Genomic DNA, 126,215 nt, shown 5'->3' on the forward strand with positions numbered 1-126,215 from the left:
TTACTTTTGATGCTGAGACATAGGGGACTAAGTTTTGTTGGGATTGGGTTTAAAGTAAGAGAGGAAATTGAAAATCTGTACCTGAATCTCTCACTAGAGGAAAAATATCTAATTAGTGTTAACTAATAATTTTGTAGCATCTGATATTAATTTGAATGCCATGTGTTCTTCGTACAATGTATTTTTCCCTATTAAATAGGAATGTGGACTAGATCAATTTTAGTTATATTATTAGTTTCAACATTATATAATTTATTTAAATTATGAACTGTACTATACATATAGTGCTTGGTATAATTGATAATACAATTAATGATCATAACAATAATAATTTAATAAGAGCAAATACCCATGTACCCACTAGCAGTTTTCTGAATTTTGCATTAATCCCTTGCATTTTGTAGTTTTACCATACATGTATACATCTTTAACATGTTATTTTACTTTGCCTGTTTTTGACTGTAATAAATATAATGCGTGTAATTCTTTAAAAAATTACATAAGTTGCCATTAATTAAATCACATTAAAAACAAAGATGATTAAAACTCAAAATTGATCGCTTTATAATTATTTTAGTATATTTAGTACTACCTATGTTTTTGAGCTTATTTCTGCTTTCTGTACCTGCAGGATCAAGATACTCTAGGATATCCTACTGAGGTTCCCTTCCCAACTCCATGTTCAATGATGTCACTTTGGATGACTTGAGATCAGCCATGGTGGGAGTATTTACATCACAGAAACTGTCAAATGCTATAAACCAGGTCCTGTTTTTACTAATGTCCCAGAGAGACCATTATTAAACATGTGCCAACAACGTTATTGTCACATAATCAGAGTATGGTTTTCAAACTCTCCGCTAGGCCAGTATATAACTGAGAGAAAACCATCTTCACTCAAAAAAGGACGTCTTGCTTCAGAAGCCAGCACCAGCCTTGCACTTTCTGATGTTTCCCCATGGGGGATGGGAAATTCAGCGCACATTCCCTTTGGGGCCTAGCTGACCTGTTCATCTCTGCAGGGGGCCTCTCTGACCACAGAGAGTCAAAAGGCTCTCCCACAGACATCTAGCTCCCTTTGGAAATATCAAAGCCCAGCCCATTGGAGTCATTGCTATGCAGGTCAGAGCAGGTCTCTCGTCTCTAATGAGCAGTTGGCATGATGCCCACAGTATCATCCCAGGACCCCTGCTGAGATGAAGTTGATTTAACCATGTCCTGCTGTCTATATTGCCCACCCTTTGTCTCTGCTTTTAATACTCTGAAGAATGTATCAGTGGTTGGAGTGGAGACCATGTAAAGCAGAGAACAAAAGCAGAAGTCAGCCTCAGAAAGCACGTCTGCCCCCAGCCAGCCATCTCATATATACCTTGAGAGCCACCTCATATGTACAGGAGGGTCTTTAATCAATTTCGCATTTCCTCTTCAATGGAGTTTAGTATTTGTTGAGTACCCCCTGGGTGCCATGTATGTTGCTGGGCACTTTACAGACAATCTTATTTAACCCTTCAATTATTTCGCAAAGTAGGTATCATTAGCCCCTTTTCCATAAAAGGAAATTGAGACTTGGAGAGGTTGAGCAACCTTCCCAAGGTCATACAGTCAATGAATAACTGAGCCAGAATGATAACACTCATCTCTAGCTGCAGAGTCACCTATTTTCTAGTGTTCTCTGCTTGCTTGAAATAGAGTTCCTAAAATAACCCTTGAAGAGTATGATTTCAACAATCAGAGTTCAGGAGGAGGACATGAGAGACATGGTAGAGAGCATCAACAAACTAACGGAAATAGGAAATGACGGGGCTTATGAAGAGCACTGAGTAGGCTTAAGGTTCACACAGGAGGTGAAGGAATTAGTGTGGATGGAGGGATATATGGACAAATCGGGGGTGGCAAAAAGGACGGGTGGGTGGGTGAATGGGGGAATAGATGGATGGGTGAATAGGTGGGTGGGTGGATAGGTGGATGAGTGGATAGATGGATAGGTGGATGGGTGGAGAGGTGGATGGGTGGAGAGGTAGAGAGGTGGATGGGTGGAGAGGTGAATGAGTGGAGAGGTGGATGGATGAATGCGTAGAGAAGTGGATAGGTGGCTTGATGAAGAGGTAGATGGGTGGGTGAGTGGACAGCTGAATTGGTGGGTGGGTGGGTGGTTGAGTGGATAGGTAAGTAGGCAGGTAGGTGGATGGATGGATGGATGGATAGATGGATGGATGGAAGATTGGATAGGTGAATAGGTAGATGGGTGAACATGAAGTCTGGATAGACGAATGAATGGAAGAGAAAAGGTAGAAGGATGAAAAGGGAGATGGGTAGACAATGAATGGTGGCAGGGAGGGAAGGGTACAGGGAAGGGTGAAGGGAGAACTGAATAGGTGGAAAAGTGGAAAATGAAGGGTGGATGGGTAGATGAATGAAAGTGTGGAAAGGTGATGGATGGATAGGGAGAAAAATGAAAATGTGAGCGGTGGCACATGGATGCATGGATAGGTGTTAATGTGATCATCTGGAAAGATGAATGGGTAGACATACTGATAGAGGTAGACTGAAAATGTGGGAAGGTGGACAATGACAGGTAGATATAGATGGGAGGGTGGGTGGGTAGGTGGATGAGGGGGTGTCTGGGTAGATAGATGGTAATGTGACTGGATGGATGAACACATGTGTGGGTCTGAGAGAAGAAAGAGACAGAGGCAGAAAAGAAATGAAGGGAAGAAAAGAGGGTAGGGCTTATCCCACCACAGAGGTACATCCTAAGGCTCCTGAGGAAAGAGTCACCCTCACACCACATCCAAGAACCAACCAAAGCCAGGGTTCCGGGGGAACCCAAGGTACTAATAGCTAAGCTTTCTCCAGGGACTCAACGCCTCCTCTGAGTCCCTGGTCAAGGACTAGGCTCTGTCCCTGGACTTCCTCCACCTCCTCCTTCCTCTTCCCACCTCCCTGCCCATCCCTCTGCCACCCCTTCCACACAGCAGCATTCTCTTGGCAAAAGCCTTGTTGGAGTCGAGCAGTGGGACCAGCCAGTTTGACCTTCTCTGTTCTTGGACATAATTACTGTTATCCCAGATAATCACTTTGAAATAACTCTATGTCAGTACGCACCTTTGTGCTGCTTTGCCCATTCATCTGCAAGCAGCCCTGTCCTGGGGAGTGGGGATTTGGAGGGAACAGCCTGCTGGGTTGTTTCTCTGTCTCTCTCTCCCTCTCCCCCTCCTCTCTGTCCTCCCAGGCACCACACTTGCCTTAACCCTTCCCATCACTGTTCTTGTCAATGTAGAGTTCAAAAACTAGGATAGACAGCCCCTTCAGGCCAGGGACCAGACACCTCTGGATGGGTAAAGAGCCAGTGGCCCAGAGAGACTCTGAAGCCATACCGGATCAGATGTGCATTCTGAGGACCCAGGAGTAGGTAGGAGTGGGAGGGAGAGAAAATCTAAAGCCAGCAGCAAGAGCTGTACATGCTGAACAGAGGAACCAGAGTCAGGCCCAAGAGCGAGTAAGACCCTTGGTGAAACTGACCTGGAGGAGGCTACCACTGGATGGTGATTGAGATTGTCATCAAGTGTCCCCCAGCGTCCCATGGTGAGCTAGCAGAGTTGGTCATATCTGGAGCATTCCAAGGCACAGGGCCACAGATGGTGGATAAAATAATGAACCCAACCAGGAAGGGTACTTCCTTGGGGTCAAAGGGCTGTGCCCTTCAGCCTGAGAAGCCTCCATCCAACAGGCCTATCTTTGAGTCTGCAGAAGGAGTGAGGGTCCAGACAAGCCCTGCCCACGGAGAGGGCTCCAACCTCCCACGTCTCAGCAGTGATTCCGCCACCCCTATCATTTTCCTGGGAGGCCCACCCATGGTCTTTCCCCTAGAATCAGCCTGCTTGGAAGACTGCCTTTGGGAGGAGACAGACTTGCATCTGATCCTGGCTTCATCACGGAGTAGCTCTGTGACTTGGGGAAAGTGACTTAGTCTCTCTGCACCTTGGCTTCCTCGTCTGTAAAGTGGGGAAAATGATTACACCCACTCACAGAGTGGTTGGGAAGATTCGACGTGATAATGCACATAATTAGCACAGTGTACAAAGCATAGCAGTTGATCAGTAAATAACAATAAGAGGAACAGTCAGCTTGGGCAACCTTCCCCCTTGCCAGCCCTGGTTGCCCTCCAGACTTCTCTCTTGCCACATCAGACCTTGGTTCTGTGAGCCTCCAACTTCCCACTGGTCTCCATTTGGTTCCGCCTCTCCTAGTATCAGCAACGCCCATCGGCTCTGCCATGGGACCCAAGCCACATATGGCAAAGGCTGGGAGTTTAAGTAGAGGGAATGGCATGTCACTAGGGTCAGGTGGGCTGGAGGTCAAGGCCAGAGAAGCCAGCTCAGGGAGGAGATCAGGCAGTGTCCAGCCCTTAAGCCCACCTGATGTATCCAAAAATGAATAGCTCCCAGCAGCTTGGCTTGGTTCCCAGGCCACATTCCAAGACTCTCAGAGCTTCTTAAGCCTTTCCCGAGCTCAGCAGTCCCTGTTTGTTGCCTCTTCGCCTGTCCATGGTGCTTGCTAACACTGTGACTTCTGCTTGCCTGGCCTGGCTCCAGCATCCGATTTGTCTGCATTGAACGTTGCCATGGCAGGTGACTGGGAGCAACTGATGTAGCCATTGCAGAGAGTATTCATGACTAGGGAGCACGGGGTTACTCAAACCTGATGGCTTTTCCATTATAAGCTCTTCCAGCGGGTGTCTTCTATCTCCTTTAATTATCTTCATTACACCTTTCCATTACAGCCTTTAAACACGTCCTCTTGCTTTGAATGCATCATCACTCCTGAGCAGCTTGGCTCAGCTGCCCAGGAGAGGTGCAAGGAGAGGTGAAGAGGCCCAAAAGGGCTAAGAACAATTCAGTGGCTGAGCTCCTCCAGAGGAACTCTGAAGGGAGATCAAGACCTCAAAGTCTAGCCTCCATGCTCTCTTCCTGCAGGAAGCCCTCCATGATTTAAACCTACCCAAATAAGATCAGTCAGAGTAGCTTCCAAGCTTTGGGTGCTCACAGCCAAACACTGCACTTGGGGCTTTAGGAGCATTCACTCATTTAAATATTAACCCTGTATTTAGTGAGAAAATAGTCTCACTAGGCACAGTAACGTAGCCAAGGTCACAGTTTGTCCGCGGTGGGGCAGAGATTCCAACCCAAGCCTGTGCGACTCCAAATTCAGCGTACCTCCCATAGGGCCACACTCCCTGTCACACAGCATCCGTCCTTGATGCAGATGTCACTTTCTGTGTTTTTAAACAGAGTTTTCAGTGATTGAAAACTACACTAAGGCTTTCCATTATTTCTCTATTGTCTTCTTCATGAGACTGAGAGGTCCCCAAGGGCCAGGATTGTCACCTCACTAGACTGGGAGCTCCTTGAGGTAGCAGCTGTGCTTCTTCTATCAGGCTGGAAGCAGAAGCGGTGCCTCCCCTATCAGAGCAGCAGTTCCTTGAAGGCAGAAATTGGGCCTCCTCCATCAGACTGGGAGATCTCACCTTCCCTCCACCGCACTGCCTATCCCTGTAATGCCCTACCCTCCTCTGTGCTCCCCATCTGTCAGTGACTACATAAAAGGCTGCTGGGCGCCACAGCAGGACCCCCTCTCCCAGCACACAGCCCTGGCGCTGTCCCTTCCCTGGATCCCCTCTTGTGGCTCCTTCTCCTGGAAACAAACAGCACATCCATCATCTCACTAACAGCTGTCTCATGCGGCCCACCCCAGACTCTCCAACAGCTGGAGCAAAATGGCAGTGTGCATGCTTATATGGGCGGGGTGGGAGGGACAGCATGGCCTCCTGCTCCCTCCATGGCGGCACAGAGCCCACAGCTGGACCAGGCCATGGCAGAGGGTGGGGAGGTCCACAAGAGAGCACACAGAGTCCACCCTGCTCCACAAATACTAATTCAAAGCCCTGGCTTGCCAGTTCCACTCCCGGGTCCAACTTACCAGCTGCAAGGCCTTGGGTAAGTCTCCCGTCCACTCTCGGCCTGAATCTACTCTCAGCCTGGAAATCTATCCCTGCCAGACCTGCCACTTCTGCTGCCACTCTGCAACCTGGGAGTTTCTGGAAATGGAATGGCAACCGCCTCCCTTCCCACCTCACAGGCTGCCTCCGAGGACAGATGAGGCTGTGTGTGTGGAGGCTGTTTCTGAATGGGGGTTGCTTATGGCTGCAGCCCACAGCCAAACAGCTCACGCCAGGCTGGGATGCCCGAATCCCTGCCGCCTAGGCCGGAGGCTCCAGACCAGCTGGGGCAAGAGGTCTGGATGCCAGGACGGTGTCCAGGGGTTGTGCCATCATTTTTTACCCTGGTTTTTTGTTTGTTTGTTTGTTTGTTTTGAGACGGAGTCTCATTCTTATCTCCCAGGCTGGAGTGCAATGGTGCAATCTTGACTCACTGCAACCTCCTCCTCCAAGGTTCAAGTGATTCTCCTGCCTCAGCCTCCTGAGTAGCTGGGATTACAGGAGTCTGCCACCATGCCCAGCTAATGTTTATATTTTCAGTAGAGATGAGGTTTCACCATGTTGGCCAGACTGGTCTTGAAATCCTGACCTCAGGTGATCTGCCAGCCTCAGCCTCCCAAAGTGCTGGGACTACAGGCGTGAGCCACTGCACCCAGCCTACCCCGGGTCTCTCTTGAGCTTTGGAGTCAGACATATTGGAATTCAAATCCCACCTCTGGAATCTATGAAAATATAAGATGTTCATAACCCTTGACCCCAGTCCCACTTCTAGAATCCATCCTCAGACATCAAAGCACCATTACCAGTGGATACCCACTCCACGGTGGCTGTAGCACTATTGTGAGAATGGAAACCTTGAAACAGCTGAGATGTGCATCGCAAGGGAAGCTGGCTGAATAACTATGCTAATGCATGCTACTGGCTACTAAAACACTATTAAAAACAATCACCGACATCAGTGTTACTGACCTGAGGTATCCAGACTATACTGTGAAGCAAAAAATACATCGTTGAGGAAAAAAACATATTAACGTGAAAACAAAGTTGCAGAGTAGACAGACAGCAGCACCCCACATTTTTCCCAGTGCCCCCAGATATGTGTGTATATGTTTGTATATATTTATAGGTGTGGATGGAGATTGTTTACATCTGGGAGGAGGTACTGGCAGAACAGGAAATGGAAAAAAGGTAATAAAGGTTATTAATATTTTATGTACTTTGGAATTATTTAAATTGCTTTAATGAGCATATGTTTCAAAAATAAAGAAATGGTTGGAGGGGCATGGTGGTTCACACCTGTAATCTTAGCTTTTTGAGAGGCTGAGGCAGATGGATCACCTGAGGTCAGGGGTTCAAGACCAGCCTGACCAACATGGTGAAACCCCGACTCTATTAAAAATACAAAAATTAGCCAGGCATGGTGGCAAGTGCCTGTAGTCCCAGTTACTCGGGAGGCTGAGGCAGGAGAACTGATTGAACCCAGGAGGCAGAGGTTGCAATGAGCCGAGATCACACCACTGCACTCCAGCCTGGGCAACAGGGTGAGACTCTGTCTCAAAAAAAATAAAATAAAATAAAGAAATGGCAATTTTTAAAACTTTCATCTCTGTCACTGATTTACAATGGGATTTGGGCATATCACTGCATGTGCCTCAGTCTTTCCACCTGTAAAATGGGAATAGCAATGTCTGCACTGTGAGGATTAAGAGATTGTGGCACCCAGTGCATACGAGTGCAGAGGGGAGAACGGGAGGCTATGCCCTTGCAGTCAGAGGCCCATCTCTTTCAGGGCATTTGCTTGGACTGACATGGGGAGAATTCCGCTTTTATTCCCCTCCACAAATGCCACCCCACCCTCCCTGCCTTCCCTAGCCAGAGAATGCTACGCCAGCCTTGTCACTGCTGCCAAATGACCCTGACAAATGTCCATCTGAGTCCCAGTCTCCCCTCCTGGAGAAAGGCAGGTGTCTCCTCCCCGCCTCCTGTGTGTGCCCAGGGTACCTGGCTTCCTCCAGGCCTGGGCAGCCTCTCCAGCAGAGCCTCTAGCTGGTGGATGGGTAGAGAGGCAGAGCTCTTGGGTAAACATGGCTTCTTATGCAAAAGCTCGGAGCTCTGCCCCCGAAAAGCTCACCTGAGATGTCTGAAACCAGCCAATGAATCCCGAAGCGCTTTGCAAACACAACTTGAGCAGGCTGCTGCCCCTCAGGAATGGGGGTTAAATTCTGGGCTTCTGCACTGAAAAGCAGAGAGATTTGCTACATTCTACCAGGGAGGGGAGGAGGAAGAGGGGGAAGAGGAAAGGTATTGGGGAAAAGGAGGAGGAGAGCACCTCTTCCCTGTCTTATTCCTCAAGAGACAGAAAGGAGGCACAAACCTAATTCCTGGAGACCAGCTAGGAAGGTAGACAGCTCCAGGAAGGAGCGACCCCACTGAGGGGCCAGGTTGGCACTGCCCACCCAGCAGAAGCTCTTGTGGACAGAAGCTGAGGACGAGGCACCGGGCACTGCCTGCAGATGCCACCACAGCCCTGGAAATCAGATGGCATCCCAATCAGTAGGAAGGGAGGGAAGTCCCAGATCAACTGAACTTAAACCTGAAATGACTGAGTTTACCTGGAATTGTCTGAGATTACATTTTCTGCCCTCAGGCAGAAAGGGAACTTGGGACGGAAATTCAGTTCCATGATAGAAAAATAAAGTTACAGTTCTTTGCACACCAGCGTACGTGGCTTGAAAATTCATACTCACTCTCTAGATAGCCCTTAAATTTAAAAATAATAAAAAGAGTAGCTAGGGAACAGAGGACCCCAGACCCCACCCACGCAGCTCCCGCTCTTGGATCATAGGGAGGCTCTCCAAACATCGTTGGAAAAGTTCTGCCCCAGGTCAAAGGGAGATGGGGTAGGAGAAGGGATGGCTTTAGGCTGCCTGCCCCTATAGCACTGGTGCTGTCTGTCTTCTCTGAAGTCTGAGTTGTTGCCTCAGATTAGAGCAGATTTGAGATCCCAGGTCCTGTCCCAAGAGCAGGGCTGGGTGAATGTACATCCACATAGAGCCTCATGACATACCCTGGACTTGCAGAGCAGCACTACCCACCCCTGCAGCTTCGGGCCCCCAGAGTAGGGCTTCTCAACCTCTGCATTATTGAAAGCGGGGCTGTTGGCAGGCGTGGTGGCTCATGCTTGTAATCCCAGCACTTTGGGAGGCCGAGGAGAAGGATCACTTGAGCTCAGGAGTTTGAGACCAGCCTGGGAAACCTAGCAAGACCTTGTCTTTACTAAAATTTAAAAAACAATTAGTCAGGCATGGTGGTGCACACCTGTAGTCCCAGCTGCTTGGGGTCGGGGAGGCCAAGGCGGGAGGATCGCTTGAGCCTGGGAGGTGGGGGCTGCAGTGAGCCCTGATCGTGCCACTGCACTCCAGCCTGGGTGACAGAGCAAGACTCTGCCTCAAAAAAATAAAATTAAAAAAAAAAAAAAATAGAAAAAAAAGTGGGGCCGTCTTGTGTACTGTAGGGTGTTTAGCAGCATCCCTGGCCTCTACCCACCAGATTTCAGCAGCACCTATACCCCCACCCCCAATTGTAACAACCAAAAATGGTCCCAGGCATTACCAACTGTCCCCTGGGGAGTGAAACCTACTCTCCCTCCGTTCCCCAGCCTCTTATGTGGAATCTGCTCTGAAGAGTTTTCCAGGCCTCTTGTTGTGTTTTGAAGTTTCTCCAGGCCCTGGGCTGCCAATGGGGCTCCTTTGAGCTCCACTCAAAGATTTGGTGCCAGCCACTTGAGGGGCTTTTCAGCAGGTGATAGGCCTGGGTCTCTGCCAGCTCCTGTGCATGGGAAGAGAACCCGCCCATCTGAGCCTGGCTGTCAGTCTTGGTGAGCTGCTCCATGGAACCACAGTATCAAACCCAGCATGGGCAGGAGCAACAGGGCGGCTCTGGACTCGCACAGGACACAGATGCAAAAGCAGCGCTCTCACCCTGGAGCGGGGGGTGACGGAAAGAGCCTCAAGATCTCCTGGGGAAGGTCTTCTCCCAACACCCTCTGACCCGTCCCCTGGGCCCGGGGTGACTGCACATCTCAGCCCCAGCCAGGAACCTGGCCCTGCTCGTTCTGTGAGCTCAGGCCCTGGGCAGCCACTCCATGAGACACACTGAGCTGCCCCAGGGGCCAGGCCTGGTGTCTCTGGGCTGGGGAAGGAGCAGGCAGCTTTCAGTTTGGGAAGAACAGCATATGGGGTGAAGACGCTGGTCCCAGCCACACTCCTGGGCACACCATCAGGATATGCTCTACAGCTCCAAGCTCCCCACTGCCCGCTGCATTTCCCATTGCATCCAACCCAGAGCAGCCTGCAGCACCAAGACCCAGAGCTCAGTGGACCCCTCTGTGTACATCCCCAGGGCACCACCGTGGGCCAAGCTGCATGCTCGGCACTGGGGAACTAGAGGTGGCACAGACACAAGGCATGGGAATGACACGAGGTGTCGGGGACACAGGCACATGTGGTCTGATAAGAGCTAACAGGGGGCCATGGGGCATGAGGGCTCTCCAGCCCTAGCATCTCTTGAGCTACCTACATGCCCTTCAGTCTCTCAACCTCAACACATCCCAAAACACCTCCTTGCTCTGCCTCAAACCTGCCCCTGGTATGGTTTCCCCATTTCAGGTTCTGGGCCCACCGTGGGTCATATACCCTGGGCCCAACAGAGGAACACAAGTGAAGACAGGAACCCGCGTGTGGGTGGCTTCCTTTTGTCTCACTGTCCATTCAAGCAGGCGCCAAGTCCAATTCTCAAGCACCCCTCGTGTCTCATTCTGTCCTGCATCCATTCCTGCCCTTCTCACCTCTGGGCCCCTGGCCGCCAGAGAGGTTAAGAAATTGCATGCGTGCAAAATCCAGCATCATTGTGAGCTATTAGGTGTGTGATATGGAGAGAGTTTCCCAACCTTTCTCAATTTTCTTATCTTCAAAATTAGCATAATAATAGTACGTACCTGATAGGGTTGTGAGGATTAAATAAGCTAACACGTGTGCTGTGTTGGAGCTGTGCCCAGACCATAATAAATGAACAATAACGAACAGCTATTTTTCATTCCCTAACGCATCCTCTATGCTGTAAAGAGTGATCTTCCTAACCCACAAATCTGACCTTCAGCTCTCACTTAAAGGGTTCCCATGAGACCCTTCACAGGTTAGTAGCTCTGCTAACTACTTGTATTAGTTATCAACTGCTGTGTGACACATTGTCCCAAAAAGTTGTGGCTTAAAACAAGAAACAGTGTCTCCTCCAGGTTCTGTGGGTTAAGACATCAAAGCAGCTGGCTAGGTGACGCTGGCTCTGGCCCTCACACGGAGGTAGTCAGTGCATCACCTGGGCTACAGCCGTCCACACACGATTGACTGGGGCTGGAGGACCCACTCCTTAGATGGCTGATTCTCACAGCCACTGGCTGAGACCTCATTCCCTGCTGGTGGTTGTCAGAAGGCCTCTGTCTCTCACCACAAGGGCCTCTCCACAGGGTTGCTTGACACGACAGCTGGCTTCCCCCAGAGCAACTGATCCCAAAGAAAGACAGCAAGGAGGACGCCAGAGTGCCTTTGAGGAATGAGCCTTAAGAGTGACATTCCATTCCCTCTACCAGGTCTCAACACAGACCAGCCCCAGTACAGCATAGGAGGGGATAACACAGGGCAGGACACCACTGGGAGGCTGCTCCCACACCTCCCTAAGCTGCATCTTTCCCCACTCCACAACGTTCAGGCGACACTCCTGGAACCCAGAACTACTGCAGTTCACATCATGGGCAGTGCCTTCGAGCCCTGGCACATGCTGTTCCCTCTGCCTGAGATGCTCTTCCTTTGTATCTCAACCTAGCCAAGGTCTCCCCATGTTTAAAGACTCAGCTAAGAATCTCTTCTCCAGAAAAGCTTCTCTGACCCTAATAGGCCAGGTTAGGTATCTTTTCCTTGCTTATGGCTGTCACAGCAATTATTAATAAATGGCCACAATGATAATGATATAAACGAACATTTATTGAGCACTTACTATGTTGCAGGCACTACAGTATTAATAAATGTTTGACACATGTATTAGTCCATTGTCATGCTGCTGAAAACATACCTGAGACAGGGTAATTTATAAAGAAAAGGAGGTTTAATGGATTCACAGTTCCACGTGGCACGGGAGGCCTCACAACCATGGCAGAAGGTGAAAGCCAAGTCTTACATGGCAGCAGGCAAGAGACAATGAGACAACCAAGCAAAGGGGGTTTCCCCTTATAAAACCACCAGATCTCATGAGACTTATTTACTACCACAAGAACATTATGGGAGAAACCACCCCCATGATTCAATTACCTCCCACCATGTCCCTCCCACAACACATGGGAATTATGGGAACTACAATTCAAGATGAGATTTGGGTGGGGACACAGCCAAACCATATCAACACATAATAACTCATTTTTCTCTCAACAGCCCCATGAGGGAGGTACCACGTTACAGATGGGGGAACTCCAAGGAAGTAGGTAGTTTTCTGAAGGTCACATACTTGATAAGAAGTAGAGTCCAAAGTTGAACCTCAGCCCTCTGACTCTTAGGCATCAAGATGGTGTTAGGTCTCTCTCCTTGACCTTGAACTCTACAAAGGGACAGAATTTTGACTGATTTATCCCTGGCTTCCAGTGCCTAGGGCATGCCTAGCCTGCATCAAAGAAAGAAGGATAAAAGGTTAACAGAAAGGAAGAAATAAAGAGAGGAAACGAGGGTAGAGAGGAGGAGATAAGCCAAGAGCTGGGCCTGATGGATGAGGTCCCTGCCAGAATTCTGAGCAGGCACTCTGGGTCCAGCCTTCCAGTTCATCCTCCTCTCCAGAGAACTGTGAGATTCCCAAGGCTCCAGCCTGTGCATGGAGCCCCTCCCCATGGCTGGAGAGGGAAAGGCACCCAGCCTTACCACACCCCGCTCCTGCAGACTTTTGGAGTACCAGTTCTTAATTTTTATGTCTGCTTAGTCACTTGTCCTATCAAAAGAATAATTTCATTAATTCCAAGAAATGTAATTAATTTTAATTGTTCATGATAATTCATTGTTTAATACTCTATTAATAATTATAAAAAATCCTAGTGCCCAGTTACTGTCCTATAATAGGATAATTAAACACTTGTTCGGGAGACACTTCATTTTCAAGTGCCTCCACGTCACTTCGGTCTGCAGAGCAGAGCTTGCTCAGCTTAACCTTTGATGCGCTCACAGGGAGGCTCCCAAAGATTGTGACTTAATTTGATTCTTTAAATTTCTTTTGCTTTGGAGAAGGAAGCAAGGGGGTGGGAGGCGGGAGGGGCAGAAGCTGGTAAAGAACTCTAGAGTGGGCAGAAGAGACAGGGTGCTGCTGCATCAGAGGTGGGAGAAGTCCCCGGGGAGGTGCCCTGTGCACTCGCCTAAGCCAGGCTGGTACCTTGGACAAGCAGGTTAAATAGGCAGTCAGTTCACACACATTATTGACTATTTATCATATCCGGTGCCTACCATGACTCTTGATGCAGGGACTATGTTAGTGATCAAGACAAAGTAATGTCCTTATGGAGCCTAAATTCTAGAAGGGAGAGTTAGACCATGGATGGATGGATGGATGGATGGATGGATGGATGGATGGATGGACAGATAGGCAGATGGATGGTGCCATGGGCTGAATATTTGTGTACCTCCCAGAATTCTTATGTTGAAACTTAATCCCCAGCTTGATGGTGTGTGAAGGTGGGGCCTTTGGGAGGTCATTAGGTCATGAGGGTGGAGCCCTCATGAATGGGATTAATGCCCTTATAAAAGAGACCCCAGGAGTTCCCTTATCCCTTTGCCACAGGAGGAGGACAGACAGAAGATGCCATCCATGAATCAGAAAGTGGGCCCTCACCAGACACCAAGCCAGCTGACACTTGGATCTTGAACTTTCCAGCTTCCAGAATTGTAAAAAATAAATTTTTGTTGTTTATAAGTCATCTAGCCTAGGGTACTTTCTTAGAGCACTCCAAACAGACTGAGACAGAGGGACAGATGGATAGATAGATGGATGAATAGATGGATGAGTGGATGTACAGATGGATGGATGTATGGACAGATGGATGAGTGGATGGACAGATGGATGGACGGACAGATAGATGAGTGGATGGATGAACAGATGGATCGAAGGATGGATAGAGAGATGAACGGAGGGATGGATGATAGATTCACCAACAAACAAATGAGTAAATAAATTCAAAGAATGACAGCGCTCTGAAGAAGATAAAACAGGATCCAGCAAAGCAAGACTTGGGAAGGTGCTTTTTAGACAGACTGCTCAGAAAAGGCTTTTCAAGAAGATAACATCTGCCCTGAGATGTGCGGAATGACAGTGTCAGTCTTATGAAGATCCAGTGGGATGGTATTCGAGGCAGAAGGAACAGCACATGCAATGTCCTGAGATAAGGCTGCACCTGGTATGTCTGAGAGCCATAAAGAAGGCCTGAGTAGCCCAGGCAGAGGCAGCAAGGAGGAGGGAGCGGGGTGGTGAGGTGTGGGGAAGGGGAGCAGGGATGGTTCACGCAGAAACCTGTAGATTAGGGGGCAGCAAACCACAGACTGCAGTCCAAGTCTGGACCACCACTTGTTCTCGTAAACCAAGTTTTATTGGAACGCGGCCATGCCCACTCCCTTACGAATTGTATGTGGCTGCTTTTGTGCTACCACAGTAGAACCAAATAATTGCAACAGAGACCATATGGCCCACCAAGTTGAAAATATTTACTATCCAGTCCTTTACAGAAGAGGTTGCCAACTCCTGATACAGGGCATTGAGTTTTATTCTAACTGTAATGGGAGCCCCTGGAGGGTTTGGGGCAGGGGAATGTCCTAATCTAATTTATATTTTTAAAATATCCCTCTGGTGGACTGAGGGGTGGCAGGCAAGGCAAGGAGAGCAGTGATGAGGCTGGAGTTGATGCTGCTGCAGAGAGATACGGTGCTGCGCGAGAGGTGGTGAGAAGTGGGCAGAAGTGTACAGGAGGCAGCGGACCTGGCGGGACGGACCTGAGGACGGCTCGGACGTCACCTCCCTCCTCTGAGCCACAGTTGCCTCGTTTCTAAAGCAAAGATGAGGACCAACTCCACTCCCTAGGTTGAGGAAAGTTACTAAGGTGGAGAAGTGGCAAACGCAGCAAACCAGAGAGGGAAGGCACCTCCGCCCAGGTAGCCCAGCAAGTGCTGGAGTTGAGGAGGGAACAAACTCGTCAAAGGCAGGGCTGGCTTTCCAAACATCCCTGAACCGACAGAGTATTGAGTTGGGAGCAGAGCCCAGTGGGAGAGGTGTCAAGTGCATTCCACGTCCTTGAGGAAATGAGAAATTCATGGAACCTGGCTAGTTTATTCACTCACTCACTCCTCAAACATGGAGAGCACGTGCAACCCCTTCCCAGGCACTGGGGAGAGAGTGGAGAACAAAACCAGAGGAGGCTCCTGCTCTCAGAGTCCACAGGCTGGCAGGGAACCAGACATAAATCTCATAGTCACACACATTAATGCAAAAGTGCACCCATGGCAATTGCCATAGGGTGTGTGGGTTTTGAGAACCTCATATGTAGAAATCAGACCCTGTCAGGGAGGCTGGGTGGGTCAAATGATGCTGAAGCTGAGATTGGAAGGAATTTTTCTGGAAGAGAGAGAAGAGTGCTGCGGGTTGAGGACAGGGCACACGGAAGGTCCCTGGGGTAGAGGGAGTGTGGCAGCTACGGAAGGTTGAAAGCTGGCCAGTAAGTATAGTGGAACATGGGACCAGGCACGGTGGCTCACACCTGTAACCCCAGCACTTTGGAAACCCAAGGCAGGCGGATCACCTGAGGTCAGGAGTTCGAGGTTTACAGAAGCAGGAGCAATTCTGCCTCAGTTCCCAACCTCCTGGCCTGCCCTGTAGGCTTCGAACTCAAGTCTATAACATCAGCTCTTACCTGAATTTCCAGCTTGCCAGCCTGCTCTCCAGACTTCAACTCAAGTCTGTAACATCAGCTCTTACCTTCCACCTTGCCAGCCTGCTCTCCAGACTGCAGCCAACTCTTTAAAATCTCTCTCTCTCTCTCTCTCTCTCCGTCTGCCTACCACCTCCTTCCCCTTCTCTTCTTCTCCCTCCCTCCTTATCCTCCTTATAGACCATCTTCACCTGAGCTGAAAAGCCCTCAGAAAGCATCTTGTCCAAACCTTCCCACTCCCAGTGTTCAGCTTGAAAAACCGAGGCCCAGACCCAATAAGGAACTTTATCAGGGTCCCAGTGGCAGAGCCAAAACTTGAACGCCAGCCTCCTGTTGCCATAAATGTTCCTACACCTTCAATCCATGCCATCCAACATTTCCTCTGAGAGCCCACAGTTCCCTGGTAGAGGGAAATCTGTGATCCTGGAACATTCCATGAGGAGGCAGTGCACTCCCCCCCTACCCCAAGGCCACACACCCCACCAAGGCTGCTGCCTCAGCCACAGAGAAGTGGCTCATCATTTATTAATGGGCATTTAGTACCTGCGCCAGCGCCCTGGCTATGTAGAAATTACTCTACTTCCCAAGACCCTTAGGGGAGACCTCTTGGCACTGGAGACACAGTGGGTAGAAGAACCTCCTGATAAGCTGGTGCCCAGGCCTCCTGGTGCCCCCCAACCTCCCAGAAACACCACCCTACCCCATTGCTCCTGAACCAGCCTTCCCAGAAGAGGGCAGGGATTTGGTGAGGGGCCAGTGGGTGACCTGGGTCCACCCAGCTCAGCTATGTCTGATCTCAGGGAAGCCAACCAAAGTTGTGCTTCTAGGGGGCTGGGCTGGCTGGAGCTGGCAGGGAAGAAAGCAGACAGGGACCCAGCTGAGGGCTTGTTTCTGAGGCAGCCAACTGCCCTGCAGTGCGCACACACACACACACAACCAGGCACACAGGTCGGCACCTGGGGGACACACAGGTCAAGAAGGACAGTGTCCTTAGAAACCCAGAGAGATCCAGAGACAGATGCCACCTGGACAAAGCACTGTAAGACACACACACACACACACACACACACACACACAGAGGCACACACACAGTGACAGCAGCCAGCCAACGAGCTTCCCTGGAATTATCCTCTTCCCTATCTGTCCCTCCCAGGCTCTGGAAGAGAATGACATGTTTGCACCCTTGCAAGGGGACAAGAGTGGGTGGGTCTACAGAGCCCATCCCCTCCCCTGAACCTGCCCTTTTCACAGCAGGCAGCACGTTGGAGAAGGTGAGGCCATAGCTCCTTCCTCTGCAGCTGGACTCCCAACTCTGCCTCCTGCCGGTGGAGTGTAAAACTGGGGGTGGGAGTTTGAGGGGTATAGATAAGGTGCGGGGACCAGAACCAGCTCCTAGAGGGACTAATCACTACTCCCAATGGTCCCCAAGGCCCAAAATGTGGCCCGCCCCCAACCCTGACTCACAGGCCACATGGAGGAAGCAGGACTGAGAGAACCAAGGGGACAGAGGCCCTACCATCTGGTAGAAAGGTGGTCGGGAGAATGGGTGTATTGTTTCTTTCAAGGAGAAACATGAGTTCAGAGAGGTTAAGCAGCTTCCCCCAAATCACTCAGCCAGGAAGCGAGGAGCCTGGCTCAGAACCTGGGTCTGTTGGGTCCATGGGGACAAGAGAGGTCCCATGGGGAGGTGGAAAGGTGCCAAGGGCCTGTCCCAGCAGTCTACAAGCACCACCTCCAGGAAGCCGCCTCAAAGCCCCAAGGTAAGCACCATTCTCTACACTCCACATACAAAGAGCTGGGGATAGCATGCCCCAAAAAGGCAGGGCACTTGAGCGGCAGCTGAAGTCCATGAGTCCTCACTATGCCCCTTCACTTACTGGATTCGATCAACTCATTTATTAAGCACCTGCTGTATACCTCATGAACAACCTAGATGGGGCCCCCGCCCTCTTGGAGTTCCACAAATGCCTAAAGATCCCACTGTTCCCTGCAGACTCAAGGCAGTGAGGGAGACCTGGCCCCTGAGAGGACTCAAGAGGGGTTAGAGCACAAGCCCTTGAACCCACCACCTCAGCCTGGTCTTCTGGTGTCAGGTACCACCATCTCAAAGGACGGCAAAGGGCGGACCCTGTCTTGCCTCATAAGACAATATGGCAGGGAGGGGGGGTGCCATCTGCCTGTCCTGCCTTTCCAAGCCTCTGGAGGGAGGAATGGGGGCCCCGGTACATGGTTCTGTGCTCCTCCTCCCTCCTCCCTCCTCCTCCCAGCAGGAGCTCCAGATCCAAGGGCCCAGCATCATCCTCATTTCCACACAGAAGCAAGTACCGCAGCTGCACCCCCACCCTAAGCACTTAAATACACAATTTACTCGCAGGAATTATACGCTGCCGGCTGCTTTTAAAACAGAGAGAAGACCCCCCGCAGAACTGGCTCCTTTCCTCCAGTGGCATCTTCTGCAGCGAATCTGCCCAAGCCTCTAATTGCACCATCTGTGCTGGGCAGGGCTGAGGGCTCGGGGTTGGATGACAGTCTCTTGCCCTCTGATTTTGTCGTTAATTCCACACCCCCACCCGCGGGGCCCCTGCTGGTAGGCCCTCCCACTCTGACCCCACCCACTGCCCTTGGACACAGCTGGACCAACCCCATCCCTTGAACTCTCCCCCACGCACTATGCATGATGTTAACCCCTCAGCCTCTGCCCTGTGGGGTCCCCAAGCCCCAGACTGAAGTCAGCTGTCTCTTCTAAATTTTGTCCCTTACAGAATCTTCTGGAAGCCAAGCTGAATGTAACCCCAAGATTGCCTGTGCCTGGGGAGCACAGATGCTCACCTCTTGCTGCCCTATAAACAAGACCCCAGTAAGGCAACAACTCCAGAAATCCAGCTCCTCTTTCCCCCTCCCCATGTGACCTGTCTTGTCCCCATGGACACAACAGACCCAGGTTCTGAGCCAGGCTCCTCACTTCCTGGCTGAGTGATTTGCAGGAAGCTGCTTTACCTCTCTGAACTTGTGTTTCTCCATGAAAGAAACAACACACCCATCTCCAGACCACCTTTCTTATTTGGGTTCCCTCCAAAGAGACAAGGATTGGAGTACAAGTCCATTATTAAGGAGGTGACTGCAGGAAGCACGGCAAGGTGGGAAGTGAAAAGAGGAGGAAGGTGACCAGTAAAGGTGAGCTCGTGGGCAGTTACCACTGCAGACACTCAAGAGACCCTGTGAGCACAGCTCAGAACTGTCCCTCAACGGATCGAGGATGAGGAACAGGCAAGGAAGCTGGGCTTCTGTCCACCAGCACCCCCACCTCTCCCCCCACCAATTCCACACTGAAGCACTGACTCCCAGGCACATCTGGTCTGTCCCAAGTGTGGCTAATCCTGAGCTCAGGCAGAGCTGTGCACGGTGAACACCTGCAGCCCACCCCAAGGAGACACCTATTCCCACATCTGCTGCCCCTCCCTGCAAAGTAGTGGCCAGAACAGCACCTAGAACCTGGCAGGTGCTCCGTGAATATTTGCAGAGATTTCCCCTTTCCCAGCAGGTAAACGGTCCCATTTAAACTCCTGACCTCATTATGATTAGAACGAAGGAAAGTGTCTGTGAGCTTCAGGTTGGGTATTAAGTGTAGACCAGGCCACTGGGCCACTGTCCTCTGCATGGATTGAAGCCAAGCCAGCCAAAGGAAGCTGGGACCAGAGCCCTGGCCCCAGAGACACTGACTCTCCATCCCCTTCTCCCCTGGCTAGACTGGCTCTCTCTGCCTGACCTCCCTCCCACCCCACGGGTCTGCCTGTACCCCATCCCTGCCAGCCCTTACTCCGTGGTCTGATCAGCCCCTCCCACGGGCCAGACTGCTTCATGAAGCCTGCTTCTCCTGGGGTGCAGCTCTGCTCCTTCCCACTCGCAGCAGGCCCTGCTCACAGCCAAGCCTCCTCTCACTTCTGGGCAATGTCAGGGACCTAGCATGACCCCACACTGGGCAAGGAGGCATTCAGCTTCCTATGGGCACCGCCCACCAAGGCACCTCCCTGCTTCTTCCTGTTTCAATGTTCACACCCACCTCCCCTGGCCCTTGACTTCCACTTGGGGTCTGCACATCTGAGATCCAGCTCCTGGCCCGTCAGTGTAGGAGAGGACCCAGGGAAAGCTGGACAATGTGGCTCATGCCGTTGTGACCAGACACACACCTTTGCCACCTGCAGCAAACAGATGGGCAGAGAACTACTGTCCCTATTACCTCGGCCCCTTGAGATGTCCTAATAGCTTGATCAAATCCCACATGCCAGGCTGTGGACTCCCTGTGTGAACTGATCAGGGGATTGAAAAGATCACCCAAGGCATTCTAAGTGTCATCTTTGCACCAGAAACTTCTATCAACCCCGGGGCTATGGTGGTGAACAAAACAAATGAAATCTTGCCAAGCTGATGGACTAGAAGCAACAGAGGAAGCAGTGGGGGTGGGGGGAGTGGGGACATACAATAAACAAGCAAACAAACAAATCATTCCAGGTCTCCATAAACCTCTGCAGCAGAAAAGAGAGCAGGATGATTTGACAGCCTGACTAGCTGGGGAGGGAGAAGTGCATGACAAGATGAAATATCTGAGGTCATAGAATGAGGCCCCAGTCATGCAGGGATCTGGGGACAAGGCACTCAGGCAGCAGCAGCAGCAGCACATGCAAAGGTGCTGAGGTGGAAATGCTTGAGCATGCTTGAGGGTAACTAGGTGTTGAAATGGAACCATTTTGGCCTCTGTTTTGGATGAGGCCCTAGAACAACAGATGCTAACCTCATCCTCATTCCAAGGTGAGGTGTGAGAACACCCAAGCAGGATTTCAAAGGAGGTGGCCAAGAACTGGCCTTACTGATCCTTCCTCTAGTTAAAAGAGGTTGGAAGACGGACACGGTGGCTCACGCCTATAATCCCAACACTTTGGGAGGCTGAGACGGGCGGATCACTTGAGGCCAGGAGTTCGAGACCAGCCTGGCCAACGTGGTGAAACCCCGTCTCTACTAAAAACACAAAAGTTAGCTGGGCGCAGTGGCAGGCACCTGGAGTCCCAGCTACTCAGGAGGTTGAGGCAGGAGAATCGCTTGAACCTGGGAAGTGGAGGTTGCAATGAGCCAAGATTGTGCCACTGCACTCCAGCCTGGGCGACCGAGCGAGACACTGTCTCAAAAAAAAAGAGGTTGGAGAGGTCAAGAGAGGGCTGGAGATGAGGAGGAGAGTTCTGGGGAGAGTGAAGAGGGTTCTGAGAGTGTCCCTCCAAAGAGAGAAGGGTGGGTGCTCATCCTGACCCTGAGCCCAAGCAGATGATCATATGTACTTGGACAGCTACATATGCCTCCCTTGGGTGCTTGAGTGGGGACACAACCATATGTGCCTCACCCAGGAAAAGTTAAGTTGATGTGGGGGAGGGGAGGAGGCACCTAAAACCTGGTGTTCGTCAGGGCAAAGCATCTCTCAGGGACAAGAGAAAGGCACGGAAGTGATCAGAAGGATCCCGAGGGAGCAAAGACACCTCAGCATCAGGCAGCTGGAGACCCATGACAGATGGCCAGCCAGAGGAGCTGCAGGTGAGTGGGGGCCGGAAAGGGGCAGGGCTCCAAGGAACCCACCAAAGTCCCACACGAGAAAGCGTGGGATTTAAACATGGGCCAAGCCCAGAGTACACTCACCCCAGTTCACAAATGCCGGTCTGGTCCACTTCTGCCTATTTCCCCTCCTTCTCTCTTCCCACCTCTCCCACCTCTGACCCCAGAGAGCAGGACCCTCAGGAAACACTGCCAGTCATGGGGAGGAGGCATGAAAAGCAAGGTGGGAAATCGAGACCCTACCACATCCCCGCTTCTTGCCCCCAGCTGACCTGGGCCCAGGGACTGGAAAGGCCTTGAGTTTAAATGAATGAATTTGCACGTTTTCACTATTCCATGAGACTGGACATTACAGAAGTAACCAGAGGAACTTTCACTGCCTAAGTGACCAGGTGAACTGTAGGATTCGCTCTCAGTTTCATCTAGTAGCAAAGGATGACATCGCCCCACAGAGCAAGTTGGCTCAGAACACAAAGGAGAAAGCACCGCTGTGTTCTCTTCACCCTACAAGTCCCATCTGCCCAAAGTGATGGTGAGTCTGGATCAGAAATCAGGCCAGAACAAATGGAGAGGCAGGACGCATTCCGCCTCTGTACCCAAGTTATCCTCTCCCACAGTGACCACGATCAGCCTTCAGTGGGCACTGCTGTCTGCATGCTACAGACAAGAAACCCACCTGGAGAAGTTACTCAGCATGCGTGGAGTCGCCCTGCTAGGAAGTGGTCGGTGGAGGTGGGATAGGGAGGCCGCGGTGGGCAGATCACGAGGTCAGGAGATCGAGACCATCCTGGCTAACATAGTGAAACCCCATCTCTACTAAAAATACAAAAAAAAAAAAAAAAAAATTAGCCGGGTGTGGTGGTGGGCACCTGTAGTCCCAGCTACTCAGGAGGCTGAAGCAGGAGAATGGCATGAAACTGGGAGTTGGAGGTTGCAGTGAGCCAAGATCGCACTGCTCCAGGCTGGGCAACAGAGTGAGACTCCATCTCGAAAAAAAAAAAGAAGAAGAAAACATGCCTGATTCCTTCAATCCTCTCTAGTATAACTTCTGCAGGAGGGAAACTAAGCTGAGAAATGGTGAGAGGATGAGAAAAAGAGAGAGAATAAAAAGTAAAAGAATCTGAAGCTGTGGGGAGAGCACCAGGCAAGGGCCCTGAAGTTAACTGTCTGGAACCAGCCTGCCCTTCCCTGGGGCAGCCCTGCACCCCACCCCCACAGCAGGACCTCAGCCTGACCAAGGCCTGTTCTCAAGCTACCCATTCCCAAAACCGCAGCCAGGGACTCCAACAGGGGACCTGGACAACCCCAGTGGGGAGCTGAGACTGCCCTTTAAAGAGCTGTGCCCAGCTGGTACCTGCTGTATCTGCTGCTACAGCCACCAACCAGTTCCCACCAAGCCAGGTCTGCTGGCTGTTAATGGGTTGAAACGGGTCAGGCTTGTCCTGTAATGTGAAAGAGGCAGTGGAAATAAACAGACACACACACCCCTCCTCTTCCACCTTCCTGGTCAGTCCAGGGAGACAGAGGCAGGAGTGGGGTCTCCAAAGCCAGGACCCTTAGACCAGGCTGTCTTAGTCTGTTTAGGCTGTTGTAATGAAATAGCATGTACTGGGGAGCTTGTAATAACAGAAATGTATTTTTCACGGTCTGGATGTTGGCAAGTCCAAGATCAAGGAGCCTGCGGATTTGGCATCTGATGAGGGTGCTCTTTCTGGTTCGCAGATGGCACCTTCTCACTGCGTCCTCGCTTGGTAGCCGGGGAGAACGCTGGTCTCTTCAGCCCTTTATGGGGCCCTGATCTCATTCGTGAAGGCTCCGCCTTCACGACCTTACAGCCTCCCGAAGGCTCCACCTCCTAATATCATCCCACTGGGGATTAGGTCTCAACATATGAATTCTGCAGAGGACAAACTTTCAGTCCATTGCACCAGGGTATGTGACTTTTGGCCATCTGGCCATCTCTGGGCCTCCTTCCACCGGAGTGCATTAATACATTCATAACAAGAACACACAGTCCACACAGTAATTCCAGGAGCTAAGCCAGGGAATACTAGCCCCATTTCACAGATGAGCAGACCAAGGTCCTCAGAGGGGCAAAGTGACTTTACCCCGGACAACCAGCTGGTAAGAGCGGTTGCCAGAATTCTTCTTCAGTAAAGGGGACCAAGGCATGAAGGGACGGCGTTCGTGCAGGCTCCACTCCTTGCAAGGTGGGGTGTGGGGGTCCAGTGCGCTGAGTCCTGATCCTGCTGGGCCACCCATTTGCTGTGTCCTTAGGCAAGCTGAAACTCCTCTCTGAGCTTGAGCTTTGCTTTTTCCATCTGCTAAGCTGGGAGGTGGGACTGGGAGAGGCAGGAATGGGTGCCCCATGTGGCCAGAACATTCTATGAATCTTCCCATCACAGAAATCTCCCCAGGAGCTCAAGGGACAACCCCCTTCCTCCACGAATAACGTGTATGAACCCCCATGTTATGGACTGATTTGTGTCCCCCCAAAATTCCTGAAGCCCTAAGCCCCAGGACCTCAGAATGTGACTGTATGTAGAGACAAGGCCTTTCAAGAGTTGATTAAGTTAGAATGAGGCCGTTAGGATGGACCGTAATCCAATCTAACTGGTATTCTTATATGAAAAGGAAGTTTAAACACACAAAGAGATCCCTGGGATGTGTGTATATGGAGGATATGGCAAGAAGGCAGCCATCCAAAAGCCAAGGACAGACTCCCCAGAGGAAACCAACCTGCTGACACCTGACCTTGGACTTCTAGCCTCTAAAACTGTGAAAAAAAACACATTTCTGCTGTATAGGCCACACAACCTGTGGTATTTGTTATGGAAGCCAGAGCAGACTAATGCACTCCACCAATCCTACCTAATCCAAGCAAGAAATAGGGGCAGAAGGGGGTTGGGCAGGGGCAAACCTACTTAAACTCCACCGTGGCTTTGGTAAGGTTGTATGTCACAGGACAAGGCACAGAACTACGGAAGCTCCACCAGCTTCCAGATAAAGCCATGCTCCTCAACCAGGCACTCAAGGCCCCCGGCTCCAGCCCTATCACTCATTCACCCTCCCAGGTCACCTCTGCTCTTGATGGAAGCACCAGCCAGTCTTCTAACTGCTGGGCCCTCCTCCTTCCTTGACTAACTTCTACCCATTCTTCAAACTTGGCTCAATGGCACCTCCTCCAGGAAGCCCTCCCAGGCTGGGTCGCTGCTGCCCCTCTCCTGCACATCCACGGGACTCTGGGCTGCTCTGATGTTGTGATCAGTTTTGTGGATGGTTTTCTACACTGAATTGTGAGACTCTAAAGAGCTGAGGCTGCCTGTGTCGTAACCACCTCTTTTCCCCAGGGTCTGACAAAGCATTTGAAATTTGAGTAAATGGAAGGATGACCAGAAGGAAGGAAGGGGTTGGGAAACCCGGAGTTGTTTTCCCCAGAATGCACACTCGCTGCAGCTAGGCATTGTTGACCATCAGTGCTAGCTGGGACTCAGGAGACCACCTGCTCCAACCTCCTCATTCTACACAGGGTGAAGCCGGAGCCAGGAGAGGTGAAGTTGCCCGCACCCCCTCCCCCAAGGGCAGAGAGATCAGAGACAGGCCAGAGTCCCAGGACACCTGTCTCCCAGCTCAGTGCTCCTCACACGTACCACGTTTCACCGCCCTTTCCCAGCCCCCTTGACAAGTGGAGTTTAATTATTTACGACGGCGCTTTATAGCTGCGGGTGAACCCACCGGAACATATTTTGTAAAAGTAATGAAGGCTCAGTAATGCGAGACCTCACTACAGCTCCCGTCTCTAAATCTTGGCCTATGAGTCGGCCAGAATGTGTAGGCATTTTTTTTTCCTTTCCCTTCCCTCTTTCGGAGAATTACAGGGTTTGCAGATTAGGGGTGGTTGCAGCACAAGGCATATCCAAGACATTTTTTCTCATTTAGGGGGAAAAGCAGCAGCCTTCATGGAACCAGCGTCTGCATCTCCCCAGTGGGGATCCGAATGGCACGTCAGCTAGTTTCCCGACAGACGCTCCCTTGGAGGTGCCACATTTGCAGCAGGCAGGACACTGTCACCAAATCCCCACTGTCCCCCATCCTGGGGGGGGGGGGACAGACCACAATCAGTAACCGTGAAACTGAGGAGAGAGGGCAGGCCTAAAAGTCAGGGACCTGTGTCTCTGCTCTGCCGCTCTGGGCCTCAGTTTCCCCATCTGTAAATTATGGAGCTGGAAGAGACCCTGCCTCTCCTAGTCCTTTCTACAACATCCCACCATTGTCCTAGCAATGATGATGAGATAAAGGCTTTATTCCAAGACGGCATGTGTGTTGTGGGCTTCCTGCAGGCCCTCCCTGAATCCTCCTTCCCCGCAACCCCATCAGGCAGATATTAACTGCATCACACAGAAAAGTCAAGTCACAGTGCTGGAGAGTGACAGTCCGGGTTGGCACTCAGGCCTTCTGGCTCCAGAGAGAACACCTTCAACCACAGCTCTGCAAGCTTCTTGATGAATGGTTACAACAGGCCAGGCACTGTGATGGGCATCTCACATGCTAGGACTCATCACATCCTCCCAACAATGACAAGGAATGTTTTCTCATCTTCATTTATAAATGAGAAAACTGAGGCTCACAGGGAACCCAGATTTTCAAGTGGATCTCCCATTTAAAAACACAGGCTGAGGTCTCTCCACTCCATTTCACTGTTGCCCAAGGACTCTGAGATGAAGTTCCCTGGACCCCAGTAGCTGCGGTTGAGTTGAGAGAGATAAGGCTCAGCCTCCCCCAAATATCCAAGAAATAGAAATGATGCTCCAATTCACTGTATGCAAGCACCAGGACACAGGCTGAGCTGAGTACATCACAGTCTGTTGCATATCACAGCCTAAGGCACAGAACTATGGAAGCTCCACCAGCTTCCAGATAAAGCCTTGCTCCTCAACCAGACATTCAAGGCCCCCAGTTCCAGCCCTATCCCTTACCCATCCTACCAGGTCACCTGTGCTCTTAATGGAAGCACCAAGACACCATGGTGTCTTGAGCCAGATGATGGTGTCTTGAGCCATGGTGTCTTTGAGTCAAGCTAAGGCCTCGGTCTGCTCATCTGTAAAATGGGGCTAATATTCCCTGGCTTAGATGATGAGCCAGATCCGTTAGTCAGATGATGGTGTATTAAGCCAGACTGAAGAGAAAGGGAGAGAGGCAAACCAGCAAAAAGTGCCAAGGTAGCAAGATGGTCAGGGAAGGAGGTGGGGAGTGTGCCCAGAACATTCCACCATGAGGGAGAACAGGTGACACAGCCTTAAATGATGGCATTTTGGATGGGAAGATCAGGTGGTAGGATCAAGAGTCTAGACCAAGAGCCCCTCAAGGGTAGGAGCCATTCATCTGTGTAGCTTCAGTACCTATGCCATAGTAGGTGCCTGATAAACGGAAGCGAGGGTTGTTAAATAACATGACCTGACTTGGACCTTGATTCTGCTATTAAGCAGCCAACTTCGACTGCATCCTGTCACCCCCCTCGGCTTCTTCTTTATCACTCTATCAGACCCACCTTCGCACGACAAAAAATTCTACCAGGCAGCTAACTAAATATACATCCCTGCAGATGAGAGGCTTTCAAACCTCCTAGAAAGGCATCTCCATCAATACACTCACAAGACTATACCAATCTTTAGCTCAATGCCAGAAAATTTTACAAGCGGATCACCTCAATACCTCCTGCTGGATGCTGGAGCCACACGCCTTTGTTTGGTTCTCAGAAGAGAAGGAAGAGTTGGCTGCCCATCCTGTGAGTAGATTATAGATACATCCTCAGGGAAGGAAGATTCCATCACTAAGTCATTCGGTAAACATTTATTGAGCAACTACTATGTGCTGTCACTGTTCTAGGCACTGGGGATACAGCAGTGAATGAAACAAAGTCCTGCCTTCATGGAGCTTACATTCTAATGGAGAGATAAATCAGAAAAAAATCTAATAAATCAGGGAGAGGAAAGAGAGGAGCTGTAGGGGCTTTTACTTTTTAATGGGAATGGGGGTGGTCAGGGATGTCCTCTCTAGTAAAGTGGCATTTGACCAAAGACTTAAAGAAGCAAGAGAATGCACCAGCAGTTGTCTGGGGAAGATGCTGCAGGCAGAAGGAACAGCAAGAGGAAAGGCCTGAGCAGAGCACACTTGGCAGGACCAGGGAGCGGTGGAGAGGCTGGTCTAGTTCCCGGGGGGCCTGAAGACAGAGTGAGGGAGAGGAGAGGCTGTCAGAGTGGACCAGGAGCCAGACTGAGGAGGCCCTTATAGGATGCAGTGGGGACTTAGGCTTTTTACTGTGCATGAGATGGGAGGGTTTTTAAGCAAAGGGGTTGAATGGCCTGACATGGCCTTTTACAGTTTCCTTGCGGAATGGGGGTGGAGACAAAGCTGAGGGCAGGGCAGGGCAGGCCGGTAAGAGCTCCTTGCAGGAACCCAGGTGAGAGATGGTGGCCTGTGGAGCAGGCAAAGAGTGGCAGTTTATGGAGAGAGTCTGAAGTCAGAGACAACAGGGAAAGTATTTATTGTGACTCTAGCTTATCCAAGGTGAATCTGACTTTCAAGGTCATGGCCACCAGGTCAACAGTTTAGCCTAAAGGAGTCCTTGGCTGACACTGGCATCCTCTCTTTTGACTCCAGTCCTCCAGAAGCTAGAGGAGAATCAGCTTTTCATATTAAAACTCTTACCCAGTGCTTGGAGGAGAGGCTGGGTCTGAGCCTGCTCTGAGACGTGCCATGCGGCTCTCAGGGGTGTCAGGCTGAGGGCGTCCATCTACATCTGGCAAGATGCCGCTCCCTGCAGCAGAGTCACCAACTCACGGCCTCCAGCCACAACTGATAACCCCAGACCAACTGTGTCTGTTAATGCCAAGGATCCCCTATGAAAGCAGCTGAAAAGATGAGTAAACATGATCATAATCACGATAATAACAGCAGCAGCAGCCAACACTCCGCACATTCACTAAGTGCCAGGCCCCGCGCTAAGGATTCTGCTCAAGGTAAGCTCAGATAAGCTTTATGAGCCATAGGGTAGATACTGCGATTATCCCCATTTTAGAGATGAGGGGTTTGGAGCTCAGAGACACTAGGTAATCAGCCGAAGGTCACACAGCCAGACAGTGACAGAGCCAGGGTGGAAATTGGGGTCTCTTCTCCAGCCTTTAGTCTTCCAGACTGAGCAGCTCTTGGCTGAATGACCCTCCCAAGGGCTCACCAGGCAGATCCACCTTGTTTTACCTCCTCATCGCCTTGGCCCCGGCTCCTCATCGCCTTGGCCCCGGCTCCACTGTCCCCACCCTTCTCCTCCCAGACAGGGCCAGCCCTCGACATGTACCCCCTCTCCCTCCCCACGCACAGACAGTTCCACTGGCTCCCCAAGTCAAAGGCTTCCCCATTTCCTACCTAGAGTGAGACCACATTAACTCCAGGTAGAGGGCCAGGTGGTTGGAACCGGGCATTGCATTTAGAGAGACGAAAGCCAAGTTAGTCTCTGCTTCCTGCAGAGACAACAAACTCATACCTTAGCCAGGCCTTCAGGGACCATCTCTAATGACTATGTAATGACTAAGGTGTTTGATAAAATAACACGACCACAGGAAGATTGTTTCTGCCACCTCCATGGCCTCCTTTTGGGCCAGGCCCTGTGCTAAGTACACAGCCACACACAACCCTGCTGCCCAGTTGGGGCTGATAGCCCATCTGTACCATTTTGCAGATGTGGAAACTGAGGCTCAGAAAAGCTAAGTAACCTGCTCAGGGTTTTGCAGTTAGTTGGGGTTAGGGGAAGGGGGGGGTAAAATAACAATTTGCAGTTTCACTGCCTACACGGCCCACTCTCCCGAAGACTGTCACACCAGCTAGGCGAGGGAATGCATCCCGAATCACGTTCTCTCCAGCAGGTTAAACATCACACCTGCAATTGTGCTCTATTTACTTTCAACCAACCCATTCTTTTCTCCATAAACCACGCAGCATCCTACCCTTGTCAGAATCATCAAAGACCCAATTAACCCTGAAAGCCGTGGTCCCTCCTCTGCAAACTGCCCCCAAAACCATGGCATTTCAGGCTGGGAATATTACAAAGCTGGTGGAAAACCAGCCCAGCAGGCAAGCAAGCATTCACTCTCCAGTGACCCTGTGGGGGGAAGGGAAAGCCCACACACGTAAGAAAACCACCCACAGCAGCTAAATTCCGACTGCCAAGCCTTTATTAGTGGTGATAAAAGGCAGCAAAAACAGCACACGGCTTTCTACTCCCAGGTGGGGGCTGCAGTTCCAGGAATTAGTCATGTTTTGACTGGTAGAGTTATGGAATTTATAATGGAGGCCCTGGAGAAATTAAACCCAGTTTATGGCCAACCCCTTCCCCCTGCCGAATGTCTCCAGTGGGAGCAACGTGGCAGGGCCCTCAGCCCCTCCAGGAGACTGATCTGCTGGCTGGAAGGGCTGGGCAAAGATCATAACCCCACAAGCACACAGTTACAGAGGAGATGGCTCTGGCCTACCCCCCACCTCCCTGGGGGTGTGTCCACTCCCATTAAACCCTAAGGAGTGGGAGTCAGGTCTGTCCTCCATGTCCCCAGCAGCCCCACCCGGTGTTCGGCAAGGCTTGTCAAGATGAATCTGTGTCTTCAGTTCATCAGTGTTGTCCTTCCTAGGTGAAAGCAATGTCCTCTCCCTGGAGGGAGGCAATTGTAGAGGGGACAACCACAGATCTAGGTAATCAGGAGAATGGCCTGAATTTGGGCGAGTGTCGTTAACTCTGCATGAATCACAGAAGAAGAGTAGGACCCACCTCTCACACTCTGATTTTAGGGCCTCTTAAAACTCTAAAGATTCCTAAGATGGTTGTATATCAAGATCCTAACACCTTAGTGGAAAAGTTAATCAAAAGGACAGGATGAAAAGGAACCTGTCCTAGTAGCATGAATGAGTGCTGGGGCCTGTGCATCATTCTGGAGGCTCCTGGTGTCCTTAGTCCTGGATTTTTGTTGCAGACAGTGATTCAGGGAGAAAAATTACCTTTACTGAGCACCTACTATGTGCCAGGCTCTGCTGAGCCAATTTATAAACATCCTTCAATCTAACAGAGCCTAGCAAAGGGCCTAGGGCACAGAGAAAGTACTTACTGAATTTCATTAAATGGATAAATGGCTTTAATTCCCATATCAGCCTTATGAGTTAGGTATTATTATCACCACTTTACAGATGAGGCCATGGAACCAGAGAAGGGCAGTGCTTTGCCCAAAGCAACACAGCTTATAAGTGAGGAACAGAGACTCCAGTCTGTGTCTGCCTAACTTTGACAACAGAGTTTGTCCTCTCTGCCAGGGTTCCTGCTTTCTCAGAAGGGACTGGCTTCTTGGAACCAGAGATCATGAATGAGAGGGGAGAGGAGGTGAGAAGCCCATGGGAGCTGTCCAAGACTTGTAGTGCTGAAAGGAAGAGCTAATGGAACAAGCACAGATGTACACAACTGATTAAGTCTTTCACTTCGGGCTGCCTTTCCTGCCATAACCCAGGCACTAAAATAGCTCCAAAATTGATAAGTAATGGCAACCATTGCTGGAGGACAGGGAAGACCTGTTAACCCCTCAAACTCACCATGATCCCAAGTATCACTGAAGCCAAATTCCCAAACCAAGACATCAGAAGGGAACAAGGTCCCAGGCAATACAGAATTGTTAGCCTAAAGTCTAGTGAAATACCTATTTTATGGTGTATGTTATCACTCTTGTCTGATCCCTCTCTGAGCCCCTATTCTCCAAGCTACATCCAGAGCCCTGCCTTCTCCGGTGATATCACAATTCCGCTTACAAGTCTGTCCTCGGTGTGACCCCTGATGTCCTTCAAGAGCTGAGCCTGTCAACAACCACCTTCATCCTTCCCTCCCCTCATTCCCCAGCCATTCCAAATGTTCCATCTATTTAACCCCCCATACCACGGTGTCAAAGGCAACCATGGGGGTGGCAGTGGGAACAAGCATTCCAAACAAAAGGAACAGCATCTGCAAAGTCCTGTTCCTCTGGCAAGAGCCGCCTCAGGCAGCACTTCCAACAGAGGACCCCTCTGGCTGCCTACCTCTCCCTGGTGCCAGAAGGGACTGGCTACCCCCAATACCTGTGATACCTCCATGTCCAGAATGCAATTCTATCTCATCACTCCGTGTCTTAGCCTGTTCCTGCTGCCATAGCAAAATACCACAGACTGCATAATCTACAAAGATTAGAAATGTTTGGCTCACAGGTCAGGAGGTCAAGATCAAGGCACCCACAGATGTGGTGTCTGGTGAGGGTCCACTCTCTGATTCCAAGACCGTACCTTATCGCTACATCCTCCAGAAGGGACGAATGCTGTGCTCTCGCACTGTGGAAGAGTGGAGGGCCAGGCAGCCAAGGTCCTCTTTTATGGAGAATTAGTCCCGTTCATGAGGACAGAACCCTCATGACAATCACTTACTTCCGAAAAGGCCCCACCTTTTTGCCACCACCACAATGGGGATGAGGTTTCAACATGAATTTTGTAGGGACACATTCAGACCACAACATTCAGACAAGAAAAGAAATTACCCTGCAATGCCTTCCCCCGGGGAAACTAAGCCAGCGCGTTATGATGTTTTAATGATGTTGTATCACCAGCATCTATCTGTCTGTGACCAAGTAAAAACAAAATGAGCCAGCTGTGTGCCTAAGGAGTTGGCCGATAGAGGCTGGTATGCACGAAATAATAGCTAACCTTCATGTGACTGGCGCTCGCTTAGTGTTTTATGTACGTTAACTCATTAAAACTATATGGTAATCATCAAAGCCACCCTGAGGTAGGCATCTTTGTTATGCCCGCTTTACAGAGAGGCAAAGTGAGGCACAGGGAGGTTAGGAGAGCCAGAAAGCAGCACAGCGGGGACTGCAGTCCATGGAGTCTGGCTTCAGAGCTCACACGCTTGTCAATTTTCACCATCTGTCTAAGAAAGGGCCCTGGAGGTGGGAGAGGTCATACACTTCTCCTCTAGAGGCAGGAGGATGCTCAGTGTCAATGTCGACTTGGTTGTCAGCATCAGCAGAACCTAAACCTTCTGCCAGGGTTATCCTGGGGAACTTAGGCATCCAAAGCCTACCCACACCCAGATGCAAGAGTACTAAGCCTCAGCCTTTGCAGCAGAAATTGGCAGAACTGTATCCTCAGAACTGGGGATGGGTCACCTGGGGGCTCTTTCCCTTTGTCCCCTCTGCCAGCCCCACCCAGCCCCTGACCCAGCTGCCAAGACCCTGCCTCCCTCCCCACTGCACCTGGCTGCCCCTGGCAGACAGCCCCAGACCCCTTGCAGAGGATGAGCCTCCCCAAGCTCTGAGCAGCTGCCAGGCCTTGCTGGAGCCCGGCAGGCATCTTCTGGGCACCACGTGCCACCCCGCCAGGCCTGGCGTGCCAGCAGTTCCGCATTAGGTTGATGGCCCCGCACAGCCCATGGAGCTGCTATTTTTAATTTAATTGGAGAGTCAGAGGAGAGAGATGGTACCCAACAAGGGAGTTTTAAAAGCTTTGGGGGTGGGGGAGGGGGGAGAAAAAGTGAAGAAAAGTTCATAATTATACACTAGGCAGCCAGATTTGATGCTTGAACAGAAAGGTTAAATGTTACATTCAGAATGAAATGAGGAAAAGGGTTCTGATGACAGTTGCCCAGAGCTAAATAAGGAAAGAAAACGCCCCTTGCCCATCTCCCCTCCAGGCCCTCCTTTCCCTTGTCCTACATTCCTAAGCTGCCCCCACTTCTGCCTTTTAAGGCTCAGGTGTGTACAAACACAGGGGTTTCAAGTGCAAAGATTGCTGCCCAGGGTGCCCACACCTTGACTACTATCCAAAAGCAGCTTTCACACAAGCCTGGGAAAATCAATACATCTGCATCTCAGGCCAAGGGAACCAAAAAGGCCCAGAAAGCTGAGAAGGTAGTCTGCCACTGTCGGTGATAACACAGGCTTTAGTACGGACAGACGTAGATTCAAAGCTCTCCTCTGCCAAGGAACGAACATTGTGGATCAGCTCACTCAATACCTGTATGTCACCTCTTTCAGCTACCTCCAAGTAACGAGCCAAACAGAAATCTGCTGGACGACAACTTTCTAATAGCAAGTGACAGACCCAGATGAAACACTCTCTTCATGCTTCCTTTTCCTGCAGGAAATACAGCGGGTGATGCCTGGAGCTGCCACAGCCGTTTTGTGACCACAACCCAACAAGCCTACACACTGAAGGTGGAGAAATGGAAAGATAAAGAGAGACCTTGGTGCTGTAGATTTGACACTGTTCCCCTGGAGTGTCTACTTGTTGCTTGAGACAGACAAATCTGTTTCGGCCACTTTTAGCCTAGTGTTCTAGGCATACTGAATCCATTCCTAACTCTGACAAATCATGATTAGCTTGAACTTGAGTGTGAACTTGAACAAGTGCTTAACATTGCTAATCTTTGGTTTTCTTATTTGCAAGTGGGGACAAACATCACTCATTTCACAATGTGCACGTGAGAATTAAATGTGACTCCATTTGTAAAACTCTCATCACAATGCTTGGCAAGTGATGGTAGCTGCCATTGTTATCAACACTTCTGTTTAACAGGCAAGTGACATCAACTTAAAAACTTGAAAGTCATGTCTCTTACCTCAGTAGCACATCATAGCTTCACAGTGAGTTCTCATCCCCTATCTTAGCTTGTCTTCAACCCCAAATCTCTGACAGGAGGTGGTTATTACTTCCTATTTTATACTTGATAGACTCAAAGAGGTTAAAAAACTTGCCCAAGGCAGCTCAGTTCGTGATAGGGCCACCCTGAAACTCAATCTGACACCAAGTCTGGGGCTTGCACCAGGCTGGTTCTGAGTTGGTCTAAGAATTGTTATTCCAGGCTCCTACTCTTTTCCCTGGGGACTGCTGATGCTTCAACTGTGGGAGCAAACACATGAGAATATGGCTCACGTATTCAAAGACAAGGTGAGCTGGACTCTGCCCTCCAAATCTTCTTCTACTTGCCCTGAGACATCTGGGTTCCTTGAGCTCCAGTCTTCCAAACTACACTTGTTACTCTATTCCAGCTCTTAACATTAAGGAGCCAAGAATCCCTTTCAGAAACCGCTGGATAACACTATGGTTGAGAGCCCAGGCTGGGTTCAAACCCCAGTTCTGGCACTTAACAGAAAATACATTTCATTAAATAAATTGTATATTGTGGCTCCTTTCTCTGTATTAGTCAGAGTAAGCAAAACAGTTGCTGTAACAAACAGCCCCACACTCTCAGTGGCTGAACATAGATTCCTCATGCCACAGGCTAGTGTTGGTGGGGTTGGGCAGGGGTTTCTGTTAAACCCAGGCACTCAGGCTTCTTCCATCTGCAACTCTTGCCATCCCCTAAGGCTTACACATCCTCCCCATTGACCCATCCCGCAGGCTGTGAAGGGGTATTTTTAAGGTCAGGTGCATGCCAAATGGGCCAGAACTCAGCCACCTGGCCCTATATAACTGCTGAGGACTTGGGAGCATTGCCTCAGTGTGCCATTGAAGAAGAGAACACAGTTACTGATGGTCCCTAGCAGCCTCATCTCAGTCCACTCCATTGAAAGTGGCTATCCCTCCACCTCCAGATCACACGACCGTGTCACATTTGATTAATTTCATTCTTCATCATCAGAAATATTAACGTATGTACTGTCTACAATAGATCCCACAGGATGCTGTAAGCTTGAAACCAGAAACCTTGTGCATCTTTCTCACCTCAAGTCCCCAGTGTCCAGCAAAGCTCCTAAAACATGGTAGGTACTTGAATATTCATCAGATATATACCAAACAAATACAAGAAGGAAGGAAAACTTTAAACAGAATATTGGGACACCTGGGATGGATGGATAGAATGCGGCAGTGGAAGAACTGCCGGGGTCCAGACCCTTGCCTATTTGGCTCAGTGGCAGCCACTGTTCACAGGCCCCAGACACCTCAGAGATTGCCCTGGCCCCTACCTGGCTCTCTCACACTTAAACTCCCTGATACTCCCCAAGGGGCCGCCCACCCTACCCCCATCCATCACAGGAGCCAGCGCTGCTTCCAAACAAGTTGTTTATTTGCAGATATAAAACAAGGTCCAACCACAGGTGGCAAGGGCATCCCAGGCTCACCTGCAGCAATGCCTCCCTGGCCAGAAAGGGCCTGTAGGACCAGAAATGTCAACTCTTCCCCATCCCCTAGTCAAAAATAATTGGGACTCCTAGCAGAAGTGTTACCCCAGTTAAAACCTACTCAACCAAGAAGAATGAGACAAACCAAGGGAAATGTCAATGAAAAACCAGTGGCTCTCAGGCATGGAGATGGCAGTCAGCCACTCATACTCCAATGACAGGCTACCCTGGAAAAACCGTTCCCTGCAGAGTTTCCAAGGATACCATCTTGTCTTTCCCCTTGGATAGGTCCCACTCTTGCAACAAGATAAAACCTTAGAACCTAAAAAATACACTTATGCCCCCAGAATTCCAAAGCCAGCTCACCCCACCTCACCTCATTCTACCACTACCCAGAACATTTTGCTAAAATTAATCTGCCCGTGCCCGTCTAACAGGAGCCCATTCTCAGGAGACAGCCAGTAGGGTCACATCCTCCTATGCTCACCATACTCCTCTCGGGACATCCACTCAGACTGGTAGGTAGAAAGGTGAGCCACCACGGACGCTCCTAGCCAGACACTGAAGTTTCTATTGGAACCCGCCCAGACTGTGGCCTTGGTGGAGGAGACACCATCCCCCATCAGCTCCCTGAACAGGCGCTTTGTGAACCCGGGATAGAGGGTGTTGCCCCCGCAGGCCATCACATGGGAGACCAGCAGGGGGCGCAGGGAGATCTCACAGGACTCCACGGATTCCACGATGGCCCTTGGGATGCTGGGCCCTGGCTGCTCGAACACCTGCGGGCTAAAGAACATCTCAGGAGCCACCCGCTGCATGGGGGTCAGCTCCACGCGGGAGCCGTCTGGGAGCTGATAGGTGTTGCTCTCATCCAAGCCACTCTTCTGCCTCTCACGAAAGTCCAGGGCCTCCCCCAGATTCTGCGGCACGTAGCACTTGTTCATCTGAGTAATGGCGACCGTCTCCAGCTGAAACAGGCTGCGTCTATCGCAATCTTCCTTAAAGAGGCTCTTGAGAAGATAGGCGGAGAGATCCTGGCCGGCGAACTCCAGCGTCTTGCCACTGGCGGGCAAGGGGCGGCCCTGGTGGAAAGGCTGCACGCGGGTCAGGCCGTAGCCAGAATCAACCACCACTCCGGTCAGGAGGCCAGAGGCATACAGGGACATCTGCAGCTGGTCGGCCAGGAGAACGGATGGGACATGCAGCAACTCAAACAGGATCTGCAATAAGGGAGAATTCACTCAGTGCATTTCCCCCAGCCTGCTCAGCAGTCAAAGCTGAAGTCAGCACAGAGCCACGTCCTCGGGGGACTCCCGGGCTGCCCCAGGATGCTGCGCCCAGGGACCCTGGAGCTCATGCAGTGAGGATAAAGCAGCAGCTCTAGAGGATTAGAAGGGGAGCTGAGTTTGCCCTCAGGAGCTTGTCTGGTCATGGCCGTTCAGAAGATCACTTTGGTGGAGAGGTGAGAAGAGCTCTGTGGCTGCAAGAAATGGTTCTGGGACTGGCTGCAGGAGCGACATGGCCACGGGTCACATGTGCAGCCTGAACCGCCTCTTTGGAAGAAGGAAGAACAGATTAGAAAAGAAACAAGTATTGCATACTCACCACTGCCTCCAAAAAGTGGAGGAAGACTAGAAAGACAGACAAGAAAGATAAGACAGACAAGAAAAAAGACAAATGGGTGGAAAGAATGAAAAAGGAAAGAAAATGAAAGAGAAAAGAAAAAAAGGGAAAGATGCTCACTGCCTGGGAGCAAAAGCCTTATTTATTCTTTTTTTTAAATAAAAACCTTGCAAACGTTAAGACAAACCTGGAATTTGGATATTTAGGGTTTGCCAGAGACCCTGGGCTGGTTCTCTCCCCCTGCCCCTCACCCCCTGAATCTTTACAAAGTCCCCGTGTCCCCCATTCCTCAGCTCTGGCTGCCTTCCCAAGGTTCTAATCCCATAGAAGCAGAAAGATCACAATAGTCAACCCTTCTGTGGCCCCAGCCACTTACCGCTTCAAGCCCCCACAAGCCTGTCATCTCCCCTCAGTGGGAGGGGGCTCTCTCCATTATTATTCTCAGAAAATTGTCCCCCCACCAGCCATTTCACAAAACAGCAGCCAAAGTCCTCTTTTTCAAAAAGAAAATCAGATATGACTCCCCCATTTAAAACTCTCCATTTAAAACTCCCCAGGAACTTCCTATTCACTTAGAGCAGTGGCTGGCAAGCATTTTCTGTAAAGGGGATAGACAGTAAGGGTTGCCAAATTCAGCAAATAAAACTACAGGATGCCCAGTTACATATGACTGTCAGATCAATAATAAATAATACTGTAGTGTAAGTATGCCCCATGCAATATGAAACATACTTAAATACTAAGACATTATTTTTCATTTATCTGAAACTCAAGTCTAACTAGGACATCATGCATTTTATTTAACAAATCTACGATAGTAAATATTTTAGCCTTTAACGTGATGTATGGTCTCAAACAGTCTCTGCTGCAACGACTTAACTCAGATGCTGCAGTATGAAAGCACGCTCTGCCAAACCCTAAATATCAGAATTCCTGTTTGGTCTTGATGTTTGGAAAGTTTTTATTTAAAAAATAATAATAGGGCTTCGCCTATCAGGCAATGAGCATATTTTCTTTTTTCTTTCCTCCCCTTTCTGTCTTATACAACATATAAATGAATGCATGTGGCTATGTTCCAATAAAACTTTATTTACAAAATAGGTGGTGGGCCGGATTTGGCTCACTGGGTTGCCAATCCTTGATTTAGAGTAGAATCCAAGCACTACCCACAGCCTACCAGGCCTAAAAGGCCCACCCTCTGCCAGCCTCACCATCCTACTTGCCTCTTGCCACTCTTGCTGCTGAAATCACCTCCGTCAGAGAAGCCCTTCCTGAGTACTCTCTTCAAACAGGTTCCCCACCCCAACAGTCCACCATGATCCCATTTCATTACGGTTCTAGAACTCATCGCTACCTGGAATTATTTGTCAACTCCTTCATGGAAGCTCTACTGAGGGCCAGAACATGGCCTATATCAGCAATTATGGAATCCATAAGCAAATAATCCCACGTCTTTCTCCCTGGTAACAACCCCCTTTCCACCGAGCACTTTGGTTGCTACATGTCCGTCTGCAGGTGGGGCCTCCATGAGCTCCCTTGCTTAGAGGCACACCAGGCACCCACTAGGCTCTTGGGAAATGTTTGTGGGGCAATTTGTTGGTTTCTATTTTTTTTTTTTTTTTTTTGAGACAGGGCCTTGCTCTGTTGCCCAGGCTAGAGTGCAGTGGCGTGACCTCAGTTCACTCTATTCTCAACCTCCTAGGCTCAAGTGATCCTCCCACCTCAGCCTCCCAGGTAGCTGGGACCACAAGCATGCACCCTATGCCTGGCTAATTTTTGTATTTTTTGTAGAGACGGGATCTCACTATATTGCCCAGGTTGGTCCTGAACTCCTGGACTCAAGTGATCTGCCCATCTGCTGGGGACTCCCAAAGTGCTGGGATTACAGGCATAAGCCACCACACTCAGTTGGCAATTTATCTTAAAAAGCAGAATTCCTGGTGCCCAATCAGTCCAGACATAGTGTCACTCTGTTTCCCGCTCCCGAGTGGGAGAAGCCCCCGGAAGGCCTCACCTCCAACATCTTCTTTCGGTCCGCAGGCTCCCTCAAGGGGGTCTCCGTGATGATCACAGGGGGGACCTCATGCTCCCGTTTGTGGTTCTCCAACACAAATGACCAGAGGTACTGCACGCCCTCCCAGTTGAGGATGCGGCCCCGCTCGATGGGGTAGCTAAAGGTGTCAGGATGGCAAATGTCGATGCCCAGGCTCACACGCCTCCGGGCGTAGCTGGGGCCAGGGTTCTCCTTGCACGGTAGGTAGTTCACGATGTTCGGGAAGACCATCTGAGGCTCATTCCAGCCAGCCGTGCCAGCCTTCAAAAAGCCAGACCCGTGGTCAATGATAACGGTTCTTGCAGCCATGGCGAAGGCAGAGGTGGGTGGGACCTGTGGATGCAAAGGATGGGGTTAGTTGTGCAGGTAGCCTACGCCACCATAAGCAGCTTCCCCCTCCACCCAACAGTCAAACCTCAGGGCTCCCCCTGAAGCTTGTCCACTGACCCCTCCAAGCCTTTGCACAAGCCATTACCTGAGCCTGGAACACTCTCCCCATCCCAAATTCCCAATCACCCTACCAGGCTCCCTTAATGGGCCACGTCCAGGAAGTGGCACCCACCCCTCCTGCCCACTCAAGCTTCTCCCGCTGCACTCTGCACACACATGTATCCTGAGGAGAGCACTCCTGCGCCATGATCCAACTCTGCAAAGATTACTCTTTGCAGACTCAGCAAGAAGCTTGCCACTTGGGAAGTCCTTGTAGACACTGGCTGCCTAATTAGAGGGCACAAGGAACATGAAACATCAGCCTCAGAGCCACCACCTTCAGTAATAACAATGTCATAGCAACAGCAGCAGAAGCAGGCGCTGTATCAGTGAGCATGGCAGCAGCTGCAGGGACCATTTCTGGAGAACATACCCTTTCTCCAGTACCACAAGGAACACTTTGCGTGTTAGGTTGGACTAGGTAAAACTGCCATTTGTGTCTGTGAAAATGGTCAGAGATCAGCAATTTCACATGGTTTCACCTGATACATGGACTCATTTAATATCTGCCACAATGTATAAGGCAGGTGATGTCCACTTTATAGATGAAGAAACTGAGGCACAGAGGGGTAAGATTACTTTCCCAGGGGTATACAACTAACAAAAACAGAGTTAAGAGTCAAACACAAGCCAGACTGCAAAGGCGACGTCCTGAGCATCAAGCATGAGAGGCATCAGGCATCAGGTGTTAAACATGAGCTAAGCATCTAACACCTGATAAGGGAGACGATCAGGAAGATTCCACGATTGTGGTTAGTTTCTTCATCTGTAAAGCGGGAAGAACAACAGCCCCCCTGCTGAAAAGGTAGGTATAGTCACTACCTGATGTCCAAACTTACTAAAAAGCTACAGTAGCCAAGACAATGTGGGGGTTACTGGTAAAAGGATAGTCAAGGCCAGGTGTGGTGGTTCACGCCTGTAATCTCAGCACTTTGGGAAGCCAAGGCGGGCAGATAACCCTGATGTCAGGAGTTCAAGACCAACCTGGCCAACATGATGAAACCCCATCTCTATTAAAAGTACAAAAATTAGCCGGCATGGTGGCGCACCTTTAATCCCAGCTACTCAGGAGGCAGAGGCACAAGAATCGCTTGAAACTGGGAGGCGGATGTTGCAATGAGCCAAGATTGCACCATTACACTTCAGACTAGGTGACAGAGTGAGACTTCATCTCAAAAAATAAATAATTTTTTTAAAAAAGAGTCACATAGCTCCATGGAACAGAAAGTCCAGAAACAGGCTCACACACAAAACAAGTGTTGTTTGATCTTTGACAAGGTCCAAAAATAATTAAATGGAGAAATGATAGTCTTTACAACAAATAGCAAAGAACAATTGGATGTCCATATACGAAGAAAAGAACCTCAGCCTATACCTCACACCTTACAAAAAATTAACTTAAAATGGATCATAGAAATAAATGTAAAACCTGAAACCATAACACTTCTAAAAGAACACCTAGTAGGAGAAACCGTGAAGGCAAAGTTTCCTTAGAACATTAGAAGCCTGACCCACAAAAGAACAAATTGATAAACTGGACTTCATCACATTTAGGAACTTTTGTCCTTCCAGAGATGCTATTTACTATAAAGAGAATGAAAAGACAAGCCACAGACTGGGAGAAAATACTTACAAATCATATATTTAATACAGAACTCTCAAAACCCAGTAATAGGAGAAACAAGCCAATTTTTTTTAAATGGGCAAAAGCTTTGAAGAGTCACTTCACCAAAGAAGATAGATGGATGGCAGATAAGCACATAAAAATGTATTCAGCATCATTACTCACTAGGGAAATGCCAGTTAAAATCACAACAAGATATTTCTATGTACCTACCTATCAGAATGACTGAAATTAAGGACCAGCCTTACCAAGTGCTGACAAGGAAGTGGAGAAATTGGAAATCTCATGCACGGCTGGTGGGAATGGAAAATGGTGTGTCAGTTTCTTAAAAAGTTCAACATACTTTGGGAGGCCAAGACGGGCACCTGAGATGGGGAGTTAGAGACCAGCTTGACCAACATGGAGAAACCTCGTCTCTACTAAAAATACAAAAAATAAAAAACGCCGGGCGTGGTGGCGCATGCCTGTAATCCCAGCTACTTGGGAGGTTGAAGCATGAGAATCGCTTGAACCCAGGAGGTGGAGGTTGCAGTGAGCCGAGATCGCACCATTGTACTCCAGCCTGGGTGACAAGAGCGAAACTCTGTCCCCCTCATCCCCCCCCCCCACAAAAAAAAAAGGTTCAACATACACCTACCGTATGACCTGCACTTCCCCTCTTAGGTATTTAACTCAAGGGAAATGAAAACATACATTCACACAAAAACCTTTATGCACATACATATAGTAGCCAGAGAGCCTTATTCCTAATGGTCAAAAACTAGAAACAACCCCAAAGCCCTTCAGCTAGGGAATGGACAGACAAATCTCCATTCAGTGGAATACTACCTGGCAACAAAACAGAATGAACCACCGATATGCACCATAACATGAATACATGCATAAATCTCAAATGCCCGAGGCCGAAAGCAGCCAGACCCCAAAGACGACAAACCGTATGACTCCATTCTCACGTCATTCTGGAGAAGGTAAAACTATAAGGACCAAAATCAGATCAGTGGCCGCCGGCTGCCAGGTGGTAAGAGGGGAAGACCAGAGGGGGCGTGGCAGAATCTGGGGCCGTGACAGAACTATGCTATATCTTGTTTGTGGAGCTGGGCACACTTCTGTATGCATTTGTCAAATTCCCACAACTAATTCTTTCTAGAGTAAAAACACAATTTTTTTGAGACAGGATCTTGCTCTTGCATAGGCTGGAGGGCAGTGGCACGATCATGTCTCACTTCAGCCTCAATCTCCCAGGCTCAAGCAATCCTCCCATATCAGCTTCCTGGGTAGTTGGGACTACAGGTGCAAGCCACCCACACCCAGCTAATTTTCCTGGCAACAGCCTGGGCTGGTCTCAAACTCCTGGGCTCAAGCAATCTGCCCACCTAGGCCTCCCAAAGTGCTGGGATCACAGGTGTAAGCCAACACATCTGGCCCTAGTGGAAAAAAAGAAAAAAAGGGAAAAATCCAGCGGGTATGGGGGTGTGATAATATTCAATGAAAGGTGTATGAACTCATCTTGCAGAATACAAATTGTCAGACAGACTGGGTGCCTAGACTGTATGTGGGTGCTTCCCGTAAGACAGGCCTCCAGAAAGGCAGCTCAGCCTGAAGGCAGCATTCTGGGGCTGTGGCTCCCCCAGCTATCTGCTTGGCTTCGTTTCTGGACAGCAGTTGCATCTACCCATCACTACTAAGCATGACAGCCATGGCCTGGCCCTGGCCAGCGGCTCCCTGCTGTCACCGGCCGTGGGGCAGAGAACAGGCTTCTCTGCCTTTAATCAGCTCTGACACAGACCCAGGGAGAGCCAAGAAGGAGCGTGGAGATGGAGCTGCGGTGGCCCGGCCTCCTGGCTCGCCTCCTGGCGGGCTGAGTGATGGATTCCTCACACTCCATCATCCAGAGTGACCGAGAACTGACTGCCCGCGTGACATTCCGGGAAGCAGGCTCTGCCGCTGACAAGGCCCTCTGCATCAGACAGCAGGTGACTGATACATGCTTCTCGGCCCTGGCACGTGGAGTCATGGGAGACACTGGCAGAATGATCTCCACTGGGGCTGTGAATCCACGTGCGCATGGCAGGGGTAGGGGATGGGAGAGGACTCCAGGTTGGTGGCCCAAGTGACCTGGCCTGGGAGTAGGAGGGTGGGAGGCAGGGGCCATCCTTCCCCTGGCACATGACTGTAAAAGAAAGTCTGGATGACTCCAAGGAGCCAGCTTTGAGGACAGAGATAAAATCCGTATATGCAAAAGCCACCAATTCTACAAATTCCCATAAGCATCTACCTGGGTATAAAACCTGTTCTAGGCTGGCACGATTTCTCCCCTTCTGGAGTTTACGCTCTACTAAGAAAGAACGTCCATAAGCACCAAAACAAACACAGCATGCCAAGGAGGATCAGTACAGCAGAGAAAAAGAAAACCTGGTAAAGACAGGGAACTCAAGAGGCACAGAGGCACAATGTTATTTTCAGCAGAGCAGTCATCAAAGGCCTCCCTCTAGGGTGACATCTGAGCAAAAAACTGAATGAAGCGAAGGAATAAGGCACATGAATACCTGGAAAAGCATTCCACCCCAAAGGAACAGCAAGTGCAGAGGCCCTGAGAAAGACAAGGCCAGGTGAGTTCTAGGATCAGCCAGCAGGTCTGTGTAGCAGGGACACGGTGAGTGGAGGGAGGATACTGGAGATCTGAGAAGGGCCTTGTAGACCTTTGTATCATGTTTGCAGATGTGGGAGGCCACTGGGGGCTTGGCCAGAAGAATGGCATGATCTGACTTCACTTGTGAAAGGATCATTTCGGCCAACAGAAAGGACAGACTGCAGAGAGCAGAAGGAAGATTACAGAAGGTGAAAGGTGTGGGTAGCCTGCGATAAAGGGGTGGCCAGGAAGAGGGTGCAAGGTGATCAGATTCTGTAGATACCTAAGTAAGGCAGATAGACTGAAATATGAGACCAGGAGAAGAATGAAGGAAGACACCACAATTTTTAGCCTGAAAAGCTAGAAGAATAAAGTATCCATTTACTATGATGGAAAAGACCATGGGGGAACAGTTTGGCGTTTGGGAGGAAATTAGGAAATTTATTTGGGACATGTTAAGTTGGAGGTGCCTATTAAATATATGTAAAGATGTCTGAGCTAATGGTGTAATTGGGAGTTCCTGAATGGATGGAATTGAAAGTGGCTGACATCAGGCAAGGTGGCTAATGCCTACAATCCCAGCACTTTGGAAGGCCAAGGCAGGTGGATCACCTGAGGTCAGAAGTTTCAGACCAGTCTGGCCAACATGGCAAAACCCCATCTCTACTGAAAAAATAGAAAAATTAGCTAGGTGTGGTGGCATGCACCTGTAATCCCAGCTACTCAGGAGGCTGAGGCAGGAGAATTGCTTGAACCCAGGAGGTGGAGGGTGAGCCAAGATCATGCCACTGCACTCCAGCCTGGGTGACAGAGTGAGACTCCGTCTCAAAAAAAAAAAACAAAGAAAGTGGCTGGGATGGAAGTGATCATGAAGAGATGTAGTGTATACAAAGACCCATGCCTGAGGGCCTCTAAGGTCTAGTGGCCAGGCCTTGGGAAGGCACCAATAAAGAGGACTGAGTAAGAGTGGCCAGGGAGGACAGCGGGAAGCCCAGAGGGAACAGTGTCCCGGGGCCAAGCAGAGAAAGTATTTCAAGAAAGGAAGAATGGAATGGGGTGAGAAATTAGGAGGAAGACAAAGGACTATCCATTGCATTTAGCAACATGGAAGTTACCAGCAGCCTTGGCTAAAGCATGTCCATTGAAGAGGTGAGAAAAAGCTTGAAAAGGTTGATTCAAGAAAGGGTGACACATTGAGAGCGATTCTACCAAACTGACCCAGGCTCTGCAAAAATATCACAGCATACACAACAATGAAATGTTAAAGAAGTGTTCAAAATTGAAGGACATGGCAGCCAACACCATGCACACTTTCTGACCCCAGATCGGAAAAAAAAAAAGGCATTTAGGTACATTACGATAGGCTTCTAATGCTCACCAGGATGGAGTAAGCCTCTTTCAGCCTTCTTTCCTACTGAGTAGGACTAAAAATTCTGGACAAAATGAAAAAAACAAAAACCCAACTACCTGAGGACTAGGAGTGAAAAAAACAACAGGCAGACTGAAAAGAATCAAAACTCGGAGAAGCAACCTGCAGAGGGTGAGGTTCCTATTTATTTTCCTGTCCTCTCTCAAACTTTGACCTGAGACAAGGTTCCAGCACAGCCAAGACTGAGCAAAATCCTGTCTCTCTGGACCAAGAAAAGGAATCTATGCAACTCAAAGAGTTGGGGAAGAATACTGAAGAAATGGCAGCCAGTCAGAGAAAGGATTCCCCACATTCTACATATGAACGGGCACAGGTCCCAGCTCACCTGTGCATGGCTGGGACACACCCATGGCAGAAGAGCACAGGCCTTTGTACCGAACTCACAGCGGAATCACCACCCACAAAGGGCAAGACGGAGTTACAGGCTGCGCGTAACAGGGTTGACTGAAGGCTAAAACACAACCAAGTAAATGTTCTCCATGGGATGTTAAAAGAACACAGAGTCTCACAGCATAATGCTCAAGTATTTTTACCCTAAAACGCTATTAAGATTTTAGGCTGGGCGCATAGGCTCACACCTGTAATACTAGCACTTTGGGAGGCCAAAGCAGGTGGATCACCTGAGCTCAGCAGTTTGAGACCAGCCTGGGCAACACGGTAAAATCCCATCTCTCCCAAAAATACAAAAAAAAATTAGCCAGATGTGGTGGTGTGTGCTGTGGTCCCAACTACTCAGGAGGCTGAGGTAGGAAGATTGCTTGAGCCCAGGAGGCAGAGTTTGCACCACTGCACTCCAGCCTAGAGACAATGGGAGTAAAACCCTGTCTCAAAAAAAATAAAAAAATAAAAAAATTTTTAAAAAGGCTATTAATATTTTGAGTTCTATTGCATAGCCTGGTGAATACAGTTCATAACAGAGTATTGTACATTTCAAATTTGCTGACAGTAAATTTTGAACGCTCTCATCACAAATAATGTTAGGGATTAGAGGTAATGGATGTGTTAACCAGCTTGATTTACTTATTCTACCTTGTATTCATAAATTGTAACATCATGTTGTACCCCATGCATTTAGACAATTGTAAATTCTCAATTTACAACAAAAAAATAAAATAAAAACAAAAAAAAGTTCTGCTCCATAGTAGAATGGAGAGGACAGAGGAATGAGTAAGGTGATTTTCAAATATCAATAGAAATTATTCAATTTAAAAAACAGAAAAAATTTACTGAGCAAAGCTTCAGAGACCTGTGGGGCAATATAAAGAGATCTAACGTTCATGTCATTGAAGTTTCAAAGTGAGAGAAAAAAGATTGGCTCAGGAAAAGTTTTAAAGACATAATGGCTAAAAATTTCCCAAATTTGGTCAAAGACAAACCTACAAAGCCAGGAAGCTCAGCACACCCCATAGATACTAAATTCAAAGAAAACCATGCAAACTACCCAGAAAACCACAGTATAACCCAACTGCTGAATACCAAATATTTTTTTAAATTTTCAAAGAATCCAAAGAAAAATAAAACACTAAATACAGATGAATATCACTTTGAATGACTGCAGACTTCCCACCAGGGGAAATGGAGTCCAGAAGACAGTCAGGCATCTTTAAAGGACTGAAAGAAAAGAGATATCAACTTAGAATTCTATACCCAGCAAAAAATCTTTCAGGAATGAAGACAAGATATTCTTAGATGAAGGAAAACTAAGAAAATTACTAGCAGAACTGCTTTAAAAAGAAATGCTAATTAAAGCTCTTCAGGCTGAAGGAAAATAATGCTGAATCTAGCACTCAGGAATGAAGAAAGAGGAACAGAAATGGTAAATACTTAGAAAATTATGATGTCTATTTTTCTCCTCTCAAAAGATGTATGGCCATTGAAAGCAAAGATATGGTATAGCCTACTACTTACCTAGATTGTATGATATAGCCATTTACTCCTAAGCTAGGAACTGGTACAGCATATTATTGCACTTAATACTGTAGGCAATTGTAACATAATGGCATGTATTGTATTGTTTTGTTGGTAGCTATATAGTCTTGCTATGCTACAAACTGGTATAGCATGTTATTGTACTGAATACTGTAAGCAATTGTAACATAATGGTATGTATTGTCTTGTTTTGTTGGTAGATATGGAGTCTTGCTATGGTACAAACGGGTACGGTGTGTTATTGTACTTAATACTGTAGGCAATTGTAACATAATGGCATGTACTGTATTGTTTTGTTGGTAGATCTAGAGTCTTGCTATGCTACAAACTGGTACAGCATGTTATTGTACTGAATAGTGTAGGCAATTGTAACAATTGTATGTATTGTTTTGTTTTGTTGGTAGATACGCAGTCTGCTATGTTGTTCGGGCTGGTTTTGAATGCCTGTCCTCAAGGGTTCTTCCTGCCTTGGCTTCTCAAAGCGCCAGGACTACAGGCATGAGCTACCATATCCAGCCACTAAGTATTTGTGTATCTTAACATAGAAAAGGTACAGTAGAACTACAATATTGTGATCTTATGGGACTACCATCATATATGCCATCTGTGGTTGACCAAAATGTCATTTGGTGAATGACTGTAATTGAAATTGAAAATGGAAAACAAATAGTGAAAAGTCAATAAAGCCAAAAGCTAAAAGCTAATTCTTTGAAAAGATCAAAGACTAAGAAAAAAGAGAAAAGACACAAAAGCCTGCGATCAGGAATGAGGTGGCATCACTTCAAACTCTACAGACATGAAAAGGGTAACAAGAGAATATTAGGAACAACGTTCTACCGGATGCTTTGACAATTTAGGTAAAATAGATAAATCCTTTAAAGACATAAACTACCAAAGCTCAGTCAAGAAGAAATATATATTTAAATAGCCATATAACTATTAGAAATAGACTTTTTAGTTACAAACCTTCATCACAAAATACTCTAGGTCTAAACGGTTTCCACTGGAGAATTTTACCCAGCATTTAAGAAAGAAATAATACTAATGGTACACAATCTCTCCCAGAAAGCAAGAGAGGAGGCAACACACCCCAACTCAGTTTGTGGAGCCAGTATTACCTTGAACCAAAAGCAAAGATATTACAAAATAAAATAAAACTCAAACCAAAATCTTTCCTGAAGATATATTATTCTTTAATAAGATTTTGGCAAGGCCAGTAATACATAAAAAGAATAACACACAATGACTAAATGGGGCTTCTCCCAGGAATGCAACACTGGTTCAATATTTTTAAATCAGTATGATTCAAACAAGTAACAGACTGAAAAAGAAAAACCACATGACTGTCTCAACAGATGCAAAAAAAATCAATGGATAGAATTCAACATGCATTTATCATAAAATTTTTTAACAACTAGGAACAGAGAAGACTTTCCTTATCCTAATAAAGAGAATATCCAAACACCTACAACTCACATGGGTAATGGTGAGAAGCGGGATGCTTTCTCCCTAAGACTGAGAACAAGGTAAAGATAGGTCAGTTCCCACCATGCATATTCAACATTGAACTGGAAGTCCTAAACCAGTGCAATATGGTAAGAATAAAGAAACAGAAGACACATGAATTGGAAAGAAATAAAACTATCCCTATTTGCAGAAGACATAATTGTCTAAGTAGAAAATGCCAAAGAATCTACGAAAAAGATCCTAGAACTAATAAGTGAGTTTGACTAAGTCATAAGATACAAGTTAAATGTTTTAGAAACCAATTATATTTTATATACTATCAATAAATAGCTGAAAAGTGTTTCTTTAAAAAAGTATAATTTACAATAGCATCAAAAATTATGAGAGAGATACTTTGGTATAAATCTAACAAAACATTAAATATGCTGAAAACTACAAAATACTGATGAAATAAATCAAAGAAAACCTAAATAGAGAGATGACCAGGCGTGGTGGCTCAAGCCTATAAACCCAGCACTTTGGGAGGCTGAGACGGGTGAGTTGCCTGAGCTCAGGAGTTCACAACCAGCCCGGACAACACAGTGAAACCCCATCTCTACTAAAATACAAACAAAAAATTGGCCAGGCATGGCGGCGTATGCCTGTAGTCCCAGCTACTTGGGAGGCTGAGGCAGGAGAATTGCTTGAGACTGGGAGGCGGAGGTTGCAGTAAGCTGAGATCACACCACTGCACTTTACCCTGGGCGACAAAGTGAGACTCCGTCTCAAAAAAATAAAGAAAAAAAAGAAAAAAATAGATATGCTGTGTTCACAGATTAGACAATTCAATATCATTAAAATGTCATTTCTACCTAAACTGCTTTATAGATTCAACTCTAGTCAAAATCTCAGAATCCCAGCAGGATTACTGTTAGATATCAACAAGTTGATTCTAAAGTGTATATAGTAAGGAAAAGGAATTAGAAGAGCCAAAACAATTTTTAAAAGAACAAAGTTGGAAGACTCACACGATCTGATTTCAAGGCCCACTATAAGTTTACAATAATCAAGATAGAGCTGGGTGTGGTAGCTCACACCTATAATCCCAGCACTTCGGGAGGCCAAGGCAGGCAGATCACTTGAGCTCAAGAGTTCGAGACCAGCCTGGGCAACATGATGAAACCCCATCTCTAGTAAAAATACAAAAAAAGAAAAAACTTAGCCAGGTTCAGTGGCATGTGCCTGTTAGTCCCAGTTCCTTGGGAGGCCGCAGCAAGCTGAGATCATATAATTGTACTCCAACCTGGGTGACACAGCCAGACCCTGTCTCAAAAAAAAAAAAAAAAAAAGACAGAAAACCCAATCATCAAGATAATGTGATGTTGGTAAAAGCACAGTCACATGGATCAGTAGAAAAGAATACAGAGTCTGAGAATAGACTCATACAAATCTAATCAATTGATTTTGACAAAAGTACAAGGACAATTCAGTGATGAAAAAATAGTCTTTCAACAAACGGTGCTGGAAAAACTGGATTCCTCCATGTAAAAATAACCTCAACTCATTCCTCACTTATTTACAAAAAAAAAAAATTAACTCAAAGTGGATCATGTAAAATATACATATAAAACAGAAAATTATAAAACTTCTGCAAAAAACATGAGAACATCTTTGTGACCTTAGATCTAAGAACATTTAAGTGTTCTTAGGTATAACATCAAAAGTACCACCCATAAAAGAAAAAGTTAATATCCTGGACTTCACTAAGATTTTAAAATTCTACTCTTTGAAAGACACTATTAAGAGAATGAAAATGAAAAGCCAGACTGGAAGAAACTATTTGCAAGTCACACATCTGCTAAAGGACTTGTATCCAGAATATATAAAGACCTAATAATAATCCATAATAAGAAAGCAAACAACTCACTTCCAAAGATGGGCCAAAGATTTTCACACTTCATCAAATAAGCTACACAGATGGTAAATAAGCACATGGAAAAATGCTAAATGTCATAAGTCACTAGAGAAAAACAAATTAAAACCAGAAAATTTTAAGGACAATGCCAAGAGCTAACAAGGATGTGGAGAAATTGGAACTCTCATACGCTGCTAGTGGGAATATAAAAATGTATAATCTGGAAAACAGTTTAGCAGTTTTTTTTAAAGTTAAACATATATTTACTATACAAATGAGTAATCCTATTCCTTATGTACTCCAGAGAAAAAAGAACTTATGTTCACACAAAAACCCTTACACCAATGTTTACAGAGGCTTGATTCATAATCACTAAAAACTAGAAACAACCCAAATGTTCTTCAGCCAGTAAATGAACAAACTGTGGTACATCCATACAATGGAATACTACTTAGCAATAAAAAGGAACAAACTACTGATACACATGACAACATCCATGACTGTCAAAATCACTATGTGTATGTACATGAAAGAAACCAGACTTACATGCTGTATATTCCCAATTATATGATATTCTAGAAAAGGCCAAACTTTAGTAACAAAACGGATCAGTCGTTCCTGGGGCAGTGAGAAGAGTTAACTACACAGGCCTGGAGGAATTTTTGGAGGTGGTGGAACTGTCTCATATCTTGATTGCCAGAGTGGTTATGTGCCTGCATTCATTTATCAGAACTGAGAACTATACAACAAAAAAAGCGAGTCTCGCCGCATGAAATTTTAAGGTGAAATTTTCGAAAGAACATTTTGGGGACAGATGGTAAAATTTGAATACGGGTTATATTTTCAATGTTAAATTTCCTGTGTTTGATCTCTATATTGTGGCTTTCAAAGAGAATATTCTTATTTTTAAGCATATCCATGGAAAAGTATTTACAGGTAAAATATGAGATTTACTTTCAAATAGATCAAGAAAAACCCAGCATGTGTCGATAGAAAAGGTGTCAAAGCAAATGGGGTCAAAAGATAGTAACTAGCGAATATATACGATCGATATTGAATAGCGTATTGAACTATTCTTGGACCTTCTCTAAATGAAAAGCTTTTAGGAAAAGAAAGGATAGGGGGAGAGAGATGGGAGACACTGAGACAACTTTGAAGAGCTCTGCTCTGAAAGGAAGCAAAGAAAGACAACAGTAGATTGTGCAGAGAATTGGGGTCCCAGGAGGTTTTGGTTGTTTTGTTCAAGAGAAGAAATAATGTATTAAGGTTTTATGCTGATGGGAATAATCCAGTGGAAGAAAAAGTTGAATAAAATCAGGACAAACTACAGTTAAATCTAGACACTATCAGCAGTCCCCAACCTTTTTGACACCAGGGACTCATTTTGTGGAAGATAATTTTTCCACAGACCTGGAGTAGGGGTTGGTTTACGGGATGATTCAAGCACATTCCATGTACTGTGCACATTATTTCTATTACTATATGGCAACACATAATGAAATAATTATACAAATCACCATAATGTAGAATGAGTGGAAGCCCTGAGCTTGTTTTCCTGCAACTAGATGGTCCCACGTAGGGGTGATGAGAGACAGTGACAGATCATCAGGCATTAGATTCTCACAAAGAGCGTGCGGCCTAGATCCCTCGCACGCACAGTTCACAATAGGGTTCACGTTCCTGTGAGAATCTGATACCACCGCTGATCTGACAGGAGGTGGAGCTCAGGCAGGTAATGTGAGCAACGGGGAACGGCTGTAAATACAGATGAAGCTTCACTGGCTCACCTGCCTGCTGCTCACCTCCTGTTGCCCGGCTCCTAACAGGCCACGGCCTTTCCTTTCCCTCTGTCCCTGGACCACAGCCTGCTTCTTCCTTTCCTCAGACCCTACGTTTGCCTTACCCTCTGTCTGGAACCCCTGGCCAGCGCTTCCAGAAACCAGCTCTCATCACTCTTGTTTAGCTTGAGTGAGATCTGGAGCCTTTCCTGACCACTCCACTCCAAGCCAATACTGCATTGACTAGTTTTATTATTGTCATAGCACTTATTACCACACATAATTATGCTGTGTGTTTGCTGGCTGTTGTCTACCTCTCCGAAGCACCACCAGAACATAGGCTCCAGGAAGACAAGTTCATCATATTTGTATTTTACTTCCCTATCTCTACCACATAACTGGCATATTTTTGTTAAATCAGTTTGTGTTGAATGAATAAATTTTTAAAAATACATTGGTTTGCTGGCGGCATAATAGCTCCATATGGGCCGCACTCCCGTGTCCCTAAAACATGGGTTTCTTCTTTAGACTTCTGGTTACTTTCCTGCTCCAAACTCTTCAACAGCTCCCACTGCCAACAAGATGAAGCCTCAACTTAGCTTGACACACAAAGTCCACCAGGCTCTGACCAACTTTCTCCATCTTCTCCATGCACCTAAAGCTATAGCCACACTGGAATATTTGCTGCTGGAGAATTCTGTCCTTTCTACATGTCTTCTCTGCCTAAAATTCACTTCCATCATGCCTCTCAGTTCTTCAAGATCCACACCAAACCTTCATTCCACAAAGCTTCTAACACCAGACAACTTGCAAACGGGAACTCATTCCTCCATGGACCACCACAAATATAGAACCTTTGCTTGAGCACACTTACTAAGAACCATGCACTAGGTATGGTACTTCCCACATAGTATCTCTCTCACTTACTCTGCACAAAAACCCAATGATGAGGGCATAGTATCATCGCCAGTTTATAGATGAAGAAATGAGGCTTAGAGAAGTGAAGGAGTTGTCCCCACGCCACCCACCTTTGAGTGCAGTCAAGATTCAAATCCATACCTGTGGGTTCAGAGCCCAAGCTCTTAACCACTGCCATGATTAACTATGTGGCCTGAGGTTAAGCAACTCTCTAAACCGTAGTCTTCAGATGAGAATAACTGTCTTTCACAGATGAAAGGACTAATAATAACATTTGAAGGAAAAAGGGTACAGACCTTAATGTGTTCACTCACATTGGTCTGTTGAGCTCTTATTGCCATCTGCCTCCTGTTAATGTGTACCTACGGCCTTCTGTCTCTCAAGTCTGTGCAATGTTTGCACACACAAGCTTTCCAGAGTTTGTTCATCAAGACTCCATCCTGGATCCTTATGAATTGCTCTGTGATTGTAAACATCTTGCAAGGAACTTTCCACTTAGCACTTTTATCCACATTCTCAGTGAATCCTAGACAACCTCTTGAAGTAGGCAACATCGTTCCAGTTTCCATCTCATTTTATAGGTATCAGCACTGCTACTGCTGCTAACACAGCATACTTTTTTTATTATTATACTTTAGGTTCTGGGGTACACGTGCAGAACATGCAATTTTGTTACATAGGTACACACATGCCATGGTGGTTTGCTGCACCCATCAACCCATCACCTACGCTAGGTAATTCTCCTAATGTTATCCCTCCCCTAACTCCCCACCCCCACACACCCAGGGCCCAGTGTGTGATGTTCCCCTCCCTGGGTCCATGTGCTCTCATTCTTCAACTCCCATTTATGAGTGAGAATATGCAGTGTTTGGTTTTCTGATCTTGTGATAGTTTGCTGAGAATGACAGTTTCCAGCTTCATCCATGTCCCTGCAAAAGGACATGAACTCATCCTTTTTTATGGCTGCATAGTATTCCATGGTGTATATGTGCCATGTCTTCTTAACCCAGTCTATCATGATGGACATTTGGGTTGGTTCCAAGTCTTTGCTATTGTGAAGAGTGCCGCAATAAACATATGTAACATGACATACTTGCTACGATCTAAACACCAGGCCAACTACTTCACTCCTCATTTCCCCAGCACAACTCTAGGAGGTCGGTACTATCATCTGCCTCAGTCTCATACATAAGGAGACTGAGGCACAGTTGGGAAACTTACCCACGTCCCCACAGCTATTGAGGAACTGAGCAAGGATTGAACCCAAGGGATCAGGTTCCAGGGTCTGTGCCTCCAACCTGTCAACCATCCTGTTTCTCATCCTATCAATGCTGCAGTCCCCACAGCACAAAGATGCTGATGCCCTAATCCATGGAAACTGTGACTATGTCAGATTACAAGATCAAGGGGAATGAAGGCTGCAGATGGAATTAAGATTACTGATCATCTGACTTTGAGAAGGCAAAGATTATCCTGGATTATCCATGTGAGCCCAAAGGAATCACAAAGGTCCTTTAAATGTGGAAGAGTGTGGCCAGAGTCAGAGAAAGATGTGCAGATGCAGCAACGCTGCCAGCTCTGAAGATGGAAGAAGGGGCCATGAGCCAAGCAATGCAAGTGGCCTCCATAAGCTGGAAACGGCAAAGACATGGATATTTCCCTAGAACTCCCAAGAGGAGGCAGCCCTGACAACACCTTGACTGTAGCCCAGTGGGACACATCCCATGCTTCCGACCTCCAGAACTGCAGGATAATGAATTTGTGCCGTTTGGGGCCACTGCATTTGGTAATTTGCTACAGTAATAACAGGAGATTCCTGCAGATGCCAAATCAGCTCCCATTTCTCTCCTGCTCAAAGCCCAGCAAGGCATAGGGCTCTGCGGAAGAATCCAAAGGGAAAACCCCATCCCAAAACCCTCCCTTGCTCCCTGTGCGGACGTCCTCCCTGAGGTCCACCTGGGCTTTGTCTGGCTACAAGGTGTGACCGGACTTTGTATCCTGAGGACGTGGCCCAGCTTCCCTGCAAATCAGGAACCTCCACTACAGGCCTCTTCTGCTCCAAAATCCCCTCCCTGGGGGCCAAGAGCTAAGCAAGTCCCACTCCCAGCAGCAGCTGGACTGGGCTTCATTACCAGGGAAGTCAGAGCCTCCAGGGACAGGGGAGACTTGTGCCTCTCAAAGAGCAACCGGGTTCAGGTAGGGCTGAACTGAGGAAGTGGGGAGAGAGCCAGAAGAGAGGAGGAGAAACAGAGGGAAAGACATCAAATTTGCATGAGGGCAGGACAGGGTTTTAATTATGCCTTTTCTTAACCTCATTGTACCTTGAGGTATCTTAACATTACTCTCCCTGGCAGGAAGGATTGATTGATTGTCTCTTGGCATTCAGAAACCCCGATTAATGTAAAACTAACCAGTCGTTCTGAACTCTGGAGAATTAATCACTTAAATGTGGGAATTACTCAATAAACCATTCAAACATGCAATAAACCAAGCCATTAAAAATTAATCGCTCGACATCCCGGCTGTGTAAACAGGGCTAATAAGATCCTGGCAGCCCAGAAAGAGGAGGAAAAGGAGGATGCAGGAAGACGATGCCTTTAACCAGCCACTCCCAAGGACCAGAGTAGATACACCAATGTCCAGGACACACGTCACAAATCATCAGGGTAGGTGACATCTTGTCCCTACGGCCTCCCAGCCTGTCCCTAGGACAAGAGCGGACAGGTAGGTGAGAGAGAGGAGAGCCTCAGTGGGCTGTAAGGAAGAGGCAGTGGAGTTAGAACTACAGCTCTCAACAAATACTTACTGAGCATCTTCTATGTACCAGACACTGCACAGGGCTCTGCAGATACAGCCATGAATAAGACAACAGTGGCTGCCCTAAGGAAGCTGACATTGGAGTGGAGGGTGTATATGCATGTCTGTGTCTGTTTGAAAAATATATATATTTTGGCCAGGCGCAGTGGCTCATGCCTGTAATCCCAGCAATTTGGGAGGCTGAGGAGGGCGGATCACAAGGTCAGGAGTTCGAGACCAGCCTGGCCAATATGATGAAACCCTGTCTCTACTAAAAATACAAAAATTAGCTGGGCGTGGTGGCACACACCTGTAGTCCCAGCTACTCGGGAGGCTGAGGCAGGAGAATTGCTTGAACCCGGCAGAGGTTGCAGTGACCTAAGACCGCACCACTGCACTCTAGCCTGCGCGACAGAGTGAGACTCAATCTCAAAAAAAAAAAAAAAAAGAAAAAGAAAATATATGCATTTTATAAAGCACTGACTATAAAGAAAAATAAAGCCAAGACTTGTGAGGGGCAGAAGATGACAGAAGATGAAAGCGTTCCTGTTTTAGACTCAGGAGATCACCTTTGGCCAAGACCCCAAAGTAGTGAGGGCAGGAAGCACACAGACATCTGGGGAAGAGAATTTCAGGCAGAGGTCTGGGCAAATGCAAAGGCCCTGAAGTGGGTGTGCCCCTGTGTGGCTGGAAGGGAGCTGGAGGGAGAGGAAGTGAGGTCCCGGGGGTGTGAGGCACACAGAGCCATCTAGGGCCTTGTTAGAAAATTGTAAAGAATACGACTTTGGTCCTTAGAGAGATGGAGAGCCACTGAAGGTTTCTGAGCAGAGAGGAGATGGGTCCCATCTGTCCCACATGTTAGGAGAATCACACTGGCTGCTGGGTTGAGGATAGAAGATGGGGACTGCCGGGCGCAGTGGCTCACACCTGTAATCCCAGCACTTTGGGAGCCCAAGGTGGGTGGATCACCTGAGGTCAGGAGTTCGAGATGAGCCTGGTCAACATGGTGAAACCCCGTTTCTACTAAAAATACAAAAATTAGCTTAGCTTGGTGGTATGTGCCTATAATCCCAGCTACTCGGGAGGCTGAGGCAGAAGAATTGCTTAAACCCAGGAGGCAGAGATTGCAGTGAGCCGAGATCACACCACTGCACTCCAGCCCGGGCGACAAAAGCAAAACTCCATTTCAAAAAAAAAAAGATGGGGACAAAGATGGAAGCAGGATGACCAGCTGGGAGGCAGCTGCAATGGTCAGGGGCAGCCATTTGCTGGGTCCTCGTGTCCTCGTTGCCTCCCCAGTTTAACAGCACCCAGGTCTTGCTTTGGACCTTCCCTTTCCCCATGTCAGCCTGTGGCCTAGATGGGATGTATTCACCCCACTCTCAGCTCAGGGGTACAGCCCAACCTTTTGATAAAGTGAAGGTTCAGGGAGGACCATATGACCCAACTCAGGCCAATCAGAGGAAGAGACACTAAGGGCTTCTGGGAAAGAGGCTTTCTCACTCCTTATCACACGAGACCCCCAAAGACCCATTTGCTCATGTTCAGCTGGTGGGTGTGAGCTCTGAGACCACCAGAGCCTTTACTGTTTCCCACTACAGCCTGAGGAAGAGGCAGGCCTGTGGAGAAGAGCAGGGCCAAGAATGTCACAGAGAAATACAGCCAGGGCACATCACCATGAACTTCTGGATCAAACTGCTCCTGAAGCATGAACTACATTTGGGGCTTTAAATTCATTGAATCAATTTCCTTGTTTCCTTTGAGTCAGTTTGGGTAGGTTAGATTCCTGACAGAATTCTTAGGGTTTGTATGTGATGTCACTTAGACCATATGAGGACCCTAGGAAGTAAGTGTATACCCAGTTTTCCAACTTACAGATACAAAAACTGAGAATTAGAAAAATAAACTGTCCAGAGCCGTAGTGATGGAAATTGGCAAAGCTGACATTTGAACCGAGTCTTGCTGGCTCAAAAGTCCTGCTCTGTGGAGACTCCCTATCAGTCTGCCTCGCTCACTCTGTCCGCCTTTACAATCATAGGGACCTTCTGCTGAGTTTGATGACTTAAGTCAGGAATGACCTATGCAGCACACACTCTCACTCCCCACTTATACCCTTGGCAGGTGTATTAGTCCGTTCTCATGCTGCTGAATAAGGACACACCCACGGGCCAGGCACAGTGGCTCACACCTATAATCCCAGCACTTTCAGAGGCCGAGGCACAAGGATCACCTAAGGTCAGGAGTTGTTCGAGACAGGCCTGGCCAACATGGCAAAACCCCAAATCTACTAAAAATACAAAAATTAGCTGGGCAAGGTAGCAGGCATCTGTAATCTCAGCTACTTGGGAAACTGAGGCAGGAGAATCACTTGAACCCAGGAGGTGGAGGTTTCAGTGGAGCTGAGACTGCACCACTAGTGCACTCCAGCCTGGGCAACAGAGCAAGACTCCGCCTTAAAAAAAGACCTACCTGAGACTGGGTGATTTATAAATGAAAGAGGTTTAATTGACTCACAGTTCCGCCTGGCTAGGGAGGCCTCAGGAACTTACATTCGTGGTGGAAGGGGAAGCAAACACCTCCTTCTTCACATGGTGGCAGCAAGGAGAAGTGCCGAGCAAAAGGGGGAAAAGCCCCTTATAAAACCATCAGATCTTGTGAGAACTCACTCACTATTACGAGAATAGCATGGGGGTAACTACCCCGTGATTCAATGACCTCCCACCAAGTCCCTCCCACAACACATGGGGATTATGGGAACTACAATTCAAGATGAGATGTGGACGGGCACACAGCCAAACCACAGCAGCAGATATTCACTATTTTTATTTTTATTTTTATTTTTGAAACAATCTCACTCTATCACTCAGGCTGGAGTGCAATGGCATGATCTTGGCTCACTGCAACCTCTGCCCTCTGGGTTCAAGCAATTCTCCTGCCTCAGCCTCCCGAGTAGCTGGGATCACAGGTGCCCACGACCACGTCCAGCTAATTTTTCTGTATTTTTAGTAGAGATGGGGTTTTGCCGTGTTAACCAGGCCAGTCTCACTCCTGCCCTCAAGCGATCTGCCTACCTCAGCTTCCCAAAGTGCTGGGATTACAGGTATGCGCCACCACTCCCAGCCATCACTAACTGTTTGAAGACCTCTTTTCTGCAAAATAAAGTACCAGCTAGCTAAGTTTAAGAGTTAATTAAAGACAATATGGTAGAGCAAGTTACATGATGTTTTGATCGGGGATATGACTCGAGTCAGGCAGCCTGAGGTCACACCCCAGCCAGCTCCAGCTCCATTCCTTAACCACTGTGGTAACTCCTTTCAGCCCAGGTAAGAGGGGATCCTTATCCCTCTTTTTTTTTTTTTTTTTTTTTTTTTTTAAGACGGAGTCTATCTCGGCTCACTGCAAGCTCCTCCGCCTCCCGGGTTCACGCCATTCAAGCTCCGCCTCCCGGGTTCACGCCATTCTCCTGCCTCAGCCTCCCGAGCAGCTGAGATTACAGGCGCCCCCCACCACGCCTGGCTAATTTTGTATTTGTATTTTTAGTAGAGATAGGGTTTCACCGTGTTAGCCAGGATGGTCTCGATCTCCTGACCTGGTGATCCGCCCGCCGCGGCCTCCCAAAATGCTGGGATTACAGGCGTGAGCCACCATGCTTGGCAAGGGGATCCTACCCTAAGCCCCATCGTCTGATAAATATGTGCACCACTGCCCTCCAACACACACACACACACACACGCACAGTCATCTGGGGTCTGCTGCTCAGTGCCGGCACAATGCAACTCCTGGCTCCATGTCCACTCTCATGACTAGTACCATTCAGGGCCCAGGGAAACTGCTCCCCTGCGGCCCCGGCTCAACTTCACAGAAACAAGCAGCAACCTGAACCTACACACCGCGGAAGTTGGTTGTATGTAGTGCTGCTGAGAGCAGGAGGGCACAGCTCTGAGGTGCAGGGAGGATTTGAGCCGCATTTGGTAAGAGAAAAGGATTTGGTAAGAGAAAAGACAAATTAACCAACTTATCAAATCTTTCTCTTAGCACTCCTGCAACAGATTCCCACGAAATGAAGAATCATTTCCTAGAAACGCACGGCATCCATTTTCTTGTTTCTCTTCATGCTCCGCGTTGTGGGAGTAGAGGTATGCCAATTAGCTAAATTAGAACAGCGTTCACAACAGCTCCACGCTGCAGCTTGGGAACACTGTGAAACCCTGAACAATTCATACGACCCTTCATATACCCATCTCTAGATATTATAAGGGTAAAAGCGTGAGACCAGTGATTTGTGCTGACAACTAGATGGACACCAAATGCTAACATTGTATTTTCAAAGCATGAATAAATTTCAGTTTTAAATACATTTAATTTTAAAATTCTTACTGATTTGTATTTTGCTTCTTAATGTGTACAGATAATTCTGAATTTTAGATGAAAAACTTTTTGAAAGCTTCAGGAATTTTTTTACATTTACTTTCACGTCTAGGTGATAAAAATTTAATTTTGTATGCTTTGAGTGTAATTATGTTTTATTTTTAATCTTTTATATCACTACTATCAATAGAACACAAACTATGTGAAAGTCTTGATTACATCAGAATTTATTGAAGGCGAGAAAAATTTTATGGAATATATAATTTATGAGTTATGTATGACTATCACTCATCCAACTATCTCAGACTTACAATGGAATGCCAAAATGTGCAATAATCATTAACTTTGGCCATCTTGGTATCTTGTAGATTTCATATTTATCATTGTTTCTTTCTCAGATAAGAGGATAGATGTTTTATTTAACAGTCTGCTATCCTGTTTTAGAGCTTTAAATATCTGGAATTGGTATCTGTGTGTCCATTTATACTCTTCTCCAGTACTGCAAATGCTAGAGATGGGCCTGACCAGCTGTGTGACTTTCAGTAAATTAATTAACCTCTCTGTGTCTTGTCTCATCTGCAAGGAGATAATAGTGTCTAGCTCTATAGAGCTGTCATAAGGATTAAGAAAGTAAATATTTACAAAGCACCTACAACACAGTCTGGCACACAGAGCTTTATAAGTACTTTTAGGCAAAGTGGAGTTTAGCACAAAAGTGCAAAAATTATTTTAATAAATTGGCAAAAGCATTTGACCAAATTTAACATATATTTACTTTTAAAAACTCAAGGAATTGAAGAGAATTTCCTTGACTGGATGAACACAACATAGTAAAACCTACAGCAAATGCCACCGTTAGCTGGGAATTTTCACCTTATTTCTCTTAAGATTGACACTAAGGTGGCCAGGTGCAGTGGCTCATGCCTGTAATCCCAGCACTTTGGAAGGCTGAGGCGGGTGGATCATGAGATCAGGAGTTTGACACCAGCCTGGCCAACATATTGAAACCCAGTCTCAACTAAAAATACAAAAATTAGCCAGGCGTGGTGGCGCGTGCCTTTAGTCCTAGCTACTCGGGAGGCTGAAGCAGAAGAATTGATTGAACCCAGGGACAGAGGGTGTGGTGAGCCAAGATCACGCCACGGCACTCCAGCCCTGGTAACAGTGCAAGACTCTGTCTCAAAAAAAAAACAAGATTGACACCAAGGCAAGGAAGTTTGCCACTACTGCAACAACTCAACATCAAACGAAGTCCTGGCAAGGGCAGTAGGACAAAGGAGAAACATCACGTAAAATAACTGGAAGAAGAGACAGAGAGACTACTACTGTTCACATTTAAGATAATATCATTTATAGAAAAAAATCCAACAGAATCTGAACACATTCAAAGCGATCAACTTAAAAATTCGTAGCATTCTTCTGCCCTAGCAATAACCAACTAGAAAAAAACAACAGAAAATAACATCCCACTCATATTATCGATGAAAACATATAAACTATTTTAAAATTTACTCAGATGCTCAAGACTTGTATGGAAAAGAGTTTTAAATTATTAAAATGACCCAAAAAAAGCAACTGTCATGTTAACATTGGTCACATGTTAACTCCCTAAAGTAGACATTTTCATGTAATTTCAATAATAATTACAGCAGGGTTTTTAGAGAATATGGTCAATAAATTCTAAAACTGTCTAGAAGAAGAAAAGGGTCTGCCAATTGCTTAATCACGAAAAAGAAGAGTAAAACTTCTGGCCTCCAAGGCATTAAGAGATGTCCCAGAGGTACAATAGAAACGACTAAGGCATTCATATAAAAACAGACCAATGGAACCGCAGAGAGAGCTCAGAAATAGAACCTCCTGTGTGTGAAGAGCTGAATTCAGCACCATAAAGGTGGTTCCTGAAACCGGAGGAGAAAGGATGGATGTAGGTGGTGGGGGCGGAGTTGATTTACAGTACAGAGAAAAACGAGGTTGTGTGCTTATCAGACAGAGAACACAGAACAGAACCCAGATGGATTAAAGACCTAAATTTAAAAAGTAAAACTATAAAGCTAAGGGAAGAGATTGTGGGAGAATTTTTTTGGCCTTGGTGAAGGGAAGGACTTCTAAAAACAAGACAGAAGGCACACACACAATTTCTAAGGCCAGAAAAAAAGAGAGGAAGCAACAAAGAAATAGATTTCTGTTCAGTGAAAACACACAGATACCTTTAAGAAAAACACATCAAAATGGGAGATGATACTAGCAACATCTAAAAATGACACGGAACGAACTTAGAAACCAACAAGAAAAAGAAAAGACAAAAAGATGAGGAAATGAACAAAGTGTATAAACTCATCCATTCAGAGATTAGCAATCCAAAACAGCAAGGATATAAGGAGATGATGTTCAACTATACATTGATCAGCAACACACACACAGTAAAGGGATGAGATGTTTTACACATATCAGATTTGCAAAACTAGACAATCGCCAACAGGTGCTGGCGCAGATGCAGAGAAAAGGAAGCTCCCAACCCCGCTGGCGGGAGTGAGCCCAGTGGGACTGGCTGGAAAGGCATCTGGGAACACAGTGAATTCCATGTGTGTGTCCTGCTGACTCGGCATTTCCCAAACCTTGGCACACCCCCCAGAGAAACCACGGTCCTCCAGCCTTGTGATGGGACTCTACAAGGACGTTCTCTACAGCATCATTAGTGAAGTGGAAAACCAGAGAGGGGACCAAAGTGGACATTGCTCAGGGAGAGGCTGAGCCAGGAATGCATCCATGGAGAGCTCTCTTGTGAGCGGACTTCACAGCAGCGCAGACAGAGCTTTCAAACAGAGTGTGGGGTGGATATCGTAAAGACGTAAAACAAGGACTTAAATAGCATGAGACTAGTGATGTTGGCTAAGGCAAAACGCCTGCTTATTTTACACAGATGCACACATATCTGAGGACAACACACACGTGGCTTCCCACCGGGAGGGTCCAGGAGCTGGAATGGAGAAGGAAAGACTTTTAAAAAGTGAAAACCAGAGAGGGCCCTTGGCCAGACAAATGGTAGAATGACACGAACTTGTTTTACCTGGGGGAACAAAAATAGAATTTTTAAAAAAGCAGTTTCGCTTTTGAAAAGCATGTTTGGAACAAATGCAAGTCAATCTCATGCATCTCAATCATCCTGGTAGAAATCAGGATGTGACTCAGACTAAAATCTTAAAACAGACCTCGCAAGAAAACTCTTTGGTCCTTTTGAATGCCCCCCTCCACCGACTCCCTCTCCTAATATGTCCTCCCCCAAGCCCAGCATCTGCCAGGAGAGCTGTTACGGCTTCCTTTAAGAGCCAGCACCTCTGCCATCACCTAATTTTACTCTCGTCTGGGTCCTCCCTCCTAGCATCAGTGGGTCCTCTACCCTCCCGGTCCCTCCCCAGGCACCTATTCTAATTCTGCATTTGCTGATCTAGCTCCCCCTAGACCATGAGCTCCTTAGGGCACCTCGGGCAAATATCTTGGGGTAGATATTTGTGGCATGAAGTGATGACATGTGCCACACCCTGCAGCACTTCCACTGCCTATTTCAGGAAGAGGGAAGGCAGAGCCAGGACTGATGACTCCTGCTTAGTTTCATTGCACATTTCACAGCTTCACAGACCCATTTGACCTCTGCCTTCTAGGCAGACCAGCCAAATTAGCTAATTCCTTGAGATCCTAGGAGAGAACCCAGGTGCCCCCAGAGTGAAGATGTGGCAGAGGTAACACAGATTGTGAATTTACTCCAGGACAAAACGCCTTTATGGAAGGAGACTCAGCTCCGTCCTCTGCCCCACTCAGATTCGACAGCATTTCAGTTTCTCAATGATCCTGCTCCCACCTCCTCCCCTCCTGCAGCCAAGTCAGATTTCCTGCTCCCCTACCCCGCACCCAGCCCCTGCCAGGAACACTGGCTCCCGTTTGCTGGATGCCCACTGAGGGCCAGGCCCTGTGCGAACCGCTTTACCTCCATCCCACAATTGAATTCTCAGCCACCTGGGAGGCTGGGGACTCCTCTCCCCACTCCACAGAGCAAGAAACCAAGGTTCAGAGAGGAAACAGGCAGCAAGTACAGGAAGCTGCCAGATCCACACCCAGGCCTGCGGGCTTCCAGAATATTCTCTCAACTGCACACTACACTGTGTTCTGAAGGGAGAATGACAGGAAGGTGTGATTATTGGTCAAGTTTGAGAAATGCTGGATACCTGGCCCCGTCCGCCTGCAGAGTCACAATGCTTTCTGCCATATTAAAGACCCCGAGAAGGCTACTGAGCACAGTGCCTCTGATGCACGGTGGTTACAGAACACTCCTTTCAGGAACACTCTTGTCTGCAGAACACAGCCTGGGAAGTGCCGATATGGCACGAAGAAGGCTCCAGGCACTTCAGAGAGGTGGGGTCCTTAGCTCCAAAGCAATCGTGGTCTCATAGGTGGGACAGAGAGGTCCTAAATTATGACTAATAGATACCATGCATCGAGCACCCTCATGGCAGGGTGTGGGTACAACATCAGCATCACCTCGAATTGCCACAGCAGCCCCAGCAGGTGGCAGCTGCTGTCCTGCCTGGAGAGCTGCAGAAACTGAAGCTCTCAGGCAGCAGGGACCACAGAGAGGCGGGAGAGATTTGGGTCCCAACCCTCATAGGGTTGGAAGTCTGAGCTCTTTCTGCTTAACCAAGAACTTCTTAGTAGCAGGTGCCCCAGATCTCAGCTACTGGCCTGAAACCCAGGAAAACACCATGCTGGGAGTGTGGATACCATCCCTAGGGAAGCAGCGTGTCCCTAGAGCGGGCCAGAGCAGAGAGCAGACTTCTGCCTTCTGAGGCCCTCAGGGCTGGCCCAGTTACCACGGCAGTGCTGGTGCTATGCAAACTCTATCCTTCTAGAAATTCCCAGCTTAGAAGTTAACACTCCAACAAGTAGCCACCTAAACCTCCCTACTCGTTGCAATATAAGTCTACAGCATTGTCTCAGCTGCTGAAGAAGAGTCCAGCTTCAAGAGGTCAGAAGACTGGATCAAGAAGCACATGGCTGGCTTTTGAAGCCGAGTGGACCTGGGGTTTGAATCCTGGATGAGCCACAGGGTAGCTGTGAGAGCTGGCGGTTGGAGAGTTCCAGCATCCTCTGTAGGGATTATGCCTATTTACCCCAGAGGGGGTGGAGGGCAAAGCTGAGTACTTAACAAAGCTGGATTTGAATCTCTCCAAATATACCGCTGGCTGCCACTGACCTTGGACAAGTTGTTCGCCCATGCGAGCCTCAGTATCCCCTTCTGGTAAGTGGGGAGGTGATGCCGACCTCTTGAGATGGTGAGGATTAAATGAGATACTGAAGGCACCGGCATGTATGAGCCAACTCACCTCCAGCTGCCCATCACTCTAACACATGTGCACACATGTACAGAGCCATCCTCCTCCCTCCATCAAGTTAAAGCCCACCCCACCCAAAACCACCTTTTCCTCCTCCTCTTCTCCTCCAGGGAACCAGACCATCCCCAGCAGAGTCTGTCTGAGCATGCTCAGTAGCCAGAGCAGCTGGGGTCCCCAGGACCTCATTGCTGACTTCAACATCTCCACCCTGGTGAGACACCCAGGGAAGAACAGCATTTCCTGGCAGCCCCCGCTGAACAGAGCGAGCCACCAGCTGGGCTCCCTCCCTCCCTGGCTCAGCTTTTAAAGGCCCCAGAGGACTTCCTGAGGGTTCAGCCCTGGCAGAAAGGGGCATCAGGGGAATGAGATGCTGAGCAATGCTGCACCCCATGCCAGTGTGCTTGGTGTGCAAACAGTCTTGGAATTGCCCGAGTTCAACTTGAGGATGAAAACAGCTGCACATTCAAACCCAACCCGCCTTGTCCATGTATCGCATGCACCACCTTGAACTTGGGGAAGGTGATCACAACAAGATTTGGGAATCAAAGGGCACGGGAGGTCCTTCTGAGGGTCTATACGCCATTTCTACACCTATCTAACCTCTAGTGATCGACGCAGGACCCCCACCCTTCTGTTTCATTTCAGTTTTACTGCCTCCCTCATTGGAGCCAAAGGGAATCTGTTATCCCAGCTTCCTGGTGTGTGCTGCAACATTTCCTCTCAAAGAGTTTTCTTTTTTTATTGCTCCTAAATCTTTCTTCGTGTAGCTAAAGCTTCTCTCTTAGTCCCAAGTAATGGAGAGAAGAAAAAACTAAAAATAGAAGCAAATTTACATTTGCAGAACACCTGTTATATTTTACTACATTCTTATTTAATCCTCACAAGAACCCTGCAAGGCAGTTAGACTGTTTATAGTGGAGGAAATAGGCTCAGAGAAGCCCAAGTTTGCACAGAATGAGGACTCCTTTCCCCGGCCTCCCTAGAAGCTAGGCTGGTCCTGAAACTAGTCCATGAGGACAAAGTGGGGTGGGGAGGGGCTGTCTCTGCAACTTCTAGGAAGTGCCCTTCTTTGCTTTGCCCTCCCTTCTGAAATGCAGGATGTGAGGGCAAACAACAGTGACTCTAGACATGGAACATGAGTGCCTTTGAGAATGGAAGCTATTACACAGCAGTGTGAGCGAGAATGCTATTAACATACCTGGACTCTGGGGCCCCGTGCCACCCTAGGAATGACCTTCTTCTAAACTATTTGAACATGAAAGTGAAATCAACTATTGGATTGTTTAAGTCCCTTATTTGGGGATTTTCTGCATTAATCTTAAACTGATACAGCGAGTTGCTAAGCATTCCTCCTTCTGCCGACATCATCAGCAGATTTCCCTACCACACACCTCAGTATCCAAAGGGTTAAAAGGAAAGTCTAGTCCCACTAACCACCCCCAGCCCCCTCTCCCACTCCCAAAAGGGCAAATTCTGTTTTCAAAGGTGCTTTTCTTTAAGGAATAGGAACTGGACACGATCTGGGAGAGCAACTCTCTGTGGGATCTCTATGTGGCCCTCAACTTCCCCTCTGATGGCAACATTGGCTTACGATAACAAGAGCTTGTTATAGAAATTTAAAATGTTAATACGACTTCATAGTTGTGTAGGAAGTAAGACACAAATAAAACTTATGCAAAGAGAAAAGTAGAAAAAAAATAAGATGAGACCAGGGAGGCCTATATACTTTGAGCAATTTCACTGAGCTTCCTAGCAGCCAAAGCAAAGGGGAAAACACAATCAATTGATGGTGACTGTTGGTTGCTCAACATCTGTTTTCCAGACATCATGGCCTGAAAGCCATTTCTCCTGTGGGGCCTAGAGGGGACAGTGCAATTGATGGACAATGCCAGTAACAGTCCTGGTAGCCAATGCAATCATGAGTCTTATGGTATATAATGTATTGAATCCTCCCAGAAACCCAGGGTATTGTTGCTAGTCACCCTCCTCATTTTATAGATGAGGAAAAGGAAGTTAAGTAACTATGTCCAAGGTCACACAGCTAGGAAATGGCAGAACTGTGATTCCATTCCACTGGGCTCTTAACCACGGGCTTTAAGGTTAGCCAGACCTAGGTTCAGATATTACCCACTCTCCACTGCTGAGTAGCCTTGGCCAAGCGACTGCATCTCTCTGAGATTCTATTTACCCATCTGTCAATAGGAATAATCCCATAAACTAAGCAGGGTGATTGTGAGGTGTCAGCAAGAGAGACTGCCATGTAACAGAATGTGAGGAGGACCTTTCATGGTGCCCTGGAATGACAGTTGAAACCAAAATGAAGGAGGATGAGGAGGGCCAAGTATCCCGAGATTCTCAAGAGAGCTGACAAGAAGCTACTCACAACTGGGGCCAGACCTGCTCCCTTCCCATCCTCTGCCAGGCAGTAGTGACCGCAAGTCAACAGAATCACCCCCAATACCACTTCTCCCCACATATATTCCACACAAAAGATGCCAGCCTTGCAGAGAGCACAGCATGGGCCATGAGAGGTGACACAGGCCAGGAGGTGGAGGCTGTCAGGAAACAGGAACCAGGAGGTGCCACCACAGCAGAAGACCACCAGAGTAGGCAGAGCTAACCCAGGCCAGGGTAGGTGGCCACTCACCCTCTGCAACCTGCCTATCCAATAGAGTGAGATTCCTTCCTTCTCCCCACTCCTGAAGCAGCCTGGAAAAGTTGTAGGGGAAGGGTTTAAAGTGCTTTAGATGAGATGTGAGAGCCCAGGTTCTAAAATGAATTGGATTATCTTTTAACTGGAAATGGCCAGAAAATAATGAAATCTGCCTGAGGACCTTAAGGCTCAAAATAAAAAGGAGAACTTGAAGGAATTCCATTAAAAGCAACAAGTGGAAAAATGAAAACCATATCCCGTTTTTACCCATAAAGCATTAAATCTCCTCAGTTAACCAGCTGCAGATAAAGCCCTTTGCACAGGCTGTGCACACAGTAGGTGCTCACAGTGCATCAGCTCCACATATGCAAGAGTGAGAGGGCGCTGGGTGGTCACTCCAGATCCCTCCAGGGAGCCCCAGGATTTGAACATTTCAGACCAAGAGCACCCACTGCGGTCCAACCTGGAGACACCAGATCTGGCACAAAAGGGAGCGAAGTCCAGCCCTTGTTTAGGAAACGCTGTTCCACTCCCAGACCAGCATCTGATGTCATTTGTGTGGTTATCATCCTCTCGACAGTGCAAGAAAGTCAGAAGACGCCACTCAGGACAGGCTTGGGCAGGGTGGATGGGAGGGAAGCTGGTGGATTACCAACTGTCCCACCCCTGCTTTACCTCTCCCAGGGCAAGAAGCCTTTGGTCCCCCAAAAATGCAGATGTGAACCTGATGGTGGTCCTGTCCCTTCCCACACCCCAGAGGGAGAGCCCGTGTCCTCCTGTCTCCACTCTACACTGACCTCTGTCTAGTTATCTGGGATCTTCAGTCTGCCACCTCCCTGGATGATAACAGGGTCTTCTGTCCTTGCCTTCTCTTTGATCTCTCATATACGCCCCTGCTGGGGAAGGTTCTTAGGGAGCCCTAAAGTCGTGTCAAGAAAAGCCATCATGATGAGCAGGAGGGCAGACACTCTGCTCAGGAAAGAGCCTCACGGTCTCCAAGAGGAAACAAGGAGCCACTGTCCCAATGTCAACACAAAGATAATGGCAGGATGAGTACCTGCCATCCTCCTCCTCTCCTCCTGCAGCCAAGTCAGATTTCCTGCTCCCCTGCCCCGCACCCAGCCCCTGCCAGGAACACTGGCTCCCGTTTGCTGGATGCCCACTGAGGGCCAGGCCCTGTGCGAACCGCTTTACCTCCATCCCACAATTGAATTCTCAGCCACCTGGGAGGCTGGGGACTCCTCTCCCCACTCCACAGAGCAAGAAACTGAAGTTCAGAGAGGAAACAGGCAGCAAGTACAGGAAGCTGCCAGAGCCATACCCAGGCCTGTGGGCTTCCAGAATATTCTCTCAACCGCACACTACACTGTGTTCTGAAGGGAGAATGACAGGATGGTCTGATTATTGGTCAAGCTTGAGGATGAGCAGGGCCCCAAGGGAGTGGGGGTCAAAGGGCAGAGTTAGGAGGAGGATGGAGATGAGCAGAAGGGGCTTCAAGCTCCCCATCTGGGACCCGAAGACAGCAGAACATGAATGTTGTACATGAATCTCTGGTCTATGTGCACGGTGATGTTTGATTATCAGAAAGATGGGTGCTTGCCTGTATTAGATGTGGCCTGAAGACCCTTCCAGATATTTGAAGGCAAAACCACAGGGTTACACAATGTTCACATGGTGCTTTATAAATGGAGAGGGGGTGATGACACACATTTGATTAAACCAGGCACGGGCCTATGAAAGCTAACTCCAAGCCTCAGTTTCCCCATTTGTCAAGAAGGGTTAAAAACACATCCACTAGGACGGTGAGAGTCGGGATGATTGGGATAAGGCAGGTAAGGTACTGAGCAGTGAGACTTGCCTACCGCAAGAGCCTAATAAGTGCCTGGTTCACCCTTTTCTGAGCTCCACATGGGGCAGCTGACCTGACCTGGCTGAGCCACACAGTGCTTTGATGCAAAGAAGAGAGGCTCTTCTTATTTGATGAGCTGAGAGGGGCCCACTGGGGTAAGAGGCCCTGGCTCCAGCCCCAAAGATGGGGGTTGCTGATGGGGTTAATGAGGGGCAGGATCCCAAAGGATGCCACGAGTCACAAACTCCGCAGATGGCAGAGAGATGGTGATAGGAATGGGAGTCCTGGCTTCAGTTGGAAGAAATCAGGTTGGGGGTGAAGCTCTTACTTTTTCCCTCTCTCTTCCTCATAAGATGTGTTCCTGACACTAATCAGGGATCCATCCCCCTGGGAGCCAACAATAATGATTAATGGTGTTAAATATAGCCAGAGACTGCTGGGGCAAAATTAGGCACCATGCATAAAACATCACCCTCCTCGTTCCACAGGCAAATCAGGCTGGCTCTAGGGCCTGGTGCCCATGGCCCAGTGCCCACTCGCAGGGTGGCTTGATCTAGCCATCCTCCTCACCACACTGACGGCCCCTTAGGGAGGCATCTGCCAGGGGAACCCACATTCATTCTGCACCCTGATGTGGCCCATGCAGACCTCAGAGCCACCACTAGGCACTTGAGCTGACTCAAAATAAAGGAAATTGCTGCTGGGGTGGTGGCAAGAGAATGTGCCTAGGCCTCACAGAGACCTGGGTTCAAATCCTGGCTCTTACACTCCCTAATTATGTGGCCCTGGGAAAGTTGCTTCTCATCTCTGAGTCTCAGTTTACTGTTCTGTGAACAGGGTTTCCTCTTCATGGCCAATGAGGTGGTATCAAAGTGATGGCAGCAGTGAGCTGTCTGGAGTGGCTGCTACCATCACGCGAGCTGCAGCAGGGAGGCGTGGCCAGGGCTGTATACTCTGTACAGCTGGCGGGAGCTGGGGACAAGCAGGAGGCCTGCACCTTCCGAGTTGGGGCAGGAGCTCCCAGGGTGCCACTGCAGCTCCCCAAACCACAGCAGACCTGGGCCTCCGGCTCCATGGAGTAGGCAGGAGCCCTGCTTCACTCCCCACCAGGCACAGCTGCAGCCACCCAAACCATGGCTGCTGACCCAGTCATCTCTGCACTCTTAGGGGCCCAGGAAGGCCCCCTTCCCTGGAACCCTCACAGGCTCAGAAAGGCCTGTTCCCACTGCCTGGCTTCTCCCTGCTGTCAGCATCTGCTCCAACCTCAGAGCAAAGCCAAGGTCAAGCCCAGGCACTGTCACAGCCCAGCCAGATGTGCACACGCTCAGGGCAGTGATGACACACCAGCCTCCTGCTGCCACAGCCCCCTCTGAATTCTGGGTGCTGATGAGCACAGGAGGGAAGCCAAGGGAGGGCTAAGGGCAACTGGCACTGGCCTGCAGGTGCCCCTTGGCACCTACAGCCTGGGTGCCATGAACAGCAGCAGGAGGCAGACAGGTTCCTAGGTAGAAGGGGGTGGGTCCCTGGTGAGGCCCCACCTTTAGGACAGGGAGGGCCTGAAGGCTGCAAGCCCAGCTGCCAGTCTCACAGAGTGGGAACTTGTGGTGCCTTTTCTGGGCCCACCCGTGGGTGCCCAAGGACCAATCAGCATGTACTTTCTTCCCTCTGAGGCCCATAAAAGCCCTGGGATCAGCCAGAGCTGAGCAGACATCAGAACAACCAGCAGCAGGGAGGAGCTACCCACTCCAGGGCCTCCACTGAGCTATGTTTGCTCAGTGAAGCTCCTTTTCGTCTTGCTCACCCTCTGTTTGTCTACCTATCTCATTCTTCCTGGGTGTGAGACAACAACTTGGGACCCGCTGAATAAGGCTAAAAGAGCTGTAACACAAACAGGGCTGAAATAGGCCCCCTGTTCAACACATTGCAGGTGAAGAGGAGAAAAGAGCTGCAGCCCTTCAGGGAGCCCAGAGCTGGGATTTCCCCAAGCCAGGGCTGTGACTCCCTCACTGGGGCCCTGTGGTTCCTGGCATCTCCAAGCTTCCGGGTGCCTTTGTGTTCCCCGGTGCCAGCTGTGGAAGCTGCTTGTGGTGCACCTGGCCCAGCTGTGGCCCCACAGAGATCCAGCACCTGTGCCAGCACCTGGAGCTGCCTGCCCCACTGCAGCAGCTGGCATGTCTGACTGTGTGCAGTGGCCACACCCCACACTTGCTCACACACCCCTTGCCATTCCACACCTGACTCTCCCTTGGCAGCCATGGGACCCAGGACAGTGGCATGAGCCAAGTGCAGCCTTCCAGGCTGAGTGAGTGAAATGAGCCCAGCAGGCCTGAGCAAAAGTCAGGCAAAGGTACCACCAGTCACAGAGGTTTCCAGCCAAAAAAATGACACCCCAAAGGTCCTATAACAACGGCATGGTCAGAGCCGGGCATTTGGCAGGTACTTAGAAAATGTGAGCTCTCTTTCTCCCACCTCTAGGCACAAACAGCTGTGTGACTTAGAGTAAATTACTCAACCTCTCTGAACCCAAGTTTCTTACCTACGAAATGGCGATGATGATGTCTACCTTCAAGGACACAGAAATAAATAAGGTATGGAAAACACTAACATGTGCTTGGAACATCCACTCATTACACACCCAACTCTGTATTGAGGGCCAATTTTGTTGCCCGGCACTGTGCTAAGTGCTGGGGACACCACCGAGACTGAAACATCCCATCTCTGCTTTCACAGAGCTTATGGTCTAGTGGGGAAATAGGAAAAAGGTGAATAGGCAAAATCACTACAAATTAGAAGATATCTTGGAAAGAAAAAAGGGGGCTAGAATAACATGCAAGGAGCACTGAGAGGGGCTGCTCTAAGGAGTGATACGTGAGAAGGAGATGGCCCTTCTGGGAGCACGGGAGAAGTTATTCCCTTCCCAGCAATCACTTTCCCAGGCCTCCCCCGCCCACACAAGCATCCCTCCCTTCTACGTCAGGGGATCCCCTCTCTCTTGGGGGTGGCTGAAGGTGAGAGGACCAAGGGCTGCCATACATCATCCCACTAAGAGCAGCTGTCTCCAAACTCACATTGTGCACATGTCCTGATACATAATTATAATTAAGAACATGCACTGCCTTCCTAATATTATGTACATCATTAAACACACACAAAAATACACCTTTAGAGGAAGAAATGAGAACATAAATAGAAATGCAGTTCTAATTCTGGATCCTGCACTCCGCAGGTCTTCTCAAACTCTCCTGCAAATTCATGTACACCTCTTTGACGACCATTGATCAAGAGCAGCCAGCAGAGATGACCTGAGCCACGCCAGGAGGTCAAACTGGCACACAGGGGCCCTGCCCTTCCCACCTCAGATGTACTAAAAAGGAGGCAAAGTGTCCAAGTTCAACTCTTCTCTCCACGTCCCCGCTATGGTGGGCACCTACTCTGGGTCCCTTTCTGGTTTGCCCTGGGCCTTCTGCAGCCTGGTGGTACACCTCCCCCCATGCCCACCCCTCCCTATGGCCCAGGGTGGGACTCCTCAGATAGGACAAGACCTCCCACTTCACTCCTCTTGCTGTTCTTCCCTCCAGGAATTATCTCACACCACCCTCCTCCTCTGCACCTGGCTGACTCAGCCATTATCCCTGAAGCATGCAAACTTGGAAAACAGGAAATATTTGTGCGGGGTGAAGGGATGAGGCTGCATGGCAGGCAGTGATCTTCCTGGGGGCTCTGGCCACCCCAGGCCCTGCCTGGTTGCTCTGAGGGCTGAGGGCATCAGACCTGGGCACACTTGTATCCTGACTGGGAAGCTCTGAGCTGAGGCAGCAGCCCACCTTGACTCCTGGCCCCAGCCCAGAGCTATGGATATCAAAGGAAGGTAGGCATGTGGCAGGAGCAGGGGATGGAAAGGAGGCTTCTTAACCAACCCTGGGGACCCAGAGACTGCAGAAGACACAGATTTTTTTTAACAATAAGAACTTCTGCATGGCAAAGGATATCATGAACAAAATGAACACACAACATCTCTGGCAAAATAACTGCTACACAGAAGGCAAAAAGAGGGTTAATATCTATGCTATACACAGGGCTGACAGTGGACAAGAAGGGGCAGAGGACACAACGGGGAAATGAGCAAAGGATCCGCAGATGCAACTCACAAGAGCACAGCCAAAGGGCCAAAAAGATGAAAGGCTGCTTGGACCCCCTGCTTGTCAGGGAAATGAAAATGGAAAGCAACAATGAGATATCACTTTATACCTCTCAGCCCCTGCAAAACTAACAAGGCCAATAACATCTCTTGCTGGTGAGATACAGGAAAACGACCTTTCTCAAATTACTGGGGTAAATGTGAAGTATTATAGCCTCTGGGGAAATCCAGTTGGCAACAGCTATTAAAATTAACAGCACACAAACCTTTTGACCCAGCAATCCAACTCCTGAGATTATGCCCCAGAGAAATAAAACTAGCTCTGTAGGATGTACGTGCACACAAGGAGGTTTATCTTGGTACTATTTATTACGGCAAAAAAAAAAAAAAAGAGAAATGAAACAAATACCCATCAATAGGGGAATGGTCAGTTGAATTACGGCACACCCACGCACCGGAATATTACATAACCATTAAAAAGAATGCACTAGAGGCCAGGCACCATGGCTCATGTCTGTAATCCCAGCACTCTGGGAGGCCAAGGCCAGTGGATCACTTGAGGCCGGGAGTTGGAGACCAGCCTGGCCAACATGGTGAAACCCTGTCTCTACTAAAAATGCAAAAAAAAAAAAAAAAAAGATTAGCTGGGCATGGTGGCACACACCTGTAACCTCAGCTACTTGGGAGGCTGAGCATGAGAATTGCTTGAGCCTGGGAGGAAGAGGCTGTAGTGAGCCAAGATAACTCCATGGCACTCCAGCCCCAGTGACAGAATGAGACTCTGTCTCAAAAAAAAAAAAAAAAAAAAAAAGAGAACGCACTAGAACTACAGCTATTGAGGTGGAAGGACCTCAACAGCTATAGGACATGGTTGAATGAAAAAAGATCCAGGAATGTGCAAGCATTCATATATGTTTGTAACTGACTATAAGGGCATGGAAAAATATGAAAAAGATCTATATGAGATCATTAGCATGGGTTCCAGGGTGGGAGTGAGGGGGGATGTCACTGAAGGAGGGTTAGGAGATACACAAAACAAGGGAAAAAACATACTGAACTTTATAAATGTAACATTTGTGCACTTACCTAAAACTGTCAGGGCCAGGTGTGATGGCTCACACCCGTCATCCCAGAGTTTTGCAAGGCCAAGGCGGGAGAATTGCTTGAGGCCAGGAGTTCAAGACCAGCCTGCGCAACAAAGCAAGATCCCGTCTCTACAAAAAACATTTTTAAAAAATAGGCCAGCGTAGTGGTGCACACCTGTAGTCCCAGTTACTTGGGAGGCTGAGGCAGGAGGATTGCTTGAGGAGCTCAAGGCTGTGCTGAGCTATGAGCATGCCACTGCACTCCAGCCTGGGCAACAGAGTGAGACCATATCTCTAAAAAAATCATAATTAAAAATAAAATTGTCTATCAAAAGGCATTTACATATGTATGTAAAGAAGGCCTGTGTATATGTCCCCTCTCTCCTCTATCCCTTTTGAGGTCCTGCTCACTTTCCTCCCGTATTCTCCATTCTTCCTCACTTCAGGCCATTTAGACACACACAAAAAAACAAACAGATGCTAAGAAAGAGGCTAAATAACTTATTTATCTGGCACCCTTCACTCTCCAGAACACAGCCTAGAACCACAAGGCAAACAGACATCTGATAGTCAAAATGCACTGTCTCTGCTTTAAACTAATAACTCTTATTTTGTATTTCAATAAGCTGTCAGCTTACCAAACTCACTGAGGCAGACACGCCTGAAGGTGAACCCAGTGATCCACATACTTGTATAATTCCCTCCCCTTGAGGGTGGGTGAGATCTGCGGGCTTCCTTCTAACCAACAGGGTAAGGCAAAGGTGATAAACTGTCTCTCCTGCGATGGCGTTTCATTCTATTTCCTGTTACTGTTAGACTCTGTCTAGGAACAGACTGGAGAGAGACACCGTCCGCCTTGAAGAAGTAAAGCACCACGCTGGGCTCTGCCTATAGAGAGGACCATGTGGCAGAGGCCTGCGGGAGCCTCTAGGGGCTGAGGGTAACCTGCAGCACCAAGGACAGGCCCAGCCAAGAGCCAGAAATAAGCTGGAGCCCTCAGTCATACAGCCACAGGGAATGAATCCTGCCAGCAATCTGAATGAGTGTGGAAGCACTTCTCCCCCAAGTCCAGCCTCTACATGAGAACACAGCCCAGTCACCACCTTGAATGTGGCCTTGTGAGATCCGAGCAGGAGACCAAGCTAAGCTTTGCCTGGGATCCTGACCCATGGAAATGGTGAGATAATAAATTAGTGCTGTTTTCAGCCTCTAAATCTGTAGTCATTTGTTAAGCAACGAGGAAAAACCTAACACACCCATCAAATTAAGAAATAAAAGAGTGGAGTGAAAAAAAGATACTAATAACTGCAAGAAGTGAGGATTGAGATGGAGAACAGCAGATATGAACTGGCTAACAACCATCTAGAGCCATAGTGAGTTAGGGCAAAGGACCCTACAAGCATCCCTGTCACAGTGGGATGGGAAGGTTGAAATCTAAGACCCTGAAGGACCAGCAAGGCAGTGGACATCTGTGCTGTCAACTGCTCTAGGAAATTCACCTGCATTTGCTCATTTCATTGTCACAACAACCTACTGGACGTGTCCTCTTAGCTCCCAGGACAAAAGGGGATAGTCCAAATGTTCCTATCAAGAATCAATGGAACGTTGCAGAATGGAATCTTTCCGGTCAACATGGCTCACCATGTGTTTGCCAGCACACACCCAGTATGCCAGGCCAGGTGCTGACTGGGCACATGGGGCCAGACACTGAAATGAGTCCCATAGGCCCACCAAGAACAGGTGTTGCTTCCAGTCTATGGATGAGGGAACAGAGATTTAAAGGTCATACAACTAGTAAGTAGCCCAGCGGTCATTCAAACTGGCTCTTCTGGGTACCTGATATGGTTTGGCTGTGTCCCCATCCAAATCTCATCTTGAATTCCCACACATTATGGGAGGGACCCGGTGGGAGGTAATTGAATCATGGGGGCAAATCTTTCCCATGCTGTTCCCGTGATAGTGAATAATTCTCACGAGATCTGACGGTTTCAAAAAGAGGAGTTCCCCTGCACAAGCTCATTCTCCCTTTGCCTGCTGCCATCCATGTAAAACGGGACTTGCTCCTCCTTGCCTTCTGCTATGATTGTGAAGCTTCCCCAGCCACACGGAACTGTAAGTCCAATTAAACTTCTTTCTTTTGTAATTTGCCAAGTCTCGGGTATGTCTTTATCAACAGCGTGAAAATGGACTAATATAGTACCCAAGCCCATGTTATGTCTGATTTGACTCCACAACCTATGCTCTGAACACACCATGTGATGTCTTGAGCCTCAGTCTGCTCTACCTGTAAAATGGGAAGAAGTGTGGTGCTTATCCCATGAGGAATAAATGGGTATAGCATTGTATTGAGAAGAGCACTTCATGGTACCCAGCATAGGAAGATGCAGAATATCTTTCCTAACATTCTATACTGCTCTCAAAAAATATGACAAAAAGAACAAAAGTTCAATTTCAGAACAGTAACAACTTCGGGGGACAGTGGGTTATGATAAATCAGTCTTCAAAACATATGGTACTTTTTCTTCACACACAGAGGACAATGTAACTCGCTTTTAGTGTTCCTATGAGGCACGGAAGGTGGAACTTCAATTTCTGATATGGTTTGGCTCTGTGTTCCACCCAAATCTCCTGTTGAATTGTAATCCCCAATGTTGGAGGAGGAACCTGGTGGGAGGTGACTGGACCACAAGGGTGGACTTCCCCCTTGCTATTCTCAAGATAGTGAGTTCTCGCGAGATCTGGTTGTTAAAAAGTGCGTAGCAATTCCTCCTTCACTCTTTCTCTCTCCTCCACTCCACCATGTGAAGAAGGTGCTTGCTTCCCTTCACCCTTTTGCCATGACTGTAAGTTTCCTGAGGCCTTCCCAGCCATGCTTCCTGTACAGCCTGCAGAACTGTGAGTCAATTAAACCTCTTTTCTTCACAAATTACCCAGTCTCAGGTAGTCCTTTATAGCAGTATGAAAACAGACTAATATGATTCCCATATCACAGACTAGACAATTAAGGCTCGAAACGGTTAAGCAGCTGAACCAGTCTGCAATGTGAGAGGCAGAATGCAAGATGGATACCCATATTCAGATCTAGAGGGTGATGATGCCAGACCCACCCTAGAGACTCTTAAGCTCCAAGCTAACAACTCAAAAGCTTTCAGCCAATGGTCCAAGATAATCCCCTTTACACCAACCCAAGGCAATAGCTATTTCTCATTTCAGAATTGTAGGCCGGTGGAGCTTAAGAGAAGTTTTCCCCAGGAAACGGAGCCTTTCCTTAGAATAAAAGTGAACATAGGAGCAGCTTGACTGCAGAAGAGGCCTGGAGGTGACATCTCCAGCCCGACGACCATGCAGTTCTAGATCCCTTTAACATCACGAGAAATAAACTCACCTCGGGGACACACAAGGAGGCCAGAGTTGCAGATGCTACAGAGCCAAACAGCAGCAGGAATGGAACTCCTTTTCCTCTATTCCAGTTCAGCACAGAACACAAGTATTAAGTAATGAATGTTTTAGTATCTGTGGTGCTGCCAAAGCGAGCACAAGTGATGATGCTTTAAATAAGGACCACCACCTTCACAGAGAGCCTCCAGGCATTATCCAACACATGGGACCATTAGGGTCACAGGCCCTGGAGTTTAAAAAAAAAAAAAAAAACCCTCCTCTTTTTAAACCATCATATCTTATGAGATTTATTCACTATCATGGGAACTGCATGGGCAAGATTTGCCCCCATGATTCAACTACCTCCCACCAGGTCCCTCCCATAATGTGTGGGAATTCAAGATGAGATTTGGGTGGGGACACAGCCAAACCACTTCAGGTACCCAGAAGAGCCAGTCTGAATGATTTTTGGGTTACCTGCTAGTTGCATGACCTTCACATCTCTGTTTCCTCATCCCTAGACTGGAAGCAACACCTGTTCTTGGTGGGCCTATGGGGCCCACTTCAGTGCCTGGTCCTATGTGCCCAGTCAGCACCTGGCCTGGCATACTGGGTGTGTGCTGGCAAACACATGGTGAGCCATGTTGACTGGAAAGATTCCATTCTGCAATGTGCCACTGATTGAGTGGGGAATTAACTTCCCTAAAGCCAGTTCCCAGATGTGGGATGGGATAGCTGAGGACTGGCTTCACACAGATTCGGTGTCAAATAAAGGTGTGTGAGATGTGTGCATCAGTAAAGTGCTTTAAGGTTTAGCGTCTACAGTGTACTTTCCCCTATAGAAGCAGATGCACAAAAGAAACTCCAAGGATGTTCACTACAGAATTGTTTACCAACAAGGAAATGATGTAAAACAATTTGTTCAGAAGCAGAAGACTGATTAAGGTGCAGCACAACCAGACAACAGAACTCTATGTGGCTGGTAAAAAACATTTCATGAGCACTTCTTCACGTGAAAATGTGAGTTACACCATTGTGTATATTATGGTCCCATTCATGTCAAATAAAATACAGAGAAGGAGGTTCAGAAGGTCACATACCCACCCAGGTGGCCGCCATGGCGATCTGTGCGTCATACGATTAAAGGGATTTTCCTCCTTTGGCTTATCTGCATATTTCCTCATTTTTTCCTACCATGGACAGATAGTGCTTTATATAGTTTAAAAAACAAAAAAGACAAGATAACTCATTTAACTTTTAAAACCACAGAGCACTTTCGCCCATATTCTCTCTTGTAATCTCCAATGCCAGAGCAGATGCAATCGCCCCTGTCTTCCTAATTGTCAATCTGCCTCAAGCTGTCTGCAGCATTTAGTGCTGTTCCCTCCCCCTGTCCTCAAACTCTTCTCCTCTAGCAGGGTATCCTAACCAGAGTCTGAACCAGGGTCCCCAGAGGTCCAGGGATGGGCTTCGGGGTACAGGAGGCACGTACCCCTGAAGCTGTATACCAAAAGAGTGTGTGTTCATGGTGCACATTCTTGTGGGAATAGATCCAAAAAATTCAGGTTCTTAAAAGATGCCTGTAACACCTAGGAGGAATGGCCACTCTCCCAAACCCTCCAAAACATCTTTCTGCCATATCTTGTTGGCTCCATCTGGCTCCTTCATGGGTGGCCCATTCTCCACATTCCCCTTCTTTCCGTGTTTGTGACCTGTCCTCTGTCCCAATAGCTCCACCTGACAGAGATGGGTCCTGGAGGAGCATGGGTCCCCGCATCTGTGGGGGTTCTAACAAATCAAAGAGAGCCGTGTGTCTTTCTAGGGGAAACGTATGCATGGGATTTTATGCATGGATCCAGGTGATGTGCAGCCCTCTTGAAGCCCACCCATAAATGGCCCTTGTAGTGGGTTGAATCGTGTCCCTCAAAATTCACGTCTACCCCAGGACCTCAGAATGTAACCTTATCTGGAAATAAGGATCTTTGTAAATGTAACTAGTTAGGGATCTCAAGATGAAATCTTCCTGGATTTAAGCTGGGCCCTAGGGCCAATGACTTAGAAGTTCCTGGTATCCTGATTGGGTGCAGTGGCTCACACCTGTAATCCCAGCACTTTGGGAGGTCGAGGCAGGCGGACCACCTGAGGTCAGGAGTTCGAGACCAGCCTGGCCAACATGGCAAAATCCCATCTCTACTAAAAATACAAAAATTAGCTGGGCGTGGTGGCGGACACCTGTAATCCCAGCTATTTGGGAGGCTAAGGCAGGAGAATCGCTTGAACCCAGGAAGCAGAGGTTGCAGTGAGCTGAAATCGCACCACTGCACTCCAGCCTGGGTGACAGAGTGAGACTCTGTCTCAAAAAAAAAAATGTTCCTGGTATCCTTCTAAGAAGAGGAGAGGACACAGACACACAGAGAGGAAGGCCGTGTAAGGACAGAGCCGGAGATGGAGATGGCAGTGACGCAGCCACATAGCCACATGCCAGGGAACAGGATTCCCCAGAGGCTGGAAGAGGAAGGAAGATCCTCTGCCAGAGCCTTCAGAGGGACTGGGGATCTGCTGATACCTTGATCTCAGTCTGGTGACACTGATCTCAGACTTCTGACCTCCAGAACTACGAAACAATACATTTCTCATAAGCCATTCAGAGTGTGGCCATTTGTTATGGCAACCAAAGGAAATTAACACAGCCCCCCAGTCCCAGGGAAACCACAGACTCCAGTTTAGAACCTCCTGGATACAGGCCAGGAGTTGTCAAGTCTGTATGTCCAGGTCAGGGCTCCCTGGATGCTCCCCGGAACTATCTCAAGGCCCTTCAGCCTCAGTGTGTCCCAAATTGGGTTTATCCTCCCCATCCCCACCGCCAAACACACTCCCACCCCTACTCTTCCTCCAGTGTTCCCGATTCAGGACTGGCACTGTCAACCAAGGCACCGAAGCCAGCATCCTCAGCCACCATCGGCTCACACCCTCCCCTCACCTCCCACATCCTATTAATAAAACAAAGCAAAAATTAAATTACTTCGAACACACCCCCAGTCTGCATTCAAGAGGGCTGGATGGTTTGAAATTCTAATTTGTTTTCCATGGTCTTAAAATAATTTGACAGGAGCCCCAGAGATGACGCCCCCATCCCTGCCTGCATCCCACAGGAGGAGGCCAGGCTACAGTGAGCAGAACAAGGAAGGAAGAATATGGCCTGGACCGTGGGAGAACTAGGATCGACAGCCCCTCCGCAGACTCCATGTGCCATCTCAGGCAAGGCCCCAGCCCTCTCTGAGCTTCAGTTCTCCTACCCGTCGTTTAGACAGGAGCATCCTAAGGTCTTCCCAGACTAATGCCACTTCTTTGCTACAAGCCAGTCACTAAACCAGAGGGTTTTTTGTTTTGGGGGGTTTTTTTCAAGACAGGCTGTCACCCAGGCTGGAGTGCAGTGGCGTAATCACAGCTCACTGCAGCTGCGACCTCCTGGGCTCAAGCAATCCTCCCACTTCAGCCTCCCAAGAGGCTGGGACTCCAGGTGCACACCACTACAACCAGCTAATTTTGTTATTTTTTTGTAGGGAAAGGGTCTCCCTATGTTGCCCAGGTTGGTCTTAAACTCCTGGACTCAAGCAATCCTCCCACCTCAGCCTCCCAAAGCTCTAGGATTACATACATGAGCCACTGCACCCAGCCAAAAGGTTCTTAAGCTTTTTGGATTCGTGGACTGTAGTAGATTCCCTAGTGCTTACCCCCAGCCAGGTCTCCCTCCCCAGGAACATGGAAGACCCACTCCAGGTAGGGCCATGAGACATTTTAGCCTATAAAGTATGAGCAGAAGTGATGACCTCCATGCTGACTGTTAAAAAGCAGTGGGCCGTCTGTGTGCTCTGTCCCCTTTAGCGGTAAACACTGAGGCCCATGTTGAGAGGGTAGAGCCATAAATCAAAGCAGCCCTAGATCTCTGAGTCACTGCATGGAAGAGAGCCACTCCAGAGAGCCGCCCAGCTCCTCTTACCGCTTTGCAGGGGAAAGAACCAGACCTGGGTGTGTTAAGCCACCAAGACTTCAGGACATATGTATTCGTGCAGCACAGCCTGGCCTATCCTGCCTAACACAAGTACTGTCTCCTTTTGACGATCTGATGATGAGGGATCTAGGCAGAAAGACACAGGGATTTTCCCAAATTCACACACAGCTATAATGTGGGGAAGCAGCAATCAAACCCAGACAGGGCAGCAAAGGAATTTAGTGGGGAGGGAGGCAGTCTTCGATGGCTTCTGACTTAAGTCAGGTGCAAGGTACAAGGCAGAGGTCAGAGTTCTGTGGAGGCTCAGCCCAGCTGAGTGTTGAAGGAGGCGAGAAGGGGCTATGGGAAGGAGAGGGGTCCAGGAGAGGGGTCCGCGGGTACAAATGCCCAGGGAAGAAATCAAGCACTGAGCTGTGAGCCTGTGAGTCACTTAGCACATCTGGAATCTCAGGTATGTATAGGAGGAACAGGGCTGGAGAGGCAGAGAAAGAGTGCAAGGTAAGTGGGGAGGCTTGAGAAGGGGGCATTTCTAGAATGGGTGCCTATCCCACCTCCAGGCAAAAACAGGGCCCAGCTTCTGACGACCCGGGTCAGGCCTATGTCATCAGCCCCTCTATCATTCCCACACCGGCCACTAAACTCCGGCATCTCTTCTTCAACTCATCACCCATCACACAAGCACCAAATCCATGTCTGGGAGAGCAGCCTCCAGGACTCACCATCCCTGGGCTCAGACTCTCAAACAAGCCCCGCCGACTGCTAATCAGATACGCTGTGCCCAAGACAGCCCATCTTACCAGTTAGGGCAGAAAGGGCTCTTAGATCTCTAGTCCATCCTCTTCTTTGTACAGAGACGAAAGATAGGTCCAGAGTAGGGAATTAACTTGCCTAAAGTCACACAGCAAATCCAAGGTACAGCTGTGTGACTAGAATGCAGATTAAGCCCCAAGAATACTATTCCTTACTACTGCTTCTTGGGATCCCAGGGTCCTTGGGATTTCTGTTTCATCAAAAGCGGCCCTTCCCGGAATCAGGAGCCATACCCAACAACATGCTTTCAGCCGACCAGACATCAGTTCTACAGTCCTGAGACACAAGGGAATGGAAAGGCGATTCAGGGTCTCAGTGGGAGCAGCTAAGCTTCGACCCCTTTGTACCCTCCCACCCAGGATCCCGAAAGACACCCTGGAGTACAGCTTAGGAAATGCTTCAGTCTGACAGCCCCTCGGGGCCAGTGAGATGCCACCAGGAAAAGAGCGGGCCCTGCACCAAGGCTGGAGGGATCCCAAGGCTCTGTGCCAGGATAAACCCTTTCTGTTTACCAAAGCTGCCCGAGCCTACTCCAATGCGGGGGACAACCCACAGCTTTTGGCTGCTACGCACAGAGCCATTCCCAACTGTTCCCCAAACTGGTTAAGACCAGCAGAGCTTGTCTCCCATTCAGCCCTCAAAGCAGCCAACATGCGCCACCATCCAGCAATGTCACCTTCCACAGCACACGGCATGACAAGGAACCCAAGAGAAAAAGGCGGCGGGGCCAGGAACGGTGACTCACGCCTGTAATGCCAGCCCTTTAGGAGGCCAAAGCCCGCGGATCACCAGAAGTCAGGAGTTCAGGACAAGCCTGGCCACCATGGTGAAACCTTCTCTCTACTAAAAACACAAAAATTAGCTGGGCATGGTGGCAGATGCCTGTAGTTCCAGCTACTCGGAAGGCTGAGGCAGAAAAATCACTTGAACTCAGGAGGCAGAGGTTGCAGGGAGCCGAGATTGCACTACTGTACTCCAGTCTGGGTGACAGAGTGAGACTGTTTCAAAACGAAAAACAAAAGGCAGCAGGCCTCAGATGGCACTTTCTAGCACACATACCACCAGTCTTTTCCATCGCAGTGGTGGCAGACATCACGAATCAATCAGCAGACGGATTCTTTCCCACGAGCCCAAGCACAGCCTGGAATGGCTCCACACCACACTCCAGTAAGCAACCGCCAATCTATCAGAGTTGACGCAGGAGATGAGCACCACGTCTCACACCTGCTATCACCGGCCAAGGATCTCAGACACCTTCCACCACCAGGCACGTGTTTATCTGGTGGAATGTACAAGAGAACAGGGACACACTTACAAGTGGGAACGGCACGAGCCTGGGGCTGAGGGATGAAGCATTTCTGGGGGCAGTGTCCACACAAGAGCTGCTGGCCAGGAGAAGTTACTGGTGGAGGAAGCAGCATTTCTACAATGTAAACCACCAGGTGGCCCTCCGGGGAGGCTACAATGTTCCTGGAGAATCAGGACATGGGACTTGGGACTTTCTGAAAGTTTCTGACCCAGGACAACAGGCACATGACTGGCATTTTTTAAAGAGAGGCGCTTGGTCTGCCAGCTAGGTTACTGGCTTAGAAAGAGGAAATAGCCAGGTTCTGTGGCTCATGCCTGTAATCTCAGCACTTTGGGAGGCTAAGGCAGGAGGATCACTTGGGCCCAGGTCCAGGATTCAAAACCAGCCTGGGCAACATGGCAAGACCCCCATCTCTACCAAAAAAAAAAAAAAATCATTAGCCAGGAATTGTGGTGGATGCCTATAGTCTCAGCTACTCAGGAGGCTGAGGTGGGAGGACTGCTTGAGCCCAGGAGGTCAAAGCTGCAGTGAGCCATGATCTTACCACTGCATTCCTGCCTGGGGCTAGAGCGAGACCCTGTCCAAAGAAAAAGGAAAGAGGAAGCAAACAGTAGGATCAAATAAGGTACTCTGGAAGGAACTCACAAAATGGGAGGTAACCCTAGGGACCAGTGCTGGAATCGGCCTTACTTAAAACCCTTCTGAGCAAGTTGGGTACTGGAACGTATGTGACACTGCCAAGTTTGCAGATGGTCACTGACTCTGCCTGGGAGGAAAAATGAGGCCATTAGGAACATATGGCAGGAAGAAGGGACAACAGCAGCATAGAACGGAAGCAGACTCAGCTCCACAGAGAGGGGGTCTGCAAGGAAGCAGCCGTCCAAGCTTCTGCGAGGCTGCAGGGGAGCTGAAGCGAGTGGGCCTCGCCCCACACCTCCTGGAACTAGCTGTACACCAGGGGCACGGTGGGAGGACCAAAACAGCAGGAAGGCAAGTTCAGGACCAACCCAGCAGTCCTCAGCACCGGCTCCAGGCACCGAGCAACCAAACTCATCGACCCTGGAGTGGCTGTACACAGGATCCGGTTTGAACCCGTGATCTGACTGTCTTCTAGGTCCTCGCAGAAAGGGCAGCTGTCACCAAAGCCTGGTGGAAGGGGCAGGGTGAAGGTTCCTTGGGTGAGTCCCATCCTGCCTAGGACCTTCGTGCTGCCTTCATCCTGGGCTGCTTTCTGACCACCGCTCTAAAGCTTCCCATGGCTCCCTGTGGCCCTCAGAGGCAGGTCACAAGTTTTGGTTGGGGAAAAAGGGCTAAGGGGGACAAATCCTGTCCCCGTCATTTACAGGTTGTGACCTGGGTGAGAGACTTCACTTCCCTGAACCTCAGCATCTTGATAGCACAAACAGTGACAGAGCTGGTCTGAGGCCTCCTCCAGGAAGCCCTCCCTGACTCTTCCAGGTAGAACAGGTGCTTCCCTATACTGTCCTGGGAATCTTCTGTCCTAGCTCTAAAACCCCTCGCCTCATGCTAGGTTCATTAGACTTGGTCTGTCCACTCTACCAGACTGACAGCACCTAGGGCGCATGAGTGTTAGGAGGGAAGGAGGATGGGGGAAGAGAGGAGAGGCCTCAAGGAGCTCCAAAAAGGACAATCTCAAAGTTAAGCAGGTGCCTGGAGTGGAGTCCAGCCAAAAGCTCAAGAGCATTTCAAGAAAGAGTATCTTTAACTCCGCTGAGAACAGGATGACTGCCGTGGCTGTTAGATTTAGCTATCATGGGACATGGGTGACCTTGGCAGGAAACGACAGCCTTTTGGTGGTATATCTGGTCCAGACCTGTGATGGTTTCCTTGCGATGTCACCTCTGGGTCTGCCTGAGCTTCTAATGCTGACAGTTCAGCCCTGGCTGGACCTCCTGGCCTCTGGTATCTCTCTCTTCACTTCCCTCCAGAATCTTCCACCTCCCCGGCCCGGTGCTTGGTTAATGAGCTTCCTGGCCATTCCCATCCTAAAAGCCAACCCTCCTCCTCCTCCATTTCCAGGCAGTGAGGACTCAGGCCCCAGGAGCCAATCAGCTGAGTGGGGAGGGAGGGGGTGGCCTCTGCAGGCTATTCCCGGGACCCTGCCCAGCTGGACCCCTGGGCTCCAAATATACTGCCTGACATCAGCCCTGGGTCTCTAATTTGCTGGGTGAACTCAGGCCAACCCCTGCACCATCTAGCTTCAGTCTATCCACCTGTATTTAGAGAGCATCAGGCTAAACTCTGCTCTGATGTAATGAGTCCTCTCAGAGTGCAGACAGGGCAGCTGCAGAAGGCTAAGCCAGCAGGGGTGTCCTCCTAGAACTTTTGGGAAGGAGCAAGGAGCACCTCCCAGGAACCTCCAGGCCACTCTCTCCTCACCCAGACTGCAGGGCCCATGCCTCCTGTCTAGGAATCAGGTAAATGAAGAGGACCAGAGAGATGAAAGGGGAGCCTGGCATGGCAGATGCATCCACCCAGCTGAGACAGGAGCATCATCTCCTGGGAGATGTAGACAAAGATGCTGGAATCAAACCTTCAAAAGAGGCGGCCCTCAGCGCGCTTTCAGCTGTTCCAGGGGTCAGGTGCCTCTGCCAACACCTCTACAGCAGTTCAGAGCCCGGCCCCACAAGCTGCTGTGGTCCCAGAGTTGGCTGTGGCCTTGTCCACAAGCCCCCCTTGCGCACTGCACTCCAGCCTCCCTGGCTCCCTTCTGCTCCTCAAACACTCCAGGCACGTGCCTACCCCAGGACCTTTGCACCTGCTCTTCCTGCTGCCTGAACAACCTTCCCCCTGACAGTGGCACACCCTGCTCTTTCATAACCTTGGATTTCTCTACTCAGGTGGCACCTTCTCAGTGGGCCTTCCCTGACCTCTAGAAAGTTGAATATTCAAGGCTCCCTAAACACCCCCTACCCTGAGTCCCCCAGTATCCTGTCCCCATTCCAATCTGACATACTGTAAGCTCCACGCGGAGCTGATATTTACGGAGCACCTACTATGTGCCTGGTGCTGGGTCTGGCCCTGGGACTCAGCAGCCCCCACCCCGACCCCCGCCCCCGCCACTGGGGCAGGCAAGGGCGCCTAGTTGCGCAGCTGGTGGAAGAGCTTTCCTCATTAGCAAAATGAGGGAAAGGCAGGAAGCGATTATTCGTCAGGCTGCTGAGTCCTCGGTCACAGAAAGCACCCCCGAAGCCCCCGCTGGAGCTAAACGAGCCCAGATTTTGGCCTCAGAGGACCCCAGGCTTTAGTTCCGGCTCTGCAGTCCTCATCTGTGAGAGGGAAGGTGGTGCTACCTCCAGGCCATGGCAGTGATGCCCACCCCACCACCTCTGGCTACCCTCTTGTGCCAGGCACTGCATAAACTTCACTCTAGCGCACCGTCTGTGGCCCTGCACAGTCTCTTCTCCCTCCTTTTGCAAAGTAGAAGATGGAAGCTCAGAAATCCCGTTAATCTCACGGTAACCAGCATCTATTCAGCACGTGCCAAGTGCTGTTCTATGGACTCTGCGTGAATTGCCTCTCCTAGTCCTCTCACCACCCCTGTGAGAGAGACCCTTTGATTGTCCTTGCTTGGGCACAGAGAGGTCAAGAATGTCGCCCAAAGTCACGCAGCTAAGGGGAGAGCAGAAATGTGAGCCTTGCAGCCCTGCGTCGTCTTCATCAGGCGAAATTGCCCCCCAGCTTGTGCCAAGTAACTAGGACAGAACCTGGCACTCTGGAAATGCTCAATCCTGACATAAAGCTGCTCCACTCTATGGCACCATAAATATATGCATAAGGGTAGAGCTAAGCACCTACCGCTGTATTTGTCTATTTTAGAATAGCCTGCATTTGTTCATGTTCTGTGCTAGGAAAGGCTTCCCCTGCATTCTCGCTAATTGTTATTACTTGTGTCTTCTCGTTTCACATAGGAGGGACCAGAGAGGTGAGACAGCTTGGCTAAGCTCACATAGCAAGGCACAGCGATCGGTGTGCCAGGAGCTGGAGCTATGGCCCCAGGGTCCTGACTGTCAGCCTGGTGCTCTCCAGACTTCAGAAGGGCCACAGGTAGGCACACAGCCGGCAGCCAGCAGCTACTCGAACAAAGAAAAGCTCCGCTTCTCCTAAACACATAAAACAAGCCTCTAATCCTTGTTATTAATGTAAATAATATTCCAGCAAAGAAAGCAAACTCCCTGCCTTCCCAAGGGGCTTCAGGGATTACGTCGACAGTGTCCGACGCAGCGAGGACAATCACCAATTGACTCTTATGAAAACTCCAATAATGCGGGTATGATTGCTGCTTTGATAAGCTCGCTGCTGTGAGCGGAGGGTCAACCACATTAGGAAAATGTAATTAGACTAATAAATTCCAGGCAATCCTTTTTTTTTTCCTTTCCTCTTTGCTCTGAGGAAGATGTACTCACAAGACCTCATTACCCACACAGAGGCCCCACAGTGGGCTTTGATGCAAAGGAAAGCAGTTCTTAGACTGCCTGGGTCTGGCCCCAGAAAGATCCCTCTGGGTCCCTGCAGCTCCAGAGCACGTGGGACTTACTGGCCAAATGGCAGAGGCTCCAGGGAGCTGGGAGCTAGGGATGCATGGCCAATTCCTGCTAAACGTCATTGCTCTCCTCTCGTCCAAAAGGGAGCCCCCCCCCCCCCACCTCCTCCTACCACTGTTGGGTTCCCTCTCTCCGGTCCAGCGTGATCCTGCATAAACTACATCTTTGCCGAGTTTGTGTGGTCAGAGTTGTGGAGCTGCCCCAACACTGCTGGCGTTGGCTTTCCCCCAAAGAAAGGGTGGGATCCAGAATTTATGAGAGGATCCAGTATGGTGCCTTGAGATCCCAAAGGACAAGCTGCTGAGGTTTGGGGGAGAAACCGACTTTAGGAGAGGACCAACCTCACTCAAAGACCAGAAACCTTCACAGGCCCTGAAATGCCGAGTAACAGCTCACCTTCTAGGGTGAGGTGAGCCTTCCAAGGAAGTCCTTATCTAGAAAAGACCCTCCCACGCCTCATAACTCCTGATCCAAAGTGCTATATCCATGCTGCTATAACATTAATTTTGAAAATGCATATTTGTTCCAATGTAATCGATATATTAGGGAATAATTTCAGCGCTATGCAAACTTCTCATGTGCTGATGCAGGAATCTGTCCCCTAGAAACGCCAGGTGAACATGGAAAACCACACCCAGCAGAGCTGATCCTCACCAGGATACACAAAGCACATGCACTGCACAAGGACAGTGAGCCACGCCGTCCGCAGCGAAGGTTAGAGCTCTGCGTCCTGTCTCCCACCACCTCCCTGTTCTCCTGCTTTCTTTCTCTGCCTCTATACCTCCCGTTCTCTTCGCCTTGCACACAGGGTGGCAGGTGTGGGAACCAAGTGGGCAGCCAGCAATTAGAGTGAGTACACACTTCCACAAGCAAACTTCAGCTCTTTTTCAAGATAATAGATGGTATTTATGGTCATATTTATGTATTTCTTAACCATGAAACATGGATAAGACTCTGCTACCACTTTATTAGATTCCCATCTTTTGTGTGTGTGTCACTGAGAAAGTGTTTTAGTGTTTTTCCCATAAACCCTGTGGCTTTTATTGTGCAATCCTGCATAGCGCAGTGGTTTTAAGGAATGCGCGTGCCGCGTCATGGCAGAACAGGCTGTTCTTCACGTGCACAAGCCACGCTGCAAGGCAAGGGCAGTGGGGTGGGGGACCACCATTCCCAACACACAGAAGAGGAATGTGAAGTCCAGAGCAGGTCAAGACTCACCGACATCCTAATATGTGTGTGCCGGCCCTCTGGTCTTGGATTTTGATGTTCATGGCTCACCTATTCTGTACCCAGAGCTACGCTGAGCTCTTAATAGCCAAGTTCAAAGGAAGAGAGCCGAGTGGTTAAGAGAACAGGCTTCTGAGTTAGAATTCCTGGGCTCGAATCCCAGCTCTATGGCTTAGCCTTATGACCTCAAGCACATTATGCAACCTCTCTGTGCCTTGGTTTTCTCATCTGTAAAATGGGAATGGCTCTCAGAGAGGCTGTAAGAATTACAAAATTATCCATTCTAAGAGGGCTTATTGAGAATAGTAACTGGAGCCCTGTAATCACCCCAAAAATGATGGTTACCCGCATCATCAAGGCTTACCCTACCCATTGTGGACTCCGATGCCAGCCAAAAGGTGACAAGAGACGGGGACTGGGTTGGGGATAGGGGATGGAGTCTTTTGTTTTCAGACTCAGGTTCAAATCTCAACTCCCCTGCCTTCTCCTTTGCAGTCCTGGACAGGTGACTTGGGCTCTTGGCCTCAGTTTGGTCACCCATAAGTGGGGGTACAAATTGCATGCTCATCACGGGGCAGTCATGAAGATGAACGGGATCCCCTGTGTAAGTCAATCGGGCAGAGGGCCCAGCATAGGAAGTGCCAGGGGGAGTTGGGGTATAACCCTAGACTGTGTCTGCTGAACCCCACCCACTCTCCCGGTTCTTCTCCCCAATAGTACTCAGAGGTGCCAGAGGACAGAGCCTGCATTTGCAGGAAGAGAGTCTACTTCTAGTTTGCTGGATCCATCCAAAAGCCACCATCGGGGCCACAGACTTCCCTGCCTGGTGTGCACATCTCTGTATCTCAGAAGAGAGATACAGAGATACAGTCCCCGCTCATGGAATGGGACTATGTGCAGCCTAGACTCTGCCTCCCCTCCCTGCTAGATCTGGAGATGTTTGGGTTGGGCTGGGTTACCGCCCTACAACCCCTAACCCTCCCCCAGTGATGCTGGCACCACAGGGTCTGGGAAGACTATGCCACAGCAAACTACTAGTGGACAGGCCACATCCCAAAGGACAAGCTCTTCCCTGACCCTCCCAGGACATGTCAGAAGCCCCTGGGATCAAAGGCTAGGACTGGAATGGACATGAATGAGTGCTACTCAGACACCTACTCTCTGCCTGATACCAAGCTAGACATTCCATGTGCAATAACTCATTTCATCTTCACAGCTGCTTGGCCAAGGAGATAATATACGTCCACTTTACAGATGCAAAAACTGAGGCTACAGCAAGGTTAAGTGACTTTTCTACCCAGAGTCACAAATGTAGCAAGCAGCGGGGAAGGGATTTGAACCAGGGCCAGGACCACAGCCCACGTGTTTCCACCATGCCATACCTCCCTGCCCAAGCCAGCAGGTCTGGCCAAGTATCTATCTCATCCTCTCTCCCCAGGCCTTGGCTCTCCCACCTGTCAAATGGGGAGAATGTGGCCTGTGCATATCACTGGATTATTTGAGAAGCCAGGAGGAGGACAAGATACTTCATGAATTAAGAAAAGGACCGTGGAAGAATATGAAACCACCCCCTCTTCCGTTAGCCTTGACGGTGCTGCAAGAAACAGTGGGGACCCCAGCACTTCAGTGTCCATTCGTCCAGCTAGTGAGCAAGCCCCCTCCACTGCAGCGTGTCAGGGGCATCTGTTCTCTGCGTGACACCCTCAGTTACAGGCACTCAACTACACCCAAGGCAGTCGATAGCAACTTTCAGTACCTCTAGCTGCTAGGGGCCTCCAAGCCAAAAATCTACCTCCCTGTCAATTCTGCCAATCAGGCCTGGAGGACCCGCCTCTGGGACAGCACAGGACAAATCCCATCTTCCCTTCCTGATGGTCATGGTTTATATGCTCCTTCCCCCAAACCAAGTCATCTCTTTCTGGGCCAAATATCTGACTGTCTTCAACTCGCCCTCCTGAGATGAAAAGAATAATGATAAAGATCAAGGTAGTATCAGTGACTGACATTTAATAGACATGTAATAGGCATTATTCTATACTAGGAGTCCGCAAACTATGGCCCACGGGCCAAATCAGGCTTGCTGCCTATTTTTATATGGCCTGAGAGCCAAGAATGTTTTTTGTATTTTTAAATGTTGAAAAAAAAATCAGAAAAAGAAGACTATTTGTGACACATGAAAAGTATCTGAAATTCAAATTTCAGTGTCTATAAATAAAGTTTTATTGGAACACAGCCACGCCCATCATTTACATATTATCTATCTATGGCTGCTTTCAAGTTACAACAGCTGAGTTGCAGCGTCCGACAGAGACCATATGGCCCACAAAGCCCAAAATGTTTATAATCTGGCCCTTGACAGAAAAAGTTTGCCGCCCCTATTCTATATGCTTTACAAGTATCATCTCAATCCTCACGATAACCTATGAGGAGGTAACTGCTGTCATCTTCCCATTACAGATGAGTTCTTAGAAGCTCAGAGATGTGAAGTAAATTGCCCACGCCCCCAGCCTCACAGCGGTGAAGCCAGGATTCAAACCCAGGCATCTGACTCCAATGTCTGTACCCTACCCACTCCCCTATTCTTCCTGGTCAGAGCCCAGGACTGACAACTGCTATCACCACCGCAGCCCCAGTGGAGCCACTCCCTTTCCTGACTATATAGTCCATCTTGGTTTCACTGTGCACGGTGAGAATGACCAGCTCACTGGCCACTATGACCTCTAGATCCTCTTCTGCCACTACTGTCTCTCCGAGGTCTTTCCCAAGCTCTGCGCAGGTAGAAATGACCAGCACATTGGCCAATACGACCCCTAGATCCTCCTCTTTTAAGCCTTGGGTTCCTATAGGTCTTTCCCAAGCTCACCCTTAAAAGGGCCTATAAACTCACTGCTCTCTGGATACTAAAGAAACTAATCCACGAACACCCTCCAGACTGGGGACTAAGGTAGCAGCTAGTGTGATAAAGCCAGTAGCTCTTAGCCAGAGGTCTCTAAAAATTTATGAGAGCCGATAAATCTTGCTCTTGGGCTGCCCACTGGCTTCAAATAAACCTGTCCTGCCCCTGATTTTGCAGCAGGGGTAGAAAGTAGACGTCCCTGGAACTCTGAGTTATGAAAATCTCAAGGCCACCCTCCCTGCTTCTCTCTCTGAATCTACGAGAGAAAAGGTAGCATACTCTGTTGCCATAGAAACTAGGCTAGGCTAAGTCTGCAGCAGGAAGGATTAAAGATAGACGTTAGGAGGAGGAAGTAATCTGGAGGGAGAGGTATAAGCACACCGATTCTAAATCTCTGAATAAAGTTTCTCAAAGAGGCTTCTACCCCATTATTAACTCTGAGTTCAGATGCAAATTATAAACCACAGACCTCATCAATAAATACAAATCAACATATCTAGAAGGCAAATATTTGATTTTTATTTATGTGTCTATTAAAGGTAGCCATAGCTCCTCTGGCTGGAGGAGACCCAAATAATCCAGACACTGCAAGCTGGTGACCCCATAGGCCAGTTTCAGCCCACGCAGCTACTATTATTGGCCTATACTGTCTTTCAAAAATTTCAAACAAGTTGCTAACATTTAAAATTTTAATTATTTTGGAGCATAGTTCAGATTTCTGGATTTTCTTGAAAATACCCCAAAGATGTGGCCCAAGAAGCCCTACATAGTGACAGCTGGTTGGCCCCGAGCTGGGGCTGACTCTGCCAGGTGAGCACGTGCCCACCAGGCCCCTGTATTCCCACGCCCTCTTCTGCCCTGCGCCTGGTCTATTTCACGCCTCTGTCTCTCCTGGAGGGCCCCCGCAGGTGAGTGGGCTTGTGACACCCCGCCATGATCACCATCACCCCCTTTTTACCGGTGGACAAACTGAGGCCTACAGAGAACTGTCTTGCCTAACAAGAGACAGGGAATTTGTGACAGAGCAGGTCTCCCAATGTCCAGGGCAGGACTCAGCTCAGCCCCGTCTGGAAGGAAAGTCTAGAAGCTGGGTTACTGTCTGCCAGCTACAAACGTGTCTGAGGTGAAAATTAGGTTTTTCTGCTGACCCTGATTTTGCTAGCTTTGTTCCAGCTCTTTACAGCGGGAACGGAGAGAAGAGAAACAGCTCTGAGAGACAAAGAGAAAGTCTCCCCAGACCCTCTCCCTACACTCTGCCACCCCTGCCAGCCCACAGCCGTGCCCAATGTGCTCTAGGGATACCGGGGAAGAGAAGGCTGAAGGAACAGAATCAAGGCGCTCGACAGGACAGAGCAGCAGGCTGCCTGCCTTCACAGCTGGCGATTCTGCAACACAGACCAGTGGAGAACACTGGCCAGGCCTGGGCTACGTCACAAGAACCGGGACCTTCTTTGCGACTGACTCACTATGTCACTTTGTCCAAGTCACTTAACCTCTCTGACCCCCGTCTCTTCATCTGTATAATATGGGAAATAGCAGTATCGACAGGTTAAATAGGCTACAACAAAGCACTTAGCATAGTGTCACGCACATGGTGGGGATGTCACGAAGCAGTGGACCACTCCTCCCGCTCTGCTTCCTGACACAGTCACCCTCCCAAGACTATACTCCTCAGCCTGGTGTCCAAAGACACCTTCAGCCTGCAGCTCCAGCCTCACTCCCCACTCCCTAGCAGTGAATCAGCAACTCTGCCCCTACCTCCACCAAACCCAGCCTCCAGGCCTTTGCGCTTGCCCTGAGCCTGACTCGGAGCTCCATTCCCCAAACCCCCCTCCTATTCCAGGCAACCCAGCCCTAGAGGCCCAGCCGTATCAGCGTGTCCAAAACCTCCCCAAACCCGGGAACCTCTCTGCACTCTGAGCCCAGCCCCTTCACTGGCCTGGAGGAACTCGGTCCTGTTCTGTAACATTCCATTTGATGATATCCTCCGTCCTTAGCATCTTGAAAGACCAAGACACTGCTCGCACGTGCGACTCTTATGGTACAGGAGGTGCTTATAGCAGCCAAGTGCCCAGCCCCTCTTCTTCTGACACCAGCACCCCAAAATTCCTTTCCAGGAGTAATCCTCTCCCCAAACTGCAGTCTTGGCAGGACTGTTGAACACGAGCCTTGCACACTGCCAGGCCAGGCCTGGCCACAGGGTCAAATCCCCACCAGTTAGGTCCCCTCTCTCTTGGTACATGGATTTCCAGTCTTGCAAAATTCTCGAGCTGGCTGGAGCCACCCATCCTGGTGGGGTCCCCAGAGGGCCTCGAGCAGATCTTCCTAGAAACACCACCCACCCATCCACCCCGTTCCCAACCAGAGCTAGCTGGGTTCCCACCTTTTCCCAGCCAATCCTTCGGCCCAACTTCAGATCCAAGAGTTTCCTTCTGACGATTCCTTTTCTGCTGAAGTTGGCCTGAGGCAATTTCTATTACTCACACATGGAGCCCTGACTGATTCTCTAAAACCCCACATCACACACACGCTCACCCCTGCCCCCCAGGACTGAACTCACAGACACCCAGTCCCACCAGAGGGATTCCCAAGCACCTGTTCTGCACAGCCAGACAGGCCGGGGCCTCACGCTTTCGAGAAAAGCCAGGCTGCCAGCTGCTTGAGTAACGCAGCATCATTCCTCCCATGTCAGCAGTCACAGCATCCGAGTGAGCCGAGAGGCCAAGCAGGGGTGTTGCCTCATTTGAAATAGATAAATAAATAAAAGCAACAATGAGGCATAACTGAGCAGGCAACACATAAAGCAGGTATTTCTGCAGATGTCAAAAATAATAATAATAAAGTACCTATGGAGGATAAATGTGGTAAGCACTGATCTACGGTCAATACCCAAAAAGCAAAGGGCTTACTGTGCATCAAGAAACCACTGGACGAGGCAGCCACAAAAGAGCAGTGCCCGGGAGCTGTGTGCCCAGCCACAGGCCTAGATGAGGCCAAACTCAACCCCCAGGAGTACAAGGAACGTCTTAGCGGGGAGAGAAGGATGTGCCAACATCAGCCTGGGAGGAAAGGGAAGAGAGCGATGTCTAAGAAGAGACTCTTTAGAAGCACCCTGAGGCTAAGTTGCCAGCATCGTCTCTCCCCTGTACCACAGGGACGGCCCCCACACTGGCCCCTCTACCTCCGCCTCATCCCCCGGCTCCATCCTCAGCAGTGAAGTCAGATCCTACGGTCCGATGCAACCCAGGCATCTCCTCACTCTTACCATTATGACCTCACCTCCTGATGCCCTCCTCACTGTTGCCAGAGCAGGCCTCGACAGTTCCACCACAGGGCCTTCGCACACACTGCTCTCTGCCTGGAACCTCTTCCTCATGATGCTCACCCGCCTCACTTCCATCAGGTGTCTGTTTCCCCCGTCCCTGACCACTGTGGCCAAAGTTGTCATCTTCATCACTCTGTGTTCCTTTTCCATTCATTTTTCTCCATAGCTCTCTCAACCTGAAACCGCATTCATCATCCACTTATGGTGTCTCCCCCAACTAGAATGGAACTGTGTGGGGGCAGGAACTTTGTCTGTTCTGCCCAGGACTGAATCCTCGGCACCTAGAACAATGGTCAGTACATAATAGATTCATTCATTCATTCATTCATTCATTCGACCATAGCTTAGGAATGAATGAACAGATGAACACCTCTGAGGAAAAAAATGCAGTGCATTCCAGGAACGATGGCTTTCTGGATGGTTCATGTGGCAGGATGGTTAAAGCTTGGTCTCTAAAGACTGCGTGGGTTCCAATCCCAGCTTCATCACATTGTGGCTCCTAGTCCGGGGCTAAGTATACCCTCTCTGGGCATCAGTTTCCTCATCTGTAAAGTGGAGATAATCACAGCCCCCACCACAGTGAGTTTCAGGGAGGAATAAATGCATTAACGCCCAGCAAGTCAATGAGGACGGTGCCTGGCAGGCTGTCAGTGCCCATGGTTATGACTTTTGCTTTTGCTATTGCTACTCTGCAACCAAATTTAGATAGTGGTAGAACAATCAGGAGGCCCTCTTGAATGGGATATTTGCACAGAAGAGGTCCCAGACAGAGTGTGTGTGACATGGGAGCAGAAGACCTGGGTTTGAGCCAGGCTCTGCCACTCATATGCTGTACAATTTCAAGAATGCACAACTTCTCTGCTGATTAAGTCACGGCCAAAGTACCAGTCCCAGCCTCACAAGGCTGCCATGAGGCTCCAGATTGGATCAGGGATGTGAACGCAATTTGGGGAAGACAAGGGAGTGAATCAATGCATCACATCTATTAGTCACTACTTTTGCAAAGCAGCCAAAGTCAAAAAGCCAGGGTTCAGAGATGCCGCCTCCATCACAGCCATGGAGCACCCAGATCCCTTTGGAGACGTCAGCAGTGCTTTCGAAGCCTCAATTACAAGGGCTGGGAGTGTCATGGAGTGTCACTGCTTCTCACATTTTGGTCACAATATCATCCAAAAGCTGAGGGTGACACTGGGGAAATTACAGTAATTATTCTGCAGGAGGGCAGGCCACGGGAAGTTGGCTGCTCTAAAACCTGGGGTGAGATTTAACTCCCTGGGAGTTGAGAGAGGTCTCGAGGGAACCTCCACCTCACATCCTAGGACTCGGGAAATGGTACCCATGCCAGATGTAATGAACCCACGGCTCATCAAACCAGGCAGGCAGGAAAGCCTGATGGGTAAGAGCACAGATGTCAGATCAGACCCGTCAGCGCTGCCCTGCCACGGGCCGGACATTGTCCTGAGAAACTTCACATTCCGGGGACTGGAGACAGATCGTGAATAAGTGAGTGAATCAGACATTTATAGAGAGCCGGGTGACATGTGCCACGAGGGAGCAACAATGACACTGTGTGTGGAATGGAGCCAGGGCTCTGGTCAGACCTCTTAAGAGGGGAACACTGAGCTGAGACCTAAGAGATGCTACAGAGCCTGTCATGGAGAGGGGCTTGGGCATGTTACCTCGCTTCCCTGGGCCTCGGTTTCCTCACCTGTCAAATGGGTATGTTATCACACCAACTCCATACGGTTATTGTGAGTGTCTGATGAGTTAATGTGCAAAAAGCAGAGGGTCCTGTCTGTAGGTAGAGCTCAAGCTGAGGTGGTGTGGAGGCAAAGAGTGGGGGACCGTGAGGCCTCCGTGCCAGGCGCTCTCCTAGGCAGCAGGACACCACAGTGAACTAAGGCAGACAAAAAGCCCTGCCTGCGTGGAGGTTACTCTTTAGTACACATGGCCTGGCCAGCCAAGTTGACATGTTTCTCTTCCTCCAGGCCCACCACACTCAGGGACCCAAAGGAGGAAGGCCAGCCCCAACCTGCTCTGCACAACCCCAGACCCGGTGACCCTTGCCTGCTCACCTCAGGGAAGGAAGCGTCCAGCACCTCCAGTTGGTGCCATCTCCCCACAAGCTGGATTCCAGCAGCATCCCTCCCAACTCCGCTCTGGCTGGAGCCCCCAGCGCTGCACAGTTGGCACCTGGGACTTGTGTGTCATGGTATCTTTACCTGGGTGGATTCCAACATCTCGTGTCTATACAGCCCCCCTACCCAGATTCGGGGGCCCCAAGCCAAGTGCCATCTTGGGCCACTGGGCAGGGACACAGAGAACCAGCGACTAGGCCATCTCCAAGGGAGGCTAAGTGGAGAGATGGAGAGGGAGACGCTGCAGCCTGTTAACACATCAATTTCTGCATGAACTCCCCTGGGGAGCCAGGCGGGCAGAGCTGGAGGAATGAGGGCCTCAAGACAAGTGCAATTTTTTTTAAAGAAATACTCAGCTATTAAAACCCAGGCTCTCAGGCCACATCGGGCATGCCACGTGGGCCTGGCAGATCGTCGGCAGCTGGGACTTGCGTGTCATGGTGGCGAGACAAGGAGGACAAGGCTGAACCCAATAAGCACCAGGGTGAGAGGTGCCGTGGAGGGGCCCCCAGGAGCTCAGGCTGCTGAAGTCACAGCATCACCAACCCCACCTCCAAGGGTACCCAGGGCTGGAAACTGCCTGTCAGAACCTCATAGCATCCCTGACCATGCCTAACAGAGCAATAGGAAGAAATACTGGGCTGGAAGGAAGCAAACCCCCCGTTTTCAGGCTGACTTTATGACCAGTCCCCACTGGCCTGTCCACTGGTATTTGTCCAAGCTTTAGGGAGGGCCAACTATGTGCCGGGCATGGAGCTAGAGGGTCTCTCGACCTGGGCACTGTTGACAATTGAGGCAGGATGACGGTCTGCAGCAGGGGCCGGCCTGTGCACTGTAGGATACAGAGCAGCTTCCCTGGCCTCTACCCACCCCTTGGGTCGCACCTAACGCCAACCCCATCATCGGCCGGGAACTGGACCGTAGTTGCCCACCAAGGGGAGGGACCAGCCAGAGGCTTCTGCCTCCATGAAAGCACCAGCACCCCCACAGCCCCCTTCCCTGCACCCACTAGGGCTTCCCGAGCCCCGCTCAGCTCGACACAGAGCTGCTTTCCAACCTTTGCTACTCTTGTCTGGGACATGTTATCAAAAATAATGATTATCATGATAGAAGGCACTAGATCAATCATTGTCCCAGTTAGCCCATTCAGTAAATGGGAAGCTGAGGCTCAGACCTGCTGAGTCATCAGCTGGTAAAGCATGGAGCTCCATCGCAACCCCTGTTTCCCGAGGGCGGAAGCCCCCACTGCACACTCACAAAACCCGTCAGCCCCAAGGCTCCCAACTGCTCACCCTTTTTTGCAGAAGGAGAGAACGAGGGAGAAAAGACTGAGGAACATTTTGCCATAAGCCTTCCCCTGCCGCAGGTGCCAGCAAAAACTCAGAAATCCTGGGAACCCTCTCGTGGAGAGGGCCTGCGGCTAATGAGGAATAGGAGGGGTAAAACGTAATGAGCTGCTTACAAAGGCTCTCAAGCCAGCAGGGGCATCTGCAGCCCTCCAATTCCTCAGAATCTCCTTCCAGGCTGGAGGCAGGGGACACAGGGGGGACCAGGGGTCCCGCAGAAGTGGGGAAGGCGGTTGAGGGACCCACTCCACCCCAAGTTTGAGATGGGAAAGCCAGTGGGGTCACACAGATGTCACTAAGAGGGAACCAGGGATGCCACACCTCCGGGGAGCCTTTCTAAAGACCACACCACAAGGCACCCCCATGCTACCCTGTCACTTGACTCTACAGTCTGAAAGCGAGGTCACAGGGGCCATGGGCCAGCTCGGGGCCAACACAGGGGTACATCAACACAGCCCACATACACTCCCACTCCCCAGCCTACCTGGTTTTAGACAACATGAAACCCAGACAGAATGAAACCCTCAGCACAATGGAAGCCTTCCAAAGACAGAAATTCCATAGCTGTCCCAGAGCCCACAGTGTCTGGGGCCCCACAGGCCAGGCTTTCTCATCCTGCAATGAGGTGTGAGAGGAGGGGAGAACTCCAGACAACTAGGCCACTCTAGCCTAAAGGTCTCAGTCCAAGAGACATCAACTTGTCACAGCGAGGCAAGCGCTTCCCCACCGCTTTTCCTAGCCTGGCCACCAAAGGCGAACAAGGAATCAGAGGCCTGCTCCTCTCTCTCACACACACACACACTCCTTTCATCATTGCCTGGGCCCCACCAGGCAGCCCTACCATCCCCAAAGACGCAGAGGAAAACTGAGTCCCCAGGAGGCCACACAGAAAGCGCCAGAGCTAGGAGCCTCTCCACTTCCACCTGGGGCCCACAGCTCAGGAGTCACCGGGGAACAAGGCTTGTGGGGGCACCAAGGAGGCCACCCACACAGGCCACAACCTGACCAGAGAAGCTCGGTTTTTCCTGCAACCCCACCACAAACGCCGGCCCCTGGGCTCCCGCCTGCAGCCCAGGCCCCTCGGGTCGGGAATCGGGGACCAGCGGCTCCACAGTGCACAACCACTGCCAAGCAGTCACACCCAAGCTGCCTGCCCAAGAGAAAGGGACCCATGGTGAGACCTACCTGCTGGGAGGCGAGCCAGAGCCTCTGAAAGACTGAATTCTGATGGCTCCTGGCCCAGGTGTGAGCCTTTTAACAGCTGACTCTACGGTCTTGAAAGCGTGGCCGTGGCACCTGGGCCTCTGGTTTTAAATGGCCCAGGGGATGGGGCCTGGTCTGTGCTTGATGGAGCAGTGGTCAGGGGAAGGAACAGAAAGTAGCCATCCTTCATTTCGCGTGGACCAGCGACAAGACCCCTGGCCTAGCAGTCAGTGGACCTGCCACGAACTTGCTGCAGGACCTCAGAGTCTCAGGCCCCAGAGCCCTATATTTGAAGGCTCGGACTCTCTGGGACGGGGTCATTCGTCTCCACCCTGGGTCCTGGGGACTTAGTTATGCTGGACTCCAGGCAGAATTTCCAGCACCTACCATCTCACGGCTCTCCCCAGCCACCAGGAGGCCACGTTTGCTCCCCAGTGGTCTTGTTCTCAGTATCCTGAGTAAGGTGAAGGTTAGGGGTTGGCCTTTTAAAGCCACATTCCTCCAACAAAGCAGGAGCATCTGGGATCCAGGTGACCTCAGGTGAGCACATGGACCCCTAAGACCTTCCCACCTGAAATGAGGAGAAACCCACGATGTGGCCTCCTTCCCTAGATGCTGGGCGCATTAGAGTTGAGTCATGTGTTAAGAATAGGGCCAGGTGCGGCAGCTCACGCCTGTAATCCCAGCACTTTGGGAAGCCGAGGAGGGAGGACCACCTCAGGTCAGGGGTTCGAGACAAGACTGGCCAACATGGCGAAACCCTGTCTCTACTAAAAATACAAAAATTAGCTGGGCATGGTGGTGGGTGCCTGTAATCCCAGCTACTCGGGAGGCTGAGGCCGGAGAATCACTTGAACCCAAGAGGCAGAGGTTGCAGTGAGCTAAGATCGCACCACTGCACTCCAGCCTAGGTGAAACAGCGAGACTCAGTCCCAAAAAGAAAACAGAACAAGGTTGGGCCCACGTACCCAAAAACCTGCCTTCCCGTGTTCCTTTGGTAATTAATTGTCCCACTTTAAAGTCGAAGCTATGGAGGCCTAGCAAGGTTACCTGGGTGGATCACACAGAGTCTGTGCCAACAAGCGCCCAGCCCAGGGAGACCGCTGCCTGCATCCAGTAAGCAGCCCAGCTCAGTCCCCGGAGGTAGAAGAGAGGGAAGCAGGTAAAGAAGAAACATGCATTTATTAAGTCCCTGCTGCATGCCAGGCACTGCGCTAGGCCCTTTTGCATCCAAGATCTTTCTAAATGCCACAATGGCCAGGCACAATGGCTCACACCTGTAATCCAGCACTTTGGGAGGCCGGGAGGAATGCTTGAGCCCAGGAGTTTGAGACCAGCCTGGGCAACATAGCAAGACTTTATCTCTACCAAAAAAGAAAAAAAAGATTTAAGCCACACTGACCCCCATCCCCAAGTTTGCATACGGTAGCTCCTCTTTCCTCCCTCTGCAGTGAAGCACCCACCGCCACCAGCCTGGCACATTCTGGGCCCGGACGGGGATAGGGGCCTGGCTCCCTCCAGTAAGGACTTGTTCTACCTTATTTAAAAGTCACTGCCGCACATAATTAGAGGCACTTACCCCTCGGATCCATCTTTCTCCTCCGATCGGTTTTATAGCCAGTAATAACTCTCGTAAATTCCTCAACAGATGGAAATTTTATTTGACTAATCATGGCCGCTTGACTTGCTGGGGCCCAGCAGCTCGGGACTTGGACAGGCAAGATGCCAGCTGGAGTGATTGTCAGGGGGCCGGGCAAAGTGCCCAGAACCCAAGGCCACCTTGGCCACCCACTCCTCTGAGGGATGCCATAAGAAGGCATCAGTAAGTGCCTGGCACTGCACAGCAATGGGCAGCTGTGCCCCACCTTCTGAGTCCAGAGATGTCTCTGAGCAGGGCACCAAGACCCTTTGCCACCCCCCTGGGCTCTTGGTCTGTGAACACATAATGGCTAGCACCAGGGAGAAGCTAGGACATCCTGCCTGAAACACCTAAAAATGGCAGTCCTGTTGGCTGCCACCACTGTGCATCTGCTCCATGCCAGCCCCATGCCAAGTACCCCTCATGTATCATCCCACTCAGTCCTGCCAACGATCCCATGCACGCCTGTGAAAAACCCATTTCACAGATTAGGAAAAAGGCGATGGGGCAAAGTCCCACACCGAGTCACCAGTTTGAGCTGCCACCCTCATCTGGGGAATTGAAGACTGGCATCTCCCCTCCTATTCACTCCTTCTAAGATCCACATCGAATCCATCAGTGTTACTTAAAAAAACAGACCCACAAAACTTCCAGCAGCTCCTCGGCACCCTGTAGACCAAGTGAAAGCCCTGTGGTCTGGCCTTCCCAAAGGAACCCCATTCAAGGTATTTATCCAAGAGATACGAAAATGTATCACACAAAAAAGCCCGTCCACTCAAGAATACACGACGCAGATTATTCATAATAGCCCCAAACTGGAAAACTGTGGACAAACTGTGGCCAGTGTGTACAACGGACATCACTCTGCATCCTATCAGGAGGGTGAAGCTGGGCAGTCATTTGAATAGGTAAGTTTCATATAAAGGATTATTAACCATAATGGGAGATGGAATTAACAAGAAATTAGCTAGAAAGAAGAAAAGGGAACTCTGAAGAATATAGGTTTAGGAGACAAAAGGAGCAGTTGCTGCCCCCCAGGGCTGAAAGAGACCCTCAGAGGCAAGAGTCCCCCACCCCACCCAGTGCTGAGCTAGATTATCATGCAAACGCACCTTCTCCAGGGCTGATGTCCAGCCCTCAAGGAAGAAGCTTCTACTCCAGTGCTACGGCAGAGCCCCTGAAAAACAGCTCCTCAACTTGAGCTGAGAAAATGCCCAAGGAGGAGCCTCCACCCAGAAACAAGCATCCTCCCACAAACACCCCTGAGGGCTGATATCCAGGCCTTGCTGAAGACAGTATGGCTGTGCCTCCCTACACGGGAATAAAAAAAATGCTAGTCTGGAGCACACCAGCAGAACTTGCAAGAAAGCCAACTTGTAGAACTTACCAGAAATCTGCCCTGCAGGGTGCCACAAAAAGAGGCACCCACCACAAAACTGCCTAAAAGAAAGTGCTGCTGGCCTCTGCTGAGCAAGACAGCAGCCAGCACTGAGCAGCTGCACGTGCTGCAGGAGCAGGCCCTACGAGCACGGGGCAACCAGGAAGCAGAAGGTCTCTGCTGCAGAGGCTCCCCAGCGCCCTCTACTGGCAAAGCCCAGCTTGCTGCCAGGACAGGGAGAAAATTTAAAGGGCCCAGATCCATTTTCACTAGGCAGGCAAGAAGGGTGATTGGACATAGAAAAGTAGTAATTGATAACCAGAAAAGGCCATCTCTTTGACTACTTGCCTTCCATATGAATCCTCCTGCACACCACTGAAGTCCTATATAACAACACAACTGTGTATTTCTATCTCAGATACAGTTATCATTCTTATAAGTTCTCACTCCCCAAAACAAGGAGACTAATAGGCCCAGAAGTCATCGTGGACTATATTTATTATGACTTAAATACTGATCACAGTTCCATGGAACATTCCATGGAAGTTCAAACAAAGCTGACTTCCAAAAACTTGCATATAAAACAAAAATGGGAAGAAGAGAGAAGAAAATGGATAATCACCAAGTGTGCTTACTCTAATTGTTTATTCAGGAGCTCAGAAAATAACTTCAGGGTGGGCATGGACCAAGCAAATCTACTGTGAGTCAGACTAGAGCTAAGACGCTATCCCTGACCATCATAAGCCCCACTTTGACTTATGAACCAGAGTGGCATTTGAGATCCCCAGGAACCAGCATCAGTTCAGAGTGAGTGCCAAGTAACTCCAGAACTGTCTGGGTACATCCATTTCCCCATTATTTTGGTAAATGGTCACAGGTCCACAGGAGGAAGGTTTGGAGGAAGATTTACAATAAGTATTTGTGGCAGATGCAGGCTCCCTCCTCAAGGGGACCTGGGCACTCAGGGATTCGGGGTCTGTGAATTAACTCAGGGTCTGGAAACTGGATGAGAAGCCATGACTGTCAATTGCCATATTTTGGCTCCTGGGTCTAGAACTTTCTATCACATATAAAAATACATGAAATAATACTCTAGTAGGCTGCCCACTTATTTCATTCCCAGAAACACTCTAATCAATTCACCACCACTAAAAATCCCTGTGGGCAAAGGCATTCTGCCAGCCCATACATTCCTGCTACCCTTTCCAATGTGTGCCCACCTTGTCCTTAACAGTAAAGTGCTGCCCCTTGGTCTCTGCTACTCCAGGACCCCCTTATCCCCACTGAAATCAGGGAGCCCATCTCAATGGAGGCAGCCTCTATATTCACAGTGGCCTACAAAAGAGAGCAGCCGCCATGCATTTCAAGGACAAAGGGGCTCCCTCACTAATGGATCTCTCTATGTCTCTGTCTTTGGGTCCTTCTTGTGAAACACAGGTGGTGGCAGCAGGGGAGTGCAGATTAGACATGATACACGCAGTCCAACATTGCGGTCTCCCCAAGCCTTTGAATTCCCTCTTCTACATCATGACATCACAACCCTCATTAACTGCAGGTTACTGTCAAATCCAAGTTTCAGTCAACCAACCAAGTTGCTAGAGTCACCTCCAGCTGCAGAAGTTAACAGCCAAATTCAGAACCTCTAATGAGTGTGCCCCTATCAAGGCATTCAGCCCAGTCTAGTGTTACATTCTGCCTTTCTGGATCTAAAACCCTTAAAATCCACTCCCATACACGTCACCAGTCTTGTCATTCTTTTTCTGTTCCCTCCTAGGTCTGTCTGTACCCATCACCGTGGAACATGCTGAGATTTGACCACAGCTAGGGTCTAGTGACAACAGCAGGTGGCTGTGGTGAGTCTTGAGAATGGGCATCGCCTTTCAAGACATCTGCCCCAGCCAAGATTATCACAGGGTTTCTTAACAGAGGAAGAGCAGTCTCCTCGGGCACTGCAGAGGGCAAGGTGTTTCCACTTGATAACCTGGGTGACGTGGTGGGCTCAGAGTGACTTGAAGTTTAGGTTGTTGGTTTCATCAGAGTCCAACAAACGTCCCCACTCCATGTTTCAGGACCCCATTCTTTCACGATTCATGCCCTAATTTGTCCAGATGTGATTCCAACTGTTGTCATAATACAGCAACCAGCACAATTAAATTTGTTGTTTGATTTTCAGCAGTATCAGCCCTGTGGCTGCAAGAAGAAAGAACTTCCTTAAGGGCTGCCATAGAAGCTGTCTGATTCTCAGACTGTGGCTCAAGGAGAGAGTTAATGGACCTTGGCTTGTTATTTTCTATGTCATTATCTACACATTTGTCAAATTTTTATTATATTATTATTTTTTAGAGATAGGGTCTCGCTCTGTCACCTGGCTAGAGCACAGTGGTGCAATCATAGCTTACTGCAGCCTCGAACCCCTGGGCTGAAGCAATCTGCCTGCCTCAGCCTCCCAAAGTGTTGGGATTAAAGGCCTGAGCCACCATGCCTGTGCCTGGCCTGCCTATACGTGTTTTAAATAGAGCATTGTATCTAGTTCCTCGAAGACAGAAGCCCTCAAAAGGATCCATCCCACCCCACAGTTCTCACAGTCCTCATTATGGTCACACAGTCAAGTGCAGCATCACTTTGGCTCCCAAGGGAAGTGCCTCAGGTGGCATTTTGTCTTAATCAACCACAAGGGATAGACTGATTAATTTTAATGTCACCACATGTCTTGAGTAACTAGCACGCCATTTCCCATTGGCAAGGAACTTTCCACTCAAGCCCAAAATCACCAGAAAACCAATCCCCAAGTGGTACCTCTGTGGGTCCACCTCCTGATACCTATTCCTGACACCAATTCTGTATCAGTTTGGGTACAGTTAAGGAGAGGAAACCATAGTGTGATTTTTACAGGGAAAGTTTCATATGAAGAATTATTAACTTATAACCGAGGACTGAATTAACAAGAAATTGACTGATAAGGAGTAAAAAGAATGATAATTAATACAGAAGCAGCAGACACAAAGAGCCACCACAACCCACAGAGCTGAGATGGAGCCTCCGAGAACCAGACCCCGCCCAGAGCTGTGATAACCCCCTGCTAAGAATCCCCCACACCAGAGCTGGATAAAGCCCTCAAGGAGGAACCCCTCAAGGCCAAGATAGAGTCCCCAAGAAAGAGCCCTTGGGGGCTTTCATAGGTTCCCCAAAGATGAGTCCCCCGAGGTTAAAAAGAAAAGTTCCCAAGAAGAGGCCCCCAAGGCTGAGCCACAGCTCCTGGGAAGAACCCCTATTCAAGGGATAAGGTAGAGCCCCAGAGATGAGTTCCCGAGCTACCAAGGAAGGGCCCCCTGCCCGGCCACCCAGGGCTATGATTGATCCCCCAAGGAAGAGTTCCCTCCTACAGCTGAAATAAAGTCCACAAGGAAAAAACCCCTGAGGGCTGTAGTAGAGTCCCCAAGAAACACCCTCCTGCCACCTGTGGCAGACACAATGTCCTCAAAAAAGAAAAAAAAAAAAGTCCTCCCAGGGTTGAGGAACAGCCCCCCACCCCAGGACTGAAATAGAGCCCCAAAAAGAGACCCCGACATAGAGATAGCAACCCAAAAACAGAGCCCCTTACCCCAGGGAAGGGATCTTCTACCAGGTTGAGATAACCTCCCTTCAGGAGGTGCCCCAACAAGAGGCTAAGCTAGGGCCCCCACAGAAGGACCCCCAGCCCCACACATGTGGCTGAGGTACAGCCGCTATGGAAGAGTCTCCTCCAAAAGCTGAAATCAAGTACCTAAGGAAAAGCCCTTGGGCTGAGGTAGAGCCTGTCACTGCCCCCTGCCCCCTACAAATAAGTGTCCCACACACACACCCTTGGGGGCTGACATCCAGGCCTTGCTTAAGAGGGCATATCTGTGCCATGGGAAGAAAAAAAAAAAAAAAACCCCGGTGCCACAGCCAGCCAAAGTTATTAGAAATTAAACCTGTAGAACTCACCAGAAATCTGCCCTGTAAGATGCCACAAAAGCTGCTCTCAGAAGCAGTGTCTCACAAGAGGCACCCACTGCAAAACTACTCGAAAACGGTGCTGTGGGAGCTGCCGACCTCCGCCGTGCACTGCAAGCACCAGCACGAGCGGCTGCACGTGGTGCCGGAATCTACCCTGTGAGCACGTGGCACGCAGGAAGTGGAACCTCCCCGCTGCTAGGGCTCCCCCGCGCCCTCTACTGGCAAAGCCCAGCATGCCCACCGGCCAGGGGGAACATTTAAAGGGCCCAGATCCATTTTCACCAAGCAGGCAAGAAGGGTGAATGTGGAGCAGAGAGGCAATAATTTGATAACCAGCAACAGTGAAATATCAGCAGTGAAAAAGAAAATAACTACTGATACATAAAACAACATGCATTAATCATATGCATATTATGCTGAGTAAAAGAAACCAGACACAAAGCAGCACAACTGGTAAGTTTCCACTTATACGATGCACAAAAGTTATCTGAAAAGGAATTTAGAGGAAAGAGACTTTAGTACAGAAAACAGTGTGCAAACTTGGAGATGCACCCTCCACTGGAAAATGAAGGGGAGTTCCTAAGAATGAGGGGAAGGATCAGGTTTTACAGCAAAATTCCTGCCCAGGTTCCCAATCAGATCAAGTTGTGCAAATGAAGGATTGAAACTTGCTTAGTTCTGATTGGTCAATACAGCTGAGCTCTGATTGGTTGATACAGCCAGGCCCTGATTGGTTGATATACTTGAGCCCTGATTGGTTGGTTCAGGTGAGCTGGGAAAGTACCAAAGATAAAAAGGTACAGGTTTTTGGGCGAAATCAGGGTACTTACGTGAACCCTAGTCAGCAAGTGGCTGCTTCACTCTATTTTAAATTTAGGCCCACTTAGCCATTCTGATTTGGGGGCAGGGGGGTAGTATTTATTTCTTTTGTAGAGAACAGTGTCTTGCTATGTTGCCCAGTCTGGTCTTAAACTCAGGGGCTCAAGTGATCTGCCCACCTTGGCCTCCAGAAGTGCTGGGATTACAGGCAAGAACCACGGAGCCTGGCCCACTTAGCCACTCAGGATCCATCTTGAAGATCTGGCACTTTCAGGTTCACAATATGAAGTTCAAGAACAGGCAAAGCAACCTACAGTGACAAAAATTAAAAAAAAAAATACAGGTGGAGATGAGTGTATTTTGCTGGAAGGGGGCACAATGGAATTTTCTAGGGCAATGGAAATATTCTCTATTGCAATTGGGGTGCTGTATTTATTTGTGAAAATTCATACTGAACACTAAGATCTGTGTGTTGCATTGTAGATAAATGATACCTCAATTTTTTAAAATTAGCCCCCAAACTTGGTTTCAAATCCAGTCACTGTGTACTACCTGTACGCAGTGGGTGATATGGTTTGGCTTTGTGTCCCCACCCAAATCTCACCTTGAATTTTAATAATCCCCAAGTGTCCAGGATGGGGCCAGGTGGAGATCATTGAATCATGGGGGCTGTTTCCCCCATAGTGTTCTCATGATTGTAAGTCTCACGAGATCTGATGGTTTTACAAATGGGAGTTCCCCTGCACAAGCTTTTTTGCCTTCCGCCATGTAAGACGTGACTTTACCCCTCCTTTGCCTTCCAACTTGATTGTGAGGCCTCCCCAGCCATGTGGAACTGAGTCCATTAAACGTCTTTCCTTTATAAACTACACAGCTCTGAGTATGTCTTTATTAGCAGCATGAGAACAGGCTAACACAGTGGGTAAACAAATATTCTTGAATAAATAAATGCACACATGAATCACACATTCTTTTTGCTCTTCTCACATCAAATTTCTGATGTTTCCCCCAAATTACTAATCTATTGGCGTGCTTTTCTGGGCTCCCATAGTCCTCTCCTCTTAGTCCAGTTGCAACTTTTATTACACTAATGTTAGCTTCAGAGAGGCAAAAATCTCTGGTTCTACCAGAGAACCCAGCATGTCTTGAGTGCTCTGTGCCTGACACTCTTTTCGGAACTCTCATATGACAATAATCTATGTGGTAATTACTCCTCTCATCCCCATTTTACAGATGAAGAAACTGAAGTATAGTTTGTCCCAGGGCCCACACTCTTTATCACTTTGTCTTAGAAGTCAGACCGTCCTAGGTTCAAATCTCAGCTCTTCCACTTACTAACCATGGGTCTTGGGCAGGGCAACTGACTGATGCAGGGCAGGCAAGCCCCAAAGCAGAGCTTGGCCCATGAGAATTCTTGGCTTCCTCCAGGAAAACATTCAAGGGTGAGAAGAAAGGGTAGAAGAAAGCAGAGCTTTATTGAAGGGCCAGTGTTACAGCTCCAGCCTTTGACTGCTCCTGCAGAGCAGGGCTACCCATAGGCAGAGCAGCAGCTCAGGGCAGTCTCACAGTCACATTCATACCCATGTTTAATTACATGGAGATTAAGTGATGGTTTATACAGTAATTGCTAGAAAAAGGGTAGTAACTTTTGGGTTGTGAGATCATTGCCATGGAAAGGGGTGGTAACTCCTGCATGTTGCCATGGCAATGGTAAACTGACATGGCCTACTGGTGGATGTGCCTTATAGAAAGCTGCTTTGCCCCCTCTGTTTTAGCTAGTCCTCCATTTGGTCCAGTGTCCAAGCCCCACATCCGGAGTCAAGACCTGCCTCCCACCTCATGATCACTCTGAATCTTGCTCTACTCATCTTTGAAATGGGGATAATAATATTTTCTTCTTGGGTTGTCTTGAGGTACAAATGAGCTTATCCACATAGAACTTTTAGCAGCGTCCACCGCAGAACAACCGCTTACTCTCGGTAAATGACAAATTCCATCCGTTCTAAGACATACATTTTCACATTTTCACATCCTTGAAATCAAAATGTGTCTTACAACCGATGGATCTCATAATCTCCTTGGACAGTGACAGTTGTGACAGTCGTCATTGTCTCTGCAAGAGCAAACCTGGTTCCAGCTGTTCCCATTGTTGACACTTCCATGCCTCAGCATCAAATAGCTCTTTCAGTAAGAATACAATAAAAATATGATGGGCTAAGAAAGCATCGTGCCATACTTTAGTTCACAGCCACTTTTCTTTCTTAGTGGTACATAAATTAATGGTGTGTCTTGCAGCTTAGGTTTGCTAGAATGCAGTACAATATTATTAGCATAAGTCTGTAGCCCACACTGTGGGTGATTGGATTATTGTGGCCTGTTCTTCCTGCTTCCCTGTTAGAGAATTAGGCATCCCTGCTTTTGCGATGTGATTGTGCAGTGCCTCACATCAGAGGAGGCAAAGTGTATTTCCCCATCCCACTGATGATGTAGGCCTTGCCCATGTAACCTGCCTCCATATGTGAGCATCAGGACAGTACCCCAGTTCTAAGATGAACCCTTAGGAGACATTGCATGTTCCTGCCCAGTCATGAAAACAGGCCCTGAGTATTTTTCTTTTTCACTGGTGCAAGGAGAATGAGAGACAGCTGAAGCCAACCTGGCCCACCGGCAGCCTGACGCAGAACCACCCCAGCTGACCCAGCCAGCTGGGAACAAGAAGGATAATTGCTTGTGGTTGCAAGCAACTGACATGTGGGAGCTAGGGGCTGCTTGTTATGGGGCATTAGCATAGCAGCAATAGCTAATACACTCACTAAACTACAGGTGCTTTAAGGGCAAGACTCGTGGCTCATTTATCTCCATATCCCCAGCGTCTAGACTGGTACCTGGACATGGCGGGTGTAGAGGGCACAGGGAGAGACCAGGGAAAAAGGTAGGCTTTGGAGTCACACAGATTGGGTTCAATTCTCAGTACTGCCACTGAAAAGCTAGGTGAACTTGGGCAGTCCTCTGGAGTTCCCAAGCCTCAGTTTCTTCATCTGTAAAATGGGGAACCCCATATCACAGGAGGGTTAGAAGGGAAATGAAGGATGTGCAGGGGCCTCACTCAGTCCCTTGCAGCAGGTGCTGCAGACGCACTGGTTCACTTACCGCAGTAGATGTTTGTGATGTAATACATGACCAAGTCCCCTGTAACCCATTTCTGTACCCCCAGACCTGCCAGAAAACTCTCTTCCAGATGTTCCTGGCTCATGGCAGCAGGTTCTAGCAGGGAGGGAATATCCCTGGGATAGAAGGTCTGGCAGGAGCCAAAAGAGGCAGTTGCCGGCCGGGCGTGGTGGCTCAAGCCTGTAATCCCAGCACTTTGGGAGGCCGAGACGGACGGATCACGAGGTCAGGAGATCCGGAGCATCCTGGCTAACACCATGAAACCCCGTCTCTACTAAAAAAATACAAAAAACTAGCCGGGTGAGGTGGCGAGCGCCTGTAGTCCCAGCTACTCAGGAGGCTGAGGCAGGAGAACGGCGTGAACCCGGGAGGCGGAGCTTGCAGTGAGCTGAGATCCGGCCACTGCACTCCAGCCTGGGCGACAGAGCAAGACTCCGTCTCAAAAAAAAAATAAAAAATAAAAAACAAAAGAGGCAGTTGCCAAGCTGCTCCCAGCAGCCCAGTCCCCCAGGGACCCCTTTACCAGTTGTTTCCAACCTGCCTGGCAGCCAGGTGCCTGGGTTGGTGCCAGGCTCAAACTTGGCAGACTTTGTGCTCCCCCAGAATTTTCCACCCCAGTTACTCCCTGTGAAAAGGCAAAGGTGGAGAAAATAGCAGAGGAGAGGGCTGCCCATCTGGCCCAGGGAGGGGGCAGGAGTGACCCAGCTGTCCTGACAGGAGTTCTGTCAGCCAGAGGGGCCCACATGCACAGCACATTCCGGTCCACCCACTGTGGGCCCCACCCTGGGACAGTGTTCAGCAAGGAGGCCTGGATTCCAGGCCTGACTTTGCCACAGCCTGGTGGCCTGGGCAGGTCTCTTAACCTCTCTGTGCCTCCATTTCCTTGTCTTTACAATGGGTAATATCTAGACAGTCTCCATGGTTTGAGTCCCAGATCCATCTGAGAACCTGGTGGAAGCCATGGACGGCCTCCTGAAAACAATGCATTAATTTCAGCAGTCCAGGGCCTGGGAGCCAACGACCCCAAAGGAGCCGTCTGCTGGGCCCAGAGAGCCCTGTGCTTCCTGGACTGTTGGGGCTACAGGCCCAGGGGCTTATCTCCCACCTGGACCCTCTCCAATCTCTCTCTTCCAAGGAAGCCCACATGGCCGTGGAGAGAAAGCCCAGAGGACCTTCCTCCCGAGCTTCTCTCCATGTGGCGTTGGGGATACCAGGTTCCTGGCCTCCTCCATCCCTGATCATTAATTATCCCATGGTTGCCGTGGTTTTTCTGAGTCTTCCACACAGAGCAGGGCCAGAAACAAGCAGCAAATCAGATCATCAGCCAATCTTGGACTGGAAGGGTCTCCAGAGGTGACCTACACACTCACACACACACACATACTCACACACACACACTCACACACACTCACTCCAGTCCTGTGCCTCAGTCCTCCACCACCAGTACCCTGGGGCTGCTCCCCACCCCAGGGGCCCACTGATTTGCACCATCACTTCCTCCTCTGCTCCCCACCCACTGACACTGTTGTTCCACTTCTGGCAAAGCCTGTGGTGCCCACCGCAATCAGTAAGGATTAGGGGGCACAAATGGTTAAAACTGGGCAGCTAGGAACCACAGCATCATCAAGCCTGTCACACCCTGGCTACATGACCCTGGGGGTCATTGACGATATTATCTATGCTGCCATTGTTTTCTTACATTTCACACAGCCTTCAACATGCATCATGTACTACACAAAGTGCTTACGTGAATTTAATCCTCACAACAAACCTATAAGATCGTTATCCCCACACGTTATTTATCCACTACTGTGTAGTAAATTACTCCAAAACTTAGCAGCTTAAAACAACAAACATTTATTATATCATGCAGCTTCTGGGGATCAGCAATCTGAGAGTGGCTTAGCTGAATGGCTCTGGGTTTCCCATGATGTTGTAGTCACCTGTTGGCTAGGGCTGTGGCCTCACCTCAAAACTTGACTGGGGATGGAGGACGTGCTTCCAAGCTCATCCAAGTGGTCATTGCAGGCTTCCGTTCTTCACTGGCTCTTGGCCATGTGGGCCTCTTCACAGGCTGCCTGAGTGGTCTCAGGGCCTGGAATTGACTTCCCCCACAGTGAATGACCAGAGAGACAGAGAGAGAGAGAGAACCTAAGACAGAACTCACAGCATCTCTTATAACCTCACCTCCAAAGATACTAACATCAGTTCTGCTATGTTCTATGGGTTACACAGAACAGCCCTGGGACAATGTGGCAGGAGATTGACCAAGGCTATAAATACCAGGGGATGAGACTCTTTGGAGGCCATCTTGGAAGCTGGGTAGCACATCCCATTTCACAGAAGAAGACGCTGAGACTCAGGGAAATGAAGGGACTTGCCTAAGGTCATGTAACCAGCAAGTGATGGATGCCGGACTGTCCAGCTCCTAAATCTATACCCTTGATTATATATTGTCTCCCCATCCCCAATCTGGCCTCAGGTTCCTCAAATACTGGTGGAGAGAGACTGGATAATCTTTAAGGGCCTTTCCATTTAGAAAGTTCAAAGGCTGAATGAGCCAGGTACAGCACCAGGACCTGAATCTCAGTCTCCTGTCTTCCAGCCACCAGGTTCTTGTCTGCTTCAGTCCTCAATCCTAGGCAACTTCTCTTCTGTCTAAAATTGCCTGGTGCAAGTCTCAAACATCTCTAGGTCTTGGTTACCTCTTTTGGAGAATGGGAGGAAGGGAAGGGAAAGACAAGAGCTGATGACAATGCCAATCACAAGGAAGCCAGTGATGATGATGGTGGTGATGATGATGATAATAAAGAAGATGATGCCAGTGAAGGAGATGAAGATGAAATGGCAATGATGATGATGCCAACCACAAGGAAGCCAGTGATGATGGCAGTAATGATGATAAAGATGATGCCAGGGATGGAGATGAAGATGAAATGGTGATGATGATGATAATGATGACAGATGTGGTGATGATGACAAGCAGTGTGTACTTTGAGCACTTCCTACAAGCTAAGAACTTACCTTGCATTTCATCTTTACAACCTTTGCCTTTCAAACTGTGGCCCATGGACCGGCAGCATGGCTGTCAGCTGAGCACTTGTTAGAAATTCAGAGTCCATCTTACCCCCGCCTCCCCACCTGCCCCAGTGATTGGTGTGCACAGTGCCATTCACATCAGCCGGAAGAGGAAGCATCATTCTTGTCCCCATTTTGCAGATGATAAAACTGAGGCTTGGAGAAGTTCCCCAGCCGACAAGGGGTAGAGCCAAAATAAGGGTCTGGGTCCTCACCCCAGACTCCTCCCACTCCAATCCGTTGGGCTGAGCCTCTGTCTGCCCTTGGGTGAGGTGAGGCTGCAGACGTCCCGGGCCCAGCCCTGAACACATCAAGACTGGCCCCATGTGGCTCCTCCACCATGCAGCCTCCTGCTGTCACAGTCCCTCAGCCTTGCAGGCCTGTCAGCAGGTAGATTGGGGGTGAAGAGGTGCGCCAGGTGAACAGTGACCTTGTCCCAAATTACTCCGGGGGAAGGACACGCAGAATCAAGAGATAGCACTCGGTGCAACTGCACACAAACATTCCTGAAAGAGAGGGAAAAATTAAGTCTTTGAAATAACATTAATCATGATAATGCTTTTGCTGGTTCCCTCCCTTGGCAGTTGCTAGATGTTCTTTCTCGAGGTAGATTTAACCCTCAGTAGCCCGGCCTCCTGCAGGGTCCCCAGGGCTGTGTACGCTCCCTCCCTTGGCCAAGCCACTTGCCAGTTCCCGGAAGCACCAGGAGCACATCTGTTCTCATCTCCACCGGCCTTCCTGGGTCCAGTTGTCACTCCAAGGCAGAGGCAAAACTCAGGAGCCAGGCAGGTAAAATAAATGATAGAAGTGGGTTGTGGTTAGGATGAAAGTAACCAGTTCAAGCCAGGTGCGGTGGCTCATGCCTGTAATTCCAGCACTTTGGGAGGCCACGGCAGGTAGATCACCTGACGTCAGGAGTTCGAGACCAGCCTGGCCAACATGGCGAAACCCTGTCTACTAAAAATACAAAAATTAGTCGGGCATGGTGGCACATGCCTGTAATCCCAGCTACTTGGGAAGCTGAGGCAGGAGAATAGCTTGAACCCGGGAGGCAGAGGTTGTAGTGAGCCAAGATGGCGCCACTGCACTCCAGCCTGGGCAACAGAGTAAAACTCGGTCTCAACAAAAAAAAAAAGAAAGAAAGAAAAAGAAAGTAAGTAACCAATTCATCTTGGTGTGCCTGGTTTTAAAACAGAGAGTTCCATCCCAGGCACCCCCTCAGTCCCAGGCAAACCCTAAAGGTTGGTCAACCTAAGTGGGACTGTCGTGACCAGAAAAATATACATATATCCTGTCCTGCGGGGGCAGCAGCTATTCAGCCTTGGGCCGATTGCTACCATGTGGTGTTATGGGCTGAACCCTGTCCCCTTCCAAATCCATATGTTGAAGCCCTAATCCCCAATGTGACTGCACTGGCAGAGAGGGCCTCATAGGGAGTGATTAAAGTTAAATGAGGTCCTAAGGGTAGGACCCTAATCCAGTGTGGCTGGTGTCCTTGTGAGAAGAGGAAGAAACACCAGGAGGACCCACACACAGAGAAAAGGCCATGTGAGGGCACAGCAAGAAGGTGGCCATATGCAAGCCAGGGAGAGAGGCCTCAGAGGAAACCAACCCTGCGTGCACCTTGATCTTGGACTTCCAGCCTCCAGAACAGTTATGGCAGCCCTAGCTGCCATAGTATCTGTTGGGGGAAAATAATAGTAACAAAAGTTAACACATACACAGCGCTCACTGTGTTCTAGGCTCTACGTGGATTAATTTAATAACAACCCTATGAGGCAGGTAAACTTTTTTTTGTGGGAGACTGGAGTTTTATTATTACTCAAATCAGTCTCCCGAAGCATTCAGGGAGCAAAGTTTTTAAGGATAACTTGTTGGGCGGGGGGAAGTCAGTGAGCCAGGAGTGCTGATTGGTCAGAGATGAAATCATAGGGAGTTGGAGCTGTCTTCTTGTGCTCAGTCAGTTCCTGGGTGGGGACCACAAGGTCAGATAAGCCAGTTTATTGATGGGGGCCAGCTGATCCATCAAGTGCGGGGTCTGCAAAATATCTCAAGCCCTGATCTTAGGAGCAGTTTAGGGAGGGTGGAAATCTTGCAGCCTCCAGCTGTGTGACTCCTAAACCATAATTTCTAATCTTGTGGCTAATGTTAGTCCTACAAAGGCAATCTAGTCTCCAGGCAAGAAGGAGGTCTACTTTGGGAAAGGGCTGTTACCTTCTTTGTTTAAACTATAAGTTTCTCCCAAAGTTAGTTCAGTGAGGCAGGTAATGTTATCATCTCCATTTCACAGATAAGAAAACTGAGGTACAAAGGGTTTGAGTCACCTCCCCCAAAGACTCACAGCTAGAAATGGCAACACTGGGATTGGAACCCATCAAGCTCGATGCAAAGCTTGGGCTCTCTGCCACTGTACTAGGAGCAGGATCCCGTGTTGCCTAACCTTTTAGTTTTCCAAAGAAAGTTGAAAAATCACCTGATTTTAAATGCTGGCTGCTAATTAAGAAAAAAAATTATTATTTGTGGATGTACACAAAAGATACCTGTGTCTCATTCTCAGTTGCCAGCTTATAATTGCTGTTCTTAGAGAATTTCAACAAGTCAGAATTAAAATGTCATCCGCCACCGCCCTCACCACTACCTTGGCTCTCCAGGATGAATGTGGATCTTACGACTGTGGGGTTTGGAGATTTAGAAAATTAGAGAACACTGAGGCCCAGTGGGATTTTAGGAGCCGTGGAATCTGAGCCCTCATTTCACAGATGGCACCATTACGTTCAGAGAGGTTCAATGGATCGCCAAGGTCACACAGCAAGCTAGCATCAAACCAGTGAGACTTGCTCACTCATCACCCATCAAATTGAGAAGAAAGAGGTCTCCTGTGCAGCCTCGCTTCATCACCTGTTTTTCTCTGTGCCTTCAAATCTGGCTTTCTGTCTGTCTGTCCATCCAGCTAGCCAGCCAGCCTGCTTCAAGGTCTGTGAACTGCTTGACATCAAGGGCTTGACTTGCCTGGTTTTGTGTCCTCAACTGGCCGCAGGGTGGCGTCCAAAACAGTCTTCCCCAGCTTAGCCCTTTGCTAGCTGTTATCCTTGTACAAGACACTTCACCTCTCTAAGCCTCAGTTATTTTATCTATAAAATGGGGGCATGACACCACCTACCTCATGTCATGAGGAGGAGGAAGAGATGCAAGCACATAGTAGGTGTGCATTCACAGCTAGCTGTCAGCATTGGCTGTCTTGATGGGTAGGAGCCCAGGCTTCAAGGCCCCTCCCAGCTCCACAGCCCTGTGACATGACAGGGCAGCTGCGCAGCCTTCCTGCAGGAGAGGAGACCGCAGTGGGTCGCAGATTGAGGAGTGCAGGCCAAGACTGCAGAAAGCTGACTGGAAACTCAGCCTTGTAGAAGACAAACAAGGACAAAGAGAGAGGTTAGCCTGGCTGTGAGGCCAGTGAGGTCTGCCCTGCAGTTGGTGGGGGCGGGGGGCGGGAAGAAATGCCCAGCCTCAGTGTCCCTCCTAGGACCACACATGCTCAAGGAGGCAGGGCCACCCGCCTACTCCCCGCCTGGCACAGCTACTAGAATCACACAGGGCTGCACCAGCCTCCCCATCACCAGCCTCTGTGAAAAATCAACTGTGATAGTTGAACTTCTGTTCCGTTGTTGTATTGGTTTTTAATTACACCTCTTTAAAGAGAGGAAAAAAAATCTTCAGGAACCCAGTTGGATCTGGCTGACCTGAAATTAATTTGTAGCATAACACAGTGGCATGGAAAACTGGGCCATCGGCTCTCGGGCTTCCAGGGGGTAGGGGGTGGGAAGGTCACTGCTCAGCCTTTCTGCCTCTTCCACTCTCTGCAGGGGGAAGCCCTTCTTTCTGCAGCCTTTGATACCTTCATCCTTCCACAGCTGCTTATGAGCACCTACTGGGCACCAGGCCTTAGCTGGGCATTAGAGAGGGGTACAGCCGTGAACGTGGTGGTCAAGGTTCCTGCCCAAGGAGCTTGCAGCCCTGCTTTGTCATCGAGAATCTTAAGATTGTAAAGAACAAAAACAACAGAAAACAGTTTTCTCCAGAGCCTTCTATCAGTCTGAGATTTAGTACAAGATTATGTCGATGTCACCAATTAGATTTTATCAAAGGAATGCAGAAAGGAATGAAAAAATCACTCTAGTATCTTTCACTGGGGTAGACACTTTGCACAATGAAGCATCTCATGTCATCCTTGGGGTACTAACTTTAGATCCGTTTTACAGATGAGAAAACTAAGGTTCAGATGGGGCCAAACTGGCCCATGGTGAGGAAGTGACAAAGCCAGAACTTGAACTCAGACCTGAGTGATCCCCAAACCTGTTCCTGGAACCATCAGGCTGTTCGGCCTCTGACAGAAAACCACTGTGTCTTGGGCCCTTCCCTGTCCCCAGGAGCCGAGGGTCAGACCTGAGTGTGATCCTGTGATCCTTGAATACCAAGTGCCGGAAATGAGTGAGGGCCAAGGTGTGTGATGGCCACAGTGGGGACTGTGGGCCAAAGTCTCGCCTTGGTAAGGGGGCGATGCTCGCCACTTCTACCCCCAATCCTCCTCTCTGCCTCAAAGTGGAGATGGACACCTGGCCCAGGTGGCCTTTTTGTCCTCTTCCTTTCTCCTTGACCCTGTCACCATTAGGGAAAAAACATGTCCTCCTCTGTGGATCTGAGACTGAAGTTAAGCCAGTGCGTGGGAATGCGGGCCCCTGTTTCAGAGCTCAGATGCTTCGATATCTTTCTGTGCAAGGTGGAGGGTTGGGGAGGAGAAGGAGCAGGCCCCCACAGCAGTCAAGGGGTCCCCTTGGAAACAGCCTCTCCTCCCCTCCAGAAGTGGACAAATCAGCCCAGCGGCCCAAGCTGAGAGCTCCTCAGGGCAGCCAAAGAACCGGCCCTGTGCGGCTCAGGATTCATCTTCCAGCTGTCTGGGACACACTGGGTTGTGCATCTCGGGGTCTTGGGCTCCCTGCCCTATGGCTGGGTTCTGCAAGTGGTTCCCAGGAGCTTCCGAGCTCCCAGTAGGAGCAGGAGCAGGCCCCGGCCCCCCTCCCCTCCCTGCCTCTCCTCTACCCATCCTTCCTCCACCCATCCCTCCTCCACCCTCAGAGGCACCAGGCAGCTCCCTTGGAGGGAACACCCCCAGGAAAGACAAGTCTACTTTGTCCATTTCCTACAACCCTGGACTTGATTTCCCAACGGCCGTCTCCAGATTTCCTTTTTAAACCGGAGTCCACTTGGGACTCAAAATACAACAGCCTCTGTAAATATGGTCTGTATAAGATGGCCTTTAAATAGAACATAATATTAGGGCAAAAATACATACAGACATTAAACTGTGAACTTTGAGCAGGGGAGGATTACCTAAGACTTCCCCCTTCTACTTTTCTGTATTATTGTAATGTTTTGCTGTACGCAAATGTTACTTTTTCATCGGGAAAGTGAAAGAGAGTTGTTTCAAAAACAGACAAGAGCCAGAAACATGGATTCCTCTAAGAAACCCCCAAAGAGCTTTCAGTCTCTAGAATAAAGCCAGCAAACTATTGCAGATGGGCCAAGTCCAGGTCACTCACTCCCTGTTTCATTGGAACACAGCCACTTCCACTCATTCACATGTTGGCTACAGTTCCTTCGGCACCACAGCAATGGAGTTGAGTTGTGGAGTTGTAACAGAAATCATATGGCCTCCAAAGCCAAAATGATGTACTATTTGGTCCCTTGCAGAAAATTTACAGAACCCTGATCTAGGAAGACATCACACTGTGAAGATTAGTTGGACATCATAGAATCCCGGGTCATTCAGGATGCAGAGGCCATTCAATCCACCCCCTGCGTCTATGCCCCATAAAAGAGGGTCTCTGCTCTGACCAGTCACCCAGGGAGAGCAATACCACAACCATCTACCGTAGGTGAAGGTTTTTTTTGTTTGTTTGTATTTGTTTTTTGTTTTTGTTTTTGTTTTTTCCGACAGAGTTTCGCTCTTCTTGCCCAGGCTGGAGTGCAGTGCTGCTATCTCCATTCACTGCAACCTCTGCCTTTCAGGTTCAAGTGATTCTCCTGCCTCAGCCTCCCAGGTAGCTGGGATTACATGTGTGCACCACCACGCCCAGCTAATTTTTCTCATTTTTAGTAAAGACTGGGTTTCACCATGTTGGTCAGGCTGGTCTCGAACTCCTGACCTCAGGTGATCCACCTGCCTCCCAAAGTGCTGGGATTACACGCTTGAGCCACTGAGCCTGGCTCAGGAAGTTCTTTCTTAAATCTAATGTAAATCCTGCACCCCTTAATCCTCCTGTTCCCAGCTCAGACTCTTAGCTCAACCCATCCACTTTGTTAAGTCTCTGGCTGTTATTGGCTAAGGCTTGGAGCTTGCTCAACGCCCTGTCAAGCCTACAAGACCTCAACCATCCACAGGGAAATGGCACTATGGACAAACTTATGAACGGCCAGCCCTGCTCCTCCCCTTCCTGGGCTCCACACCCCAGGGATGTGCACAGGCAGAGGCTGACCAAGCAGGTCACCACACCAGCATTAAGAGAAAGTTGATGGCTGTGGAAGCAATCGCTACCACTTCTGGAAGAATGATTACTTGAGCACTGCATAAACACCCATCCAGACCCGTTCTGCGGGTCTAAATGAAAGTACAAGAGCATCTGGGCTGATTTATCTCGGCCAGAGGAAACCGGAGAAATTCATTTCCCCTCTAAATGATCTGCTCCGGCTCCTAAATATTCAATAATTTCCGAGCTGGGAAATGGATTTCCTCCCCTTCCCCCTGCAGACGGTCTGCATTCTTATGCACGACATCCTTGAGGTTTTAAGGGGTGCACTCTATAGCGGGCTCTGGTCCTGTGGCCCCTAATCCCTTTCCAACTTAGGGAGGCTTAGTAGCATCCCAGGACCACCCTTCTGAGCTGGATCCCATCAGCCCCACCCTGTCCCTGAGCCAGGCCGGAGCCAAGGGCTGCAGTGATTGTCCAAGCCTAGCCCACTGCCGGGCCAGCTCAAAAAGAGGTCTGGCCACCCAGACCTGGAATCTGCTGAGAGCTCTGCGCTCAGAGCACCCCAGTTGTCTATCTGCTTGTCTGTTTTCCCCACTAGGAAGTGACTTTGAGGGCAGAGATTGTCTCGGAATTACTCCTATACAGTGGTAGGTGCTTGCTATTTACTGAATAAATGAATGGATATGTGAATGAATGAATGAATGACAAATGGATGGAAGGGTGGGTGAATGGCACCTTAAACATTATTCATTTAACTCACCAGGGCAAGGACTGTGACTATTTCTCTCTCCCTGTGCCTAAAGCACCACAGGCAGTCAATACCTGTCACCAAATTAATATTGATCAGAGAATGAACCACAGCCACTACCCCAACCAGGCTTGAGGACCTCGCTTCATGACCCAACCAAGATTGAAACCTGCCCACTGGGGGCTCTGCCTCTTAAGTAGCCACCTGGTGCCGCAAGCCTGGGGAGAGGGCAAAGGCGGGATGCTCCGTGTGCCCTCGCCAGACAGGGAATCTTCTATCCACAGGCAGAGGGAAGGAAACGGGTCAAGCAGTTGCCAAAGGGGTCTTGGAGCTTCAGGCTTGGAAAATGTTTATCAAGAGGAAGGGAGTGTGGGCAGGGAAGAGAGAACCAACCAGGAAAGGTGCTGTCCAAAGAGACAGAGCTAGAAAAAATTCAACCGCCCTAAGGTGTCAGTGGTCCGACTAGGTGCTGGAGGGATGGAGACAGGCAAACAAAGGAGAAACAGAGATGGAAGGGGTCAAAAATTGGAGACAAAAAATAAAGACACTCACCTGGCACGGTGGCTCATGCCTGTAATCCCAGAACTTTGGGAGGCTGAGGTGGGAGAATTGCTTGAGCCCAGGATTTCAAGACCAGCCTGGGCAGCATAGGGAAACCTCATCTCTATTAAATTTTTTTAAAAATTAGCCTGGCATGGTGACATGCACCTGTAGTCCCAGCTACTTGTGGGGCTGAGGCAAGAGGATCCCTTGAGCCAGGGAGGTTGAGGCTGCAGTGAGCCATGATCATGCCACTGCATTCCAGCCTGGGTGACAAAGCAAGACCCTCTCTCAAGACAAAAAAAGAGAGAGAGAGAGAGACTGTCAACCAAGAAGGAACAACATGGGGCAGAGACCTAAGACAGAAGGGGCTCCTAGACCCACCACCGGGAGACAAGCCCAGGGGTGGGGGAGGCTGCTGCCATCTTTGCTGCAGGCAGGGGGTTGGACTGGGTGACCATGAGGTGCCTAGAAGCTGACCAACGTCTGCCAACAAGAAACAGTCAACCCACTTCTTGGCTGGTTTTGGAGAATCTCCCCAGAGGATACACAGAGAGCCCACCCGCTGTCCCCTGCCCAGCCCTGACTCCACTGCCTGGCCCAGTATCTAGCCTCCATCACTTTGACAGTCATGAGTATGAACAAAGGGAGCCTTGGGTGCCAGGACACCTTTGGACCATGAGTGTGGTCCAACGTGGTTCATAGCCACATTGATGCTATGAACTTCATGATGGTTGGGAGCTCTGTCTGCCTCATTCATCCCCATGGTCAAGAACAGTGCCATGTCTACTGAATACACGCAGGTAGATGAATGAATGGACCCCCTAGCAGTGCCAGATTCCAGGCGAAGCCACCTCAGTAGCTCCAGGGGGAGGCCCCTGGCTTCCTGGCCCTGAGTCTGCGGGTTCCCCACTGGGAGCTAAGCCCAAGGTGTGTTTTTGCCTCCCCCATCTCAGAACGTTTAGCAGGGTATAGTTGCTCACTCACCTCAACCCAAACTTGGCTGATTCCTAGCTCATGACCACACCAGAATCACCCAGAGAACCTTCTAAATGTCCTGCTCCATCCCATTCCAATTAAGTCAACCTCTAGGAGTGAGTTCTGGGGCCCTGACAGTTTTCAAAGCTTCATGGACGATGCCCAGGTGCAGCTGGGGCTGAGAACCCATCATCTAACCTCTAGAACAGTGGTCTTCACATTGTGGCCTCACGGACCTTGGAACTTGTTACAAATGTAATTTCTTGGCCCCCACTCCAGACCTGCTAAATCTGAAACTCTGGGAGAGGGCCCAGCAGGCTGTGTTTTCCAAAGCCACCTAGGTGATTGTGATGCAGCTCAAGTGTGAGAGCCGAGCTCTGGAATGTTCCTCCAAATTCCCTCCTGGAAGAAATCACTCACAGGGACCCCTGCTAACCTCAAATGAACTCGGGGAAAGTCAGGTTGCTGAGGGCCTGGAGATTAGAAAGGAAAGCTCCTGGGGTATCAACAGCACTGTAGAATCAATACTTTCAGGGGATCAATTTCCTGAGATGGGCACTCAGTACTTCTTAAATAACAGTGTTCTTGGGCAATTAACACTCCTACAATCACAATTTCCAGAGCTTGAGGTCCCAATAATCCTTAAACATCAGTATTGCTGGGGCATTCACTTTCTGGCGTATCAATAACCCAGTAGGAACATTGTGAGACCAACGGGGTTGGGGCATTAATCTCCCAAGATGGGATCCAATCCCCCTTCAATATTGGGTCTGACAGGGCATCATTTATTTCAAGGCTGTTTCTCTCCACTTCCTGGGGGATCCCTTCCTGTCTTCCCCACTCATTTGCCAAATGGGGCCAGTTTCCACAGGTTTGTTCTTTTTTTTTTTTTTTTTTTTAAGATGGATTCTCGCTCTGTCACCAGGCTGGAGTGCAGTGGTGAGATCTCGGCTCACTGCAACCTCAGCCTCCCGAGTTCAAGCGATTCTCCTACCTCAATGTCCCGAGTAGCTCAGACTACAGGCATGCACCACCACGCCCAGCTAATTTTTCTGTTTTTAGTAGAGATGGGGTTTCACCATGTTGGCCAGGATGGTCTTGATCTCTTGACCTCATGATCCACCCACCTCTGCCTTCCAAAGTGCTGGGATTACAGGCGTGAGCCACCGCGCCTGGCCTCCACAGGTTTACTCTGAAGGTCCTGACGCTTGGAGAAGAGGCCAGTGGGGGATCTGACAGACCGGCACAGTTTGTAACTGACCAGACCCATCAGAAGAGGCAGAACA

At 49.1% G+C, this 126,215-nt stretch overlaps 1 protein-coding gene across 1 annotated transcript; it reads right to left on the bottom strand.

Moving 5' to 3' along the window:
- Positions 1 to 35,688: 35,688 nt before the first annotated feature.
- Positions 35,689 to 109,266, bottom strand: ACTL8 (actin like 8). The gene is made up of 3 exons (XM_007980296.3): positions 109,063 to 109,266; positions 39,402 to 39,773; positions 35,689 to 36,984 (listed from the first exon to the last, which is right to left on the bottom strand). Exons 2-3 carry the CDS (start codon positions 39,747 to 39,749, stop codon positions 36,232 to 36,234), a joined length of 1,101 nt encoding a protein of 366 aa, XP_007978487.2. The 5' UTR covers positions 39,750 to 39,773; positions 109,063 to 109,266; the 3' UTR covers positions 35,689 to 36,231.
- Between the last annotated feature and the right edge of the window lie 16,949 nt (positions 109,267 to 126,215).

Source organism: Chlorocebus sabaeus, chromosome 20 (assembly GCF_047675955.1).
Source record: "Chlorocebus sabaeus isolate Y175 chromosome 20, mChlSab1.0.hap1, whole genome shotgun sequence".
Classification (NCBI taxonomy): Eukaryota; Metazoa; Chordata; class Mammalia; order Primates; family Cercopithecidae; genus Chlorocebus; species Chlorocebus sabaeus.

Excerpts from the sequence above, each read along its gene's own strand:
- ACTL8 (XM_007980296.3), bottom strand. The coding sequence starts at position 39,749 with ATGGCTGCAAGAACCGTTATCATTGACCACGGGTCTGGCTTTTTGAAG. Across the intron at positions 36,985-39,401 it reads ACCGAAAGAAGATGTTGGAG|ATCCTGTTTGAGTTGCTGCA; the intron begins GTGAGGCCTTCC and ends CCCTTATTGCAG.